General features: G+C 39.8%; 9 protein-coding genes across 11 annotated transcripts in view; 3 read left to right on the top strand and 6 right to left on the bottom strand.

Moving 5' to 3' along the window:
• The window catches only part of timeless (timeless circadian clock), a 13,852-nt gene extending 7,532 nt beyond the window's left edge, over nucleotides 1-6,320 (top strand). The window contains exons 16-29 of one of the 2 annotated variants that reach the window (XM_081607248.1): nucleotides 1-65; nucleotides 346-547; nucleotides 1,453-1,592; nucleotides 1,694-1,773; nucleotides 1,887-2,010; nucleotides 2,087-2,169; nucleotides 2,305-2,462; nucleotides 2,624-2,822; nucleotides 2,963-3,031; nucleotides 3,139-3,257; nucleotides 4,050-4,305; nucleotides 4,739-4,790; nucleotides 4,878-4,963; nucleotides 5,194-6,320. The exon at nucleotides 1-65 is cut by the window's left edge and continues 53 nt beyond it. In XM_081607248.1, coding sequence (XP_081463374.1) covers nucleotides 1-65; nucleotides 346-547; nucleotides 1,453-1,592; nucleotides 1,694-1,773; nucleotides 1,887-2,010; nucleotides 2,087-2,169; nucleotides 2,305-2,462; nucleotides 2,624-2,822; nucleotides 2,963-3,031; nucleotides 3,139-3,257; nucleotides 4,050-4,305; nucleotides 4,739-4,790; nucleotides 4,878-4,963; nucleotides 5,194-5,324 — 1,764 coding nt within the window. In that variant the 3' untranslated portion in view covers nucleotides 5,325-6,320. The remainder of the gene's footprint in view (nucleotides 66-345; nucleotides 548-1,452; nucleotides 1,593-1,693; nucleotides 1,774-1,886; nucleotides 2,011-2,086; nucleotides 2,170-2,304; nucleotides 2,463-2,623; nucleotides 2,823-2,962; nucleotides 3,032-3,138; nucleotides 3,258-4,049; nucleotides 4,306-4,738; nucleotides 4,791-4,877; nucleotides 4,964-5,193) is intronic. The other variant, XM_017304615.2, reaches the window with a different exon arrangement.
• A 2,676-nt stretch (nucleotides 6,321-8,996) lies between these two features.
• LOC103465322 (transmembrane protein 198-like) lies at nucleotides 8,997-26,741 on the top strand. 2 transcript variants are annotated; one of them, XM_008410010.3, is made up of 5 exons: nucleotides 8,997-9,527; nucleotides 21,638-21,871; nucleotides 21,991-22,566; nucleotides 24,422-24,499; nucleotides 24,754-26,741. In XM_008410010.3, the coding sequence occupies exons 2-5, from the start codon at nucleotides 21,718-21,720 to the stop codon at nucleotides 24,804-24,806; spliced, it is 861 nt and encodes a 286-aa protein (XP_008408232.1). In that variant the 5' UTR covers nucleotides 8,997-9,527; nucleotides 21,638-21,717; the 3' UTR covers nucleotides 24,807-26,741. The 2 variants fall into 2 exon arrangements, with proteins under 2 accessions (XP_008408232.1, XP_008408231.1); XM_008410009.3 differs by having other exon boundaries at nucleotides 24,422-24,570.
• Nucleotides 26,443-36,342, bottom strand: mmp19 (matrix metallopeptidase 19). Its single transcript, XM_008410008.3, has 9 exons — nucleotides 35,876-36,342; nucleotides 35,691-35,776; nucleotides 35,417-35,547; nucleotides 34,450-34,662; nucleotides 34,109-34,354; nucleotides 29,835-29,942; nucleotides 29,478-29,642; nucleotides 29,247-29,374; nucleotides 26,443-27,692 (listed from the first exon to the last, which is right to left on the bottom strand). Exons 1-9 carry the CDS (start codon nucleotides 35,966-35,968, stop codon nucleotides 27,465-27,467), a joined length of 1,398 nt encoding a protein of 465 aa, XP_008408230.1. The 5' UTR covers nucleotides 35,969-36,342; the 3' UTR covers nucleotides 26,443-27,464.
• A 2,616-nt stretch (nucleotides 36,343-38,958) lies between these two features.
• Nucleotides 38,959-50,674, bottom strand: suox (sulfite oxidase). The gene is made up of 5 exons (XM_008410011.3): nucleotides 50,480-50,674; nucleotides 47,381-47,451; nucleotides 47,060-47,219; nucleotides 45,430-45,699; nucleotides 38,959-44,160 (listed from the first exon to the last, which is right to left on the bottom strand). Exons 2-5 carry the CDS (start codon nucleotides 47,437-47,439, stop codon nucleotides 42,955-42,957), a joined length of 1,695 nt encoding a protein of 564 aa, XP_008408233.1. The 5' UTR covers nucleotides 47,440-47,451; nucleotides 50,480-50,674; the 3' UTR covers nucleotides 38,959-42,954.
• Nucleotides 50,675-54,201: 3,527 nt separating this feature from the next.
• mcrs1 (microspherule protein 1) lies at nucleotides 54,202-64,360 on the bottom strand. Its single transcript, XM_008410012.2, has 14 exons — nucleotides 64,184-64,360; nucleotides 62,447-62,612; nucleotides 62,221-62,359; nucleotides 61,956-62,120; nucleotides 61,708-61,817; nucleotides 61,510-61,618; nucleotides 60,480-60,618; nucleotides 60,116-60,191; nucleotides 59,976-60,004; nucleotides 59,300-59,392; nucleotides 58,758-58,840; nucleotides 58,595-58,682; nucleotides 58,248-58,375; nucleotides 54,202-54,495 (listed from the first exon to the last, which is right to left on the bottom strand). The coding sequence occupies exons 2-14, from the start codon at nucleotides 62,599-62,601 to the stop codon at nucleotides 54,409-54,411; spliced, it is 1,401 nt and encodes a 466-aa protein (XP_008408234.1). The 5' UTR covers nucleotides 62,602-62,612; nucleotides 64,184-64,360; the 3' UTR covers nucleotides 54,202-54,408.
• Nucleotides 64,361-66,694: 2,334 nt separating this feature from the next.
• cyp27b1 (cytochrome P450, family 27, subfamily B, polypeptide 1) lies at nucleotides 66,695-76,074 on the bottom strand. Its single transcript, XM_008410015.3, has 9 exons — nucleotides 75,305-76,074; nucleotides 72,854-73,044; nucleotides 72,346-72,536; nucleotides 71,978-72,178; nucleotides 71,396-71,559; nucleotides 71,145-71,311; nucleotides 70,969-71,050; nucleotides 69,460-69,657; nucleotides 66,695-67,917 (listed from the first exon to the last, which is right to left on the bottom strand). The coding sequence occupies exons 1-9, from the start codon at nucleotides 75,530-75,532 to the stop codon at nucleotides 67,804-67,806; spliced, it is 1,536 nt and encodes a 511-aa protein (XP_008408237.1). The 5' UTR covers nucleotides 75,533-76,074; the 3' UTR covers nucleotides 66,695-67,803.
• A 20,273-nt stretch (nucleotides 76,075-96,347) lies between these two features.
• mettl1 (methyltransferase 1, tRNA methylguanosine) lies at nucleotides 96,348-109,223 on the bottom strand. The gene is made up of 6 exons (XM_008410016.2): nucleotides 108,986-109,223; nucleotides 107,495-107,622; nucleotides 107,210-107,394; nucleotides 100,510-100,623; nucleotides 98,402-98,503; nucleotides 96,348-96,733 (listed from the first exon to the last, which is right to left on the bottom strand). The coding sequence occupies exons 1-6, from the start codon at nucleotides 109,066-109,068 to the stop codon at nucleotides 96,617-96,619; spliced, it is 729 nt and encodes a 242-aa protein (XP_008408238.1). The 5' UTR covers nucleotides 109,069-109,223; the 3' UTR covers nucleotides 96,348-96,616.
• An 845-nt stretch (nucleotides 109,224-110,068) lies between these two features.
• LOC103465327 (E3 ubiquitin-protein ligase MARCHF9) lies at nucleotides 110,069-119,099 on the bottom strand. Its single transcript, XM_008410018.3, has 4 exons — nucleotides 117,595-119,099; nucleotides 113,604-113,759; nucleotides 112,473-112,665; nucleotides 110,069-111,176 (listed from the first exon to the last, which is right to left on the bottom strand). Exons 1-4 carry the CDS (start codon nucleotides 117,943-117,945, stop codon nucleotides 110,854-110,856), a joined length of 1,023 nt encoding a protein of 340 aa, XP_008408240.1. The 5' UTR covers nucleotides 117,946-119,099; the 3' UTR covers nucleotides 110,069-110,853.
• Nucleotides 119,100-125,935: 6,836 nt separating this feature from the next.
• The window catches only part of cdk4 (cyclin dependent kinase 4), an 11,030-nt gene continuing 7,947 nt past the window's right edge, over nucleotides 125,936-129,018 (top strand). The window contains exon 1 of the mRNA XM_008410019.3: nucleotides 125,936-126,118. The gene's annotated coding sequence lies outside the window, so the exon portion shown is untranslated. The remainder of the gene's footprint in view (nucleotides 126,119-129,018) is intronic.

The following is a 129,018-nucleotide window of genomic DNA, read 5'->3' as shown; positions in this document are numbered from 1 at the left end:
GAGGAGGAGCTGGAATCTGTCCAGCTTTCTGAGAAAGAGTTCAATATCCTAGACTTGATCAAAAGGTGAGGAAAGAATCAAAAGTTTCTGGTTTGCTCCGAATTTAAGGCTGCCTTCCATCTGCTTCAAAAAAGCAATAAAACTTTATTTTGTGGATATCAAGAGTACAGTAGTTCCTTACTGGAGTAAAGTATTCCCGATTTACTCTGTCTGTTCAAATCTGGCATCTTCAACCTCAACTAAAGGAGGCTCAGACAAACGTAGCGTGTTTGTTTTTATTTGGCTTCAGAAAGACTTTTCCAGGTCTTGTTTGGAAGGTTTCACCTCGTCTGTTTGCTGTTGCAGGTTTGCCAACCCCGGCATCGTGCGCTCATATCTTCTCCTCTTGAAATCATACTCGACAAACACGCCTCACACAAACCACTGCGTAGCTCGCATGCTGCACCGCCTGGCCGTTGACCTCAAGATGGATGCTCTGCTTTTCCAGCTGTCGGTCTTCCACCTTTTCAACAAGATCCTGAGTGATCCCGCCGCAGACGCTTACAAGGTGCAGCAATTGAACTTAAACTGTTTCTCAGGGCTGTCAAGGTCTGGGTTCCTCCACAGCCTGGAAAAGTTAGAAATTTCATTTTTATTAATTTCATAGTCTGGATTGGCACGGAAAAATAAAGTAGGTTTGGAAAAGATTTTTTCAGACTTGGCATCCCATTATCTAGTTCTGTTCTTTTTTTATGTTTTCTTTTTTGTTTCTTTGGCTGTTTCTTTATTTCTTACTTCTTTCTTTTTTTTTTTTACTTTTTCCTTTCTCTTTTGCTTCCTTCTTTACTTTTTTCTTTTCCTGTAACCCTTTGTCTCTTTTTCCCTTTCTTTTGTTTGTTCTTTATTTGGTTCTTTCTTCTACTTATTGCTTTCTTTCTTTCTTTCTTACATTCTTCCTTTCTTTTCTTCTTTCATTCTTTACTTCCCTCCTTACTCCTGCATACATTTTCTTTTTTCTTTCCTCACTATGCACTCCCTTACAATTTTCTTTCCTGTCTCTCATTTCCTTCCTTTCTTCCTTTTATCTTTCCCTTGTGTCCTTCTTTTCTTTTTTCTTTCTCTCTCTTTCTTTCCTTTCCTTTCCTTTCCTTTCCTTTCCTTTCCTTTCCTTTCCTTTCCTTTCCTTTCCTTTCCTTTCCTTTCCTTTCCTTTCCTTTCCTTTCCTTTCCTTTCCTTTCCTTTCCTTTCCTTTCCTTTAATTTCCTTTCCTTCCATCCATCCTCAGTAGGTAAAGTGTTCCTCCTGCAGAAATATCAGCCATAAATCCACGATGAACTTTAATATTTGATATGATTAATATAAAGGACTGGATTCTCTGCATAGTTCAGTCTGGAGTCAATCTCTGAATCCTGGATATGAAGCTGATCGTAGATCATGTTCTGGTGTCTAATCTTTTCTCCTCTCCCTTCACAGGAACTGGTGACCTTTGCCAAGTTCGTGCTGAAGCGTTTCTTTGCAGTGGCAGCTCAGAACAACAAGGCTTACGTTGAGCTGCTCTTCTGGAAGAACGTGGGCGCCGTGCACGAGATGACCGAAGGCTACACCAAAGACGGGTGTGTGCTCTGCTCTGCTTGCATTTATGAAGTGTATGCCTAATCTGATGCAACTATCCCTAATCTAACGAGTAATCTGTCATTGTAATGAAATATTTCAGAGAGGGAAAGAAGCCATCTTGGACTGAAGAGGAGGAAGAGGAGCTACGAAGGCTCTACATGGAGCATCTTGACTCTGAAGGTTTACTTTTTCGCAGCTCAAACATTTTTTTTTTCTCGGTTTGTCGTCTTGAAAATGACCAGACCAGGCTGACCTCTGAACTTTAACCCCTGACTGTTAATTTTTGGGCACAGTGCCAGACATCGTGGAGACGGTCATCCAGTTACTAAGCAACAGCAACCGCACACGGCGGCAGGTGGTGACCCAGCTGGTGCACATGGGTCTGGTGGACAGCGCTAAAGAGCTGAAGAAACAAAAGTATGCAGTTTGACTTAGGTCTATCAAAAAGTGTGTAGAAAAAAATCAGAAAGCTTCTTTATCGTTTCTTTCAAAGGAAGGGCACTCGGATCGTTTTGTGGACCGAGGAGCAGGAACTGGAGCTGCAGATGCTGTTTGAGGAGTTCAAAGACTCTGACGGTATTTGGAGGCTTCGTTCTCATCACTATGCAAACTGCTTGATTTCCCACAGCCTGTCTGTGTTTTCTGCAGCAGCTCCCATCTGGGATTCTGCTTTGACAGGTGAATGATCTTAAAGTGGTTGTGTTGATGCAGATGTTCTGGGTAGCATCATGAAGAAGCTCACGGCCAAGCGCTCTCGAGCACGCGTCGTGGACAAGCTGCTGAGTATGGGCCTGGTGTCCGAGAGGCGCCAGCTTCACAAGAAGAGAAGCCGTGGAAAAAGCTCCGGGAAGAGCTCCGGAAAGAGCATGGTAGGTTACCTTAGGTCTGCTTTCTAAAGGTATTAAAAAAAAAAAAAAAATCATCTGGCCAGAAACTCACCGATCGTATCTTCTAGGCAGCACATTCCTGTTTGTGTGAGCATTACGTCATGTTATGTATTTTATTATTAAATGCTTAATTTGTTTTGCAGACTGAGGAAGACTTCCTGGCTGAACTAACTCAAGGCCGTCCAGATGAAGACAGCGAAGATGAAACGGATGATGATAGTGAGGAAGATGAAAATGAGAGGGAAATACCACAACCTGTCAGAAAAAGGAGACAAGACTTTAACCTGACAGCAGAGAGCAGAGCAGACATCAGGTCCATGGCAATCGCTCTGCAGCAAGAAGGTGAGATTACTGCTGCGCGTTGTTTTTCTTTTTTTGTTAAGTAATCATTAAAACATTAAAGAATACATTATTGTAGCATGGAAAATTAATTCTATTTCTTCAGCTGAAGGCTTAATTTGTCATATTTTCTCTTATCAAAGGCTTGTCCGGACCGCTGTTGTGGCTGCAGAGAAGTTTAAACAAGACGGCAATGGACAGAAAAGACGACTGTGAGTATAACTGGTTATTCAGACGGATTGTTCTCGTTACGTCTTGCAGCATTCATGAGAAAAATTAATTTATTTAATGCTGCTGCTGCCCTGTTCTCTTCCCCCAGGTCCGTCACAACCGGTTCCACTTGCCACTTTCTCAGAGGCAAACGAAGACGCCATGGAGAACAGGAACTTCCTGAAGCTGCTGAGCAAACTGGGAATCAGGCCTCCTGAAAACGAGCAGGTGGGTTCAGATGATTGTCCATTATTAGAAACTTCAGCTTCCTGTTTCAGCCAGTAATTATGGAGTTTATATTCTGTTCTGTTTTCAGTTATTTATGTTGTCATACAGTAAATAAATTTAACTTGCAATAATGAATTTGCCTCTTGCGCAATAATGACTGGAAATAGGATTTAGTTCCTTCCCGAAATGGATTGATGGATGGATTTATCAAGTTTTTCTGCTTTTACTTTATTTAATGCATAAGTAAATAAGTTATAACAACTACAAAAATTATTTGAATAGTTATTTTTTAATTTTAAAAAATACATTAATTCAACATCATTTTATATTTTCCTCTCATTCAATTGATAAATGAATAAATTCAGGGTTTCCTCCAGAAAATTTGCTAAGCCCTTTGCTCGGGTTGCCAGGGCGTTCATCCAGCGGTCTGCTGTGTTTTTGAGTTAAAAAATGTTTAAAGTTGACAGGAAATTTTAAAATATCACTTGATAACTGTGTTGTTGGAAGACTAGAAGATTAACACCTAAACAACAACTATAAAATCTGTAAAACACATAAAGTAAATCAATAAACAATGCTTAGCCTGATGGGGACACAAGTAAAGCCTGAAATATACAACTGCTTACAAAATAAATAAATTATTTAAGTGTTTAAGTCATTGAAAAATAATATCAATTATTAAATAAATGAAATTGTTTTGTTTTTATTTTCTAAATTCTGTTTGTGTTTAGAAAGTTATGTAAACTTTTAAAAATGTGTTTCATATCATTTCTATCTTTTTGTTGTAATTAGGAAACTTTCTGGAGGATTCCAGAAAACATCAGCAAATCTCAGCTTCTGAGTGCGGCTGCAGCGTTGACCCCTGCAGAGGGCGAACCTGAACACTCAGAGGAGCAACAAGGGCCCAGAGAATCACTAGAAGAACCACAGGACCGGGCCGAGGGGGAAGAGGAGGAGGACGAAGAGGTCTCAAGTGAGCAGAGAGCTCAGGCTCTGAGAGCTCTGCTGCTGGCGCGCAGCAGGAAGAGCCACTCTGCAGAGGATGCAGGTACAGACGGAGGAGTCATCCTCGACTCGGTTTGATTTCTCACACGACAGAAAACCTCCGTAGCCGTTTGCTTTTAACTGTGCATGTTGTTGGCTGGAGGAAAATCAACTTTAAAAGCTGCAACACAAAACCACAAAGTTAAATAGAACTAATGCAAATTGACTCTGTTCCCCCGGAGAGGCGGCAGATTAAAATGAAGGCAAATCTAAAGCAGCAATTCTGATTAAGCGATCTTTAATGGCTCTATAAAAAAAAAACTGCAGCTAAATAAACGTCCCTCCAGAGTATTGGAGGTAAAAGCACCCCGCTGGAGATGTTTATTATAGAAATGAGGAAAAATCTTCCTAATTTCAAAGAAGTGAAACGTCACACTTTCCCTCTAAGATCTTCTGTCGTTCCTCTGAACTTCAGTGATCTTGTTGCTTTGTTTCAGGTCTGGTGTCAGACTCTGCTGCTGCTGGTGAAGCTAACAGTCTAACTGAGAGGTAGATAAATCACCTTGATGGTATTTACCAATAAATACGTTTTTTGAATGTTGTTCATTTTCCACACATTTTGTCGTGATCCAACAGATCCCAGGAGAAGACGTCAACCAAAAGAAGTAGAAACAGGATAATGGCTGATGATGATGACGATGACGAAGAGGAAGAAAAGAAAGGTAATATTAGCAGGAACAGCTATGTATTTTCTCATAGTTTTCTGAATATACTGGACCAGGAGTTGTTTTAATCCAAACAGTGGCTGAAGACGTTCAGTTAGAGAAAAGACGATGCGACACGTTTTACTCTTCTGATCAGACCAATTAATAGAATCCATATTATTACTTTAATTTGTCCTAACTACAACATTTGAGTAATACACACCTAATTATTATTATTTTTTTAACAGATAACGATTCTTCCAAGGCCATGGATGTTGATACAAATAAGGATGCAGATTCCGACACGGAGGATTTCTCTGCTCCCGTGAAGCGGAGGAGGAGGATGGCCGTGATAGACGACGAAGAAGACGAAGATTAGTGAAAGTCTTTAATGGACCACATACAGGCAGGTCCCTCGTGTTACTTAGAAGGGATTCAGTCCTCTGGAGGGCCGACCAGCAGACCCGATTATTGGAATCCCAAAAAGCTCGTTTATGATGTAAATATATAAATTATGTGAACCAATAATTCATGGTAAAACTTTAGAGAATTTGGTTCCTTTTCAGCTTTTTATATAATTCCCGTTCTCTAGCATTGTAAGTTCTTGGAGTGAATCGTTCTCTGTAAAATTGTTTCAAATTCAGTTATCTTATTTCTGGTTTAAAAGGTGAAAGTGCTTCTTTTCACATGTACAATTTTATGTGTGTGTAAAACTGTTAAATAAAACAACTTATCAGAACAAAAAAGCCGCTCTGCTTCTCACATTGTGCAACACAGAATGTAAACACTAGGAGGCAGAAATGTTTGCTCCTTTTTTCATTTTAGTGCATAATTTAAGAAAAAGTTCATGCATAATTTAATAAAAAGCGTAGTCTTGATTTGTTTAATTACAAGTTTCATTTTGCAGATAAAAAGTGAGAAAAGCAGAACAGAAATCAAATAACTTCAAAGTAAATGTTTTTTTTTCTGTAACCTTTGCTAGATTTTCTTCCTTTTTTTTTGCCTCGCATGTCTGCAGTCACCATGCACAGTGTTGTCAGTTTTCTTTCTGGGTCGGAGGCGGTGTGTTGTCGTCACATCTGGACTGCATTAGTGACTTCCTGTCACTACATCTGCTCTGCCCCCGATTCAAAGGAGACCTGGAAATGATGCTATTAGACGAGCGCAGTAATGAGTGGGGTAATGAATTCACACAGCTGTGCCGTATATCACTCGTTCTGTATTGGGAAGGTTCCAGAGTTTAATAAATGTGGTGACTCGTCCTGTGTGAACAGAAATGTGGCAAGCTGAATTTTTCACAGGAAAAAGAAAAAAAAAAGGCTTTCAAAGGTTGTAAAGTCCAACTTCTAGTGAATAGGTTTATAGATTAGGTGAGTTCTGAGGGCAATTAGTTGCACTGGATTTAATTCGGGGGTAAAATATTAAAGATGGACGAAAAGATGCACGCCGTACTCATCAGATTGTTTACTGGAAAAGCAATTATTGTAACTAAGAAAATGTAAAAAGTTTTCAAGGAAAAGGAGGGCATTACAAACCAAATGTTTTTTTGTTGGTTTTCTTTTAGCAATTTTAGACCATTAGCCTTACAGAAGTTCATTGAAGAGCTGTTGAGAAATCAGTCGTAATCTTGTTACAGTTAAAGTGATTTTGCATTTGGGCAGGTGCTTGTTGTTTCAAGTCAAAGCAGAGGTTACATGAACGAGGCCGATAGAGACGCCTCCGATTATTCGTCACGTTTCCCTGGCACGTTCTCAGGGAAACGTGCCAGGCTTTTCATTTAACAGGTAGAGAATTTATTACTAAATAATAATTTCCTTCTCCAGAATAGGAATGGTAATTTCCCTTTGCTCTCTTGGATTTCGTAAAGAGTTTCATGTTGAAACACACCTTAAAGTCACGCTCACACTTTCCATCCGTCTGGTTTCTGACAGACGCAGAAATCTAATTTATACTGAACTGCTTCTTAGCATGAGGAACTTATACTTCTCTTAAAAATGGAGATTAGAAAATTAGACGAGAGATTAATATTTTCTTGAATACTGTAATAAGAGATTTTGTTTACTAATAAATCCAAAGTGAAATACAGTTAAAGGACTTTGCATGTCCACTGCACTTTTAAATAACTACTAGATAATTAACTACCTACGTGAATGGTAAATACTTAATAAACTATACCTGCCAATGTATAGAGTATTGTTTAAATGATGAGAAAGGACTAAAACACACACATTGTCTTGCCAAATAGTAATTATAACTCAGCTTTTGAAAAGCCTTTTAAAGCGCCCTTGTAACTGTTTATTACTTAATCATCAAGTGTTAAAGTTATAAGGAGGAACAGCATTGTTATTTATTTATTTTATAAAAAGACACCATAAACCACCGAATACTGACCAAAAATCATTAAGTAATGACATTGTGCAACCACATATTTAACATTTAAGATAACATTATGCATATGCTTAGCGAAGGAGCCACGCTGTTAGGTTTTATTCATCAGGCACCTTTATGAGGTTGTTTGTGTACTCAAACAACCACCTCCTGTGAGTCTGGCAGAGGCTGCGAGGGAAAAGTGCTTCTGCAGCCAATCCTTTCAGCTGCACTTCATTTCTGATCGTGCCAGTGCAATCCGTCGGGGTCCCGTCTGCAGCTTTTTACTCCCATCAAAATACAAGTTTTAATACAAAACATTACAAAAAAAATAGCATTGATTAAAATTTCCAGGTTTCAATTCCAAATCCTGTATTATTGACCCGACATGAATCTTATTGAGTCTGACTGAAGTGATTTTTTAAAATAAATGAGGCCCTTATTAAGAGTGCTGATTGCCAAATGCCGTCATTTGTTCATAATGATGTTGCGTAATGAACAAATGGGGGCGAAGCGCATGGCTGTGCCCGAAAATGAAAGCTCGTGAATCATTTTAAGGACAATTAAATCCTACTAAGAGTTTAGATGTTTTCAAACTTTCACTCATTGTGCCATCTAACTGATTAAATCAATGTTTTTGAAAAGCTTTAAGCTTCAAAGACACAGATAAGACCCTGATTATCCAAATTGTGTTTGGGGTCTTTTTAGTCTTTGTAGTCAGATTATAGCCTGCCAAGACAGAGATCTTAATTATCAGAAAGTGTAATTGTTAAGCTACTAACCCAGCGTCATCCTCTGTATTTAAATTCATCTAGTCGAAGCAAACTTCCTCAGAGTGATCCTAAGCCATACTAAGCCGTGACTTAGGGCTCCAAAGACAGTTATAACACAAGTCAGTTTAGCAAATGTTTGAGTAACACATCTGTATCACTCATCCATCCTCTCTTAACTTTTTTTTTTTTTGCAGAATTGTGGCCTTTATTGACAGTCGCCAGACAGGAAATGGGCAGAAAGAGAAGGGGGGGAGGACATGCAGAGAAAGTCTCAAGGTTGGGTATGGAACCCAAGATGGCTGTTTTGATCACTTTAACTCCGCTCTTGGCTGTACAGGCAATCGTAGTCAAGGAAGATGAACTGGGCTTCCACCTAATAAGGTGTCGAGTAGATTTGCACTTAGGTATTTCAGCTACCTAAACTGCATTTTCTGCCGCTTATTTAAAATATGTATAAATCTGCAAAGAGGCACATTTGCCACAAATAATTTGGAGTCGTACAGAAAAATCTGCGGATCGGAATGTGAATACTGACAATGCTGAACCGTTAATAGCTGGGGTTTCACTGAATATTTAACTATATCCTGGTTTAAGTCCTGCATACAGAAAATCGCAAAAATTAATATTGAGAAGCTGACTTATTTATTTATTTTTTTTTAGCTGTGTGAAAGGACCCCTTCAAATCAAATTGTGTTTAAGGCCCCATAAAATCTTGGGCCGCCCCTGGCTAACTTAACGCTATTTACAAGTTAAATCAGGAAACAATAGCTTGAATTAAATGAGCAGCTGATAACCCAATCAGTCCTCCATTGCTTCCTTCAGATACAACAAAAGGTGAAAAGTCTTTTTTAGCAGCCTGTTGTTGGGGCAGCTAGCCCTGCCGGCTAAAGCCCCCTCCCAGCAGCCCCTGGCTCTCCAACGGTCCAACTGCCGAGGCTGGATGCTGGTAGGAAGGGGAGGATTACCCCGAGGCGCGGGGGGTGGAGGAGGGAAAAAAACTTTTCTCTCTTTTGTTGCGCTATTTGTTTTAGAAAAGGGAGGAGAAAAGAAGCTGTGTTAAGATTTTTTTTTTTTGTTCTGCTTTCAGAGTGGCAGGTCTGGACTCCTGTTGAGTCCCAGACGGAAAGTTTAACGGTTAAGAGCAGAAAGCGGCTCTGACCTTCCTCACATCTGCCGTCAGAAGAAGAGAGAGAGAGGCGGAGGGGGGGGAGAGAGAAAAACAGATTTGCATAAAGCAGGGAGAGGAACAAAACGATGCCGCTCATGTTGGAGGAAGCCTCCTAGTTTGAACACAGCCTCGGGATAAAGTGAGAGAAAACCGGTTCTCCCTGGTAGCTAGCTCCCCTGTCTTTGTTTTTTTGAATGGTGGGCAGTTTTTCCTGCCTGACACAGCGGGTTGTCAAGGAGAAGTTTCAGCTGAAGAACCGACACTCGGCTGATCGGTGAGTTGTTGTTTTTTTTTTGTAACTCTCGCTCTTCTGAAAAGTTTAAGACGGTGTTAGGAAATCTTGGGTGTTTTCAGTCTGTTTAACTTATTTACCAGCACCTCTGTATGAACCTGGATCGGTTTTGTTTGGAAAATGTTTTATCCCGGATCTCGACTCCTTTGGTGCCAAAGTCTACAGCTGGAGATGTTTGCTAGAGCACGTAGCCAGGCTGCCTCCATGGCTGCAATAAAACGTTTCTCTTTTCAAGCACATAATTCAACTTATGCTTCAGGCTTTGAGGACAAAGACATGATGAGACAGGATAATAAAGACTGTATTCATACGCACTGAACCAGGCGTTCATACCAAAGTCCCACAGAAATGTGTCTTAATTAGTCCTGGCTTGTAGATAAACGGGTTGTCTAAGAGTCCAAAAATGACAAGAAAGCTCTCAAAATCTCATTCAAATGTTTAATTTTATTTATTATTGCTAACTTAAATGCAGCCAAGATAGTGTAATTAACCAGAAGTTATAGCAAGGTTTTAAAAAGTAAGCTTTTAAAACTGCTTTAAAAAAGTGTTTCTGTTAAGACGTCCATACAAGTTCAAGTTCTTTACATAAGATGCCAATTCTTCTCTAGCACAGAATAACAGCAAACCTCCATGTAGCCGTGCACTGCCAGTCAGCTGGTTGAAATTCTGGTATTTTTATAACAACAAATATGTCTGGTTGCAAAAAACATAACCACTGAAGTCTTGGAAACTGCTCAAGGTCACAACTATAAATCCATGATGACACGGGCTGTAATGCTAAGCACCGAAACAGGTGTTTATCGTGCAGGTAGAGGCATATATTAGGACAGTTTGTGCTGTCAAGATTTATCAGTGTATTATAAGCCTGGCGGGCCACCAGGCTTTTCTTGTGCCCCCACCAGGCTAAGCATTGCTTTTTTTTTTAAAGTCTTTTTAAAATGTTTGCATTTTTAAAAATTTTATAGTTGGTGTTCAGGTATTTTTCTTCCAATCTTTCAATAATACATAATTATCAAGTGATATTTTCATATTTCCTGTCAACTTTAAGCATTTTTTAACTCAAAAACATGTCGGGCTGACTGCTCTAGCGCCCAACCACTGGGCTTAGCAAGTTTTCTGGGGGAAATCTTGTATACTAAGGTTTTTAAAAGTTGTTTTCTTAAAACTTTTAGTAGGGTTTAAGGATATTTCAATGAGATGTCAGTTGAAATACCAGAGAGACTTGAGTTTTCTACATTTAATTACAGGTAAGCTTTTTACCTTTAATTTTACTTTTAACTTTAGAGGTTTAAACCTCAAAAGCTTGTTATGCCCTCACAATGACTTAAAGCCCTTTCAACGAGAGTCACAACTAGGCACCATTCTAAACCTACCGCTGCACACTGCCTGTCAACTGGCTAAATGAAGGCTGCTATTTTTTTCATTTTCTTGCTTAACTAAAGATTAGTTCCTGTCTTTTGAACAAAAATATGTGCATTTTTGCTGAGAAACACACAAACAGTGACAGCTTGAAAGCTACAGGAAGCTACCTCATTATCCTTACTATAAGGCAAAGCATTTGAGGACTAAGACGTGATGACCCAGAGTAATAAAGGCTGTATTCATAACCACTGAACCAGGCGTTCATATCAGGGTTTCACAGAACTATATGCTAATTAGTCCCGACTTGTTATGCAGAGCATGTGAGAGTCCGACGATGAATTTCGTTTTTCTCTGAAGTCGGAGCTCGGATGTGAAAATGACATCACCCACGGCGAGCTGGTTCAGGTTTCCAGCTGAAAACAATGGATTTCTCTTAATTCCATGTGGTTAAACAGTAAAAGTACATGTTCACAAATCAATATTTTACAGCATTACTTGTGCCACTTGTTCAATGAGAAACAAACAGAAGTGCTAAATGCAAAAGAATGTACTAACAGCTTTCCCTCCATTATCTATGCACAGCGATAATGTTGGATTCTAAACTCAGGGCTGCTTGAGGAGCTTTGACTTTTCTAGGCAGAAAATCGACTTCTGGTGGAGTACTATTACTGTGTTTTGGACTTGAAATACTCAAAAACAAAGAGGACACGCCACAAGGTGACAAGAAGAAGACTGTTTCACTAAAGACTAATGTGAAGATGCTGACGTTAGCAGAATCTTCTCTGACTGAATCGTCTGTCCCCCTCCACCACTTGTTGCTGTTCACTGGTGGTTAGATACTCGAATTAAAGCTAATCGGCTAATATGCTTGTTTCCTTGCTTACAAGAAATACAAAATCCACCTTTCTGAAAAAAATATATATATTTCTGGTTGTAGAAAACATGAGCTGCTATGATTTAGACACTAAGGGAGGGTCACACGTTACTTTTATAAAACTAAAGAAAGCCATTCTTCTAAAAAAGTACAAGCTAGCTTTGTATAGAAACCATAAAACCGTGAAATCTTTGCTCAAGGGCATCATCCTGAGAGAATCTTATCCACCGAGTCATGCCTAGTATGAGATATCTTCCACCCTCCTTTGTGAAACATTTATAATGTCTACTTATGAGCCCTGCTGCTCCCAGAAAGTCCAGCCCTTTGGTTTTACTGTGTGATCAAGCTTGGGATTGCCTTTTGGTTTGGGACTCTGATGACAGCCTTCAGGCGCTCTCTTTACTGGGGTGCTTACAGTCTGTACTTACAGCCACTTGGTGCAGAGCAGAGCTGCTCCAACAGCCTGCACCAGATGGTTTAATCCCTGTGAAAACCCAAAGAGGAAACTCTTCCTAGCTCTGGGGGGGAAATAAGGGTAGGCAGGAAAAGAGGCACAGAGAGCCAGAGGCTGATCAAAGTTGGACTGCTTTTCACTCTGTCCTTATTGTTTCGATTATGATTCCACCCTGTCTGTAGTATGGAGCGGCCGTAGCGGAGGTAGTCTGTCTGCAAGAGCTGAAATGCAGAACAACACAAGTTTGTATTGGAGATGGAGGAGTCTGGTGACTCCTTCCTGCAAGAAAACCCTCATTGTCCAAACGAAAGTGGTTGCAGTAACTCTGAAACATCCCACTATGGACTACTTATGGCGCTTTAAACATAGCTCAGATGACAGGGTGCCTGGCTGACTAGGAAAATAAAGGCCATGGATGATATTCTAGGTTTGTGAGATTGCTGTAGGAGGTTCAGTGACCGCAGAGTGGAATTTAACAAAGAGAGCTAAAAGGCTGCGCTAAATGACAGAGCTGCTGCTGACATATATGGCCACTACTCTGGAGGTCTGAAACACAGCTCTGTTTTTATCTGACCCTTCATTTAAAATCATATCTTTGTATGTAAAACACCGACCTGTTGGGTTCTTGCACAATAACCCCATCTACATGGAAGAAAGTAAAAAAACATAAGAACTGACAGATGGAAGAACTGACATGACAGCCAGGACCATGCTGGTTATTTTTCTTCTGCATCTTATCAGATAGACTTTAATCATGTGCTGGAAAATTGTAATTTTTTTTTTTGTTAGAGCATCAGTATGACTTCACACGAGATCATGACACGATCTCAATCAGATAACGAATATATGACTGAAAGTCATCTTTTCCACTTTAACAGTTGACACGTAAGGTGGCTTGTTGGGAGGAACGCATAAAGAGTTGACTCAAGACTTTTCCAAAGTACTGGATAATATCTGAATAATAAAATTTCTCCGTCATCGTTTTACTGCCAGGTGGTGATGTACGTTCTAGCATCTCACCCTGGGGCATTTCTGCATAATTTGTGGTTCCTTTCAGGGTTTGCCGTCCAACTTGTTCAACAGCAGCTCACGCTATCGTCCTCCGGGCCTCTCCGTCAGGCTCTCACTAACATATGGACGTCGCCTACTGAATGCTCCTCTGCACCACAGACCTTAATAGAGAGCTATGGAACGGCCCCTCCTTACCCCACACGCTGCGCACTCCACCCATAACATTTGAATTACAGCTCTGACTTGGTGCAACTCAATCTGCAGATGGAAAACACCACGTTAATGAGCGTATGCCGCGTATGACACATGAAGCACGCATCACGCAACAACATGCTTTTTGTCCCTCTTCAGATTTGACAGGAGTCAAGAAACTGAAGCTTAGTTTTTATCCAGAGTGAAGGCAACAGATACTTACTTGTACTTAACAGATGTTTGGAAATCCGAAAAAGTAAACTTTTTCTCTTAACATGACAATATGTGGAAGTGTTAGAATTTTAAAAAATCCTAAATCCACGCTGATATGAATATTTTTGCATAATGATATTTTTCTGACATGTCTGCAACTTCCAGGTTCACATTTTTTAGAAGATGCACACATGGTTTGTGGACTGGATGTACAGAGATTTCCATATAGCCTCCTTCTTGCCTGCCAGCCGTCGTGTTTTTGTACTAGAAACCACAGCAGCAGAGGCATGGTGTTTAAGGGGTTTTCCACTCATGTTTCATTTGTCTCTGGCTCTTTTAACTTCAAAAATAAACCCAACAAGTTGAGTGACTGATAGGAAAATGTAAGTAAAACTGGGCCAGACAGTGTTTCATTTACTTTACCTTTGTGTTGGGAGACTCAAGTGAGGACCATGTGGGAAATCACAATAAATATCATCGTTGCAATATTAAATGTCAGGATTTCTTTATGCCATTTAGTTTACGCTATATTTCCACAGGAGTATTTTTAGCAGGGGCTTCACAGGTTGTCAAAGATGTTTGTCCCTGTTAAGCAAAAATGTGTCCAACTGGCTGCTAGTTTTGTAGGGTGGAAAAAGCGTGGAACATTCCTCAGAGCTGGAGACGCATCCGACACGTTTCATCAGGTGTCAGATATGGGTACATAAAGTTTCCCCAGAATAAGCTTATGGTTTTTCAGTATATTTAACTCAAGTGGTTTAAAAGCAGAATGTTGGACTAAGCCAACATTCTCTGTGCTTCTCTAGTTTCAGTGTGGTGTTGTGTTCAGGAGTGTGCTCAGTTCTTCAGGAGCCAATAAATGAGCTGTTTTTATAAGTTTATTATTGGACATAAATTATTTCTTGACACGTGTAAGTATTGATTAACTGCAACGGGCTCGAAAACAGAGTTTGAGTTCAGCGAAAGCGTATTTGAAATGACTGGTAAAGGTAAAAAAAAATCAGCTGACTGTATTTGTTTAGTCAAGCTGTTTCAACAGACGTAAATCATAGTAACTGCTGCGCGCAAAATCCCGTCCCGGTTGCAGCCATGCACGTTACACACTTGTAACACAATGGTTTCTCTTATAGATCAGCCTGCCGGGGCAGATTAAGAGCTTATTTTTTATTGTGTTGCTACGCTGCTAGTTTTTCTCCTCGAGTCTCGGATCAAAGTGTTTATTCAACCGGCTGTACTTTCACCTGGTTCTCCGTTGTGAGTTTTGCTTTCCGTGCATGATAACCAAACTCGCTCTGTTCTGTTTCTGCTCCTTGTCACAAACACAGGATTACGTTCCTGCTGAAACATGATGTTCCACTTCCTCTTTTGGTCCTGCACTTCCTGCCGTGGAGGGACAGGAAGCTCGGTATTTGATGTCTCGCTCAAAACGGTTTAGAGCAAATGCTATTGTGTGATGAGGAGCTGTGATGTTGACAACACACTGCTGCATCACTTTGTGGTCCCGCCGAGACCTTTCGGCTTCACACCCGTAGTTACGGTTGTCAAGACCTGGCTGGCCCCCCGCTAGTTGTTGTGTTTGTCTCCTAAGGTGCCTTGATTTACAACCACAAGTAAGTGTGTGTGTGTGTGTGTGTGTGTGTGTGTGTGTGTGTGTGTGTGTGTGTGTGTGTGTGTGTGTGTGTGTGTGTGCGTGTGTGTGCGTGTGCGTGTGTGAGATCCTGGGTGGATCAGGACAGCGATCCGTAACACGGCAGGTTTTCCGGCCTCTCAGCTGGTCTTGGCTGTCATTTAAGTGGAGGAATTGCAGAATCCCCTCCCAGTTGTGACCACACAAGACCAAGCCCTGATCAAACACACCCAAATTAGCAATGTGGAGAACTTTGAAGTCAGCTTTGCGTCTTCCCCGGCAGCTGAGCGCTGTAACCTGCTCCGCTCACAATTTTACCAGAGGGTATCCAAGGCCAGCAAAAAAAATCTTCTTACAGCCACCCTCTCTGCAGCCTGCTTTGTTTTTTTCCACACAGTTAAAAAAAAAAAGGGAGTGGCGACTTAATTATTTGTAAGCGTTTAATATTTACTGACATTTAATATGCAAGTGCTCAAGCCAGTCATTTGACATTAAAGGCAGAAAATGTTGTTTTTATCTATTCTTCTGATATGTTTCTTTTGCCTGAGTCGGATTTCACTTTAAGGACTGGAAAATAGCGGCAAGCGACTTTTTATTGTTATTTCTGATTGCAGTGAAAAATGTATTTTGCTCGTAGTTAAAATCCTTACCATAAAATATCTACTGTATATTAAATGGGGAAAAAAAAGAAAAGAAAAAATGCTGTGTCTAGTCAGTTCTGAAATGATTTTGTTGAAACAAAACTAAGATCCAGTTATTTTTCCAGACAGTTTTGATATGCAGGCTCTGATGTAATTTTCTGATCACACTGCAGTAAGACACTGTATGTGCTTCTTCATACATATAAACTCTTCATCTCAGCTTACTGACGCTCTTTCGAACAATCAGTATTTTGTTTGTTTTGCACAACTTCTGTCCTGCATTTCTGTTCTCTTATCTGTATGTAAGCTCTAATAATAGCATTAGAAGATATTAAAGGCCTGACAGTGTTTATAAACAACATTGCACACAGCATTAGATAGCTTAGGCTGAAGTAGCTGTTCTATAAAGCAGCTACATCTGGTTTACCAACTTTATTAGATGTCTCTAAGTGGCAATCAGTAGGAAGCTAACAGAGAATATGATCTTTTGTCATTATGCATTCATGACATTTTATTCCAACTTTTTTTTTTAACTTTAATTAAGAAGATTAAAAGTCATACTAATAGGTTTAAAAGAAGAAGCTCAAGCAGTAATACAAGAACCAGGTTTTTGGTTGTGGAACCGGTTTGCTCCATTGGAAATCTACATAAATCAAATGAAAAACGCTGACAGCAAATGTCCTGGGCTGGAGTGCAGCTGCAAAACAAATTGTACTCACAAGTAGTCCTTTCTGAGTTTCAAGTCCAAGCAAGTCATATACACAGTAAAAATGCCAGTGTTGAATTAACACCCAAAAGTGTCTATATGTGTCCAAGTCAGCAGGTGTTAAAGTAACACTTTGAAAGTGTTAAAAGATTGACACCCATTTTTTTTGTTAAATTAACATTGGTCTATAATACTGAAATGTGTATAAGAAAAGTTAAACTTTCCATTTCTGTGTATTGTTTCGAATATTTTCCACTGGATTTGATTGATATTGACACCGTGTGGGTCAGTTATTTACTTTTTTAACACCACATTATGTTTTGTAATCAACACTACACTGGTGTTACTTTAAATATTTTTTAACACCAGCACCGTTGTAAATGATAATGTGACACTCTGTATTGTTGAATTTAACACCAGCTGACTTGGACACATATAGACACTTTTGGGTGTTAAATCAATACTGGCATTTTTACTGTGTAGATTCCCTAAAGTTGGTAATCCTGACTCGGAAAAGTCCAAACAGCCCAGAGTTCGATGTGGCTCCGTGTTAACAGGTTAAAATGTGCATTAACAAACTTGAGGCCCTGTTTACCTGCATCTCTGACAGTTTGTTTCACATTAAAGTACTGTTTTAGTCAGCATTAGCAGTGTGAAGTAGTACACTCCCATGTCTCTGTCTCAAGTTACCTCCCTTCATCACAGTGGTGTCTTATGTCAAGGCAGGCTTGGAAGTCAATGCTGCCGGGGGAGAATAGAGCCATTATGAGGCAAAACAAAGACTCTGAGGCCCATGCTGTGACCTCTAGTGGCACTGAGAGGAAACCATGCAGACTCGAAAAGGAGAGCACATAAAGATGCCGGGGAGAAGCAGGGATACTGCTACAACCCGAGTTGTTTGCTTTTTATATAGATGCCGACTATACAGATTCAATGAACTGGTGAATGGCAGCAGTGGGGGGTCCAAAGAAGAAGCAGGACTATCTAACTAAACGTTCGTGAGACCCCACAAAAATCACAAAACCCCCTGATGATGAATAATCGAACCTGAGCCGCGAGAGAATATGCAGTGCAAGTTAGCTGGTCTTCTCCAAGATCTGTAAAGGTACATCATAACACCGTGGTTATAATTTGTATGTTTTCACTGAAAACACATTTTGTACTCCAAACAGGGAAAGGACAAAAAAGCCTGTTGTGCATCATCCAACAATTTTCTTGTAATCTTTATTCTGTACTAGGCTCAGCAGCTGATCAAAAGTGGACAACATTTAGCTTGACAGTCTATCCAATGGTGTAAAAAAAATCATATTTAATTGCAGTCTGTGGACAATTTACTGATTGAGGAAGCAGAGTTTATTACCTTTTATGTCTGTAACATTCGACGTAAAAAGAAACAACGGATTACAGTTTCAATTTGTGTTTTGCCTGAGAAGTAAAGCTGTTGTCAGGACAGAAAACATTTTTTTTGCTGTTGTTGTTGAGCTAATTTCTGTTAGCAATGCAAGCTAAAACATGTTCACCCCCAGTGACTCACCTGGTTTATGTCTGTTGTTTTTGGCTGTTGGGAAGGAGGTATTCGTATTTTTGTTTCAACCTGTCATTCGCATCCAAACTTTTGTAACTTTCTGCATGCTGTAAAAGCAGCAATATAGAATCTGAGAGCAAATTAGATGTTTTCACAAGCAATGCAACACTTACAAGCTGGTTCAAAGGGAGTAGTTAGATGTGTCTGTCATACTCCAGTCACACTATTTTGTGTCAGTATTTCAGCTGTTTTTGAAGTCATGATGCAATAAGACTTTTGAAGCATCTAACACACAATAATAATAGATCACCCCAAAAACCAGCTATGTGTATCATTGCTACTGAATCAACGTAGCTGTGGTTCAAATGTGACCCAATAAAAACATCACTAGAATATCATGCTAAGCTATGAAGGTGCTTTACTCACCTCTGGATGCTGGATGCTTGAAACCCAAATTAAAACTTATATTTCCGTCTACTGTGTGACTAAATTGGCTAACAATTATCAGACCACTTGGAGGACCACGTAGAGCAGTGTGTTTTAATTTCTCATTCTTAATTTTTTTTTAAAGTCAACAACTAGATATTGGCATCACATTAAAATAACATATCTGGTGGTGGAAAATCAGAACACTGTGTTCCACAGCATTGTTTCCAGTAAACACATTCTATTCGTAAAAAGGAGTGTATGAAAAATGAGACCCAACTTCAATGACACTACAAGATGTGACATTCCTCAAGATCTTTTTCGTTTCCTAATATTTAGACCCACATAACATTTTTTTTTAAATGCCAGCGTACATGGCTAAAAACAGTTCAGTTGGTTCTTCTTCTGTTACTTATAAATGTCATATTCTATCTACAGTGGCATCTAATGTTTAAAATGAGAAGTGTAGTGAGTGGGGTTGTACGAGAAGCAAAGGTAAACTTTAAAGGGATCATCTGTCTTAAAAGTCAGAATAGTCTCGAGGGATCGAGTGCTTACAGGTCCAAGCTGTCAGTTTCCACTAGTCTAACAACTTTTTGCATCTGCACAGCATGGTGACTTTTAGCATGGTGCATTCAATGATGGGGAAAAAGTGTAGAATTGTGAGTTTCTGATCGGTCAGGGCCCATCAAGTTGAAAACTGGAGAATCTCCAGTTAGCTCTTGAAATGCAGCAGGTTTGTGGGAATTTGTTAGTATCTAATGTGTTTGAATCTGTAAAAACATTTAGTAGTAAATAGGATTGAGGCTTAATATGTTTGTACGTTGTATAGATTTAGCTATGTTTGATTACCAAAAAAAACAACAAAAAAACAAATCTAAGGTTTTAAGACTCGCGTGACACACAGGTGAGTTTCTATTCATCATCAGAAGACAGGTGGGCAGATGTTTATTCAAATCTAAACCTATCAGGTTCTCCATACCAGATGTCACGTTAAGTTGGACAAAAGCCAGCTAGGTGAAAAGGTACTAAACTAACATCCACTCACAAAAGGAATACATTTCACGCCAGTCAACCTTTGATTTCATTTCAGTTACATTTCATTTTCACACAAATTGTGTGCAAGTTTAAACTTGCAGGAACGTATTTCTCCTCTTAAACGCGAAGCGTTAGATCTCGGCACTGCCCAAACAAGAAGGAAACAAAAGTTGTTGTTTCGAACTCTAATCAGATTCGGGGTTGCAGAGTCTCTACTTGCAACCACGAATTCACATCTGTTACAAATTTGGAGTGTATTTAGAATTTCCTGAAATGTACATGACACACACCCTGCAGTTGTCACAAAGAGTCTCTTCTTGCTTTAAGGCAACAGTCCAAACCCTCATCCTGTCAGAAAACTGTTTGTTTCCTCACTGATAAAGCTCTTTAATTTGAATCGCTTTGTTTGTCTCATATTAAAACTGTTTGGACAACAATGCGTGCCATTTTAAATACGCTATATTTTCTGTTTTGGTGTTATAGGGAAAAGTTAAATTCATATAATCTGTTCCTTTTTTTAAATTGCTGTAAAAGATAAATATCTCAAGAGGATAGGTGTAGAAAAACCGTGACTGAAGAAGAGAGGAAAACTTTCCGCTGATCTCATTTTTTCCTGCTAAAGTCATTCCTGGGCAGGACACGCAAATTACACGGCCTCATGTCTGCAAACATGTCAAAACAATTGTGACTCATTTTTGCTTTAAGAATAGAAAAACAAACATATTTCTCCTTCTTAAAAACGTTGAGGTAAGGAAGAAAATGGTAGTAGGTATGACAACAAAGAAGGAAGCAGTGCGTTATTTCGCTCAAAAGACAGAACTGCTTGTTCCTGAGTGTTTGTCTGAGGTAGACAAGTTGTAATCTGATCTCAGCTGCGGTGAGCTCATACAGCAGGCCTGCCAGCAGCCTCGCAGAGAAGGAGCAGTCCACCCATACGCCTTCAGCCCTCTGTGGCTCCCCGAAGACCTGACGGCTTAAATGTCATATAATTTTTCAAGACAAATAGAGGGTGGACAGCTTCTGAAACAGAAATCCTCAGAAGAAAAGGAAAAGTTCTGGAAAATGTTTTAAAGCGGAAGAGAAATATGAACGTGTGTGCGTTCAAGTTTTAACCCAACGAGGGGCGATGTGTTTTAAATTGACAACACGGTTTATTTTTTTAAATATGAATAACCGATTGAATACAGAGAAGAAGAAAAAAATGACAGAGCTGGAAACGGGGTGGAGACATTTTTCACTGAAAAGCCAATGTTACAGCTCATTTGCTACTTCATTAAATCAATCTGAGAACTCTTAGTTCACGACTCGAGCACAGGAAACTTGGAAAACGTCCTGCTAGACTAGAAGAACCCGTACCCTTCCTTTACCTAATGAGCAGCTTGTGAATGCTGAATGCGTTACTTTACCAGCGTAAACTTCAGCTCTTTTCAGTGGGACTACGTGATATAGACCAGTAGACAGATATGTGCTGCAAACTCAGGTGAAAACTAAATTTAGTTTTCTTTCATTTACGTAAAAACACAGTACTTATCCCTGAAGACAGTATCCCCACAGTGAGACATGGTAGTGGTAGAATCATGCTGTGGGGATGTTTGTCTTAAAGATCAAACCTCATTGGAGTTAATGGAAAGATGAATGGTGGTAAATACAGGACCGTTCTTGGAACAGAAGGAAGAAACACGAAACTTTTCAGGGATTCACCTTAGCAACCTCGATACAGACACAATTATGACGGGCTAAAAGTGTCATTCAAGCTAAATGTTGTCAATCTTTATGTTTTTATTTTCTAACAAAGAGTGGGCAAATATCTCAGCTTTTGGATTCATAAAACTTTCCGCAATTTTCCGCAAAACACCTTCAGCTGTAACTGCAACAAAGTTGGTTCCCTGAAGAAATGTACTGTCTAAGAGGGAAGAATGCTAATGCACACAATGCTTCAAATCTTTTCCCCTCCACTTCAGTTATGCGATACTTTGCGTGGTGATTTTGGGTTTGCCCTAATACTTTTTCTCTTCTCCTACAGTCACCACTCCTGTACAGATGGACCTTAGATAACAGCAGCTGCAGGTCTGCCTTAATCCTGAAGTCCATCGTCCAACCAAAATGGCTGATCCCACTGGGCTGAGCCCCGAGGGCGGGGGGGCAGGTGTGGCCGAGGTCAACTCCTGTAGTTTGGAAATTGAGCGAAAATATGACATCATCCCTACTGTCATCTGCTCCATGTGTTGCCTTTTTGGCATCATCTACTGTTTCTTTGGTGAGGACGGCTTTTTTTTTTTTTTTTTTTTTCCCCATAGTTCATTAAAGTTATATTTTTGGATTACTGTTAGTTTCTCTGTTCACTTCCTGTTTTTTGTTGTGTGTTTCCTGCTTTAGGTTACCGCTGTTTCAAGGCCGTCATGTTCCTGTCCGGTCTCATGTTCGGCTCGGTCATCATCTTCCTGCTGTGCCACAAGGAGCACATTCTGGACACTCAGCTGAGCGTGGAGGCCAGCGCAGGCATCGGCCTCGGCATTGGCCTGCTGTGCGGCCTGGTCACCATGCTGGTGCGAAGCGTCGGCCTCTTCATGACCGGCCTGCTGCTGGGACTCCTGCTGGCTCTGGCCGGCCTGCTGGTCACTCACCAGTTCTACACGCCCACCACGCTGTGGGTGCCTCTGGGCACACTACTGGGCACCGGCATGCTGTTCGCCGTGCTGACGCTGCAGTGGCAGAAGGCCTTCACCATGCTATCCACGGCCGTGTTCGGAGCCGCCATCATGACTGTGTGCGCTGATTACTTTGTGGAGATGCTGGCTCTCGCCAATCACGTGTATGACTGCTTGCGCCTCATGCCCGAGCCGGCGCTGTGCTGGTACAGCTGGGTCATTCTGGGCATCTGGCCCGCCCTCAGCCTCATAGGAGTACTGATCCAGTGGAAGATGACGGGTGACAGCTTCTCACACACTGAGGGTAAGGAAAACATACGGTTTGGCTTAGGAAATGTAACATTATCGCTGCTGTTCTGTTTTAACTTGACATGGTACGTTTATGTGTTAACCCTATCCACTTTGTCGCTATATTTACCGATTTTTCGGACTCCACTGGTATTAATTTTTTTTTTAAATCAACTGGTGATAAATTTAGCTGTTGTTTTTCTGGGTTGTCAGAGATTTTATGGCGACAACGCCTTCGCTTCCTCACCACTGCAGTCAGTCTGGCAGTCGTCCATTCCTACCTTCACCAATAGTCAGCGCAGAGGAGAGCCATTCCACTCCGTGTCCACGTTGCACATAAATCACACGTTTGCAAAGCTGAGGCACTGATCGCCATGGCAACGCTCATTATTCGAACTCCTCACTGTCCACCGAGCGGGGCCGTGCGTTTGAGTTAGATGGTTTTATACCCGACAAAGTCTTACCGAGCTGTACCGCTACAACCAGCGAGACGGTTTTACGTCAAAACTAAAAAACATTAACATGAAAATGTCAACATTTGCAAAAAAAATGAAAGATAGGACTCAAAATAACCTATTTAATTAGTGTTTATCAACAAAAATAGTTGGTTTGGGGTTAGTTACACTTTAAGTGTTCATCTTCAGAACAATTTCAGAACAATCTTCAAAATATTTTCTCCAGCCTTCCTGCCATGAGCAGGTTATTCATTCATTATTTTTGTCTGAAACAGGCGGGATCTGTAAACAAAAGATTTTATTTCTTGAAAACAACAGCAAAATAATTACGCACATGGTCAGCACCTTGTATTATGTCTCCATCCGTATTCCCCAGAGCATGCAGATCCACGTCTCAACTCTGGGTTGTTAAAAAGATTTTCAACGTTTCAAGATTCAGCGTTTTCCACTGAAGACAAAGATTGAAAACTTACAAGCATAAAACGGAGCCGTTTTTGTTATCTTATATGAAGCCTTCGTGTTATCTGTTATCTTGCTCTCTCATAAACCGAACCACACAAATATGTGGAGATATCATTGACAACAGTTTTCTTTTTAACTGCTTCTTTTTTCTCTGTGCTTCCTCTAACTTCACTTAATAAGCAACTCACAGATCCTGGAAATAGCCTATTAGTCTTCTTCACACTGTTACAGCATCTGCACAGAAGAGGGTTGGTCTTAGTACAGACTGGTAACACCCAGCGCAGTGAGTTCACTGACTGGTTTATGGTCGGCTGGTCAGAGGTTGAGATGGATCAGGCTGAAAATGAGATGATTCTGAAAACATTGCAGCTGGAGAAATGTGCAGTAAAGCATCACAGAAGTGAAGGATTTCCAGATTATGTTGTTTTTGGTACAGTTGAACGCTTGAGTTTGTCTACATTGTTACTAGATAGATTTCCATTTAAAAAAAAGAAGAAAATCTGTCATATTCTTTCATGAAACATTTTAAAGTTAAATTTTTTCACACTTGACAAATTGCAGAAATGTTTTCAGTTGACACTTTTTAGATGTTGCTCAAAAACTCAAACAGAAATATTTTGATGACACAAAACTCTTTTCTGCTAAACTCACGCGCTCTCTTCGCACTAGAAACCCTGAGATTAAAACTCATTTAATGTCCAAGTAAAGAACGAGACAGTTTTATGACATGACTTATTGTCTTAACAAGATATTGAAGGACGTCTAAAGAATGATTCTGGCCAGAGCAAAAAAAAAAAAAACTCGTCAGAAATCTGAATTGTTCCTTTAAAATGCTGCGTGTTTGCTTAAACCTAGACGGTTTGCTGAAAGCATTCGTGACCGATGTTTCGGTCAGCGTTTCACAGACACGATCGGATTCCAAAGGCCGGTTTCAAATTGCCCTTCCTCTTGCAGTTGTCATCAGCCGGAGACAGAAGCGGGTTCAGCTGATGCGGATTCGAGAGAAGGACACCAAGAAGCGACAGCAGGCAGGTGGGCAGGAAGGCACATACCGCCGTAAAGCCACCCCAGTGAAACGTTACGCTGGGGATCTACTGGCACCGGTCAGTGTCTCCCAACAGGGCGTGTGCTGTAGTGACTTCTTTTTTTTTTTCTTCTTCTTATTTATTTAAATACGAGCAAACGTCTTTATGAGTGGGTAATGTTTTCTACCTTACTTCCCCTCAATAACTCGTCTCTCTCTCTCTCTCTCTTTGTGTGTGTGTGTTTGCCGTTCGTCTTCTCAGAGCTACCTGCAAAGTCTGCGAGATCGGCAGATGGGAACAGGTACATCCCTTAGCAGCCTCGGCACCACCAACCCGACCATGGTCGACATGGACTGCGAGACCGGGTCCATGGTTCCCCTCACGGCCACGACTCCGGTCGTCAGGGTCTGACCCAACGCAGAGCAAAACGGCAGGACTTCCTGCTTCCTGGAGTCAAAGGAGTCTCTCATCAGGAGACTCCTTTGGTTAGGGGGTCTTCCTCACACAGAGCAGCACATGCCAACTGCTCTAGTGTCTCTAATTGCTGTGAAGTAGATCTGGTAGCGAGGTTTTTTTTTTTTTGTTTGTTTTTTTTGTTTGTTTTGCGGTGAGTCCTGTGTGTCAAACAGAATGCCACTGAGGGATAACAAGCATCAAACTCCGTTTTGATGGCGTTTAAACCACTATGACCACTGTGTTTCTCAGAGAAACAGTATCCAGTCGATACTAACAGAAAAAGGTCTCCCATTTCCACTTATTGTGTATTTGATACACGGCAACAACTGGAAGCCTCAGAAACGGACGTGTCTCTGCATTTAGTGTACTGTACTTCAGAAGTTAGCCATTACCATGAAGAGTTTTTAGTATTACGTGTCTCACATGCTAGTTGGGTGGTTGTAGGAGTCGATGAAGTAATGCGTTTGATTTTATGTACTTCTTTTTTTCATTTTTAGAGATGCACCAATCTTTTGTTTTTCTGCTGATTTGCAAAACGTCTTTTCGGTCTGAGCAGATTAGTGTCTTAGTTTCTGTAAGACATGTACTGCAGGTTCCTCAGCAGATGTTCCAGTTTTGAATTTAATATAACATAAACAGCAAAAACATCCCCATTTATTCATCACAACACTTTCCCTAATATTTATCTGAACTATTCTGGACTCCCTAACCTTTATCTGATGTTCAGTGAAAAACACATCAGGGTACCTGCTGTTGGTTTTGTTTAACTTACAGCAACATAATGTAAATATTTTCAGGATTTTTTCCATTTAACTTGCAAAAAAAAAAAATTCATTTCTCAGCAAAACGTGGTGGATTAAGGGTGATTGGTCGGCACCTTAAACGGTAAATATTTACCAGCCAGAAAAGAGATTTTACTGGAAAAAAAAAAATCCTTTTGTGGTGGTATTTCTTTATCCATTTATTAAATTGTAAAAGAAAAAAAAAAGCCTCAGTATTTGAGCTGATCAAGAAAAATTGACTGATTGTGATCTTTAGAAGATTTCTAAATCATATTTAGACATTGAGCAAAAAGTTGGTATGATAAAAAATATTTTGTTGGAAATATTGGACCTTTCCTACGTTTGCATTCTCTTTTTGAATTCTGTTGAACATTTTACTGAAATATTAGAAAATACTGATCCACAAAGTTTTGAGAAGATTAAATCACATTTTACACATCAGAATGTAAATAATGTTCTGTTTTATCTTCATATGCGCCAGTGTATTAGCATTAAATTACTGCATAAACAGCGTTTTCTATCCAAGAAGGGTTATTCACTGAAAAATGAGTGAAATGGTTCAGAATTGATTGGTGCATCTCTATTCGTCTTCTGTGTGGATAAACAGTGAGATGTGATGTGAGTTCATGGCGTCTGGCAATGTGGAGAAACTGTTCTTCAATGTTCTCTGCTGGAGCCTCCAGAATCTGTTTTAGATCTACCGTTAGATCTGTTTTCTTTTTTTTTTTTTTACTTCATAGCTTTGGTCAGAACACAGTCAGTAAAAGATGTATGCTAATGTTTATAAACGTAATTTATGTGATAATCTAGTACCTGGTAGTGTTTTTTAAGAAAAAAAGGACAAAACTGCATGTTTGAGGCTTTTGTTATTGCCTTTTTTATTGTAGGTTGTGTTTAAAGATTTAATGTTTCATTTGTTGTTTTTCAAAAACAGCACACTTGTTGCCTGAATGTGTAAATACTTGTTAATAGTTTTCACAGATTTTAATAAAAAACGGTTTTAACTCAGAATTTGGCTCGGATGTGCCGCACTGTTTGTCTCCTCTGGTTCTTAGCAACTCCAGCAGCATTACTCACTGGATTCTCCATCTACAATAAAGAGGTCATGGGGAGGATTTCCTACCCTTTGATTGGTTGGAGTTGCCATGGCGCCTCCAAATTCTTTTTTCTTCTCTTTTTTCTGAAGACAGCACAATGCAGCACAGACCGTTCTTTCATCACTATGAACGCAGCATCGTTATCTGATTTTTATGCAATTGTGAACAGCTTCTTCTGCTGACGGAGCAAAACGTTTGCAATGTTGACAATGTCTTTTTATTGTATAAAATCTCACATTTTCTCTTTAAAAAAAAAAAACAAACAAAAAAATCAGATCCAGAACATGCACAACATGCAAGAAAGAAGCCATAATGTAACATCTTAACAAAAGTGTTGCGACACATAATCCAACACATATGTGGAAGAAAAAAGAAAAACAGATGGCCTCGATTTCTCTCCAAGATTATACTGAAGCTTACATAATTCATCAGCCTGTGGAGACTTTCTGCTCTCCATAAATCAGCCTGAAGGGGCTCAACAGTAATAAAATCCAGTGAAGTTAAGTCAGTCAGTCTCTCACTATTTTTCACCAATTCACAATTAATCACTGATGTTGAGGTTGTTCATTAGTCAATGCCCTCGGATTGGAGTCAGAATCCCGTCCTCTGGTTGCTGCTGCCCCCTGGTGGTGGGCCGCTAGCATTTCATCCATCGCTCCGCCTTGCTCAGCGGGTACCAGCTGTCCACTTTCAGCTGCTCGTTCACTCTCCAGTAGTTGTCGCCCTTGAAGAAAAAGATCTTCCCGTTGTTCCAGGTGAAGGCTGCGTCAGGAGAGGACGGCAACCCGCTAATGAGCTTGCTCAGCGGCTTAGGGTAGAAAGAAAAATTGGGTTTCACCTCATCAAACTGCCAGTGGTCCGATCCCTGCATAGGGAAAGATTAAAAAACATAACTACCAGGTGAGATTGTTAAAACATGAAGGCAGGTGCATCTCAATAAATATCTTATGCGTTATTATTTCAGTATTATAGCTTACAGCTAATGGAAATCTCAAATTCAGTTTCTCATAAAAATACCAACAAAATCATGGGGAAGACTGTTGACTCAGTCATTGACTCCATTAAAAAGGAGGGTTATCGACAAATAGCTGGAGAAGCTGACTGTTCGTGGAGAGTTTTACCCGGGCTTATTAATGAAAAGTTTAGTGGAACAAAAAACTGTGAGAAAGCAAATGACAAGCAACAGGTATCCTGTATAGGCAAATTCTATCCAAAGGAATTTGCGTAGCAGCGTTTTCCAAATGTGCATAAATCTTAGTCACTAGCCGGCTAATGTCAAAAAACACAATTTTGCAATTGCAGTGTTTTCATTAAATAAGAAATTAAATCAAAATCACACATAAACAAACTGGTTCAAATTATAACTCATTAAAAATAATGAGTTATTATTAATATATAAAGAGTGACATGAGATTAGCCATAATTCAATGACTTTACAGAAGGATTATGGATTCAACACATTGGAGTGACAGACAACTTTTTTATGAACTGTGCAATGCTGTGAGAGGTAACTACTTCCTGTTGTCTTCGTCGTCGTTTTCATCGGTCGTAACGTCCGGCTGTTGATCACGTGACTTGAGTGATCAACGTTTCCATTGTAGTTTTACGAAATACACAATTTTTGATAAAAAAAAAACAAACTACCTCATCTTAGCACAAAAAAACTTTTTATAAAAAAACCCTGAGTTTTTAATTATTTTTTTATTGTTGTGTTTCCATAAAGTGAATTTATTTTTGTAATTTAAATTAGCTTAACTCTGTGGTCAATGGAAACGAACCTAGTTAAGCTATCTTAACTAGTTAGCTTAACTAGCTATCTTAACGACTAGCTAGTAAGGCTAGTCGTCAAGATGCTCTTTGTAATGCCTCCGTTTTTTGAAAGTTTTTTAAAGCAGCATTTATAAAAACGTCCGGAAGACGTTCAAGAACGTTCAAACATCATTCTGAAGTATGCACTTTGTATAAGAAGTGAAAAATAAAAATTTGATAAAAAATAATAACAACCATAAAAGTTTTAAAGATATAAAAACTAAATCAAGTGAAATGACAGCAAAAAAAAAAAAAGAAAATTAATTGGGCACGAATATTCAGAGTGAATGTTCAGACAACGTTTGCTGAACGTCAAGTCCGAACATTCGACGTTCGACTTTCAGACTACGTTCACGGACGTCGTGCGAACATTTGCTTGCTAGCTGGGGAGTTTTACCTGGACTGAGGTAGGCACTGATAAGCACAACTAACAGAAAATTTAATGCTTTACTGCAGAGTATTGATGGATTTTTATTTGCTGTAAGAAATAATTAACAAAAATCAACATAAATAAGCACTTAAAAACATCCAACGACGTTTTTCTTTAAAAATGAACCAAAGCATTTTTAAAGTATTAATTTACTGAGACGCCACTGTGCTTTATTCCTACCTTTATGAACACAAGCTTCTGGTTAATCTGCAGGTATAAGGCTGCGTCGATGTTAGGAGGGACGCGTTTGACCTGTTTGGGGTAGCCATAGTCAAGCATGAACCTCGTGTACCTCCACACTTTACTGCCTGTGACCAGAAAGAGTCCAGACGTTTAATGTTTAGAAGCAGCAGCTGCAGAGCAGAAGAAATCCAACAGAGGCTCGGCGTTATGAAACAGGAATGGTTGTACCCTTAAAAAAGTACGTCTTGTTGGTTCTCTGTGAGTGGACAGCAGCGTTCAGGCTTCCCGGCAGTTCCCACCACAGTCTGTTGATCCTTATCGGACTGTTGTGGCCCATGTCAGAGATAGTCCACACATAGTCCCCACTGAAGGCGAAGGTTTTGTCCCATGGTCCTGAATAAACAGATTTTGATATTATTCTAGTGTCTATGAAACATTTTTTTGTATTTAACAATCTCTTTAGATCTAGTCAACAGTTTTTATTTAGTAAATTTCATAAATGCACATTGAAAATCGTAGTATAGTTATGGTTATTTTCTTTTTTAAGTGGCTATAATGCCTGCAGCGAGGTGTCAGGTAACAAACCCAACATGATGGCGTCCAGGTCCGCAGTGCAGGGGTTCGGTATGGAGCTGCTCTCCACCGGGCTGCCCAGGGTCGGTGTACTGGGCGTTATGGTGCTGATGGGTTTGCCTGCAACACAAATTGAAATCTACAGTTTGAGGAATCATAAATATTTCCCTTTTTTGATATATTGGGATATGAAAGTAAATTATTTGCTCTCTTGAGTTGGGATACGTTTTGCTGCTCATTTAAATGCCTAACTGCTTTTTTCCCGTTGAGCTTGTGAGCAAGATAATTTTGTTAACTATGTTCAGAGATGGGGAGTGTTGGTTACGTTTACCTGAGTAACATTTTGGGGGGAAAACATAATTATATTTGCACTTTTACTTGAGTGTTAGAATTTTTGTGTTGTTATCATTCTTTATAATATTATTGATCTTACCTTAGCAGACTTATATTACTATAGATTATTGTGATTTTCATTTAGAAGCATTAGACTCTTTACTGTTAAAACTTTTGACTGCTGTGTTAAAACGTTTGGCACCAAGTATCTCTGCTGCAGGATAACTGTTTGTTCCCTTGAGAGAAATTGCTCTCAAGGGAAAGAGCTAGATGACCTGTGTGTAGACAAAACTTGCCTTCTGTCTCTTTTCTGCTTATCTCTTTCTTTCTGAAAATAAAAGATCAGCTCTAACTGAAGGAGGCCAGAAAGCTCAGAGAGCGGCTTGGAGGAGCTGTTTGTTGAGTCTTCTCCTTTTGCAAAAGCTTGGTCAGAAAACTGATATACGTCGTCTGTGTTTCTTTTATGTAGGTTCAAAAATACCTATCATCTTGGATCTCGACATGCCCGTCCGCTGACAGGCAGAGAAAGATGCGCTGAAAACCGTGAGTCAACAGGACCTGGAGAGAAAGACCCAGGAGGCAAAATTCTTCTCTGGGCCAGCGACCTAGGTCCGACTTTGTCTGCCAACGGCGGATTGACGAGATCCGACCAGACAAAATGAACTGTCAGAAACGTAAGTGAAAAAGCGCTATTAATTGGGTTTGAGACCCAGCCCGGGTTCAAGCGTTAGGAAGAAGGGGTGTGGTGGTGACCCTACTCTTAGATGAGATCCCCATAAGGGAGGAACCTCGAGCTGGCAGGAGGTTTGTTTGTGTATGTGTGCGACTGTGAAGTGTGACTGAGTTCTGTGAAAGTACAACCTATTGTCCTCGGAATAAGAATCCTAAGTGAAGAACCGGACGAAGACGTAGTCTAGAAGCCTGTTCTTCAGGGGATCAATAGGGCTCACTTAGAGCACTTTCCGTGACAAAGCACAAAATAACAGATCATATTGAGCTAAATCGCAGAGTACCAAAATTATGAGTAACAAGAATTGTTGCAATTCCTTACTCGCTGAGGATCCCGAAGGAGATGAGGAGTACATGCTGTCCAAATTTCCTGGTAGCATGGTACACATGTCAAAGTGGAAAAAGAAATATAAGGTAGATGGACAATTAAAAATTGAACAATGGCAAAATGAATATTAGAGAGTAGTGCAGCGAGAAAGAAGGGGAGAAAAAAGGAGAAAAAGGAGGAGGAGTTGAGGTGTGCTAAATTATGGTTAAAAGCAGCAACGGAGAGCAGAGAGCAAATTAGAAAAACAAAACACAAGAAAAAAGCAGAAGCAAAAAAACTATTTGTAAGACTGGGAGATAATGAAATCATGCCAGGCAGACAGACAATGCTGTAGCGGTGCAGGGAGCGCTCGCTCCTGCAGCCACCCCACCCCCCGCCGCTGCAGCTGCAGCTGCTCCGTCCACCCCACCCCGCGCTGCTGCAGTCCCAGCAGAAAGCCAGCCAAGCATTTCTGCTATTACAGTTTGTACCCCTCACTGGATGGTTTAAGCCCACCACCGTACGTAGGAGACCCAGCTCCAGTAGAGCAAACACCAATTAAACAGCAGCCGTACAACCTAGGAGTTAAACCCAAAAAGGTAGTTCGATAAAGTCCTGGGTCACCGGAAGAAAACACTGAAGCACACCGCATGATTCAAGTGCCAAACCGTAATTCAGGAGAAGGCGTGGCACAACACATGTATGTTTTTAGGCCCTGGACCTTAGAAGAGGTCAGGAAGGTTGTGGAAGGAATAACACCTGCAGCAGAAGACTCTGATAAATGGATAGAGGACATGACTGGATTAATTCATTCTTATAGACTGAATGGGTTAGAAGCAGGGGAAGCAGCCTTGTCTTCGCTAGGGAAAGATTGGGCAAAAGTAAGGGGAAATTATATGGGGGAAATAACTGATCGAAATGGTAGATTAGGCCCAATAACATACCCTACGGGAGCTAATCCAGAACTGAGTGAAGAGTTTAAAGCACAATGGGATCCATTATGTGAAAGAGTTAAAGCAGTTTTCCACAAAAAGGCAAACTACAGTCACTTGGCAGGGATAAAACAAAGAGCTGGGGAGGAAGTAGATGACTTCCGTTTACAACTTGAAAAGGAGTTTAAAATTCATAGTGGGATCACGTTCAACGATGGGGACAACAGTGCATATCAACAGCAGCTGAAAAATGCTTTACTGTCAGGTTTCCGCCCCGACATTGGGGGTTGGATAAGGAAACACCTGGTCGAAGTTGAAATTGCCCCAGTCTCACGATTGATGGCGTGGGCACGCCATCAATCGTGCTCACGCCATCAATCGAAATGGTAGTCAGAGAGCCTAAACCAGGACCAGACGTTTTTCGTCTGGATGATTTTGAAGAATCGGCAACCTCTGCCTTTTCCCACGGCCCCTCCAAAGGCCGAGGAAGGGGCAGGGGAAGTCGCCACGCGAGAAGGCCCCCACATGGGCACCCAGGTAACCCTTTGCGACACCCACAAAATTCATATGGTTGTTGGACTTGTGGTGATCCTGACCACTGGTCAGCCGACTGTCCAACAAACAAATCAGACAACAGGAGGGGTGGTGGAGAAAGAAGACGGCCAAGGCCGAACTCCACAGCATGACGCCTTTCGAACACAGTGACACTGTTGTCACAACCACACATTGTGATAAAACGGTGTACAATACTGAATCCAGCAACGTTGCTTCCATTACCAGATGATGGAAGTCCACACAGCTGTCTAGAAGCTACTGAACATCTGCAGCTTCCTAGACCAGACCTACAAGACACTCCTTTAGCAACTGGAGAAGTTTGGTTCGTTGATGGGTCATGCTCAAAGGACCCTACGGGACAAAATCAGACAGGCTACTCTGTTGTTGCTTTACCTAATAATTGAAGCTGAAAAACTACCAAGCACTCATTCTGCATTTTTAATTGTTTCTTTTTCTCTTCTTTTCTTAGCTGTTGAATAGTTCACACACGATAAAGAGGAGGTGATAAAGAGGAGGGAGAATGGTTATCGTTCTTACATTTATAATAATATTATTGATCTTACCTTAGCAGACTTATATTACTATAGATTATTGTGATTTTCATTTAGACTCTTTACTGTCTGTGTTGAAAACTTTTGGCACCAAGTATCTCTGCTGCAGGATAACTGATTGTTCCCTCCACAATTGAGAGAAATTGCTCTCAAGGGAAAGGGCTAGATGACCTGTGTTTTAGACAAAACTTGCCTTCTGTCTCTCTTCTGCTTATCTCTTTCTTTCTGAAAATAAAAGATCAGCTCTAACTGAAGGAGGCCAGAAAGCTCAGAGAGTGGCTTGGAGGAGCAGTTTGCTGAGTCTTCTCCTTTTGCAAAAGCTTGGTCAGAAAACTGATATACGTCGTCTGTGGTTCTTTTATGTAGATTCAAAAATACCTATCATATTCTGTTGCTTCTCTTCTTTGAGTAGATTGATTTTACATTTAAAAAATAGACTTCAGAGAGTGGAAACATTAGATTCTTAGATTTCTGCAACGTATGAGCTCAAGTTTACGCAAATCTGAGCATAATTACTCAACATTTTCTACATGTCACCTTTTAGATCATTATTATTTGCTTAGTTTTTGTTCATACTATTTTAAACGAAAGGTTGCATAAAAAGGATAAAAAAGGATTAAAGGTTTCTCAAACATGCATGAAAGAGTCAAGGCAGCACTCCAGGTATGTTTTTGATATGCAAATAACATAATGACATTAAGTAAAGCTCAGAGAAGTCAACTACATAATACTGCCTCCCCAGAAGAGTTTAAACTCTGTGGATTAACAATGGGATGACACTCAAGTTTATAAAAATGAATAATATCCTGGTTGATTCACTTTGTCAGAATCATAATAATTATCATGAACCGTCACAGGAACTCTTCTTACTGCACTTACCGTAAAGTGTCTGAATGCCGTTGATGTCGTCTGAATGGAGCCTGAAGTTGACGCGGTAACCAGCGTAAACTGGCGCCATCAGAGCGCTCCTGAACTGGGAGTGGCCCAGTCCCAGAGCGTGTCCGATTTCATGGGCAGCCACGATACGCAGGTTAGTGCCGTAGTACGATGCCTCCGTCCAGAACTCGTCCTCATCAAAATGGACGACACCAGATTCTGGTGACTCAGCATGAGCCAGTACGTGACCTGCAAGGAGCATCCACACACACACACAGAAGGATTTCACTCCTGCTAAATGGTTTGCATGGGGAGCAGCGAGTGGATTTGGAAAAGGAACAAACCCCGGCCATCAAACGGGACTGAGCAGAAGCCATCTTTCTTATGAAAGGAGATCTTGATGTCTGCTCTGCCGAAGTCGATCTCTGTGAACGTCAGGTCAGCCGCGTCGCTCCAGTACTTAAAGGCAGAGCGGATGGCCTTCCTGACCTCCGACCTCACCATGTCAGGTGTGTAGTTGTGGATGCGGTAGGTGAGACTCTTCCTCCTCCAACGACCTGAGAAAGACGAGAATCCTTTACTGTGAGTCGCCATTAAAGGAAGTCAGACCTTTTCATGTTTTGTAGCGACACATCTCCAAAGTATTTCATTAGGATTTTATGTGAACCAAGCGCAAAAGTGGTGCACAGTTTAATAGGAGAAGGAAATGATCAAAAGTTTTCATATGTTTACACAGTGAAACCTAAAAAGTGTGTGATGCATTTGGGTCCAGGCCTTTTGAGTCATCACACTCGAAACTACATCTGCAGAACATTTGTGTTATGTCTCCACCAGCTTTGCACATCTGGAACTGAAATCTCTGCCTGTTCCTTCAGATCAGAGTGGAGTGATTCTCAAAACGATGTAGATCTGGACTTTGACTGGACCATTTTAGCACATCTCTGACATATCTGACTGTCTCTGACACGTTTTCTTGTCCTGTGTTTAACTCCATGAACTCTGCTTCACCGTCTGATGACGAAAGCAATCCTCATATCACGACCTGCCACGATAAAGATAATTTGGCTTTAAATAGGTTTGAGTTCTTGTTAAAGGTACTATATTTCCGAGCCTTTACTTTGTAACATAACATCTTTTTTTTTGCTGTGTGATTTTCTCCAACTCTCCAGTTTTTGACTTCAGATCACTTGTAAAACTACGTGATTTTTTTTTTTTTTTTTTTTACCCCTCTCAAAGACGGCTGGTTGATAGAAAAGGTACTGACGTTTTCAGGCTAAAATGAAACAATTATGTCTAAATTTGCCGACTCACCCATCACTTTGTACTTGTGTAGCTTCTTGTTGAACGGATCCTCCAAGCCGCAGCGGGGCTGTCTCATCACTCCAAGCGTGGCTTCATCTAACTCTCCAGTAGGGGGCAGCTCATTCACCCCCTGGAAGACTCTGACCACACAGTTTAAGACAAACATCTGCAAACTGATGCTTGATCGACGCATTGACTGTTTGAAAATGCCTGTTTGCAACAGCAGGCCCCTTTAAGTTTAGCCTAAGTTTGTTTGATTAAAAGAAAACAGCAATAAAGTCACCTAAGTGCTTCAATGACCTCCTCCAGGTAAGACGGGTCCTGTGGGTCAGCTGGGTCGTTTAAGTAGCCGTACTGCTTCAAATACGCCTGTGTGCAGAACGTAAAGATACATTCATTTTCACAAGAAGTGATTTCTACATTGGAAAGATGAAGGTGATTAAGTGATGGAGCCAGATGTAACTTTACCTCTGCTTCGTTTAGCTCTGTCCACTCCACCTCACACAGTGCGGCTCTGAGACTGAGCAGCAGCAGCAGCAGGAGTCCTGGTCCGTCCATCATCAGGTTCTCGTCCACAGGTCCGGTCCACAGCTGGCGCTTTATGGAGTGAGAAGTGTTCAGCAGAGCCTCACAGCAGACTCTTTGTGCTCCCGGGCGCTGCGGCGGTTTTAACTCAGCCGGGCATGAGTCAGCCCCGCGGCTGCGATGATCCACCTCAGAGGAATGAGAATTACACAGAGCGGCCAGCTGACCTCAGCCAACATGTGTGCAGTTAAACTGTACAGATATTCAGAGAGCTTCTCCTCGCTCCACACAGTTGACCCAGTTGTTTGAGTCGAGCTCCGTTTGGAGGGAAGTTCTTCCCGAACACAGCTAAACAAGCAACGTAATCGCCAGGATGACAGACAGGGTCGGTGTTTATTCCCCGTTGTCCTGGATATGCTGTGTATCTCAGATAATGATGGGGCTAAAACACAGGGTACGACCCGCCTTCTGTCTCCCACATTCCTGTTTCAGCCCAACAAATGTGCATGTCTTTATCTGGGACAAAGCGTTACTTCTCTTGTTGACAAAGAACAGTGTTCGCTCTTTTTTTATATATAGATTTGTGATGTACTTGCACCATGTGTAAACACAACCTTACAATAAAAGTGTTTGGTATAATTAAGGTTGGATTCATCTACATTTAGAAATGCAGATAAAAAAGTACTAAATGTACCAGGATTTGCTCCCAAAAGGGTCCAAACTTACATTTTTCCCAACATTTGAACTGTATTATTTTTTTTACTCCTGGAGCTTTTGTACATATTAACATGTTACAAACACAAACTTCAACGTGCCACCACCATGTGACACCCAGCTGTTCAGAACGATGTGCAGGGTTAGTTTTCCTCTGCATAATGTTTGGCTTATAGGTAAAAAAGTTCACTTTTGTTCTCGTTTAGCACTTTTGCATATTTTTGCTTTGTTTCCTAAAACGTTACACAGCTTAAGGCCAGATTTGTGGCCTGTCAACTATTGAATAACTGTGGTAGGAGTTGGAGTTATCCTCCATTTTCAGATGAAAGGTTGAACAGTTCTCCGGAAGATGGATATCGGTAAAGCATTTTGTTTTACTGGATTTTGTTTAAGGGTGTCAAGGTAAAGAGGGCTGAATACAAATGGATGCCAGTGAAATTTTGAAAACGATGTATATTTCTCATTTTACTTTATAATGTTATGCATCTGGATTTTGAGTCTTTGTCCATTTTAAAGGTACCAGCCAAAGTTTTCTCTGCAATAAATCCAAATAGCTTTAGATGTTTTCCCTAAATGGTCAAGTTTTAAGGCTGTTTTGCTATTTCATTTGTAAATCATTGTTTACTTTTCCAGATCATGAGCAAGGGTTAACTTGTTTTCTTTACAGTGTCAGCAAAACATATTTGAGCTGAGCGACAATGAAACGCGTGGAAGTGGTTTCTAGAGAGGACCCGGTGTAGGCTGGGTTTTATTTGCTGAGTTCTTCCAGCATTAACAGGAAGCCACGCTGTTATAAAAACCACATGTCCTGGTTGATGAGTTTCTAAGGACCAACAATATATCCTGCAAAAGTGCTGGATCACTTGCTACTTCCACCAAACACAATCACCGAACAGGCAGACTATCGCATAACTATCTGAGGAGAGAAAAGAGGCATACGATATTTATTCCTTTTATAATCAGCAAATATGCACTGAAAGCCACCAGACGAAGAAATTCAACAAGGAATATTAAACGGAATCAATTAAAGATGATCATCATCTTCACTATTTGTTTCAGATTTCTCCTGCAGCTCAATGCAGCGTGAATGTTTCTGTATCTATGTTTAAATCTGACAAAAATCTCTTTCTACCATAGTCTTGTTAACTAATGTCGTCTGACCGGCCTAATTCTTGTGACGTCAAATCAAAGTTACCAACCCTTTCGCCTTTAAAACACCTTTTGTATTTGGAGGTATCACTTTACCACTGTGTGGTATCTTTAAATCCCTTAGAGAAAAGGAGCTGCGGTTTATAACCAGTGGTGGAGAAAGTACTCAAAAAATTTACTTAAGTAAAAGTACAAATACACAGACAAAAATTTACTCAAGTAAAAGTAAAAGTACCACATTAACATTTTACTTAAGGAAAAGTAAAAAAGTACTGGCTTTTAAAAATACTTAAGTATTAAAAGTAAAAGTACTTGCTGAATGCATTACCTGATCAGTAATATCATTAGGTGTACTGATCGTATTTCATTTTAATACATTAGAAATGTGCCATTTTAATGAACAAGCCAGCAGCAATTAGCAAACACCTGGTGGAACAGTTCACCCACTGAGCTCATATCAGCCACTTCTCATTGCAACGCTCGTAAAAATGTTGTTAAAGGGTTAATAGAGGAGAGGTGATGACTTCCTTTCAGAAAGAAGAGTTTTTAAAGAAACAGCGGCCCAATTTCAAGGATTTAAATTAGGAAGTAAAATTTATTTTAAGTCATATTTGACGTAAACAGGATTTTTATAACAACTGAAGGTGACACAGTTACTTGATTGTGCTATAAAATGGCACTATGTGCCTGGAAAACACATAATACTGCTCCTGTAAAGGACTCCAACTCTGGTTAAACGAGAAAACCTTCGTACCCAATTTTAACAAATAATTCACTCCCACATTTGTTTCTTACAACTTCAGTGGATGAAAAACATTCACAAGTTTTAATTGACTAATAAAGTGACACACTTGTTTTATTTAGAGAACAGTCAGCGTTGCGTTTCCTGTATTTGTCATTTTCATGGTAGCAAACTGGTAATTAAAGAAAAATGCACAAAAAAAGACGTTTTTCTTGGAATGGTGACGCACACACACACAAAAAACGGTATCATTTTATATTTGATTTCCAGTTTTCTCATTTATCTAAAGTTTGAGATAGTAGATAATGACCATACGGTCCTGCATGAATACAAGAATTAATCTCTTTTGGTTATCTGCAGAACATTTCTGCTCATCCAAACATTACTTCTGTATGAGTCACACAAAGATGCATCACAGAACTTCCTGAATGTTTTCTGATTTATTACTTTCTCTGGGTCTCTACCAGTCACAGGCTCACGAGAGAACATCTGGACTGAATCACGTCCAAACCGAAAAGCAAACTCAGTCTTCACAGAGATAACACAACGGCTCTGGTCATCAGTTACCGGTCACGTAAATATACACACACGACGTGCGCTGGCTTTTCTTACATAAAAGATCAGGGGTTTTAAGAAACTTTCCTTCTTGCCTCCTGCCCAACATCAAGCACACCGAGAGGCTGTTTAGGTTTCAAGTCCAGTTTATCTCATTCCCAGATATTAAGAAACAGATTTTAACAGCAAATGGTCTCATGAAAGAATAAACAAAATCCTGACTACATTTTATTGTAAACATGTACAAGGCGTATTTTCAAGTGAACACATTTTTTAAGATTAGATGTTTGTGCACAAATGCAACAAAACAAATAAGACACTTTTTATATATATAAATAAGTGCATAAAAAGATTAGGACTGCATAGCAAAATATACTCCCATTCTAAATTGTTAAAAGAAAACATTAAGCTTATATTACTGTGAGAAATAATGAAAAACAAAATGTACCAGGTATATAAAACAAGAGTGAGAATCCAGGAGGTGCTGTGTAGTTTGGCACCCTGACAGTTTTCACACCGAGCAGCAACAAAATCAGCAGAAGGAAGTCGGAGTCAGGTTAGAAGTCCACATCATCTCCGCTATAATCAAATTCAAAATGCACAGTACGCATTTTAAAAGCACTGCTGGATATGACACATCAGCAGGTAACCATTTACAACGTATTTTTCGGACTAAGCCGCTACTTTTTTCCTAAACTTTGAACCTGCGGCTTGTAGCCCGGTGCGACTTTTCTGTGGATTTTTCTTCAGCCACCAGGGGGCGTTTTAGCAGGAAGTGAATCATTGGAAGTCAAAATTGGAAATCAAAGAAAGAGCTCGTCTTCATTTAGAACAAGCACATGCTAGCAGCAGGCACGACGGAGAAATTTCTTCAAACTCATATGATGCAGCGTTTAAGTTTAAGGTAAACAATCTTTCAGTACAGGAGGGAAATGGAGCCGCTGCACGTAAACTCGGCGTTAACAAAACTATGGTTCGGAGTTGGAGACTGAATATCTAATAATCCAGCAGATTTATTAGATATTTCCATGGAAATATGGAAGACCGAGAGCGGCGGATAACAGCTGATTATATATGTACCAGTTTATATGTTCCAATTTGTAGGTGCTCTATAGTCCGGAAAATACGGTAAATCTGATTATACAGAACAAAAACACTTCCAGAAAATTAGCTCCCTCTTGGAAATATAAGACCTGAATATCTGGCTCAACACTTCAGGCCCTGTTCAAAATATTCCTCATTGCCAAGTAAAAACAGCTTTAATTCAGTCACCTTTCTTTAAATCCATACTTGTTTCCATTAGTGCTGCATCATAAACAGTCACATCAGGGTGATGTAACACTTTTAGGAATGACATCAACACAGTGTTGGCTAAAGGCGTCCCTCCTGGTGTGTCAACAATGAATGACCTGAAATATTCCCATTAAAAACAAGAACAAGTTTATTAACTGGTTTCTTGTGTAATGTCCTTTTATACTGAAATTGAGATGAAGTACTTTATAAATTCTAAGTGCTCATTTATAACCAGTAAGTAACCTATTATGAAACATAAAATAGTTTAATTTCTTTTCTAAAACAGAAAAGTAAATTTAAAACCACTTTTTTTACGACAAAAAACGTTTTTTGTAGCCAGGCCTCTGAATCCCGCACATTGTGCAATTAAACCTCAAAACACATTGAAAACAGGCTGATTATGTGGAAAAAAGTGAGACTTGCACATCCATAGCATGGCTAACAAAGTGTGCGATGTCTGATGACAGTTACTGACAGGCATGCTGATGAATTAAAGTGCTCAAAGTAACGATACTGGATTACAACACCAACCTGAATACTGCATCATTTCAGGCACAAGCAGTCTTCTGCCCCAATCACTGCAGTGACAGAGCTTTTAAAACTTTGCCTAGGGTGTCAGTTTGTTGGGTCTCCAACTCACCGGTTCGCCTGACTTTCTACTCCTCAATGGATGCATCAAAAACATCTAAACCTATATATGAATTCAGTGAACAAATATTTGAGCTGGAGACTTTGCCATCGCTACTTTTGTCATAAACAGAAATTACCTTTAAAGCAGGGGTGCTCAAGTCCGGTCCTCGAGAGCTACCATCCTGCAACTTTTAGAAATATCCTTACTCCAACAGACCGGGATCAGCTCTAAACAGGCCTGGTAACGAGCCTTTCATTTGATCCAGGTGTGTTGGAGCAGGGAAGCATCTAAAAGTTGCAGGACGGTAGCTCTTGAGGACTGTTGAGCACCCCTGCTTTAAAGTAACAACTCCACTAAATTTGTACCTTCAAATAAACTGTAATGGCAGCAGCAACACTAAATAAATGTCCTAAAAATGTTCCCATTTCAAGAGATTTAAATATGTTAACCCAATACATGTTCAAAAATAAAGGTTCAATAACAAATGCTGAGAAAAATCATTTAATTGGAGCATAAGCACTTCTTATGCTCCAATTAAAGAGACAAATTTTGCCAATTTTGTATTGATCAGCTGATCTGTTTCTTTTTATCAATCACTCAATCAATCCTCTTTATTTAGACAATTATAAACAGACAAAAGAACAATAAAAAGTGATTCCCACAAACTGGAGAAGGACCTCACTGAGCTTTGAACAGGATTGGTCAAAGTCTGAATGATGCAGTTTGCAGTCTGTTAATCTACACATACATCTGTGCATAATGTTTCAAAGCACAGCAGCGCAGGTTGGTACATTGGCATTCACAAACATCTGACTGGCACTACTCCATCGTGGCACCCTAAGCAGCATCCTCATGCCATCATTACAAGCGACCTGAAATTTATTCATAATGCTTATCCTGTATCGCCACCACAGGTGGGCAGTGTACATTGGAGTACAGTGTGCTTTAAAAAGTGCAATTTTGACAGATTAGCACATGGAGAACTTCCGAGGAAGAATATTAGCTTGTACATATCGAGTACAACGCTGCCTGTAAATGTCTCCGTCATCAGACAGGTCAGCCGAGATGTAATGTCCCAAATATCTGACCTCATCAGTGACCTGGAGGATGCTGCCAGACAGGGTGAAGTCAGGAAAAGATAATTTAGTGTCTTCTTTGCTCTCATTTAGTCACTAAATGCCTCAAAACCAAGATCTCTCACTATTTTTTATGGTCCAACCAATAGCTCTTTGGCCCCTGTATAACAGCCCTAACAAATTAAGAAATGAGCTATTATGTTACACAAAGGCTTTAAGAAATTCCAGTTTTCAGAGAAAATCCCAAACAAATTTATACACAAGTGTTTCTTTGTCCTTGCTCAGTTAGTTTATGTTATGATGTAAATTATATGCTGTGTTTATCTAAAAAAGTCCTTTTTTATTTAGATGTAAGGATTTGTATTTTCTCCCACTCGTTGATCACGATAGAATCAGTACCATCACTTGTTAAAAAAAAATAAAGACATTCAGTAGTCTCTAACTTACCCTCGTTGATAAACGACATGTAGGTTTATACAATATCCTTTTTAAAAAATATACATCTATAAAGAGCATAACTACTGCTATCAAATAAACTGCAGAAATATTTTATTTTCTTGGTTACAGTCTTGGTGTTAAAAAAAAAGTCTAAATCTGCAGGTTAGACGTCAGAGACCCAGATATCAGTATTGATCAGGAAAAGCCTGATCGGTGCAACTCTAATCCCTACATCAACCTGAACTTCCTGTGTGGAACTGCAGATACTGTTGAGATGTTTGACTTTATTCATATGAAAAATACTTTCATCTTTCAAATCTCCAAGCAACAAGATCACATAAATACTTTGTAAACTTTAGACAGCCTGACACAAACCAAAGCTCCCTCCCTGATGATGAGCTTTGGGCCAGGCCTCCCTCTAATCCTAGGTGACCTTGACCTTCACTCTGTGCCAGGCGTTGTTCAGCAGGCCTCTCAGGTTCCAGATGGGCGGGATTGTGTCCGGCTGCACGTTGTAGCCGTTATCCACCGCCTTGCAGATAATCTCCAGCTCGTCAGCGTCAGGAGGAAGAGGAGCCGTCAGCTCCCACAGCTTCCAGGCCCAGGATCGACCCGGAGGAGGCGAAGGCTCATCCGGTTGACCTTTGTCCCCGCTCCTCAGCTGAGCCACCTGCCACGTCTTCCCTCCATCCAGAGAGACGTCGACCCGCACCACCTCTCTGCCGCCGCCACTCCATGCGTAGCCCTTGACGGTCAGCGTTTCGTCGCTGTGGTCGATCTGGGCTCCGTCTGCTGGGACGGTGATGGCGGACTGGACGGGCAGCTCCTGGATGGCTGGAGAGGACGTGTGGTCGACCTTGCTCCAGTCCGTCCCCGGGGAGAAGACTTTGTAGTCGTGCTGCTGCCAGTGGCTGCTGCTCTCCTCTGCGCTGACCACAATCCGCCCCAGCCACTTCACGTTGCGCGCTCCCACAACGCCCGGAACCACGACCCGCACAGGGAAGCCGTGATCCGCAGGGATATCCTCGCCGTTCATTTCATACGCCAGCAGCACGTCGCCGTCCTCATTCATGGCCTTGTTGATGGGGATCGAGGTTCCATATGCTGACCCCGTCACATCTTTATCCAGTCCTTCAAAGTGAACGTGGCGGGCCCATTTGGCCACGTCTGGGCCAAACCCAGCAGCCAGTAGCACGTCTCTGAGCCGCGCTCCGCTCCATTTGGCGTTCCCAATAGCAGAAATGCCCCAGTTCAATCCTTTCACCTCCTTTACCTGGTTCATGTCACTGCGGCGGTTCCCGGCACACTGCAGCGTAGCCGTGACTGTGTGTTTGGGGAACCGGGTCTTCAAGTCCTTTAATGACAGAGTCAGCGCTCCTCTGGGCAGGCCCTCCACCTGGAGGCGATATGAAGCCGGGTCCACCTGAGGAACGGGCAGGTGGTTCCGCTTGAAGAACAACACATGGGGAGTGATGTAGCTCTCCGTCAGGATCTCAGGAGGAGGCTCGGCATTGAACGGCTTCTTGCTGTTGATCCGGAGCACCGGGTGGCGCTCGGGGTCCGAAGAGTAGGGGTCCGACTCTTTGGCTTCGCCCTGCTTCTTCAGGTCCTCTGCACTCAGCTCGCCAACCTTTGAATTAACAAAAAGGCTACATTAAAGTTGCAGTTCGTAACTTTAATAAAATACGATTTTTACATATTGGTTCAAACTGTCTCCACGTTGTGACAGATCATTCTCCTCCAGCTCCTCCCTGAGCTGCTACTGCCGTCTGAAGAAATGCACAGCTCCCGACCAAAAACAACCAATCAGAGCCAGGAGGAGGGTCTTAGTGCTGTCAATCAACCTGACATAGAAACAATTTACAGATGCAAAACAAAACATTTATCCGCCGTCATCAGTGGCCAAGCTAACTAGCCTGAGTATTCACAGCATGCTATGCTAGCTGCAGAGCAAAAGGAAGAGAAGGACGTGAGCATGAGCAGCAGCACATGGAGGGAGATTGATAGCGCTAAGACCCTCCTCCTCGCTCTGATTGGTTGTTTCTACATAGCACTGGGAGGAGCAGGCAAAGTCAAATTTATTTCAAGTTATTATACAACATTACTTGAAAATATACACTTTAATGGAGTCTGCAGTTTTCTGCGCTTTCATTTTTCATTCAAATATATATTTTTTACTACATAAACAGTTCTGAAGTCATTTCTGACAAATGTAAAATTAGTCATTGTTGGGTTTGGCTTACAGTACTGGGCAGATGTTTTCATACACTCAGCATGGCTGTGGGTGTCATTTTTGGCATGTTACTTAATGAATTGAATAATTTTGTCCTTTTTTAGGCACAATTAACTTTTTAAAGATGAGTAGGAACAAAAGTCTGAATTTTTTTTAAGGTTTTATTGGCCCTAGTGGCCTTTATTTGATAGCTAATTGACAGGAAAGTTGGTAATGAGAGAATGGGAAAGACATGCAGCAAAGGTTGCCAGGCTGGGAATCGAACCTGCGACAGCCGCATTGAGGACTAAGGCCTCCATACATGCGTTGCTTAACCCCTGCAGCACCACAAGTCTGAATTTATTATGAATTCCCTTTCATTCACAAACTTTCAGCAAATTGATCATATTAACTGACCTAAAACAAGCTTTGTCTGATTTAATGTCAGATAGTGAGAAAGAAGGTTGAGACTTTTCAGACAGGTTCTGTAAATATCTGGTCTAAAATGTATTTACTTAAACCTGAATATATAATTTTTTCTATATAGATTGACAAAATTATCCTTTTTAAAATTGACGATTCTGTTGCATAATCACTGCACCTGCATGGTTTTAAAGTAAAATCAAGTTTCAAATAATCCACAGCATTTTAAATTTTGATAAGAAAACCAACACCGATGTGTCTAACCTTGTATTTTGAGAGGATCTCCAACACATATTCCTGGTCATGAACAGCATACAGGGCCCAGAAAGGTTCCAGGGCACCACCTGCTGCTAGCAAGATTTTATTCCCACCAGGGTGCATCGGCACAAACTCGGTGACGTCATAGACGCCTCCCTTGTACGTGACCCACACGCCGTCTTCCAGAGAGCGGTGCTTTGTGACTTCATCGTGGCTGAAGACAGGAAGAGAGGAGCTCCTCTCTGTGGGGGGCAAGCCAGCGTCCGCTTGCTCAACCTGAACAGAGACAGAGTCGTTCTTTAAAAAACAAAAGCTCAGAAATGTCATCTTGGACTTGACGAGATGCTCATTTCAATACATAGTGATGCACACTGGTAATGTCCAACATTTAAATCTATACTGAAACATATTTCATGTTTAAACTTACTTGCAAGCTAAATTTACTTTTAACTTTACGTTAAGACCATTTTCAGTAAATGGTTCATAGTAAAACATATGGCTGAAAAAATTTATCACAAGGACATTAGTTTTGTTTTAATTATCTGAAATAGTCAAACTTATCCAGTTGCCCCTCGAGCTGTTGTACATTTTTTCTCCTTTCACTCCACACCGTCGTTTTATTTTTAAGCAGTTATGAGGCACAGTGGCAAAACCTTTAACTGCTGCTGTGACAATTACTCAACAGCTTGTTGCTAGGCAACCACAAGTTACTCAACAGCTTGTTGCTAGGTAACCAAAGAGTGAGTGAGTTAGTTGAAGCCACTCATTTTGCTTAGCTAACCATGAGAAGAGTTGGATTGAAGTTCAGTGAAATTAAAAAAAATTATTTGATGTATTATCTATTGATATTGATCACTTGTCTGTTCTTATAGATTGTTATTAATTTATTGCCCAGGCATAGTAAAACATAATCCTGTGTGTTAATTTGAGTCAATCACAACTATGGCCCATGTTGGGGATTTTTGTGTTATCGTTTTTTACCAAGTATCTGTGTTCCTGAGAACTGATCGTTCAATCCACCCTTGGGAGACATCGCTCTCAAGGGAAAGGGCTTGATGACCTGTGTGTAAATGGAGCTTGCCATCCGTCTTTGCCGTTTATCTTTTCACACTCTTGTTTTCCAAATTAAAAGGTCTGCTCTAGCAGAGAGAGGGCAGAACGCTCTGTGAACGGCTTGGAGGAGCAGTTTGCTGAGTCTTCTTTTGCAAAAGTTCGGCCATAAAATTCATATACGTCGTCTGTTGTTCTTTTATGTAGGTTTGGAAATTACCCATCAGCTCCAAATCTTGTCAGAAAAACACAGAAGGTGTAAAAATAAATGTAGAAGGAAAACATGTCAACTACAAACGCATGCCGGCATCCATGACTTCAGTCAGGGCAAAACTTTTAAATGTGTATTAAAACAACAGATCCAGACAGATGGTTGCTCTAAATTGTATTTAAATGCGAGTGTTGCTTATCCTGTGTGTCTGTTGCCTGGAAAGGGACAGGCAATGGACAGATGAAAGACAAATTAGAAATGATTAATGACCTCTAATGGCAGGAAAGCTTGGGGAAAAAAAAAAAAAAACTGAATGCAAAAACTGGTACCAACCACAAAACAAATTGTTTTGTTAAACTACAATGCATTCCTGACCTCTTGGTGGAGTAGACCGTAGGTCAGTACAGCCCCGGTACCAGTCAGCACCCCAGCAACAATACGTTTCCAGTTGGCACGGTGGTGTGATCTCTGATCCTCCGTGCTGCTGCTACAGAGACGAATTGCAGGAGATGCAAAACAAGGAGCCGCCTGAGGCCTAAGAAAAAACAACAAAAATACGATGCATCTCAATACGGATTGAACTAGCCTCTCCTATAACTTATACTTGATTTAAAAGGATTGATGTGTAAAGCCACATTTTACAAAGCTGAGATAAAATGTTATAAAACAGCTGACCATCAGGTTGCTGCTGCATACCTTTGAATGCCGATGGCGCTAAGTCGAGTCAGGCTCCGGCAGCGCCTGAGAAGCAGCATTGCATTGATGTCCTGGGAAAACATTCAGTTAATTAAGTTCAGGGAAAAAGATACACACTCACATAATATCCTTTGTTTTAGAGAATTATACATAATCTCTGCTCAGCTCAAAACAACCTCATTTAAAAGTTTCACACAAAATTAACTTCACTGGGGAGAAGAACTGTCCACAACACAGAGAAGCTTAAAGATGAATGAGTTTTCTCGTGATGCAATAGTCAACCAAGCAGGAGCAAAAAAAAAAAAAATTAAAGCATAGTGTTTGACTTTAAACCTTTACACTTGTGTGCACAACGTTCGGTTTTCAAATATGAGCGTCAACCAGCATTTAAATTCTGACTAAGGCTTTGCTCAGGAACACTTTATTCACCTTTTCAGCAAAAATGTGCTTTTATTAACAATCAAACTGAACCTTTAAACCTTTACCTCCTACTAAACTGACCAATCAGCTGTTACCTTAACCAGCTAGACGAGCCAATCAGCTGAGTGGGAGTGAGCAGCAGAGGAAGCGTTATGCCTTATGCACATCATTTACAGTAAACAAAACGAGATTACACAAACTAGCAACTCTAATATAATTTGTACTTTAATTTAAGTACAAATTATTATTCACTTAGGATAAAAAAAAAAAATCTGTGGCTGACAGGAGGAATAAACCCGTTTTTCTGCTTTTCTCTGGAACTGGAAGCACAAACTTTGTGAAAACCAGCAGCTGCAGGTTCATAACCTCTGCAGTTATGAACCTGCAGAGGTTATGAACCTGCAGAGGTTCATAACTGCTTTATGAACCTCGGCAGGTTCATAAAGCAGTTAAAAAAGGAGCTCAGCTTTATCAGTCAATCGTCTTATCACTGTCTGCAAGGCCTATTAAGATTAGACAGGGTTATCTTGAAGCAGTTTTCACTGAGATAACGCATCAGTCTACAACTTTATACCTGGAAAACCATATTCGTTTTACAACAAGCATGATAATGTGCAGCTACGTGCCATTACCCATATTGTGAACCTCAGAATGGCTACAAGGTGAAGGCTGAACACTGACTGATCCAGTTCATCTACATGCCTGTTAATGCCCTGTGAACATTCAGAACTATAATGATCCATCCATCCATCCATTAAAATTACTCAACAATAATAGGATTTTGTTGCAATCCTTTCGTTGAAGGATTGCAACGAAATCCTTCAGTTTCGTTACAACAACATGTGCAGATGATCTCTTAAGTGGTGCAGATTGTTTGGAAAGTCTTTAATGACATATCAACTTGTTTATTAAAAAAAAAAAATATTTGTTTAACAGCATGCACTCATAAGAAGGAAGATTATAGATTTACAAAGTCAGAAAAGTCTTTTTCAGCAATTTTTAAATACAGCTGGACAATAAATCAATAAATATATATTGCGATAAACACACTATGAATATCAATAGAAAATACATCTGACACAACTTTCCCTAATTTCACTGAACTCCAATCCAGAACTGCACAGCATTCTGGGGGATGTAGGCAGAGGGAAAACTTTAGCTGCTCAACCCCTCATGGTAAGCTAAGCTAGGTGGGTGGGTAGCATCCATCCATCCATCCACCCACCCTTTGGTTAACTAGCAACAAGCTGTTGAGTAACTTGTGGTTACCTACCAACAAGTTGTTGAGTAACTTGCACAGCAGCAGTTTCAGGTTTTGCCACTTTGTCTCATAAGTCTTTCAAAATAAGAAGAACGCTGGTAAGCGAAAGGTGAAACTGAGTACAACAGCTCGAGGGAAAATGGAGGCTAAAACAGGTAAGGTCATGCCAAAGTCAAATATTCAAAATAAAAAACTAATCAATTATCGATATCGACACCCTTATATTGTGCTGCTTTTCTCAGCCATATCGTCCTGCCCCATTTCTAAATATCTATGACACCACAGAGACTGGTTCTGACAAAAAAAGGTAGCTCTGTCACAACAAAGATGATCAACACTTTTGGGCTCTCATGGAAAAACCAAATGCTTTCAAGACAAGTCAAATATTGATGTATTTGACAAGAAAAATGAGACTTTCAAAGCAAAGAACACTACTTACTATGGTAGTGGTTACATAAAGCAACCTTAACCTCAACCTTGCTGGGAATTCAATTAACTCTTCAAATTCCGCAGAGAAGAGTGATCAAACATCCAGCCACAAGCTACTAAAAAAATGTGTTGTTCCTCTGTAACTTCCGACGAGACATTTAATGGGCTGAGTGGAGGAGATGCTTGCCTGATCCTGCTAGACAGCTTGTTCCGCTACTGACTCTTGTTGGTGTGATTTTTTTTTTTTAATGATTAAAGTTAGCAGTGGGGTTGAGGTCAGAACTGCAAGAAAGCAATGCCATCATCTTTACTACCCTGTTCTGGAGGTCTGAGATAAATCCTCCTCTGTGGGAGGTGTTGGGATGTAAAGGAGATTTCCGCTGGTTACAATCATATCTAGACATCTCTATGGGCTGAGAATGCCTCCAGTGATGAAAAGCCTCGGCTTTGTCCATGTCTAGTCACCCCACATCATCATACTGCCTCTACCAAAAGCTATTTGACATTGACGGAGAGGATGTCAGACATTATTCTCCCGTTTATGAATAAGAACCATTGTTAAAAATACAAATGTATTCATTTTTTCTGCCAAATAAATATATCAATAATTTTAATCTGCGGTGTTTCAATGGTTTTTTTTGTTAATTTGTGTATCTCGAGCAGAACATTATTGAATACATCACAGCAACACAATCATAGCAACAAGCCTCAGCTGTGAGTACACTGATAAATTTGAGCATTATTTTAAATACAAACCGCCAGAAAACCAAATAAATATCAATACAATTATGAATTGTCTGCAAGATGAATTTTTGCTCATCAAAAATGTAAACCAGGCGTTTCCGCTGATGTTTGGAGATGAAGTGTAAGCTTTCGGTCCCATCTTCACTGATGTAGCTAACTAAGCTAACGTTAAAACTAGCCACTTCATCCTTTGTGTTGACCTAACGGCAAACTCCAGTTTCCTCCACCCACAGCGGGACACTCACTGCTCAGTAGTCAGCCTGTCGTCTGCTTCTTCACAGACGTTTTTCCACGAAACTCCACCGAAGTGACCCCTGCTTCTCAGACTGAGCGTTTCATAAACTGAGCGGAGCACGAGGCGCGTTAAATACCGGTACAGCTGATCTCAGAACAGCCATGGCGCGCGGCGACGTAGCACAGACTACGACGCAGCGTCAGATCACCGGTACAACTGAACCCAGATCAGCTGTAACGCGGTGCCTTATAAAATACAAGTAGCATGAATGAGGTGGAGCGTTTTTGGCACAGCTGATCTCAGAGCGGTTCTCCTTAAGCAGACTCTTATGCTTTACATAAAACAAAACATTTTAATTCTGTTTTATTCCCAAGAACAAGTATGTTTGACTTTGTGATGATACAAAGTCAAACTGAGAAAGTATGGCACTTTTTTAGCGCTTATTATTTGTGTAGAGCGAACTTATTCTGGCTATATTTAAATAAAGTGACATTAATATAAAAGGTTAGAATAGATCATAAAATACATATTTGTTTATCCTATATTCAGCCATGGACCGACACATATGAGTAGATCCCTGGAAAGGAAAGGAATACTTTCTTCCTGAAGGACCTGAGACACAGGTTAAACATGTACCACAACATATCATTTAACCTCTTTACCTAGACAAGAGGTTTTCTAGATAAAACCTAAACCTCTATAGGATCTTAGACATTATTCTGCTGTTCAACTCACAAATGTAAATTTTTGTTACAGAGAAAGCACATTTTTCTAAGAAAAAGTAGATGAAAAACCTCTATGAACTTTTAACTGCAACCTGCAATCCAGGTGAAAAACTATGCATTTAATTGGGCTTGCACGCCACAAATTTGGTCTTTATGCAAATTGACAAGAAAGAAACCATACCTGACAGAAATCCAAATTGTGTTTTCAATTTTCCAAATCACCGGAGACACAGAAAAACTGAGTGAGAAAAGGTGCATCCAAAATGTAACCTTTTTGTTTACAATCATACAACTTGTGTGGAGTAAAACCTACAATGAACACACCATCCACATAGTGAATTGTGGAAACAGCATGCTGGGAGAAGGTTGTTTTTTCTTTTAACAAGGACAAGAAACCTGGTCAGGATTGACGGGAAGATTGATGGAGATAAATTCAGAGTTAGAAAACCTGTCAGAGGTTGCAAAAGACTTGAGACTGTGGTGGAAGTTCACCTTCCAGGTAATTCCAGGAACAAAGAAGCTACAGGACATTATCACTTGTCAGTCCTGAAGTAGAAAAACAACCTTAAGCATAAAGTTAGAGTTCTGTGAAGGTTCATACGGAGGCAGCAACTTAACTGCAGCCTTCAGTCTGACTGACAATAATCTGAGCATATTCCAATGCCAGAATGGCCCAGTCAAAGCACAGACCTACATCCAGTTGAGAATATATGGCAAGACTTGAACACTTTTGTTCACAGACACTATTTGCTGTCTGGCTGAGCTTCAGCTACTTTGCAAAAAAAAAAAAAAAAAAACTGCCAACAATTCAGTCAAAGCTGATAGAAACTAACACCTGTTGCTATAGCAATGAAGAAGTTGTTTCAAACAACCGCAGGTCATATTCTTCAGATTTCTAAACTAAAAATGTGAAAACCACATATTATTTTCCTTTTGTCACATAAAATCACAGTAAAATATATTTAGGTTTGGAGTTGTACTGCGACTAAATGTGTAAAAGTATTTGTTCACAGAGAAAGCTGGGGTAAAAACTTTAACCTAACCACATGGAACAAGCTCCAGGTGAGATTAATGGATTTGTTACATTAATCTCAATTTACAGACAACGCCAAGACAGAAAAGAGTAGCAGTCAAAATCAGTTTGAAACAGTTATTTACTGTTGCAGTATATATAAAATAAAAAAATGTATCTCAGATAAATATACATACTGTTAAAGGAGGAAATACATTTGTTTTATTGCCACTAAACCAACCTATCCTGCTGTCTCTGTGTCCTCTGTCTCAGGGCCCTGTGAGGGGCTCGGTCTGAAGGTTTAGTGATTTGGAATGACATACATCTGAGAAGAAAAAAAATGACAACTATGTGTGTCCAGATCGGACCGCGCTGTTGCGTAAACTGTGGCTCAGGGTTGCCTGTTTCCATTGTTTGACTTAGCCGGGCTAAGCTGCGCCACGTTTGATGACCCCAGTCAAAACAGGTCTGAAGACTGTGGACATGGCAACAGGGGATTCACCAGACGGCGCTCTGATTTATTGTTCTTTACGAACAAAGGTGGCAGCGAGCTCACTGATTGATTTTAAAGCCTGAAATGTTGGTCTGTTTGCAGTCTGGACGATAAAAGCTTGAGTTTCCCCTCAGGTGGCGGTGGCGGTCTGCTGTCTCTCAGCTGACAGACACGTGATTCGACTGCTGGGGGGAAACATCAGGACTTTGGTTTTTAGATCTTAACCCAAATTATTCCTCTGGGATTTTAACAGCAAATTGGATTATTTGTGTTTGTGTTTTTCTTGACTCGTAGTTTAGTTACAATACCGGGAAGGAATATTCATAACCCTTGAAGTGTTTAACATTTGTCTGTTTTAAAATCACAATAGTTCATAACTGTAAAGTGGAAGTAAAATGTAACACAAACCAAAAGAGCAGCAAACATTTCGCTTCAGTCAATACTCTGTAGGTTTGTCTTTCACACAGTTAAAGCTTTAAGTCTTTTGGTTTGTGTCTCTGCCAGCGAGGCACATCTTTTTTTTTTGTTGCAAAATACCATAAGCTCAGCCAAATTAGATGAAAAGCCTCTATGAGCTTATAACTGCAACCTGCAGTTGTAACGCTTAGATATTAAATATATTGTAGAAAATTATGCGTCTCTTTACAAGTACAGAAGCAGAAAATTATTTAACTAAATAATTACATTACATTTATGGCCACATTATGAAAACACATTTAAGATTAAAATATTATATCAGACCAATAAATAACATGAAGACAGACTTAATGAAAAGTTATGTTTAGTTCCTGCTTATGTGTTGCTATTTCAGAAGGAAGAATTAGCCTCTTTCAAATACATTTTCCATCTTATTAAATATGACCAGATTTTCCAGAATAAACAAACAAACAAAAACCATAAAAAAGGAATTATTTGAAACTTTCTGGACTTGTGCAGAATTATTCCAGCATGTTTATATTGTATACACTAAAATTGATCAGATTTATGGACTGTCCTGTATTTATTGCTTTACAGAAGTCTGATATGGATATAATAAAAAGAAAAGTAGCCTGCTCACCAGGTGACATATTCTTAAACACAATCTGTCTCCTTATTTTAATTTTTTTTGTTTGTTTACATACGATTCATGTATTCATCTAGTCTATGGAGAAACGGACCCTCTGGTTGTAGAAAACTCAAAATCATGTTCAGTCCACCAACATGTATACCTCAAGTTTTATTTAAGAAAAAAAAATAACCTTTTCTTGTTCTTTTTGACTAACGATGGCTTGTAGCTGGAACAGGTTTTATTTTTGCTCTTATTAAGGCCTTTGTATAATTTTGGAGTCCTGATTATTTCTATTTTCTTTTTATATTGTATGAACAACTTAAAGAGCAGTCAATGATTTAGACGATGAAATTCTTACCACTAATCTGTGATAGGAGGTAAACTGAGCAAACACGAAGAAGAAATTATTCTCTCAGATGCAGATTTGACTCTGAAAAGCACTAAAAATACAAAATTGTCCATACGGTAAACAAGTTTATTATTTTTAAAAAAAGCTTGGTGTGAGAATTTAAATACAACGCTCTGAAAAACTGGACACAGCAGGACTGAACCGTGAGTGTCAGCATTACAAAATAAAACATCCACACAGCACATTAAACATGTTGCTCCAGGATTTAGTCTGTTAAAGAGTCGCACTGAGGGTCCTTTTCTTCTTGGCCTTTCACTGCTGTGTCATCTTAGCAGCTTCAGCTTTTATCAGTGAGATGAGCTCCAGGTTTATTAGGAAGACGAAGCGAAGGCCTGCGATCTGAAGAAACAAAATCATTAGAGATGTTTCTCATTCAGCTTTAATTAAACATGACGTGGCAGTTCAGTTCCCTTCATGTTTATTACTCACCTTTAAAAAAAACAACAACCGTAAAATAAAGTCACATTTTACTACAGTCGCATTTCATATTCATAAATCTGAATGTGATTATGAATGTGAGGTTTGGAGATCAACTTCTTCAGCGAACATTTTCACTGCCTGTGGTAGCAAAATAAACCTGGGTGTTTATGACAATTAATTGTTTTAAATAGATTATTTCTCTACTCTGTATATATACCAGGGCTTAAATTAAAAAAAAAATCCTGATCCTGAAACTTATAGTTATGATAGAAATTAACTATACCGTTGCTATTGCCACAGTTTAATAAAAAGTGTCTTTGAATAGTGCAAACAATTGCTTCTAACAATACAATTAACAAGCTAAACACTCAAACTTAAATAAGACTTCAGTACATATCAACTCAAAACAAAATGTAAAATGTCTGTGCCCTAAAGGTTTGCCTTACAGGCAAAAATCCCTCAACATTAAATAAGAGTCCTTTCAATCAATGTAATTTAGAACATGCAACATTACCAACTAAATCAGTGTTTCTCAACCTTTTTCGGGCCAGCACCCCCATTATCCCTTATCCAGGTCCCTCACCGCCCCCCACCAAAGAATTTGCAGGCTACTTTGCACTGACTATTATTTTATTATTAATATTACTATCACTATTGTAGATGTTTTGATTTTTATGCTTGTTTCTGTATTTATCAAGATCATTTCCCAGAGAACAAAAAAACCATGTGAATAGAAATTATTTTCACAGGTGTCTACAAAAAATTTAATGAACGCTCAACTTAAAATTTGTAGGTCTAACAGCAGCCAATCAGAGTGGAAAAATATTTTTATTCTTTGTCATTTTCTAGTTGTTAAATATTCCACAAAATGACCAGATAAAAGATGTTCAACATGCCAGTTTAAACTCTGTTCTATTTGCAAAGCGAGCATTAAAACATGGATAGAACTGTAACTACATTAATCATAGATCTTCTTCTCTTCAGTGTTTCTGTCGGTTTCTGGTGGTGCAGCTCTGTGCTGCCTTCAGGAGAATGGGACATCAGAGTATCAACCATAAAATTTCACCCAGATGGCATTTATTGTGCAAACCAGAGCTTTCAGTGGAAAAACAAAAGTTCCAGGTCCTTTTAATGCCATATAAATATGAGACAGCAACATGGATTATATCTATATATAGACCTGTCTATTGATTTATAGATTAATAGTTTTACTGGACAGAAATTACAAAGAACAAATCTGGTTCTTAATCAAATCCTAATGAGTCAAATTGAAAGTGTCATGGAGTCGTCAGCCTCATGACATTAACACTGACATGAACAATAATATTGAAGAAATCAATATATCAAATCTAATTAAAAATATAAATAAATGATCAGTAATTTACTGTTATGGTCTGTAAGATATATTTATTTTCAGTACTAGATGTGATCTCAACAAACCCATGGCACTTCAACAATATTATTTTACCTTTGATCTGGAAATAGTGTCTGTTTATTCTTGCCATACAGTCCTCTGTATTAAGTATTGCTCGAAAGGTCTTGCCATACCAGTTTATTCCTCTGCATTTACTTTAGTTTCTTAGTTTATTCTTGCATTATATTCTTCATTCATTTCCATTTAGTTTCCTTTGATTAGTATTATCCTCTCCTGGTTTATCGCTATGTTCACTTTAGTTTCCTTCCTGTTGCTAGATTTATTTGATCGTTTATTGACCACCAGTAATTTTCACTCATCACCTGCTGCGCCGTCTAATCGTCATGCGTTTCACATTATGTGTTGATTTTTCACTGTTCAGCGTCGGATTCTCTGTTTTTATGTCATAATTCACATTTAGTTCGTCGCACCATTTTATATCCCGCTTCTCCTGTTTCAGAGTTTTGCGCAATGTGCGCGTCTCTTTTTTTTAAAGCCTTTAAGGTGCAGGGCCGTCGTGAAACGTATCAATGGGGAAAAGGCAGACTGACAAACCTTTTATAACAACGAAAACAATTTCTGCATTCTGATTATTGAAATTTAAAAGTGCTGTGGTACCGTTGTTCCATCAAACCCGTTTCATACCGGACCACTTACAGCTGTGGTGTTAACGCTATAAAATGAACGCTCTCTATCGTGATATCACCCATGGAGGGATTTCTTTATTTATATGGGTTCATTTTTCAGAGGGATACAAAGTCGTGATTTTAGTAATTACATGTTTATAAGAGCGATTTTCTGTTGTCCTTTCATGGAAGCGGGCAGCCTTCAAACGGAAATAAAACACTTTTTAATATAAGTCGCTGCTTTGATATGATCACAGAACTGCCAAAACATATGTACAGAAATACCAGACAAAGTAAATCACAGCAACGTCATCAACCGGTGTAACGCTGAACTGATGTGGTGAAGCTAAGAGTAGCAGGAAAACGGAGCTGCGCCAAAAGCTACAAACACTGAATAGAAGAAGAGCTGCCATCGATACAGTTGCAGCCAGGCATGGTTTAATGTTACACAATACAGTTTTAGGAAGTTGTTCAAAGTCTAAACTGGTATTGTTGTGCATTTAGGTGTAAAGTTTACTTTCGACCAAACGCCCCACAAAGGAATCCCAGCGCCCCCCTTTTGTAAAAATTTCCGCCAACTTTCCTTCTTGTCCCCTTTCCTCTAGCCATGCCCAGCGCCACTTGTTTTTAATTCCTTTCTCAAGTAAATGTGTTTCTTTACCGGGTCAGACAAACTCCATCTTCTTTCATATCGCATTTGATTTAACCGCCGAACCGAACGCATGCGCTTCTTTTCTACAAACCGTTTTACAGCCATTGGTCAAGAACACGGGAGCTAGAATTCTGATTGGCAGACATCTTTGTCCATTATCTACAGTTTAGTTGAGGCGGGCCGTTTGGTCCAAAGCTTGCTTTGCTTGAAAATCCGGAAGTCTGGCCCCCAGACGGAGCTCTTTAAGCCCGGAGACTACAGTTTAGTTGAGGCGGACCGTGAAGATTGGTTGAGGTGGACCGTTTGGTCAAAAGCCGGAAATCCGGCCCCCGGCTGGAGTTCTTTAAGCCGTGTATACACACCATGTAAGCATCCAGTTCTCTACTGTAAAATGTCAACAGTCTTACTTGAATGACATGTTCTCTTGTCTTTTTCATTTTGAAGAGTGGCTAAAACAAACTGGACCTCTGTTTTAAGTTGTTATGTCCCATTGAAACAGGACAACATGGATTTATTAAATATATACATACATATATAATTAATCCATGGTCTATAATATGGTATGTATTATGTAACTGAAGGATTTATCAGTCCATCCAGGATTTTGCGATTGTTTTTGCAATGTGAATTGAATTTTATTTTTAAATATTTGCAAGGAATTTTGTGTAATTTGCACTTATAAATAATAGAAAATGCTAATTTTTATTTGTCATATTGATCACAGACTATCACATCACATCAAGTAAGGCTGAGGCAGAAGTGTAGAAGAAGTAGGAAATACTGCCACCTGCAGGTGGGAGTGAGAAATCATTTAAACTCAATGTTTTTGAGGAAAATCTGCTAGAAAACTCAGTTATGCATTAGCATGAAAAAGTACAGCTCTCTGTTGATTTTCTGTGAATCTCTATGATTGTGGAAGACTTTATACTCATCTAGCAGCATTAAACCTGCAGGAAGCGGGTTACGGCTCTCTCCTCACCTCCACCACTGAGTTGTTGTTTAGCTTCCACTTGTTGCCCGACAGCACCGGTCTGCCGTCGATGTAGATGGGTCGCCTGCCCTCGTTAGCTATGAAGAAGTCTCCATTATTCTTCAGTTTAATTATTCCTGCCAAGACAAACAAGTGGCTGTTAGCTCTGTCACCACGACCTTTAAGAGAAAAAGTGGTATTTTCACATCACTTGCGTTCAATTAAACAAATGATGCTCATATTTAGATGTGCAAATGACCACTGATCTTTCAACTTTTTTTTATTGTCTGTTGTTTCTAGCAACCATCATAACATTTTAATTGTTTCTGGCATAACAACAAGTAGAAATGACTCACCTTGCTTTCTGGATATTTTCCAAGCAGGTCCCTCTAGTGACAGATCGACGTCTATTTGCTTGTCCTTTGTCGCTCTGCCCAGTGTAATCTGAACGAACACAGTTCTTAAGTCTCACAGCATAAGAACTTATAACAACAACTGGTTTCAGAAACGTCTTCCCACCTCTCTTGACCTCATGAGGTATCGCACCATTCGTCCTCGTAACGCTGCCAGTGTCTGATTGTCGAAGTCGGGCATGCTCATCCCTGGAGGTGAAGGACAAAAACGAGTTCTGCGTGTTTAAATTAATCAAAGCAATTTAGCATTTACATCTTTCTTCTTCATTGTAAAGGCAACCTAAAACCTTTGACCATGTAATTCTGTAACTTTACAACCGAAATGTTCAACGTATTTTATTGGGATTTTATGCGATAGACCAACATAAAGTCTGGTGGTTAAGAGGAGGAAAAATGATACATGGCTTTAAAAATTTAACAAACAAAAGTCTAAAAAGTTTGATGAGCATTTTTAATCAAATTCAAAACTATATTTTATTTAATTTTCTATTTTGATGATTTCTGAGTCTTGTTTCTGGCTGGTCGCTCAAATGATACGTAATCAAAACGTCAGCTGATGCTGGCCTCACTTGGTGCATCGTCTTCCTTTCACTCCATCATTATGTTGTATTTTTGTTTCAATAGAAAATCTCACCAAAAGTCACCCACCTGTGATGCTGTCCACCAGAACCTGCCACCGAGGCAACTCCTGCTCCAGCTGTCTGATCTCCCGTTTCTGGTGACGGTCTGAAATCATCAGCTCTGAAGGGAAACGACAACGGAAACAATTTCACAAAGAGAAACATCTCAACTATATGCAGCTTCCCAAACATCTCAGTCATTTGCTTTCTGTTCGATACATAAAATACTAGAGTTCACTTTAAATTTATAACAACTATTTTGACAGTAGGTGGTGCTTTAAACATGCAATGTGCAAAAACAAACTAGAATGAAGGACAGACAACACTGGAATCAAGGATATTCTCTAGAAATATAAATATTTTCATATTTTCTACCTGTATTTTCCCAGACTTGGAAAATGTTTAAATAAAACTCAGGAACTGAGCATCCAAGCACGAATCAGAGCAACATCAAAATATACAGAAGTTAATTATAAGAGACTAAATGTACCAAAGCTAAACATTTCTGAAAAGTGTCAAAACAAAGCGAGGAACACAAAGTATCCGTCAATAGCTGCTGTCAGCAGAGAGGAGCAAATATTTACTTCCTTATCAAAAAGTGAAGAAATGGCTTGGACTGATGTAACGTTAGACAAGAGAACCTCTGACAAAAAACAATATTTTATCTCTCCAGCTACAATGAACTGAACAATTTGATGTCTTACCGTGTTCCAGCACCTCGTCTCTGCTGTCCCTGCATGGAAGAAAAACAGCAGCTTTCAGTAGCAGAAGTAAAGCAGCACCCGAGGACGTATATTACATATGAAAAAGTCATTTTAATTCCTGCATTTAAAAACACACTCACTTTAATTTCACATCATCAACCATCTGCTCTGCATCAGAGAAGTTGAGGACTTGGTCACCTTTAGGAAGGGGCTGAACTGCAGAACAAAAATCAGACGATTTAGCTCGAGTGTTTCACTGAAATCAACAGGTTCTGATAGTAATTCTCTTATATTTATTATGTTTTAAGACATCAGGCTGTCCATTAAAATAATATTAGCGAAGACAACAGTTTGCATTTTTCCTTATTTGGTTAATGTCACAACTTTTCTACATCTGGCTCAGTTTGGACAGCGAAGCATCGCTGCATGAGTTGAGCTGAATCAACAAAAACTGCACCAGAATTTGACCTTTTTTGATTCAAATGATCGGCTGACCAAACTCACCGCTCTGGTCGTCTAGCAGGTAGTACTGCTTCAGCAGCTGCCAGTGAACCATCAGGCTCTTGGGGGTGCGTGATGGGTGAAAGATGCCCGGGTGTTTGCTCAGAAGCTCCTGGAAAACGTCTATTTTAGGCTGACTGGTCTGTTTAGAAAGAAGCGGCGTGTGAATAAAACATAAATCTAAAATCAGAAGTCTTTGTTTCTGCAGGTAAACAAACGATCAGAGGTTCTAATCTGTGAAAGATTGATTGGTTGCAGCCTGCAGGATCCATAATCTGACGAATACGGTACGATTTTGCAAGTTGAACAATCATACAGATGTTACCTTGAAACTTCCAACATACGAGAACATTTCTACTAAAAAATGTTTGTGTTTAATTAGCAAGAAATTCACTAAATTAACAAGAGATAATGCCAAAGGATTAGGAAATGTTGGCAGCCTTTTAAAGAGGTAAAGGCTCAATATTCTGTAGAAAATACACACTGCTTTTAGTGTTTGTAACTGCAGTGAATTAATAAATGATTCAAACTGTAAAACAGTTTTCTTTACTTTTATACAGACAACTGGAAACTGCTGTTTAATTTGAGGTCAACTTATAGAGGATAATAGAATATCTTGTGACTTTTACATTTTGAGGTTTATAAAACAAACCTGTCTTTTAATTAAAGCAGTAAATTTGATATAGAGTAATGGTTTTAGTTGTATTTATAGATCCATCTGTCCCATAATTCTAATGGGTTTACTGCCATTTTGTTTTTCACTGATGCAGAGACAGAAATTGTTTCACTTTTACTAAACGTTTTATTAAAGCCATCGCATTTTGAACTCATCCTGAAAGTAGAAAAATAAAATCTTTAGTTATTAATAGTTTTTACAGAGAAATAAGAATCGACTATAATCCGGCTCAGCAGGTCTGAGCTTTGCAAAATCAGAAATCTACCATGAAACTTCAAATATATTTCATATTCCTTAAGTTTCAGACAACCCAAAATAAAAACTGAGCGGTCACAAAACAAGTAATTTGTTACTTACAGAGCCAATCTTGGCCAGCAGCGCCTGCTCCCCCTGACTGAACAGAGCTTTGCTTTGGATTGCTGCGATTGCCTCTGGGTGAAGCTGCCGCATGGCCTGCCATGCCAACCTGATGGAGAGACGCAAAAAAGGCAACGTGCTTAGAAAAATCCATGAGGGAGAAAGGATAAAAACCACAGAACCAGACGAAGCTCCTACTTGGAGATGACGGGGTCGTACAGCAAAGCGTACCACCTCTCTTTAATTTCCCTCAAGGTGAAGCGGCAGCTGAACTTCACTCCCAGATGAACTGAAGTTAGGTCACTAGTCTGGACACAAGGGACGACACGCAGACATAATGATGAAGAGTTTCACTCACCAGTGTCGCATCATAACAGAAAATAATTTTTAAAAAAACGATCATACAGGAGAGATTATTGGTTCTGAACAAAGTTTTTTGTGCTCACCTGTAGCACAGCATTTATTAGCAGAAGGTCGTCTGTGGGTTTCCAGCGACCCAGATCTTTAGTCATATGTAAAGGCTGCTTGGTTTTCTTCACTCTTTTGGGCAGAGGTGAAGGGTTTAGCATCATGGCGAGAGGCGGTGTGAGCGCAGTTCCTGATTTTGTCACCTTAAAAAAAAAAGAAAAAAAAGAAAAGAAAAAGAAAAATACATCAGTATATAAAACTATTTCGTATTTCTCCATTTCTTGACAATCTAAAATTTTGTACCTTTTTCTTTTCTATAGGCGAAGGTTCACTGCCCAAACAGCGAATAGGCTCCATGACAGGAGGCCCTTTGACTCGACTGGACGACTTCACCAGGCTGCTCTCCACCAGCTCATCGTCAAACTTCTTTCTTTTTATTGACCTTTGGTTGCAGAAACATGAATAAGAAATAGAAACATTCTTTTTAAATGCAGCACGATGGCATCATTTCTGTGTAACGTAACAGTACCTGGACGAACTTCTCCTCTTGGGAACGCCGACTCCAAATGCTTGTGTTGCCGTCCTTTTCACATCTTTCACACCAAGCAACTCTTCATCCTCTGACCGGCTCTGAACACCAGACACCCCCACTGATGCGCCGACCCCTGGGTCACCGGCCTGCATCTCTTCATTCACTGAAGGAAGCATATTGGAAATCTGCTGCAGCATTTCGCTAAATACATTGTACTGTAGATGAGGGGATATTCAGGGTTTCCCCAATTTTGTGCTGAGCATTTTTTATACTTTTTACCGTTTTCAGAATGAAATCTTTGCTCATTTTTATATCTTGGTGATTTATCCTCTTAAAGATGTTATTTTTCTGCCCGGCATTTTATTCTTATTCATATCCATTGATTTTGCAGTATTTTGTTGTCCCCGTCTCAACATGTTGCTGTCATCAAATAGAAAATTATATTATTTTTTGCAATGGTAGTAAATTGTCTAGCTTTTATTCACAATGTCTCATTATGAATAAAATATGGGTTTACAATATTTAAATATCACAACATTCTTTTTTAATTGACATTTTCCACAATGCCCAAACTTCTTCCGAATTGGGGTTGTAGATTTTAAAACAAAGATTTTTAGTTAGATTTTACATTTTTAGACAATTTTTTAATAATGTGATTTTTTTAGACTTATAGGCTGATTTTTTAAATTTTCTTTTTAAATGTAAAATAAACCACTTATGGTTATTTTATCAGAAGGACATTTTTTGCCCTCGCTCCTATTAAATAAAATTAACCTACTTCTGCAAAACCAGTTGAACCTGTTTGGTTGATTTATTCATTTAGTTTTTTTTTGGTACTGCTGTTTTATGGAAAGAAATAATCACAATGTCGATTTTATATTGGTTTTCGTCAACTTTTGTAACCGGAGAATAAGATACTATATTGAACGTATCAAGGCAAGTTGAGTAATTTCTATATTTAGCACACATTTGTAGCTTAATGACCGAAAAGGGTCATTAAACAAGAAAAACAACAAAAAAACATCCACTGTACTGTCGTATGATTACGGGGTAATTCCTATGCTGATGTTCTCAGTCCAATAGACTTTCGGTATAAAATCATTACTCGATTCTGATTCAGTTTTGGTCAAAGTGATTATTTACCTGTGTAAAAAGGATAAAGATTTCCTTCTCGCTCTAAAGCCCCGACTTTCAACTTATACTACACGGTGAAGTAATATTACAAACACAGGTAGGATAAGAATATATTTTATATAACTTGAAATTATATAAAGGAGTACCGCTGTTTACACTTTTTTACACTGCAAATTCATATTTTGCAGATAAATGTTCATTTTTGGACAAACTAAGTACTGAAAACTAGAGAAAGTACAAGAGTAGAAATTGCATATTAGTTGAAGGTGTCTTATGTGGACTTACAGTTAATAACTTTTCTTTCATAATAATTAATTGATGAGATGTTTGTAGCTTTGTACTTCCTTTGTTTACATGCGATGCTAGTTTGAGGCCTTTTTCAGTTTTTTTAAAAATGTGGCATAAAGTTACACAATAACATAAAAAAAGCAGAATGTTAACCGAGGACAACATTTAACAACAGTCTGTTTGGCTACATAACAAAAACACCAGAGTGGTTCTTTTTAACGGATCATGTTAGCTAAGCTAACACAGTCATCCTGCGGTAACGAGCGCTTCTTTCCAAGCTAGGAAGGCTAGCTCTGCTATCTTATCACTCACCTTTTATATGTAGCTCGGTGTCAGTCCCTTACAAATCCCAAGTTCAATTTATTCTTAATTAATCCTCTTTAACAGAACTACCTTGAAACATTTAACGTCCAACTAGTTAGCATTAGCCGCTCGGCTACATTCATGTTTTCTTCCTGGTTTTCGATTTGGGGAAATGGTTTGGCAAACAGCCTTAAAACTACTACCGCCACCTTGCGGACCGGACCGAAACAGACCCGAGCTGCCTTAAAACGCACTTTCTGTTCACACCATACACACAATAAATGTTTGCGTAATTCGTTGTAAAATCATAAAAATAAATGTATATATATAAACATGAAAGTTATATTTGTTGCAAGTTGGCAAAATATTGTTTCCAAATGGTTCGTAAGCCTCTTTATTTTATTCCCCAAGATATTTTCCAGTGTTTTTACTCTGTTACATCATTTTTATTTTTAAGTAAAGAATCAAATTTTTGTACTTCTCCATCTCAAAAAACAAATTAGAGTAGTAGTAGAATTAAAGTACACAAATATATATTCTTTATGAAAAGCATACATGAAAAATTTTAATAATTAGAACTTCAGGGAACCCCTCCCGACCCCACTGAGGGAAAAAGGGTGCAAGAAAATGGATGGATGGATGGAACTTCAGGGAATTAAAGAATAATAGAAAGAAAAATAGAAGATTTTCAAGTCTGAGAAAGATATCGTCATAGCCATTTTTGTACTGTTTTACTGCATCAATGGAAGGAAGTACATTGTATTGGCTTGTATTATTAAAGTATGCATATGTCACTTGGTTTTTACATGACACCTTCAGATTCGAATAAAACATGTAAAACGTTTTGTCTAGACTTGGCTCAAACACGTTTTAAGTTTTTAAAAAACAAAATCCCAAGTTTTTCGTTTCGAAATAGGGCCATAAGCCATATGAAAGAAGATTAAAATAAATATTTTGTGTTGATGTCTGTGGCATCCTATTCATGCGTTTGTTGCAAGTTCAGAAGACCATCAAACACACAAAAGTGTTAATTTAGAAACAAACTTGGTCTTCAGCATCAACACTCAGTGACAGCCAGAGGATGGGGCATTTTTACCTCTCAGATGTCATGGCCACAGGAACATGTACCTGTTGTTGCAGATGAAAGGGAAGGTCTCTGTCTTGATCGAGATCCTCAAGATGTTTTCCTGGTCAGCGGTTGAACAGGCAGCGCTGGTGCCGTAGTATTTTTTCCAATCAAACAAACAACATAAACTGTGTTCACAGTGCACTGATGAACAGGAAATGTCAAAGGCACAGATATCAACTTATATAACTCTAGAAATGCATCTCTGTAATGCTGCATGATGCATAAGCTCTCCTTAACTTGGTGAAGCTCTGCCTCCTAGTTCTCCTTGCTGACTACATAGTCATGTGATATTAGCATAGTCTGTTTTTTGATAATTGTTTGAGACTTCTCAGTGGAGCCTCAAACATTTTATTGCAGAATTGACTAATGACTAAGTAAACCAGCTCTGCCATCCACTGTGATGTGAAATTAGATCTAGATCAACAATCATTTCCTAATTTTGAAATAATTTTTTTTTTTGTGGGGTGTTTTTGGTGTCTGATCCAGGGAGCGCTATAACATCCCAACTGATCCCCATCGAGGTACCACTGAACTTCAGGACATTTTAAAAAGTAAAATATGAAAGTGGCAGGAATCCATTTTCAGTCCCTGTTCACTGGTCCCCAAAACTAAAATCCGGAGTGAGAAATTGCTTTTACAAGTCACCGAATTGGTAAACGGATTCCCTCTATGTGTAATTTAATGTCGGTATAAATCCTGCTGTTGTCAGGTTGGTTCAAAAACATAATTGAACAAGATGTAATGAAAAAATGATCACAGCAAGTTCATGAGTAAAGTGAAAACTGAGGTTCTCCACAAGATTTCATCCCATAGAACTCATCTTAATCCGTTTTTCAAATGTAAAACTGCAAACTACCAGGACGTGACCGTCCAACGAATAGCAGCCCATGGTATCTCTGGAGGAGCTGCATAGATCTGCAGATCAGGTGGAAGAATATGACAGGGTCTCTCTAAGGGTTGCGCTTAGAGAAAAATGACATGAAGATCTCCATTAAATGTCCTCTGCAAAAATGTGAGAAAGTGATCTGGTGAGATGAGACCAAAATGTAACTTTCTGGCTTTCTTGAAAAACAACCAGAGACACAATGGTTACAATCAAAGCAAATGTATCCATTAGAATGGCATAGTCAAAGTACAAATATATATCCAAGGATCTACAATCTGTGGAAAGATTTAAAAGATGATGTTCAGAGATGCTCTCCATCCAATCTGTTTGAACTAATTTGCGAAGAAGAATGTGTAAAAATTTACAAATGTGCTAAAAGGTCAACTTCTGATTCTGTAGAAGGTGAAAGCTGAAAGAGAAACACCCAGAGACTTCCAGATGAAATGCAGCACAGGATGGATCTGCAGAGGTTTGACTCCAGCGGCCTCAATAAAGATGCTTGCCACATTTCTCATACTTTTATTTGCAAAAACATATCGAAAACCATACAACATTTTTACTTCAACTTCACATATAAGCACCAACTTGACCTTCCTAGAAATCCATGTAATATCTATTGAAATGTGTGAGATTCAAACGGATATTTTTGCAAGTTATTCATTTCACCATTGAGATTGTGATGCTTTGGGAGCGTTTCAAGTCAATCCGCAACTTTTACCCCCTTTAGCAGACATAAATGAATGGACGTAAAGATACAGAAATAAATAAATCATGGACAGGACATTTTTAATTGACTTAAGTGTCAATTATCGATACGCATTTATTGACATTTACAGTAGCAGCTTCATATTGTCACACTGGAATAAATACAATAGTGAAATCCATAAGATTTTGCAGAATAATGCCACATCAGTAACTTGGACATCTAGATGACCTGACGCACTGCACTTCCCGTTTCAGGACATTACATCTGTGAATTTGGTGACATCACACAGGTATGCTGTCAATAGCTGCCTTTTAAAACATTTTCCCTGACAAAACGTACTGGTCCCACTATATTAATCATTACACCTGCACAACTTTCTTACTGCACTACAATCAGCTCCAAAGTTTCAACACAAAATGTTCACATATTCAGGACACAGTAAATGTGCTTAATAGTGCAAGATTTCTAATTCAGAAGTTTTACAAGATTCAAGAAAAAAAACAAAACAAATCCACTTAATTCGAGCACAGCTCGCATTCATTCGTAACTTGAACTGATCTAATGAGTCCAACATAAAGTTCTCAAGGTTTTTCTCTAGAAACAGTGCAGGCAGGTAACTCATGTTTTCTCCGTCACATCTTTCTCAGCATTAATTGTGCCGTTAAGCCCTCTCCCTCGTTATGTGCCGGCCAGCACGCGCCGGGCTGCAGATTAGGTGGGCTTTTCTCCTAACTGTGTCAAAGGTCGAAGACCCGCTTTGACATGACCCGCTGTGCCTGAGCAGCCCCGTGGTGGATGCGATAACGCTGCCCTGCCTGTTCTCCCCACCTCACACGGCCCGAGTAAAGGGCAGCCTGGGCGGCAGCGGGGGACAGCTCACGTTCACCCATCGGGATCACAAGAGGAGTTCATCGTTCAACAAACTGCAGGTTGATGGCATTTTCAGGAACGAGGAGCGTCCGAGTCATCGGCTTCACAGAATTACCCCCAGGATCTGGCTTCACCTCAAACTCCATCAGGATCTGACGAGAGCAGGGACACAACACAGCAACTCAAAATTAATACAAATAAGCAAATAAGTAAGTAAGTCCTGGGCCGTTATGGGAAATCCCTCGGCCACATAATCCAGTTGATTTATAAGGAATGAGATTTGCTTAATTACTTTAATCCTCTACTTGTAATTTGTGCTCTTATTCGTTTTGCCTAAACGTTTAGTTAACAGCTGGTAAACGTCATTAGAAACATTAACGTCGTCACAGACAAATCTCAGAAATGAACTGGGTAGAAAATACCTGACAAGGTACCAACACAAAACTCTAAAATAATATTGCAACACCAACTGTTTCTGGAGCCACGACATTGAATAAAGGACTGAGGTGATATGAACCATTTTTCTGGTTTCCTGATTTGGTTCTCGATTCCCGATCTGTTGCACTTTTGGAACCAAAATCCCTGACTTCCTTTTTGTCTGCCTCTCACTCACTGATACGACAGAAAACCTGACTCAATGATAGTACTGGACTATGGCCATGGGGTGACGGTGCCCGTCCTCCCACATGGAAATAGTCAGAAAGATTGTTATAATGTGAGCAAGAGAGAGTGTGAAGGTGCTAATTAAATGTTGCCTAAGAATGGAGCCTTGAGGTACTCCACATGTCATTTTTGTTTGCTTAGATATACAAGTGACCCAAAGTCCTTCAAGTAAGAGTTGACCTAGTTCAGCATTTCAAGAGAAAATCTTTTCTCTGGAGCAGAAATAAGCTTAGCTAAAAATGCAAAAAAGGTTTTAAAGTCTTAATACAACATAAATCAATGGGTTTTACCTGGTTAAATAAAATAAAGGAAAGGAAATCCAACTTCAAAATGAAGTGAGGCACCTTTAAGGCATCCAAATCACTTAATAGTTTCTGATCAAGTGACTGAACAGCTGTTTTTAGCATGAACAAAAAAAAATCAAATAAAGCTTTTCCTTAGAGGCACCAACATTTAGCTGGTGCCTTTAAGGGAAAAGTACCAGCTAGAATTAGCAATTGTGTCATTATTAGGCAGCTAAAGAGACAGATGGACATTTATTTTCTCTCAGATATAACTGTAGATAAGTTTGATAAGATTTTAGTTCAAATCTATCAAAACAAAATTGTAACATTGAATATGTTATGTTAGCAGCTTTAAAAGCAATTAAAGCAGAGTTACGATGCTCATATACTTTAATGCAGCATATTAGCACAGTTCATCTGTTCCCACAAAATAGGTCAAGGGTGAAACCAAACCATTACATCATATTATACAGTTGTTACATTCAGTTAAACCTGCTGTTATTTAGAAATTCATCCATTAATGTCACGTAGTTTCAGCCTGGTGCTGTAGTCCCCATACTGCACATTTCCCCTTAGATTCTTCTTAAACATCTTCACAAGATACAGAACTCAATTCTTGAACTACAGCAAAAACTGATTGGTGAAGATATGCATTGCAAGTGAAGACTTTTCAGCAGGTCAAAGAGTCATACCAAGTCACCTGTTTTCAATGCCAGAAAAACAAAGGATTAAGTTAAGCTAACTTACCCGAGATAGAGCGAGGTAGAGCTCCAGCTCCGCAATCCGGCGACCTATGCAGCTGCGTTTTCCCACGCCAAAGGGAACTGAGGCGTAGGGGTGATGAGTCTCGTCTTTGTTAAACCAGCGATGGGGTTGGAAATCATCTGGATTCTGAAACACAGCCGGGTCCCGGGATGTGGCAAATTGGCACAAAGTGATCAAGGTCTGTAGGAGAAGAAGCTCTAGTCAGATGCATAGAGAGACCATTCTAGATTTTGCAAATTGATTTTTTCCCGACATACATCTGCCAGCATGTGGATACAGTATATGAACCGCTAATATTAACAGAAATTACATCAAGATTCAGAAGAAGATCATTCAGAGCATGACTAAAGCAATGCTAGGCTACATGGCCTCCCAAAACAACTGTAGCCTCTGTTTTTTGTTTGGCACAAGTAAGTCTTTTCATCCCCAACATGAACGTCTTCAGTTTACAAGTTCAAAAGAATCAGAGTCCAGATGCAGCAAAACAGATGAGGGAAAAGTCCCATAAGAACTGCTTTCATGCCGTTATTGTTTTTTTAGAACAGAAACCCAAATTGGGAATGTGAAAAGTGGGTTTCTGCTGAGCAGAACGGCCCGGCTCGCTGCAGTTCCACTGTATTATTTTGTCTGTTTCCACTGTAAAAGCGGCCCATACAATCAACCCGTACCGCACTATTTCTGGGCTTCCTTCAGTTTCAGGTCCATAGGACAATTGTACGACTAGGGTGGAGCTGCTGGCGTCAATCATTTATTGGAGGACAGAAAAAAGTCACTGCATAGTAATGCATTATGATTATTGTTGGACTAATATGATGTCATATTGGGCATTTGGGCTTAACCCCGTCTGCTCAGTGAGAGTCCAACTGGTGGTGGAAATACTGTCTTGACCATAAAATTTTACAACAGTGGAATAAAGCGTTAGTTATTACTTTTCAAAAATCCCTGGATTTCCAGTGAAAGCTGTACATCTTAAAAAAATATCTACACTCTCAAAGCAAGTTTTTCCTGTAAAAAACTTCCAAATGGGTTGTAAAATTGCTGCTTTGCAAAAATATTTGTGTTGTGGGACAGAATCTGAAGCTACCTCAGGATGAGCAATTACAGTCCTATGCTGCATGTTTTACGTCTTATAATCCTGCATAAACACACTTGATTTCAATGAATGGATCCCAAAAAACTTGGGGCGAAGCTTCATCTAAGACATGCAGGACATTAGTCCATAAAGAGTGAGACCGTCCACCTTTGATCTCGACTAGGGGTCTCATATCCCAATCGTTGAGTTTTAGATGTGCGTCTGCTTCAACATACCGCAACTGAATAGTCTGTCTATTATCAAGATTTTGTAAAGCTTAACAAAATGATTTGGTTGTGTTAGATCAGGAATGCGTCAAAAAGTTTCAGGACTCTGGACCTCGTGAACTAAAGTTGATCTAGATGGTGATCTAGTTTGTTTGACAACTAGAAGTTTTTTCACATGTTACTTTGACTCACGTTTTTAGGAATGAGGTAGCCTCCCACCTCAATGTCCTTCTCTGAAATGACCCGCGCGTTGGCAGGAATAACTGGGTACAGCCTGGGGAAAAAACAAAACAAAAAACAAACAAACAAAAACGTCAGACAGAGTGAAACATGTAAACTGCAGATAAATCTGTATAATCGAGTTATACCTGAGCGCTTCCTTGACTGTGGCCTTCATGAGGGGCATACGGGCCACGTCTGTGTTGTCCGGTATCCTTCGACCCTCCAGTACGGTCAACACCTCCTCCCTGAGTGCATCCTGGATCTCTGGGTGACGGGAGAGCTCGTACAGAGTCCAGGACATGGTGCTGGAGATCTGAGGCGAAAACCAACAGGACTGCTACTTCTGGACTCTAAGCCAAGTAAAATCTGCCAGGAGAAAAAAAACAAACTGTCTTACTGTGTCGACTCCAGCCAGAAGCAGCTCTGTGACATTGCTGTAGATGGTCTTCATCGGCAGCCCCGTCTGTGAGAGGAAGTAGGTGAGATGACGGCCCTCAACTTTCTCCCCCTTGGCGATCTTGCTGGCTTCGGCCATCAAGCGCTGGTCGATGTGACCTTTGGCTGTAAAAGAAGGAGATCAAAGGCCAATAAGGCAAGGATGTTGCAGATCTACTCAAGTCTTGATGGTAAGTCATATGAAGTTATCCTGAGAACACGCTTGACATTCAGGGCAGAAGAGCTCGCAGTGCGTGAGGGTTAAAGACTTTAATCTGTCGATTCTCGACCAAGGCTGATTATTTTACAGCCTCAATACCTATTGGTCTTGAGTGACCAATAGGAGTTCGGGAGAAAAGCACATACAGCATGCTGTACATATTTATTTGCTTATGTTTACATGTTTCCCTTCAAGCTGGAGCTCATCTAGATCCTTCTTTAAAATATCCTCAAGAATCAGTTCAAGCCTCTTAGCGTGCCGATCGTTTTAAAGAAATATTTAAGATACGTTGTTGACGTTTGAGGTGCCGTGTGCTTCGCCTACCAAATTCAAACATGTAGTCCCAGCAGTCGCAGAAAGTTTTCCAGGGTTTGGGGTACAGCTGGTGCAGCCAGCTGGGCATGGCCATGGTGAGGAGAGTCATCACAAACATGGTGTTGATGGACTCGATGAAGCGCTCCGTATCCTCAGGAATGACCGGGTCCAGGCATCCGATTCTGGACTCAAACAGCACAGAGGAGATACCTGAGAAAAAAAAAAAAAGAAGACAATAGGAGATGAAGAAAATAATTAATTCCATAACTTTTTCTGGGTCTTGTAAGAAATATTAAAATTCTAATGCTGTGCGAGACAGCGAGAGGCCGTTTTGGTTATCCAGGTTGGTTTGCTTCTCGGACGACGCGGGGCCTTACCCTCAAGGCCGAAGCGGTAGAACTCGCTGGTGATGTCAGTAACGAGGCCTTGGGAGGACCGGCGAAAGCGAAGTTTGGAAATTAGGTCGCTGACGACGCTGTTCAGGGTGTCGTCGTAAACTTCCACAGCCTTCGGTCGCAGCATGTGTTTCCCCAAGAGACTTCTCACTTCCTGCCACTCCTCTCCCTCGCTGTGGGCATAAATAGTGATGTTGGCAATAACAAATGGGCTAAATCAAAGTCAACATCTGGGCCAACATATGGGCAATTAACATGGAGCCATTGTGCCATCCATTTTGTCTTTGGATAATTTTCACATTTCTGACCCAAATACAGCCGATTTTAATGATTGCTGAGATTTAACATCACCAACTGTTGAGCCATGTAACAGTTTTAGACAGACCACCTATGTCTGAACAGCTTATTTTTTCCCCTAACTGTCTGCTCTTTTCTTGTAGCCAATCATTGAACTGGAATCATTGGTGTTTATGGAGGCAGCAACACTTACGCTGTCAAAAGTCCAAAGTTGTGTCCTCTCAGCTTCCTGTAGTCCTTCCAGGATGAAAGGTTCGATCGCATCGGGTGCTGGCCCTCCTGCCTCAGGACCTGCTCTATGAGGGCCGGATCTGCTACGTGAACCGTCAGGATGGGGCCGAAGCTCGCCTTCCACACAGGCCCGTAGCGCTGCACTCCTTCCAGCTGGGAAAGAGACAGAGAGGCTTAGAAAAACCCTGCAGGCTACGAGATAACTGGCTTCATCTCTTCATCCGCTCTCTTTTGATTTGCAGTCTCTGTTAGATTAAAGCAGAACAGAAAATGGGATGCCTGAGGGGCTTTGGTGGGGGAAAAAATTGGGCTAAAACGAAATAGTTTGCATTAAAAATGTCTCAGGCGTCTCAGGCATAACTCTGAATGAACAGATGGGGGTTGAAATATTGAGCTCGCACACACAAATACGGAAACAAACTGAATATATTATGACATTACAGGAAAAAAAATACATTTCTGTGCTCTGAATAAAATGCTCTTAAGCATTCAGGGTTGCGACTAAAGGGGGATCAGAGGGGCCAGTGGCACCTTCTATACGTTTGTTCAGCCCCCGTGCACAAACAGTCCAATATGCAAAGGTATTTTTATGAATAAACAATATAATCAATTTATCTATAGTTATGTCTGTCAGTCGGGTCACCTTTTCTGGACATTCTCCTGGGAGACTGAGTTGGTCAACAACCTTTTATTTCTTTGTCATGAAAACCGACTGCAATCTAAATCAGAACTCGTGCAGCATGACAAAAATTATGAAGACAAAGTTTTGGTCAGTGGATAAAAACAAGGTTATAAAAAAAATATTGTGTGGAAAGAAAGAACCATCTGTCTAACCAGGAGGAAGTAATGATAGCTTGAGTTCATCCCTGTATTTGTTGGCCCACTTCCAGTTGAGTTTAAAGATGTGAGCTGTAAAATGCCTTGACTTCCTGTAAGAAGCATTTAGAGTCAGTATATTCCTTCCTCACTGATGGCTGAGATGGATGCTTGTCAAACTGCCGTAAGGTCATGGGGGAACACAAGCACTAAACCCATTAAACAATGACTTCTTAAAGGATGAAGTTTTGTTTACAGTGCAGTTGTTTGTAACGCTTGGAAAACGAAATGAACTATGCAATAAAACGTCCGGTAAGAAAAAGAGAAAATGACAAAGTGTGCCCATCCAGTCTGACAGAGTTTGTGACATTCCTGGAACCATTTAGGAAGAGTTTCATTTAACCATTTCTCTTGTGTAACATCACTTAACATCACTATTGTTTTACCTGTGGGTACTACGGACTGTGAGAAGTCCCCCCCCCCAAAAAAAAAAAAAAAAATGTTAATAATAATAACATCACCTGCTTTCATCTAAGCTCTAGCTAACGTTAGCATAGCGAAGCAGCGTGCCAAAGCAACAGGAATGGATGAATATTTGTGGGATGAAACTGTTTAGCTGCACAGAAAGAAAGCCACGGCTGAAATTCGTCATGTGCCTAAAATGTCTTTGATTTATTGGAAAATGATATATTAAAAAACTTAAAAGCATTTTTGTGGATATTCTATTTGCTCCATTTAGATATTGGTGAGCAAAGCTACATGCTTTGCCTCTTCTTTGACCCTCATGTGAAAATCTATAGATCCACAGGTGAAGCCTGTAGTGTAGCACCAGGACAACAAAAAGCACTGGGATGTCTAATCTGCTTCACAGATTCCAATTTGGTCTTAAAGGATAATTGTGCCGTTTTTGTAAAGAAAGGTTTATTGCATTTTATTATTTCAAGTTCAAACTCCAAAATACTGAAACTAGTCAGTCCCTATTTGAGTTACTCTACACCAGAGGATGCAAAGTCCACTCCTTAAAGAGCTGCTTCCAGATGCGTCCCTGCTCCAACACACCTGCATCAAATGGCTGAACTCCCTCAGCAGCAGCCATTAATCTGATTCAGATGTGTTGGAGAAGCACTCAGGTCTATGCTGAACAGAGATCCTTCAAAACACATTTTAAGATTCAAGAAATACATACATAGCAAGCAGTCGGCCAAGCTGCAGAGTCATTAATAGTCTTATGTCAGGATTTAACGGCTTTTCATTTGAAAATGAATGTGAAAAGAATGCCGTTTTGTTTCAATAGAGATTCGTCTCCATCACCGTTTCTGACCTTCTCGACTGAATAAAATGACAATTACCAGACAACTAACTAATATTCCAATCATTAAAATGCAGAATATAAACCCATAGACTGTTGAGAAGGATTGGGGGCGCAGAATGAGGGACTCGCCCAGGGCACCATTAAAGCAAGCACCGCCACTGACTAAAATGTGTTGCCAGAAAAAAAAAAAAAAAAAAAAAACCCTGCAGGGATAATCAGTGAATCAGTGAGCTAAAGATGGGTTCCCCCTCGGAGCGCCCAACCCTTCCAGCCTCACCTCCTTACCTGTAACTCATGCAGCCGGGACAGACCCCCCCTGGCAAACAGGTCCCAGGCGAAGCTGGCGGCCGTCGGTCCGGGCATGTCGTCCAGGGTCCTCACCGCCTGCCGGGCGATCCCCAGCGGAGGCGCTGCTGCGCTCTCGGCCCACCTCTCCATCCACTTGACCAGGGGGAAGGCGTTGCGGACGGACAATCGAAGCGCTTGCTGCACCATCCTCCTCACAAAGATCATGGAGCGCTGGTGTCTGTTCGCGGACCCCTTGGGTGTCGATGCTCATTTTGTTTTCCCGGCTGCAGGCTGTATTTATAACGCACAAGGTGCTTCTGGAACCCAGTCAGAAAAAGATGTAAATTTTCTTATTATAGACCAATCATGGGTGCGAAGGCTGGTCTGGTCCCGCCCCGCCTGGATGGGGACTGCTGCTGGGGGAAGGAGGTGTGTCCAATCAGAGGGCTTAAGTCAGACCAGCCCAGAAACGGCACACGTGGATAACCTGGATAAATAATGCATGACTTCTGCAATCGCTCAGGCTTATCTCTACCCTTGGGAGGCACTTTGTTCTCCAATATTCCTAAAAATTGACACTTTTCTGGAGACCCAGCCTCCTTCCAAGGCCATTGTTAGGGCAAACTGTCTTAACGTGGAAATCAGGTGGATTTTTCTCCAAACTGTTAATTGGATAAACATGCATTCTGCAAACCCCAGCGTCTAAAACAACAGAGATAAAATAGGTGGCTTGACCATCCGCAGCTTGATGAACTTACCTGCAACCTGCTGTGGTGCCGAAGCACAGAGTTTCTTGGTGAGGGAGAAATTCTTGACCTGAATTCGTTTGCACTGGAATTCGTCCAAAGTGCACACAGTGTGTGGTGATGGTGAAGTAACTGCCCCCGGGGTCCTGTAGTCAGAATCTGCCCTGACATTTGATTCACCAGAAATCTTAGATCACCCAGTTTCAGAGAAACGCAGTGTGCTGACTGTCAAATTCGAGAGATAAAGTCACGCAGAACTTGATGAGAGCGTGAGAGCGTGGAGGCGACATCTGCACCCGGCATGGGATGACGGCTGCAACTTGGCACCAGTCCATATATGAGAGATGAAGTCAAATTCCTCACATCCCTTCACTTCTGCTAGACTCCAGCTGGTAAAATTTGTGACTAATTCCCATCCAAATCTGAAAAATGTTAACTTATTTATTTATTTTGCTTGTTTCTGCTCAGTTTACTGATCGAGCTGTTACCTGCCTGACTGGATGCCGAAAGATGAAGTCAACTGTAATTTGTATGTAAACACAAAATCCAGCAGGAAAGTGGGCAGGAGATTAAATACTTAGAGATGCACTTCCTTACTATTAAGCTACCTTAGAATCCAATAACGTAAAATAACAATAAAAGATATTAATTTTTAATGCAGGATTCTGGTAAAGTAGAAGAACTGAAGTTTGAAAGCGAGAGCAGTAGTAAGCAATGGGAATTTAAAAACAAGTTTCACGAACTAAACTTCCAACAAATTCTATTTCATCAGGGTCATTTCCGTCCAGTCGAACAGTGAGAGCATCCGGCCGCATGCAGTTCACTGGCTGTTATCTGAGCTGATGACCCTCAAGCAGTGCCGGATGCTAATGTGATTGTCAAGGCTGAAACAAGTAGTAAATAGGATAATAGTCTTTAGAACTTGAACTGCAGGACATCTATTGCTCATTGAAGCTTTTCATTTGATCGATCTCTGTTCTGCTGATATCTCTGCAGTCGTGCAGGCGACAGACAGATCCAGTGCGTTGTAACGTTGAGGTTCTGTGCTCTAAATGTTAACTTGCTCTACGCTGTAATTAACTAAAATCCCTCTGACTGCGTTTCAGTGGCGTGCTGGAACTGGGTGACTGGGCATCATGGGTCTATCTGCATTAATGCACCAGTCATACTTATCACTGATCCATTTTCCTTCTTAACAAATGAGTTTAGGTAAAAGAGCCAAACATTAAAAATCTGACTTTGGTGTTTTGGTTCAACAGGGATCAACATAACTTTGATTATTTCTCAAGCCGATGTGTTTAAAAGCTCTTTTGAAACTGTAATGGAACCACAGAAACTCTTCCACGGAGGCCATTTTTGACCAGTCTCTCTTTACTTGTTGTTGAGCCGTGAACTCTGACCTTAACTGAGGCAAGTGACATCTGCAGATGTAGTCCTGATTGTTTTTAAATCTTCTAGATGAATGCAGATCATCGATGCGCTCTTGGAGTAATTTTAGTAGGCTGACCACTGCTGCTCCGTGTTCTCTCTATTTGTGGACCATGGCTGTAACTGTGGATGCCAAAGACTCAGAGCAGGGCCTCGTTTGCTGCATTTTGTTCCTCATTTGGACATCCCTGTTTTAAATTAACAGATTTAACTGCTATTACATCTGATTACAGACAGAGTACGCTAAGATTAAATTTACTGAAATCTATTCTGATGCCCAGGAACATAAATTTTTTTTTTTTATTCGAAGCACCAAGAAGGACTGACGCATTTACAGAAACCATTCAAAAGATTGCTTATGCACATTTACCAGCAGATGCACATAATCCTTAGTATATGGGTGACTGGGTGAGCACAAGAGCAGCTGGAGATCCTCGGCTTAAGTCCAATGCAGCACTGAGATGTGTCAGCTGGCATCCCATCATAAGCTTGCTGTTTGGTGCCATAAATCCATATTACTAAAAGAGGTTTATGTTGTTGCACTGCTTTGATGTTTTTTATTTTATTTTATTTTTTTGTGGAATCACTTTGAGATGTAAAATTTATGACAGAATAATCCTGCTCTGAGCTACCTGTCCTCCCAGTGCTTGGCTTTAGCTCTAGTGACGGACAAAATATGCTGCAGTCGTTAAGGATGTACATGTAAATGAGCTGCATGAAGCAGAAAGAAGCACATTTTAAAGCTTTAAGGCTCAGTGGAAGAGGCCGTTTTAAAAAATCGGGGAGTTCTTCTTAAATAATGACTTGCAGTAACTGTAATCTGCTCATGTGGACCTTTGTCCTGTGAAGTTTGGACTCCACCATGAATGGACAGGATGACTGAATGAGTCAACGCGTTTTTTTGGGGGGGGTGTTTTATGCATACTGTGATGTTTAGTTTAAATTATGGCTACGATTTAAAAATTTAGCTCAACATGCTTAAAGCTTTTGTTAGAAACATTATAAATTTGCGGTCGCTCTGCAGAACGTGAGGAAATGCAACGTTGGCAGTGTCTGCTTTATTTCCTGATAAACTCAGTGTTTTACAGTATGACCTAAAAATGCAGAAAGATTTCGCTGCCCTGTGAATCACTGAACTGATAGTTAGCTGTATAACCGCTGTTTCTGTTTTCTTCACATCTGTGCATGTAGTCAATTATCTTCTGGTACCTGTGAGCAGGTTTTCCAGTCCAGAACAATTGGAACCGATTCCACGTTTCCTCTAATCTTCTTGGTTTTGACTGAGAAACGGCCTGTTTGATGTCATCCCCGCAAATTTTCTCTGTTGCATTAATGTCTGGGCTTGCCTATAAAGTTAATCTTGTCGGTCTGGAACCATTACTTGCTTACTGGTGTGTTAAGGGTTGTTATTTTGTTGGAAAAACAACTTTCGAGGGCATTTCCTCTGCGATAAAACTCAACACAACCTCTTTGACTGTTTGGATGGATTTAAACTGATCCACGATCTCTTGCATGCAATAAAGAGGCCCAACATCTTAGCATAAAAGGGATTCCAATACCATGATGTCTGATCCACCATGCATCACAGTGTGCTGTGGTGTCTGAGGGCTTTTGGACAAACTGTCAATGTATTTTTTTTCCCAGTTCATGAAAATGTTGCACCAGTTTTCTATTGGTCAGGAAACCTGTTGTTTAGTAAAATGCAACCTCTTCAACAGGTTTCCTTTTCTCACACAGGCATACTGTAGCTAACTTTAGACTTTCTGAACCTTTGGACACCAGCTGAGTCTTTGCCACTTACTTCCACTCAAAATAGTCGTTTTCTGGATTTTATTACATTTTTTTTTTTTTTTTTTTACCTCTTTCTGGTTTTGGTTCCATGTTTTAAATCATTTGAGATCATTTTCTCCACAAGTTTTGCCTTTCAAAGTTGCAGGACTCCAGCTCCTTCGGAGGACAGCAGTTTGAGGCAGCTGATGCAGAACATTGGTTGCCTTCATCTGTAAGTAAAGGCCACCTGTTTGTTCACAACCTGGCCTCGACGACTGAATGCACACTTTCGATTAATGGATCAGTGACGCAGAATCGGCAGAAAGCATTTGAACACTTGTTTTTAACTCTACACCCCAAGTAGAAAGGTATTAGTCATGTAAAAATATGATCGGAAACAATGATTGGTGGAGTTAGTGATGTTTTAAAAACAAATATGTTTGTCGGATGAATGATTCGACTGGCAGGCCGGACTGTTTGTACTTTGGTTCACTTTTATAAAGACTTCACTCTTTTTGTCGAGCAATAATCGAGGCTACATCAGTTGCGCTTAGCATGCATCTTGCAATTTCTTGTCGGGCCTTCTGAGGGAGAAAGCACATTCATTTCAAACACTGTTCAGTCCACAGCATTGTGGGAAAAAAACACCTTAAGATTTACAAACATGGGTTACAGCAATTTGATGATAAAATTATAGGCAGTGGTATCGATGCAGAGTTGCATGCAGCTTCTACAGCTACTGAATGATGGCTGAAGAAGTGACTCCCTACATGTCTGACCTCAGTGTTTGAAGTGCTTGACCTTGAAACACGTGAATCTGCCTAATCTTTTAGGCAAGCTGCTGCGGAGTTGTGGGGGATAAGTGTGCAACGTGTGCCAGAAATCACACCTGCAGCGTTACATTATGTATAGAAGACGTGAGACAAAAATGCGTGAGACTTTCGCATTGATAACTGCACATGCATTGCTGTCTCAGAGAATAGGAGATAAACGGTGACCTCTGAAGCAGATAAACAGCTTTTTAGAACAAGATCTTCGAGTGTTTGACTGGTTCTGGTCTTACACAATTCAAACCGCAAACAAATCGAACCTGAGAGTATTGTCCCGGAGGTCTAAAACTGCCTGACTCATTATGGTGCACAACCAGGTGGAGATAAAGAGTTCAAGTTGACCAACTATTAGTAAAAACAACTCCCCCATTAAAACCACAGAGGCAGCTTTCCTTCCAATAATGACCATAAAGTGTCCTGCTAAAGCTTTCCTTCTTTGTTATAACAATAAGCTTTATTCTGACACCCAAAAAAGACATACCAGTTCAGATCAAGGAGAAATATGTGGAAAGATTTAAAAATGTGTTCCTGGTCCATAGTGTCATTTTATAGCACAATCAAGTAACTACGCTACTTTTAGTTGTTATGAAAATTCTGTGCATGCCAAAAATGACTTAAAAGACATTTAACTTTGTAAATTAAAGCCTTGAAATTGGGTCTCTGCCTCTTTAAAAACTCCTACTTTTTCTGATACTCCACTTTCAAGAAGTCATCACAACATGGCTCCTCTATTAACCCTTTAGGAACATTTTTAGCAGAGTTGCACTGAGATGTAGCTTTTTTAACAAGTCCAGACAGTTTTCAGTTCCCCCAGCTGTTTGCTAATTGCTGCCGGCTAGTCTAAAGGAGTGGAGTGGGGGAATAATAGAGAGAGGGCTGCTCTGCAAGGAGGAAGCTCGAAAACATGAAAACTGCAGCTCTGAGAAGGAACTGCGTCTTGAAGGCGGAGCTGTGTCCAACCTGGCGTTTTGCACGGTTCAGTGGTTGTCATGGAGACTAAAAGATTTCTCAAACATGCGTGAAAGAATCACGGCAGCACTCCAGGTATGTTTCTAATGAGAGAATAACATGATGCAAAAAGCCAATTTTCACATTTTACTGCCCCTTTAAAGCAGGGTTAAGATATAAATCAACATCCTAATCATTGGTGTTGATGAACAGTGATGATGATCAGCACTGGTCATCATCTGAAGATGGAAAGACTGTCGTGTCCTCCGCGGACACAGATGTGCAGACGTCCTCGGCTCAGGTTGGTAAATCTGTTGACAGAACAACAACTTCTTTGCACATTTCTCAAAGTACTGCAAGAGAAACAGCATGGAAGAAGGTTCCCTCGTCAGCTCAGACCAGAACCGAGCTTTTTTAAAAACAGAACAACTCTGGAAAAATAAACAGAGGCTGCAAAAGACTTGTCCACCAGTAAAATGACCCGAAATGAATGGTTTTGATCAAAGCATATCCATTTGTTAGAACGGCCCAGTCAAAGCTCAGACCTACTTTCAATAGAGTATCTGTAGCAAGGCCTATAATTCCTGGTTCACAGATGGCCTCTATCCAAAGTAAGTGAGACTGAGCTGTTTTACAATGAAACACTGGCGAAAGCTTCATTCTCTGTCAAGCTGTTAGACGTAGACCCTAAAAGACCTTCAGCTGACTCAGGCAGGCTGAATTCAAATACACTACTTTGCGTTGGTCTGTCACATAAAATCCATATAACACACATTGAACTTTGTGGTTGCAGCTTAGAAAAATGTGCAAAAGTTTTTTGTTTTTTCTTTCTTTCTCTATGTCAATGAAAGTAATAAGAAACAGTTTGTAGGCACGCAAAAACCTGAATAAATCTGATATTTTAATTCACCTGCAAATAAAATGGCGTCTTTAGTACTGATTCTAAGAAACATGAAAACTCTCCCATAATGGCTTCATTGTGCTGGGGAGCATTGATGCGGTCGTGTTGTAGGCCATGCTTTAGGGTGCGGCAGAGGTATTTCCCCCATGCTGCATTGGCGGCGAGCCCAGGGTGGAGGATGAGGGAGGGGGCTCTGCTTTACTCTCAGACTAGTGTGTTAAAGTTCATGTCTGCAAGTCTGCATGCCTGAGTGTCAAGAGAAGAGTGTCTTTGTACACAGAGATGTGTGTTTGTACTCCCAGGTGCACATGAATGTCCACTTGTCTCTTTTTTCTTACTCTGCAGGTTCGTCCTGGCGGGGGTGGCTATGCAGGGTCTCCCCTTGCACCTCCTCTGCAGAATTTGGGTTGCACTGAAACAATCATGCATTAGATCAGTGGTTTTAATTTTGTTTTGTTTTTTTAGTTAATTTATGTGTCTCTTAACAGTCCTGTTACAGAACAAAATGTTTTTCGACATCACAGATGGTGACATATCTTGATTAAGCTTCACACACCTGCACAGATGTGCCTTTGCCTACAGGAGGGTTTCTGCTTTCAGCGAACAACAAACACGTTGGAATGACGACACCTCTGGAGGGGCCTGGTTTCTTCCTCCATTAGATAGGAACTCCCCTGTCTCTTCCCCGGACACAAGAGCTACCGACATAACTGATGGCCCTGATGTCAACCTTGGTGCGCCAACGTCAGATGACGACAGAACCTTATTTTGGAAAATTTAGGATGGAGGGAGAACAGGAGAAACCAGACAAAGAACCAGGTTTAGGATTGGATTTGTAATGAATCGCTTCGCTTCCTCTGACATGGTGGACAGGTGACATCGAGCGCTCATTTGGTTTCTTAATTCAAGGCACCAATTCTGATTGGTTGGAGTCAGAAAATCACCTCGACTCACCTTCAAATGAACCTGCTGACAATCTCAACTCAAGGCTGGAGATGAACAGTGTTTAGGTTCATGAGTGTCTCAAAGGTCAATATATTAAATCTGTCAGACATTGTTTAGATTACATTTGTTTGTTTTTTGCAGGTTGAATTAACACCAACTTCCACATTTATTGTTGAACGTTTGTAAAAGGTTACATAATAAATTTCTACATCATTGCATTAAAAAAAACACAGCAATGCCATTTATGGTAAGCTGTTTGTGTTTTATTTGTGCCCTAAAAAGTGACAAGGTGACTATAACTTTTGGGAGAAATTCTCCTATTGACGTTGATTTCCCAAAGTCATGTGCAACAATCTGTAATATGGGCTTGTTTGTCATAAATGCACATTTAATTAATTTCATTAATTGTACCAATGTTTTCTCTACTACGGCTTGAAGACAACCAACCAGACGTTCATACAATTCAATATTTCTTCTGGCTGGAAGTGATATTAACCTTTTGGAGCAGTCCATAGATCCCAGACTGGAAACAAACAAAAATCTGGTCAGCAATTAAAAGAACAGTTTGATTGAAATAATGACACAAGATTTTTTTCATTTATTAAAAAACTTATAAACTGCAAAAAATAGCTAATTTATTATTTTTTTATAATATTTATGACCGTTTTACTTTGTTTTATTGTGCTTTGAGTGATTCCTGTCTCATTTCTTAAAAACTTTACATTTAAATCTATCAAGGGTATGAATAATTTTGGACAGGAAGTAGCTGTAAGAAAGTAGCTACTCGCCTAAACTTGCCGTTTTTTTTAAAGCCTGATCAATAACTGAAAATGTTGCAAGTGACGGTGATTTCATGATGTCTCATTTACTTTAAAGTCCAGACTAAGGCATTTATAAACGTTCACATTAGGCACTAACTTGATTCCTCCTGCTTTTGCATTGACGACTCTGCAGAATTTGTCAGCCATGCCGCCCAGAGAACGGTGATACAGTAGTTTACTTCTCTAGTTTTATTTTAAAAATTACAGTCTAATTTTATTCACATGGTTTCCACAGCTGTTTGTTTATGCATTGTGGCTGATTTTACTGATCCAACAAAGAGCTTTTCAAATATTATAATGACACTGACATAATAAAAGTGACTGTATTGGCTGCTGCAGCTCCTACTGTTGTTACCTGATCACATGATGACAAATTGGGGCTGAAACACTAAATTTTAGTTCATTTAAAGCAAGCCACACTGAAGGATGTTTCTAGCCAAATTATCAGCGAGTCGTTCCAAAACAGAGAGTAAATGTGCTAAAGTTAAATCCTTTGCTTGTGTAAAATACTTGAAACTCAACGAGACTGGATGGAAAGTGTTTGTGGACATTAATTTTAAACATTTGAACAAATTCTCAACTAGATTTATGTCAAGGCCCAATTTAATAAATGATCCTGCTGTGTTAGTTTCCTAAATCTCACTCGTTTTTATTCAAGGAGGAAAAACTTCCACATGACTCCTGTGTAAAAAGATACAAAACAAATTTTTGATTTTCTACAGTTTGCAACATTTTCTTACAGGAGCAATCCGGCCTAAGTTTTCCTCAATAACAAACAAACTACGAAGAGGCTTTTAAAACTATAAACTGACTTTTAAAGAAGATTCATCAAGTCAACACAGATGGTATATAAAAACTTTACACCAATTTAAGGCATGAATTCACTTACTAAATTTCTAATTAAGCAACATAAGTCTTAACAGCAAAACAAATATTTTAAATATAAACCACATTAACTTGGCTCACACACATTTTGTATTGTATTGTCTTGTTTTGGGTGATTCCCCCAGTTTAAAGTCTTTTGTGGACTCAAACATTTATTTATCCAGAATTAGCTCCGTCCATCTGACCGTCAGCTCCAAACACCTTCACTGTCTCCGCTGAAGAACGGCATCCCCACAGCATGATGCCTCCACTGTCGTGTTTCACTGTGGGGATGGTGTGTTCAATATGAAGTGGATTGTTCGTTTTTTTCTCCAAAGTTTTGAGCAGTACGACGGCAGAAAAGTTATATTGGTTAAAAGTCAAATTCGTGAACCGCATATATCCTTTCCATCCTCTTTATGCTCTATAAGCGCATGTTATTCACTATTTTGCATTGTTTTATTTTTTTAAATTCCAGTATAATATATTTCTTCCCAACATTTGTGCTTTTTGCAAATCATTTTCGCTCTTTTTACGTGCGTACGGTTGAAACCAGTTGGATGAATTGAGTTGAATTGACCATTTGCCAAACGCCCAACAGTGTTTTGAGAGAAACACAGGATACGAAGACGTGGTAATGAAGAGCGAGGGACAAAAAAAGAGCAATGAAATTTCTAAATAAAGACTTTAACTGGTACACATGTAGTAATTCATGAAGATCGTGCAGCTAAAAAAAATAACACTTTCATGTACTGGATGTAAAATAGGTGTTTAGGGTGTGGAAATAGGCATCTGTTGGGTTAGGAGCACATCTGGGCAGCAGATGTGTCTGACATAAGAGAGAGTTGTTCATTTGGGTCCTATATGACGCACTGCAGCAAGTGCACACGTGCTGCGGGTAATGATCCGTCTTCACGCTTGAGCTTGACGCGAGACATAAACCCGCTAAGGCTGGGAGTGATCACAAAGAAAATGATTCTTTCTTCCTTTCAATTAAATCTGTAAATACCAGAGACAAAGGCATCCAGACAGAAGATGTGGATGAGCTTGAAGCGTCCTCTCCATCTTCTCCAAGCTGCACAGGATGAACAGATACTTGACCTCTGTGTTATCTGTGGTCGAAAAAAATGTATTAACCTTAATTGTGTTTTTCTCATACTTACCTATTTGTTTGTATGTTGTATTTTTTTTAGCTGCACGATGTCAGGGGTTCAAAAATACATCTCATTTTAGGTATGAAGCAACACATATCTAATTTTAGCTATTGGCCTGTTCTCCTCGTTAGTCCGGACGTCTTTGTTCTGGCTGGTTGTAACAAAACCACAGCTCACAATGGAGGAAAACAAGATGTTCCGCTAAGCTAGAACATAATTAAAACATTTGATCGTACAAATATTAAGAAACTCACATTTTAGTGTAAGCCAGTGGTGTCCAAAGTCGATCCTCAAAGGCTGGTATGCAGGAGGTTTTAGTTTGTTCTCTGGTTCAACATACCTGAATCAAATAATGGTTCATTAGCAGGCCTCTGCAGAGATTTGACATGCTGAGGAGGCTTAGATAAATTTAATTTATTAGTTTATTTAGAACAGAGAATCACACAGCTGCTGAACGTATGGATGACTAAAAACGCAAATTATTTCACATCTGGACTTTCTGAGTCATCAGAAAGTCACAAAAGGTATAAAACAAAATGTAAAAAACACATAAGAAGACATTTAGGGCCAAACACTTTGTTTTTGTCACACACACAAAAAAGCCTAAATAAAGATTTTATCAGCATCCAGCTGTCTAGACATGACTGATGACCGCTTGGCCATGTGTTTCAGTGATCATGCATGCTGTCAGCACTGAGGTCATGCCCAGCAGGTATAAACATTCACTGCCCACAGCTGCTTCTTCCTATAGGGGCAGCAGCAACGTTTACTATAAACATTTGAGAGCAGGAGCCACTTTCTGCCCTGACGTGTGTCGGCTGGACACAGCTGGACACGGACCGAGTTAAACTGTGTACCTAGAAAACATAAAAACATCGTAAAAACATCTTGAAATCATGGTTCTACATGGCTAGGTGACGTAGAGCCGAAAAGATTTAACATTTATTCCACCACTGAATCGTTACGACTACATTCATGCTTGTCGAGAACTTTATCCTCGCTGATTCTCCACCTCATTGCTGCACAACCGTCTCTTCACCTAATTTGCTCCTTGACCTTGAGCCCTAAACCCAAATCTGCAGCCTTCGACACATAGCGTTTGCTTCGGCCTGCTGCTGCTTTAAGCTTTTAGTCGTAAAGACAGAGCCTGACATCAGACGGCTGGGACCAAACTCAGAGCTCGTCTGTGCACAATTTAACCGTCACTTTAAGACATGTATATGCCGGCACGCTTTGTGACATAATACTTCTTGTTTTACAGACAGACATGAACCAGTGCAGCTAAGAATAGGCTGGTGTAAAAAGCATATTGAGTTTTTCGCTACGGGCGGAGTTAAAAAATAAAGTGTTAAAAAAAGTGTTAAAAAAATGTGACTTTTGTAATAGTTTGAGTATGTAACAAGGTACTATATTATGTTATTATATAATTCACAGTGTGGATAAAATTGGTTAGCAACCCTAAAAAAAAAACTCTCAAAATAACTTGATCTTTTGGTTTAGTACTGTAGCTCGCGCTAAGCATTTCAGAAAAATCAGACCTTTAAAGATCTCAAATACCCAACGATACATTTAAAACTGACGCAGCTGAAGTGCCATTCAAATGCATGTTTATTTTGTTTTTTTAGTTGGTTTTTGCCGAGTGTCAGTGAACTTTTCTGCTTCCCAGATGTATTAAAATGGCAACTACTTCCAAACAATAAAATTAAAACAATTCATATTTACGTATGCACGCTCAGATAAAACAACATAATACAGCATTTTTCTTTTAATTTGTAAAACCCCCAACAGATCAATAGGAACAGCTAATATTGCCTAAACTGAGCAGGATGCTCTCAGATTTATCACCGGCTGGTCATGAAATGGTCCAAATGATTTCCTGCTCTGAATGGGTCAAAATTTGAGCTGAGGCTTAAACTCGTGGCTCATTCGCAGAGAGTTGTGCAAAATGTCAATATATATGAACATTTATTAAATGACACAAAGGGAAACCTAGTCACGAAATATGAAAATCAATCAAATTTATTTGTGTAACACATTTCAGCAACAAGGCATTTCAAGGTGCTTTACATAATAAAAACACAGAAATACAAAGTCACTGAACACAGACAACGATTGAAATGTTGATTAATGTTTCAAAAGCATCTCTAAGCAGCTGGGTTCAAAGGAACTCAGTGTTTCAGCTGCTTTGTAGTTTTCTGGAAGTTTGTTCCAGATTTGTGGTGCATAGAAGCTGAATGCTGCTTCTCTTCGTTTGGTTCTGAGGATGTAGAGCACCAGAACCAGAACTAGAAGACCGAAGAGGTCTGGAAGGTTGAAACAACACCAGCAGATCTGTATTGCGGAGCAAAGCCGTTCAGTGGTTGAAAAACTAGCAACAGTATTTTAAAGTCTGTTCTCTGAGCTATAAATTGATTGTCATATAGATCACACCTCATCCTGCATGAAGCAGTCAGCCAAAGCAAAAGCTTTGATGGTAAAGCGTCAGAAATAGATCTGGTCACAGGGCCTTCACAGGATCTGAGAAATATAGCTCTATGCAGACAACGCTGCTGTTCATGCAGCAGAGGAAGATCTGCTTTTATCTCGCTGGTAGGTTTGGATCCAATCGCTTCAGTCACCTGCTCGCTCTCAACTTCAGGCTTATTGACCATTTCTGCTTTATCTGGAAGCGTTTTTCCTCCCTCTGTCTAAAGAACATTGCTAACTGCAAGCTAACAGCTGAGATTAGATAGGATGTACTATCCCGCTCACAACCATGACTGTTTACATCCAGATAGACGCTCTGCTTTTCTTTGGCTGCTGTTCATGCTGCTCCAAACTCCAGCCCCACCTGCAGCACCATCCACATCTTCTTAGAGCCACAGTTCCCACCACTTCCTCTGCTGCTGGAGTGTGGGAAGCTGGACATTTCCCACACTCCCGTTCTGTCAACTGTCTTCACCCGCTTCACGTGAGGATAAGAAATTGTTTCTTTCAGCATCAGAGAACACGCATCCTCGAAAGATGTTTGTTAGTTATGCACCCACAGCGAACTGTGAAGGCCTCTGACCACATTCAGTCCACGAACCACATCGTCTGCCGACGTGGGGTTCCCCAGGACTCTGTTTTGGGCCCATTTCTTATTGTAGGACAAATCATCAATTCATTTCATATCTCCTATTACTTCTATGTAGAAAAAGGTGAGCTGCAAAGATCCTTTAAGTCCGTCTTCATTAAATAAATCACAAACAGCTATGACCAAACATCAAGATGAATTAAGACTTTCTTCCTGTTCTTCCTGGTCTTTGAAGCAGACGCATTATAATCTTAGCCAACACGCAAAACAAACTATTTTTATTGAATTCTGACAGAATTTTGAGGATTTTGTAACAAATTTATAGCAAGAAATGATAAAAGTAGCTTGGTGTAAAACAGAATTAAGCCGTTTGTCTGAGAGGACTTCCGGTCGATGGAGACGATTTGTGACATTCTGAAGCTAAAAAAAAACTTTTTCTTCACATAAAGACGATTTTATGAGGATAATTTAGAAAATAGTGCAATAATGATAACCTGCTTAACATACTTTTAGAAAAATTCAAAATTTTAATATTTAATTCACATGATTATTCTCTGTGTTTCAGGGAGAAAAACCACTCAGGTCTTCTGGTTCTGGTCCAGACTGCATCCTCAGAACCAAGCAGCATTCAGCTTCTGTGCAACACAAATCTGGAGCCAACTTACAGAAAACTGTAAAAGAGCAACATTCTGTGTGTGATTTTAATCATCGTAAGTTGGTACGTCACATCGTTTGTAAATGGATAAGAAAATAATCATTTTCAGGGAGGTTTGTCCTGTTCAAATCTCACAATAATTTCATTATCGTTGAAGTAAACACACAACGGCAACTTTACGAATCTGGGAAAGGATTTAAAAATACATCAAAGTGATCTAAAATCTTTTATTTCACAGAACAGAAAACAGACATTAGGTTAGACATTATTTCAATGTTATTTGCCAAAGAACTAAGCAAAGATTGTCCATCTTATAACTGATTTCATTCAATGTTAGGATATGTGACAACAGTCTGAACTGCTGATATGGCAACAATGAAGGGACACTAATGGTCTGTCTGGTGAAGCAAAAGGATTTGACTGTGAACTTCGGAGCCAGCCGTGTAATTCTGCTCAAGTTTGTTTTGTGTTGGTATTACTGACGCCCATCCTGTCCTCAGCCTTTATTTGTCGTGGAGGTGAAAAGACTGCTAAATAAAATGTAGCTCTGTGTCGCAGTGTTGGGTCGGGTTGTTCCGACAGTTCAGGGGAATCACTGTTCTGAGTAATCTTAATTCACTCCTGACCTGTTTAAATTTCTAACGTTTGAGCTTCCAGGTAAATGAAACCAAGGTTTGATGTAACTTCCTGTGTCTTTGCTGAGCTGCAGTTTTCACTGAAACTCTTTACCTCTTTACTCCTTTTGGATGTATAAAGGTTCATAAACTGTCCTATCTCGATCACACACTTGTAACAGTGGAGAACTGGACATTAAACCGTTATTTCTCCAAACAGTTCTAGTCAAAGGGTCTTTGACTAGAACTTTCACAGTTCTAGTCAAAGACCTTTTCTGTCTTTCACAGTTACTGAACCTGAAAAATCCTGTCATAGTGGGGGGAAAAAGGAGCAGCGCATTTCCAAGAATGTTCAATAACAGAAGATGCTAAATTATCAAAAAAAGGAATGTTCCCAAAATATTAAAATCCAAAAATTGAGCTCGATAAATACATAGTCTTAGCTGATCGTGCAAGAAACCCATAAATTACAATCCAACTCTAGCCAAACAAAAACTATGAAAGCGAATTTTCTAGGTCAGACTTTACCCAGCCGTAGTGAAGACAAGGGAGAAGCTAAAACGAAGCTATTTGGTTAGCAGGTTTTCCACACGCAGCGAAGAATGTGTGGTAACCTGAAGAGTAAAAAAAAAAAAAAAGAAAGAAAATGGCACAGTGGAGCTGTTATGATTACGTAATGATAACAGCAGGCAGCTGCCACCTTTCAACACGTTCAGAGGAGGATTAACCCCTGACCTCCACAACATTCAGACATCCAGATGTAATGAATTCTCCGCAGAGGCAACATTCGCAGCCGCCGCTCGTTCGCCCCGTGAAATCCTGCGTGATGACTAAATGTTGCTGCATGATGATGCAGTGTTGGCACGCTGAAAGGGCTTTGTTGCCACGTGGTAGCAATAAGTGAAAATAGGGAAGAGCATGTCCTCATCTGCAACAGTGCTTCATTGGAGCGATTAATGTTCGCATTGTAAAAAGTAATCCGGTGAATACATCCTGTAATTAGCAAACCATATGGTGACTGGTGGTATTTAAACGTTTGAAAGAAACAGGAAATCCCTGCTCAAGGCATAAAATCCTGATGTTTCCATTCGTTAGAGATATTTCATGACCTTATTAAGTAGATGGAGTTTACATCGACTTGCTCAAGTCCAAACTGAGCATCGGGACGGGGAAGAAAGGGAGTTTAAAGTGACTCTGAATGTGGCGCAGTTGCTGGCGTCAGATTGGCTGGTTTCAAAATATTACACGCGTTCGAGCGCAGCCGCCGCTCGGGTTTTTACAAAACGGTCCAGAAACGAGCAGTGAGCTGCAGTTGTGTGGATTAAAGGAGAAGGAGCAGAGTGGGTTTGAGATAAAGGAAAGCCAGCATATCAACACCTCTGAGGGCTCAACACGACGAACCCGGAAGCAGATGAGCTACAGCAGCAGAAGACCAGACCAGAGGCCCGTCCAGTTGGCTGAAAACAGGAAACCGAGGCTGCAGGTCTCACAGACTCACCAAAACTGGACAATAACGAACCGGTGTTGCGTCATTCCGCGTTTCCCCGTCAGATACGGTTCCACCTGCGTCAGTAATGACTATTTTAATAATCGATTAATCTATAGATTATTCCGACAATTAATTTATTAATTGTATAATACATTGGCATATTCTGCAGATTTTTCATTTAAGTCGTTTGCCGCAATATTAGAAATACATTGAAGCAAACAAATTCAATCTTCTGATTTTATTTTAAATAAGAAAAACATTTCATGTCATTACATTTTCTGAAAATGTAATAACACGCCATTTCTTTAGCACATTGTAGCAAAAGATGCAAAAATAATTCTAACATGAACATAGCTCAGCTCTTTCTACTTGAATTAATATCTATGCAGCGCTGGACTAATCTGGTGACAATTTGTTTGGATTAACCGTTTAATAATTGGAGGAGATTTTAACAGAATTTGTAACCAATGAAGCTGAAACTGAAGAGATTTTAGTCACTAACCTTAATCGTTTACAAATGGTTATTTTTATCTTAACTGCAAAATGTTTATATATTTTTTTACAGTTTTGACTTAATTGCTGCTTTGTGTGTGTTGTTGTTTCAGCAATTGGCCTTTTTTTAAAAGTTTGTACACTCCTGTTAATCAATCACTAAATTAGTTGAATATTATTCCAATAATCAATTAATTTAATCAATCGTTTCAGCCCCAATACGGATTAAGATGTCAGGACGTTATAAAAGTTGTTCTTTACCACAATCCAGAATTTATCAACTCTTACATCATCAAGCGTACAAAGACGGATCCGACTATAAAATAAAACAAAAATGAGTTGTGCGTGAAAGTAAACACTCCATTGCTTCAGAGATGTTAAAGGGGGAAACAGCAGCCAGATGTTATTAATAATGCTCCTGGTTAATTGAGAGAGGTGTGGCCGCCAGGGAGGAGAGGCATCAGCAGCGACCTCAGGAGAGAGACCGTCGCTGCCCATCAATCTGGGAAGGGTTACGAGGCCACAACAAGGAAAGTGAAGTCTGCCGCTCGACAACGAAACTAATTATTTACGAGTGGAAAACAGGTAAGACTGTCGTCAATGTTCCCAGCAGTAAATTCACCCTTATGGTCAAACCACCAAATGGAATTTGGACTGTTTTAGTGGCAATTGGACAAAGGAGCCTTGCCGTCAACGGCAAGACCATGAAGTCATTTGTAGGCCGAAGTATTCTTGGGCAAATATGACGCCCCATTTCCTGCAGTTAATATTTGGCTGAAGCAGAAAATTATACGCCAAAATTGGTCCAATAAAAATTAAGAGACAAAGTCTCACAGAACATTACTCCTTCAAGCTTTACAGCTGCTGAATGTTGTTCTTCACTCTACTTAACCAAGGGAAGGGCTCTAAACCCCGAGGTCCCCAATCGTGGTCCACAGGACCCTTGTCCTGCATGTCTTAGTGTTTTTCAACCACTGTTCCGCGGCACACCAGGTGTGCCGTGGAAATTATTCAATTTCACCTACGGTACCGTATTTTCCGGAATATAAGCTGCTAAATTTTTTCCTAAGCTTTGAACCATGCGGATTGTAGCCCGGTGTGGCTTTTCTGTGGATTTTTCTTCAACCACCAGGGGGCTCTCTAGCAGGAAGTGAATCATTAGAAGTCAAAATTGTAAATCAAAGAAGAACGCGCTAATTTTAATTTAGAACAACCACATGCTAGCAGCAGGCAAGACGTTGAAATGTTTTCAAACTCATATCACGCAGCTTTTAAGTTGAGGGCTGTCGGTCTGGCACTACAGGAGGGAAATGAAGCCGCTGCACTTAAGCTCGGTGTGAACGAAACCATGGTTCGGCTTTGGAGACGGAGTGCTGCGTCCATACAGCAGATTTATTAGGACGCAGCACTCTGCTGGGTCCTAATGGAAAACCGAGAGCAGCGTCCAGTTTTTTGTTTTAATTGAAGGTGCTAGTATGGTGCGCTCTATAGTCCGAAAAATACGGTAATTGGTCTTAAAAGATTTTTTGAAAATGAATTATCTGCAAATAATGCCATCTTCGAGTGTCTGCTGTAGTAGTAGTGGCGTAATCATGTAATGTTCTTACCACTAGATGGCAGTAGGTACAGAACATTTTAAATTAAAACGAGAATTAGTGATGCATGAATGATAAAGGTAGCAGTGAGAGCATTGTATCTAGCAAGACTGACGACAGTGATGGAAAAGACAGTGAAGCTCAGCAGTAGTTGGAAAGAACATGAGTCCATTTCCCACAACATATCTGTGTGAAGTGAGCTTCTCAAGCCTGGTTACTATAAAAACTAAAAACAGAAAACTGAGAGCTGTTGAGGAAGAGCTTTGTCTTTCTTCAATTTCTGCCTGGAAATCAGCTGTTTTCATCCAAACATGCACAGGTTTCACACTAGGTGGGTAAAATATACAGATATTGACATTTTGTACATGCAACTCTTCATATTGTAACAGTGAATATGAAGTGAAATGTTTCCCAAATATTATTGCTTCTTTCAGAATAAGAATTATTTTCTGTATTCCGACTGAATGAATGGGCGATTAACAGGCTTCTGCAGCAACGAAGCCATGCTGAGGAGGTGATACAATCGTTTGAATCAGCTGTTCTGGAAAACATCTAGAACATGCAGGACAGTAGTGGGTCCTGAGGACCAATGCTTTAAAGAAGACCCATTATGCTTCTTTGAACAGGTTAGGATAGGACCATGGGTGATGCAAAATGTGCTCACCTCATTTTTTTGGACAAAATCATTTTTAAGAGAATGAGATTTCAGTCGGGTCAGTTCTACCTGTTTCGATCTCCTGTCAGAATGAGCATTTTTAAGATTTCTTGTCAATTTAAATTTAAGTAAGCTGCTGCTGACCACACTCCCCAACTCAACGTCTACAACGTCTACAACTCAACGTTTCATGTGTACATTTGCACACATGAAAATGGCTGCAAATGTACAACTGTACATCTTTGAACAGCACAAGTACAGCCTCCTGCACAACCAACAAGAATATAGCAAGCGGTTTCTGGACGGTAAGTCAACAGCAAAACCTTTATCTTTTCCAGCAGCCATTGTACAGCAAATACATTGGCAAACCTAACAGATCAAAAGTCCTGGAACTAAGCTAGGGTTGTTGGTGACAGGTAGGGCTGGGGTTGCTGGATGAGGGGCAGTGCCTGCTGCTTTGTAATGTTGCATTCCTTTGTTTTCCAGATACCAAAAACACAAAATTACTGCCAAAAAACAGCTGGATGGGTTTTTTAAGCTCTTTTTAGAAGCAGTATAAACTCAAAGAGAAGTACAAAAATTATCAAAACGAGAATTTCTTGCTTTTAAACTAAAAGTGGTTTTGGCCTTGTTTATTTATCTGCAAGAATGAACGTGTATAATCTCCATAGCTGATGAGGACCAGGTTCTGGCTGGGATATATTCAGATAACCAGTAAAAACTGAGTCTGAAAAGCTGGTAAATTTCAATAGCAAAGACATTCAGTCTGAGCTAAGAGCATCAGACAAAGAGCTGGGTTTTATTCTGACTCTGTCATACTACTCAAATTCCTCCAGTGCATCACAAAGGGGTGAAATATGTGGCTTTACTCACGGTGGCACCCTGGGATGGAATAATGGGAAGAAAGGCATGGGGATAACTTAAAATTTGATTTATTGAACAAAAACCAAACACTCTCCTGCTGGAGAGAGGAAAGAGGAAGTGACTTCCAGGAAGTGGTGGATCTCTGTGTCCGGTTCCAATCAGCACCAAGGCTGTTTTCACACTGCAGGTCTTCAGGCTTGATTCCGATATTTTGCTGAGTTTTTTTTTTTTTTTTCCTGGTTCATACTACTAATTAAACCCTACCGCAATCAGACTTCTGTGCCAATGATTTACATCCACAAAGCGACCCGTGTGCGCAGAACTGCGATCCGTAACGCCGTGGATCGGGGCTTGTGCCGGCAGATCCTGGGGATGCTTCGCTGGACTGAAATCTGGGGAATTTTAGGGCCAGGTCAGCGCCTCAGGCCTTTTGATGTCCGTTCATGAGTAGCTTCTCTTTTTTTTTTTTGGTGCTCCGTGCGGAGAGCGGACGGTCACATGGGAAGAATCCTTCAATCACCTGGGAAAACCTCAGCCACCGAAGCACCGGGAAATGTTTGGTCTCCGGTTTATGTTTGGGTTAACCTTGGGTTTTTTCCCAGAAGTCGCTTCAAAAACATTGTTGCTCTTCACCTTCAGGTGTCCGGGATGCTTTGGTTGACGTGTTCCAGGATGTGAGAAATTATGTGCGCCATTTAATCTACTGTTCAGAGTTTAATGTGGTTCAAGTTTACCTGGCTTTGGTTGGAAAAATGTTCCATGTAGGACATGCAGAAACAAAAAACTTACCCTGACAAGCCAGACACGTCTCAGTTCGAGACCTGAACCAGTATTTAGGGTTCAGTATTTCCCGGCTCAGCTCAGTTTTTCCAGTGTCTGGGTTATGAACGTGAAGGCATGTGCTGTCCTGTTGATAATCACCACAGCCTCAAGCAGCACAAGGCCTTTTCAGACCTGCGCCGTCCCGTTTCCATACCCGACAGACCCAAATACCGACCTGTAATATATAGCTAGCAATCACACAACGAACACTGAATGCTACTGTTCCTGCTGCGCACCGCTTTGATTTGAGCTTCACAAAGATTGGCCGATAGATAAGGATAATTGTTCATCACGTTGAGCCATGACAGAAAACTCTCTAATCTTGCAGCCAGATGACGATCCAAAACAAACAAGTCGCTGAAGGAATGGTACGCGAAGAAAACACTGAGATCTTGTCTTATAAAAGCTGCATAGTTTACTCAACCAGATCTGAAATTTAAAAAAAAAAAAACCTCAAAATGAGAAGTGTCTTGTGAGCTGGTGAGGGAAATGTACATTGAAAAAAATTAAAATAAATAAAAAAGAAAATCACCTTTTGTCTGGTGAACCATTGTTTTCACTTGTTGTTTAGGCAGAAGAAGCCTGTAGACGACTGAGGAGCTTTCATGTCCATGTAGTTAAACACATTAAAGTATCGCATTAAAGTCCAAAGTGTCTGATTTCAGAGCGGATCCTCGATCCTCTGGAAAACTGCGAGGTAGGTCTTCCCGCCGTTCCTCTGCACCTTCTTTCCTTCCTCGGTGCAGGAACTCAAGCGGCTTATAATGACGTCATCCACCTGTAATATTAAATATTATTATTAATAAACGATATTTAATATTAAAAACTTGGTGACATTCAGACCACAGAAGTCTGAACAGAAAAAGACATCTGAAAATTGCATGATTTGGTTCACTTTGAGCAAATTAAATCCTCTAAACGTTACTCAGAGAGGATGTGTTTAAGAACAAATATCAGAATCGGGGATCATTTGGACTTTGCAGCAGGTCCAAAGCTCTCTGACACTTTGTGAGTTTTTCACGCTGCTGTGCAAAGATCACTTGGCGTAATCATAATGCACATCTCGTCCTAAACGCTGATAAAACAGCACAGCTGCACGGATATCTAATGTATCCATTTATTGGTGAAGATATGAAAAGCAGCTAAAACACAGTCAGATTCACAGCTGCTAAACTTTCCCATGTTTTGTTTTGCTACAATCACAAACTTCAGTGTGTTTTAGTTGGGATTTATGTGGTAGACAAACACAATGAAGCTCATTTAAAAATCATTTAAAACATGGTTTTTAAATGATTTTTGAATAATATTCTGAAAGGTGTGCATGTTTCGTCCTTTCTGACTGAGAACAGCTGAAAATGTCTCCAGCAGATTTACACATATAAACCTTTAGTCCTGTCTCCTTTGCATAATCCTGTAATCTCAGTCAAGACAGAGAACATCTCTGAACATTAGACTTCAAATCGGGCCACAGACTTCCAAATGAATTTAGGTCTGGACTTTGACTAGGCCACGTCGACATGTAAATATGGTTTGATTGCAGCTCTGGCTGCATGTTTAGAGATTTTCTCCTGCTGGAAGATGAATCTCCACTTGAGTCTCAAATCTTCTTTTTGCTTTCTTTCAACAATATTCTTACATGTTGTTTTACAACCTAATCCTGCTTTAAAGCCCCTGACCCGTCGGGTCAAGCGAACCTTGAGGCGTTCAGGGCCTCAGAGGTTCTGTATTTATTTACCAAATGGACTGTATTTACTAACCAGGTGACCCATAAAGGATCAGAATTTTTTTTAGGAGTATCAAAGAAATAGGGACTCAATAAAAAGAAACACTTTTCAGATTTGTATTAGCTAAAAAAATTGAGGCTTTTGGTTGTAGTGGGGAAAAAAACAGACAAGTTTAAAAGTTGTGGACACTTTAGCAGCCGCTTCACCGGAACTGGGACTGTGTAGTTAATTTCAAAATAAAAGTCAGGTGTGCTAAATCAATGAGATCGGATGTGACAGCAATCTCTCTCCGTCTGAGGTTTGCAACTCAAGGTTCAGGAGGAGAATTAAGGCCCAGAAACAGGAAGTGTTGATGCTGTTCGGACAGTAAAGTCTGATAAAACCTCGCTTGAATTTCATCGACTCCGGTGAAGCAAGAAATAAAACGTTTCGGATGAAAAACGCAGCCAATCAGAAGGATTCTCATGTTTAGATGTACGAAGCTGGTAGAGATTTAACTGTGTCAAAAAAATGTTTCTACTAAGTGTAGACTAAGGCGAGCTGAATGTAAACATCTCAGGTTTTGTTTCAGGATAAACACTACTTGTATAGTAGAGAATAACTTTTTTAATGTCTAACATAAAAACAACTTAAGCTAAGTGTGAAAACACTAAATGCCACATCCTTAAATTTGACGGGGTTTTTTCCAGGAACTCGGGGTTAAAAGCTGCGTGTGGACATACCAGATCCTCTTCTGGCACACGTGCAAACAGCGGATGTTCGCTGAAGTGCTTCACCATCCAGAGGTGCACCTCCTCCACATCTGTTATGGTGTACACCAAGCCCTGAGGCAACCAGGAAAAAAGAAAAAAAAATATTCACATGAAGGTCATTAGGACACTTCTGGGAAAATAATAGGCGAACAAACTTTTACTGTTGTTTAAACAGCCATCTAGTTATCATCCAGGTAAACGTTTCCCCTGATAATAAAATTTGCTCTTTTTTTTCTGAAAAGTTCAGTGTTTGGGCTCAAAGTTGATGCTTTCACCACCCTTACAGGGTAATTTATGTAAAAAAAAAAAAAAAAAGATAAAAATAGCAAACAGACAGTACAGAGGTGAATCACCTGTGTCAATAGAGTTTGCATTGGAGGCTGAGAAGATAAAGTTACCAGAAAATGGATTTCTTAGGATGCTCAGCAGTGGAACAAATTTCCACAGTGGTGCATTTCAGCACGTAAAACTTCGGGGGTTTTTTACGGGGCAGAGCGATGATGAGAGATGGCGTTATCAGCAGGCAGCCACATCAATCTCCGTTGCTCAATCACTAATGTTTACTGTTTGGGGTGTCGTCTGAGCATATTTCAAATCCAATCCAAAGTGATGACTAAATGACACGCTGTGAGAGAAGCTCTATAAATAGGCAGGGTCCTGACAGTCTTCCCACCCAGCGGCGAATGCGTGGCAACGCGCCAACGCCGAAGGCCCGTCGACACACTCCCCGACACACACACACACGCACGCACACACCAATCCGTAAGTGGAGGAAAAACAATAAAGTCAAATTTAGACACAAGCCTCCCATTGTTCGCTGAACCCTCCATCAGCGGCGCTGTTCTGCTCAAATGTCCCAGAGCTGCAGGGGCCGGGTGGGAGGGGGCGTCACCCGGCCGGGTGGGTGGGGGCGTCACCCGGCCGGCAGCAGGCGGCTTGCTCAACCTGATTTCACTGAATTCACTGATTTCTGCTGAACACAAGCTGCTGATAAAATGAGAGAGGGGAGGAAAAAGCTTTCCGCTGCTGCAGCAGGTTTAAAATGAAGATAAAAATGAGCTTGTGTGTAAATCAGAGCATCAAAAAGGGAATTTATTTCAGTAATTCAATTTAAGTTTTACAAAGATTAACTACAGCTGAGCATAACTTTTTTAAATCACAAAAAATAAACATGATTTCATTTTATAGAAATATAACGGCCTACACCTTTATATCTTTATAAATACCTTCATCTTAATACCTAATACTAATACTTAATACCGGCAAAAAATATGTATTATTTAAAGTAACATTATAAAAACTAAATTATAATTTTGTTTTACTTGCTCAGTGATCATGCAAGATTATAATTAAAGTCGTCAAACGTTTTGTAGAATAGTAATGTGTAAATCACTGCAGAACCAAAACCTACACTGGGTTTTGAACGTTTTCTTCAGTAAGAGAAAAGCATCCAGTTTGCAATTTTAGGATTGACTGTGGAAAAAAATTAGAACAAATATATAATCTTTTCTCAGAAGTAAAGAAGGATTTTCTTTGTTTTTAGCCACATTTAATAAATTAATTAAAAGTAAATCTTTTTAATTACGTTTGCTTTCATGTAAAAGTCACAGGATCGACGTCATGCTATTTAATATAAAATTAAAGAGAAAATAAAAGTGTGTTTATTACATGTTTATTACATTTAAGTAACATTTTTTCACTCGCATCATTCATGAATTACAGTCATCGGCAGCATAAAATCAGTCCAGGAGACGCAAAGAGTTTCAAACATTATGATGACAGACGAGGCAGAGAAGGGAGAAAAATCAAAGTCCTGAAAAGACTTTACTTCACAATCCTCTGTATCAGTGTTGCTAATGAGCATTCTACTGCCACACTTTTTCCTTCCACTCAACTTTCCTTCACTATTGCGAACAACCAGCTTCTTCAAAAAATTTACTTTTTTAGGCCTGCCCTCCATGTGTTAGATGAAAATGACTGAATCAATGAAATAAAATACATTTTTTGGTGATATTCTGATTTATTCAGATGCAGTCGTAAAGCTGAATTCAGCAGACACGAGTGGCGCTCAAACATACCCGGATCCTGAGTGTGTAGGCGTATTCTGCTAACAACGTGGGACTGACGATCCTCCATTTGTGCTTGGTCTTCTTGAAATGAGGGTCAGGGAACAGGAAGAACATCTTACTGAGCTGCAAGACAAACAGTGGGAACAATTAGTCAAGCAAACAGAGAAAACAAGTCAATTGTGTTGACCAAACAAAGAATTTGGGAAATTTCTGTCGACAGCTCATCGATATTTAGAAATAAAGTGTTTTTACTGCCTTCATTTAAAGTTAGAATTTAAAGTGAAGAACCAAACAGATGAACCAGAAAATCTTCTGAGTTCTCTGTTGAACGTAACATTTCATAATATTCTGCAGTCAGAGTTTAAACTCTACAAGACTGGAATTTCCCTCCTGGACGTTTTTTTTTTCTTCCACAAACTTCAAAATGTCTTTGACAGTCGCTCAAGTGCAGGCACCACTGATATTAGTCTGGCTGATATATTAAAGAAAAAGAGAACTCCAGTCACTTTTTATTAGTTAAGATAAATAACATCTGGTACAGACAGAAAGATGTGGGGATAATCACCAGGAACAGCAGCAGCCTCAGGGGCTCCGAGCTGCTGATGGAGGACGGAAAAACAGCAATACTTCAAATCATTTTTAGGTTGCAAAACAAAACCAGAGAGGTGAAAAGAGGAAAGTGTTTCGGCTTTTTGGAATATGCTGGTTCATGCGTGTGAGAGAGAGAGAGAGAGTGGCACTACATGCCCAACACCTGATCTGGGTGGTCCTCTCTTCTTTCTTGTTTATGCTAATTATGAGCTGCACAGAAAACGAACGAGAAAAGACGCAGCCATTGTTCACATGACTTTACCAATGATTCCCGAACTGATATATTTATAACCTGTGAACCTAGCCATACTTGTTATTAAGCAATTAATCAATTAACACTTTTGTTCTTCTTAATCCATTTTATTTATGGCTTTGGTTTTTATTTCATTTTTATTTATTAGTTTCAGTTGCATTTTGTTTTGGATTTTTATAATATATTCCAGTGTTCAGCATAAAATGAAAGTATATTAGTCTTAGAGAGAGCGAGGCTACATTGCTCTACCAATATCAATATATTATTTGAAAACAGTCTCAAATATCATTTATTGCAAGAACACCTGGGACAATTTGTTATTGTGACAGGCCTACAGGGGGCCAAAAAAGTATTTAGTCAGCCACCAATTGTGCAAGTTCTCCCACTTAAAAAGATGAGAGGCCTGTAATTTTTATCATAGATGTACCTCAACTATGAGAGACAAAAGGAGAAAAAAAAATCCAGAAAATCCCATTTTCTGATTTCTAAAGAATTTATTGGCAATATATGGTGGAAAATAAGTATTTGGACAGCTACAAACAAGCAAGATTTCAGGCTCTCACAGCCGTGTAACTTCTTCTGTAAGAGGCTCCTCTGTCCTCCACTTGTTACCTTTATTAATGGCACCTATTTGAACTCGTTATCAGTATAAAACACACCTGTCCACAACCTCAAACAGTCACACTCTAAACTCCACCATGGCCAAAACTAGAGAGCTGTCAAAGGACACCCGAAACAAAATTATAAACCTGCACCTAGCTGGGAATACTGAATCTGTAATAGGTAAACAGCTTGGTGTAAAGAAATCAACTGTGGGATCAATTATTAGAAAATGGAACACTTACAAGACCACTGATAATCTCCCTCGATCTGGGGCTCCACGCAAGATCACACCCCGTGGGGTCAAAATGATCACAAGAACGGTGAGCAAAAATCCAGAACCACATGGGGGAACCTAGTGAATGACCTGCAGAGAGCTGGGACCAAAGTAACAAAGGCTACCATCAGTAACACACTACGCCACCAGGGACTCAAACCTGCAGTGCCAGACGTGTCCCCCTGCTTAAGACAGCACATGTCAAGGCCCGTCTCAAGTTTGCTAGAGAGCATTTGGATGATCCAGAAGATGACTGGGAGGATATCATATGGTCAGATGAAACCAAAGTAGAACTTTTTGGTCAAAACTCTACTCGTTGTGTTTGGAGGAGAATAAATGCTGAGTTGCATCCAAAGAACACCATGCCTACTGTTAAGCATGGGGGTGGAAACATCATGCTTTAGGGCTGTTTTTCTGCCAAGGGACCAGGACGACTGATCCGTGTAAAGGAAAGAATGAATGGGGCCATGTATCGTCACATTTTGAGTGAAAACCTCCTTCCATCAACAAGGGCATTGAAGGTGAAACGTGGCTGGGTCTTTCAGCAGGACGATGAACACACCACCCGGGTAACGAAGGAGTGGCTTTGTAAGAAGCATTTCAAGGTCCTGGAGTGGCCTAGCAAGTCTCCAGATGTCAACCCCATAGAAAATCTGTGGAGGGAGTTGAAAGTCCGTGTTGTCCAGCGACAGCCCGAGAACATCACAGCTCTAGAGAAGATCTGCATGGAGGAATGGGCCAAAATACCACCAACAGTGTGAGAACCTTGTGAAGACTTACAGAAAACATTTGATCTCTGTCATTGCCAACAAAGGTTATATAACAAAGTATTGAGATTAACTTTTGTTATTGACCAAATACTTATTTCCCACCATATTTTGCAAATAAATTCTTTAAAAATCAGAAAATGGGATTTTCTGGATTTTTTTTCTCCTTTTGTCTCTCATAGTTGAGGTACATCTATGATGAAAATTACAGGCCTCTCTCATCTTTTTAAGTGGGAGAACTTGCACAATTGGTGGCTGACTAAATACTTTTTTGCCCCACTGTACATGTTAAAACCACAAACGTCAAAGTATGTTCTTGAGATTTGGGATATGGGATGAACCAACAAAAAAAAAACAAAACAAGATTTGTGTAATAGTAGAGAATGCTTGACGTATCAATATTTGAAATGTGGCATGAACACTTATAGATGGAACCACAAATTTATAAAAACTACTAAAAAAACAGAAAATTTTTCTTTACATGAAATCAGACCGTTCCTGTTTTAGATCACTTAGCATAACCAGAATCTGATAAATGCTAGATTAATCAGAGATACTGATCTTATTTTTTAATTTTTTTTCAAATTTAGAAGCTTTGACCCATTTCCTCGGTATTTGGTGGCCTTTGTCTTTGAGCTTGAGTCAAACCTTATGGGCTTCCTTAGCTCAGATTATCCTAGTAGTGAAACTCAGTCAGGTTTGTAGGCCGCCACGCTTGCACATGCGATCTACCCAGAATGCCTCTGTAGCCCTGAGGTCAGAGCTTCAAACATCGACGCTGTTGTCCTGAAGCTGCTTTGAACCGATTCGGTTCATTCAAGCCTGAGCTTTTCCTTCCTGGCTGATGCCGTTCAATGTTTAGATGATATTCTTCCCTCTTGATGCAATCTATTTCATGAAGAGTAAAACATCCCACAACATGATGCTGCCACCTCCTTACTTAGTTAGGCTAATGTTCTCGGGTTTGGAAGCTGTTAATGGTCATTTCTTTCCCCAAACATTACATTTATGTTTCATCGGATGACAAGATGTTTCTCCAAAACATTAAGATCTAAAGTAATCCGACTTCTCGCTCTCTTAGAAGTCTTCATGTGTGCACATGACTTGTTTAGATGATGACACTCTGATGAGCTTCAGCCATTTTCACAAAGTCTTTTGCTTTTACTTGACTAACACTTTGCAACAAAAGACGTCTGAGACAGAGAACCTCTAGTTTATTATGTTCATGTTCTAGTAATGGCCTTCTTCCTCTCTGAGCAGCCTTACAGCCCAGGTCAGTATCGGACATGTTTCACTGAAGATATCGACACTCATTTCTGGGAGTGCACCGATTTATCGGCCAGACAATTAATCGGTATCCATTTCCATCATCGATCGATAATCGGCCGATACTTACATTTGAAGCCAATCTTATCTACCTCGGCAAAGGTCTAAGAATCAGCCACTGTCCTTTTCTGCCCTCCATTAACAGAGGTTTGAGGTCAGGTCATGTCTGCAGTTAACAATAGTCACCCCACTGTTACCAACTCAGTGACTTTCTTGCTATATTTAGCAACATTTCAGACACAAAATTCAATATCGGCCAAAATCAGAACAAGCAGGTCAGGCTTTTTAAAGATCACTAATCGGGAATCGGCCAAAAAACTGCAGTCGTTGCAGCCCTGCTATCTTCCCTGCTTCAGCAAACATCTTCACAAGGTCTTCTGCTTTCGTTCTAGGGTTGATTTGCCTATTTTACGCTGAAACAAGTACATCGCTGGGTTACAGAATCCATCTCCGTCTTAAACAGTAAGACAGCAGGACATTCTCATGCTATTTATACTTGATTATAATTATCTGAACACATAAATGTTTCAGTTTCATGTGTCTTATTGTAAACAAGGATTAATCACTCTTGTGAAGGTCCACAGTCCTCTGCCTTATATCTTTTCTGTTTTAATGTCGTGATGCTGTGACACAAGGCAACAATGTGTTACTTTAAAGCACATCCACAGATGTTCCCCAATTAATGCAAATGTTGTGAAGCTTACGAAGCCGTGACATCATCGTCTGGGATTTTCCAAACTGTTTAGTCATCTGAAGCCCTTTTCTGATGTGATTAGTTTTACCTAGTAACCACATATTGTCTGTAATAATCGTCAGTGTTGTTAATCCGGTGTGAATCGGCCATGTCAGTAATTTGTAAAGTAACATTTTCCTCTCAAATTACCAATTATATCATGCTGAACTACGAAGTCACGTGAAAACCCTAATCCAATGGGAATAGGCATCACTGTGATTTGGACAGAAATGGGCGAGATCCGAACTGTAATTAGGCGGTTTCTGTTTTCCTGGACGCACTTTTATTTGCTTTAAGAATGGAGGCTGAAATGCAGCAAAACCCTGTCGACCTGAAATGTATGGCATCAAAAAGAAAAGGATGAAGCAAAATCAGATGCAAATGGAGGCTCACATCATGCATATCTTCTGTTTGAAGCCTTCTGGCTAGCGCTAGCGGCAACACAAATCTCAGTAGCCTGAAAAGTTGTTTCAACATTAACTCACCGGGCCACAGACTGGACACCCCTGGAATCAGATGTATTTTCTATTGATACTGATAATGTATCTATTGCGACGCATATTGTTATTGATTTATTATCCAGCCTTAGTTGGATTCATCTATCTTCCAATAAACTATAAAACTTTTGCTGCTCCAGTTGAAACAAAACATTCCCACAGCATCATGCTGCCACCACCAAGTATGAGATGAAAAGGGGGTTGAATACAAATGAACTGCATATTTCTCAGAGTTTTTGTTGTATTTCTCCTAAATCAATTCATCCTTTTTTGTGTCAGTTGGCGAGTCTTTTATTGAGGTCTAACGAATAAATTCCCAATGAGACAGAGATAAAAAAAAAAAAGGTGAAAAGAGGTCAAGGGTTATGAATACTTTCACACAGCTCGTCTTCACCTAAAGTAAAACCAGGCTCTCCCTATCCTTTCAGTTCATGTGAATTCATTTAAAGCGCTTCAAATCTGGGTTTGGCACAGCGTCTCCTGTCTGGAAGCGTAATTAAAGCTCACATCGTTCTGATTTAACCTGAACAGCATGGCAAAGTCACAGCAGATTGATTCAGTGTGTGCACTTTTATATGAAACACCTTTGTGATGTGAATTACACATACATGACACTTTTACAGCTCTTCTGTACATGCGCTCATTTCCGAGTTTATTCCCAGTCAGGGGGCATTTAAGGTGAAAAGTTGTTTTATCTAGGCTAGCTAATTCATCCCCTCTCCCACACAAAGCACACGGTGTAATCTAAAGCGAGTTCAAACAAGTCCTATATTACAGTATTTAACGTGAGCAGCCTCTGCACCGAGCTGACACGACGCCCTTCCCCAGTCAGTGAACCCATTGTTGTAAAATTCCTGGATGTATTAAATAATCTGCATAATTTTATCAACTCCACCTTTTAAAGATAAACGAAGCACCTTTTTATGAAACACATGGCCTGGGCTTTAGTCGGTGCCATAATCAGTGAGCTGAACAGCTAAAATGGGGATCAGTGTGTTTTTTTTTTACAGAAAAATTTTCATTTTTTTGAGGGTTAAGGTGGGAAATAGGAAATGTTGTCCTGCAGACCATCAATAGTTGATGGTTTGAAGAGATAAAAGAAAGAAAAAGAATTCGGTTTGGGGCAAAATCTTGCAGAATAAAAAATCTCTTGTTGTTCTTGTGAACTTGTCTTGTGAGTTTTATTTAGAGGTGTGCCGATCGATCGGCCACCGATCATAATCGGCCGATTTCCGTGAAAAAGTGTATGATCGGTGATCGCCGATCACACCGATCGAAATGATTTGTTTATTTGCATCATCATCGATCGAAATGAGATCTCCTGCATCTCATTTCGCAGCCTGCCTGTGCAGCTGGTCTCCTCTTTCCTTCACACTGGTCAACAATGTCTTAATATGACAGAGAAACAAGGCTACTGATTCTGACCTAACTGTGTGTGAGAAATAAACCAATAATATCTGACTGGTTGAAGAGCCTGACAATTCATCAATCCACTGACAAAGAATTTTGAAAACCGACACAAAACTTAAACGTGTGAAAAATAAATACATAAACAAATACAAATTGTGTTAAAATAACAAGTCTTTGCCTCTTTTCTTCACTTTGCCTCACTTTTTTGTTTCTGATTTAGAAAATCCAACAATAAACCCATAGAGGTTAATCTACCTGTCCTTTGAAGAAAAAGTTGGGGAGGTACTTCATTGCGTTGCTGCGGAGGCACGCGATGTTCTGGTAGCTTCCCGGGTTCATTTCACGCAGTGACCGAATGCGGTCCTGCACGTAATCCGATACCTTCACTCTGATCTCCAAGCCCAACATGAGCTTATCTGGGAACAGTGGCGATAACTCCACTGGCAAGAGGAGAAGAAGAAAGGATGAAGACAGAAACACAATACAGAACTATTTTATAGCAGAGAAAAGCGCGGGCCTCCAGGTCAGTGACCTATTTACCCAGAAGACCCCCGTATCCACAGCCAATGTCTGCAAACTCGACTTTAGGGGCCTCCGTCTCCGACGAGGGCCCAGGTATGAGGTCTGGATACAGCTTGGACCAGTCCATTTCTTCAGGACAAACCGGGCTGGAGAGGAGGAGGAAAACATGGTCAGCTGCAGAAAATCCTACTAAGATCACAATTATTTCTCCAGACTAACATTATGGGTTTTATTAAGTGATTTCCCAGACTCGGGTGACTTCAGAACTTCAAAATGCAGCACAAAGCTGAAAATGCGACACATCGCAGGTCCTCTTCTCTTCACTATCTCTGACAATGACCAATATTCAATACTAGGGAGCATGTCCAAAAATTCTGTAAAGTTAATCAAGGAGCATTGAATTGTCCTTAAGGTTGGGGAACAGTGTGATGAAGTAACCACTAAGATGATGCTATCGGATCCATAAAACCCATACAGATGGAAAAACAGACAGGAGCTAAAAAGGACAAAAGACTGTTCTTGTTGCTTCAGAGGAATTTGAAATGTGCACCGTATGTCAATAAATTACAAAAAATTAGATAATATAAAAATGTGCATTTCAAAGTCTACACAACTTAATTAAAATGTAAAAAATCAAGACTACAAAAAAATTATCTAAAAACTTATTTGCTCTTGAATGTAACTTAGATCAAAATAAATAAAAATGCTCAAATTTTGATTTTAAAACACCTTTAAGTTGTACATCTTTACTGTTTCTATTTCTGAGTATTTTCATTTTACACTGCGCACCCACTCGGCCACCGTAGAAGACCGTTTCGCCCAACATATGCATTTAGAATATTTTTATTTTAGTTAAGAAAAAGCCAGACAGTTAAACTAACCCAATACTGGTAATTTAAGTTACAGAATTTTATATATAAATCTATTTTTGTTTGAATATAAACTGATGAAATCAAAAAGTAAGGAACCTTATATAATTGTTTGAAATAAATATACTATTTATTTACATTGTCTTTTCTTCTTATCAGTCACATAATTTAAACAAAATCTCGACCATTTGAACAGAAAAATTGGTTTCTGAATTAAAAATCGCTTCTGCATCGAATTGTGACCCTAAAAATCGGAATTGAATCGCCAGACAACGAAATAATCGGAAATTAGCTAATTAATATGTGGAGTCGCAATATTGACCCACGAAGAATAAATGCTGGGGTTAAATAAACAAAGTATTAGTTTCAGAAATTATACCGTAATTCTGAATGTATTCTTTCCATTTTATTGTTGATACAATACAATCTTTCAAGTTGAAGAGCCACAGTCTGCCAATTAAAAGAGATTTGGTCATTTAATGCACCTTTAACCCCCTAATTGTCTGTAAACGACAGTAGTTCCACAGAAGAGTCTCACAGTCCTCTGTGTTCAGTCGGAATAGAAAAGAAAAAAGCACATGTGGTACATCACACTGAATGTTGTGCCGAGTAAAGAGCCTAATGGGACAACTTCACTCACTAATCAAATGTGTGGTGCGCCATCGGGTTTGCGTGGGCTCGCTGCCTGTAGTAGCGCTTCTGCGGCATTGATGTAGAAGCCATGCTGGGTTCAAGCACAGAATATAGTCCAAACTTTCACAGATAAAACACAAAAAAGCCACTTCTGGAACGAAAAGTGGTTGATTCCTGTTTGTCACATGCGTGGAGTCGCGGATGTTTGACGTCATCAGAAAGTGTCCGGAGAGAGTTGCCAGGTTTGTCAGAATCACCGTCGACGAAGGCGCTTTTCATTTTAGATTTGAAAGTTCTCATCGGAAATAGAGAACTCAAAAAGTATTGAGTTAATTAGGATGAGTATGAGTGAAAGGTAAGCATCCAAGAAATTAAAGAAATTACTCAAGTAAGAGTAAAAAAGTATTTTGTAGAAAGAGAAATCAAGTAAAAAAAAACTGATAACATCTGATTTAATATTTTACAATGTCATAAGACAGACAAAAAAAATAGCATGAGCAAATTTTTGTATATAAAGACTAAAATGATTTTTTAAAAATCAAATGAATAATAATAAATGTATGTAATAATTACAAAAAAGCATTTCTCCAAAAGTTATGGTCTCTGTCCTTGCAGGGTCACGGAGGGGCTGGTGTTTGTCTCCAGCCATCATTGGTAGAAAGGTGAACAGATTCACACTTTTTTTTTTTTACCAAAACATGTTCATCTGTGGGACTGTATGATGGCTGAACATTACCATGTTGTTTATATTTGTATAAACTTGTTTGAGTAGATGAAAGTGGGACCTTCAGGCTTTTAGCTGAATCCAAAAATTAACCAGATTTGGTTCATTTTCTCTTTCTGATTTCTTATGGTGTCTTCCTATTTTTTGATGATGCCACACAAGAAAACACTGTCGACAGAAATAATTTTGGTCATCCTTACCTGAGTTGAAACAGAAAGTGTTTAGACTGATTTAACATTAGTAACAAAAAAGGTTAACAAATAAAACTATTTTAAGGCCTTTTACACATTTTAATAGAGGTATGAAAGTTTTCTCCATCTTGAAATATGTTTCAAACCCAACAACATGAAACAGGCATATTTGTCCTTCAGTCAACGCACACTTTAATACAGACATCAGTTTAAAACATTTGAACAAATATGCCACATCAACTTTTTTCTGAAGGCGGGCATAAACTGTATCAGTTATACATTTTACATGTGCAGGTTTGTGTTTCTTTGTGAAGGTACATGAGGGCAATGATGGGAGCAATATTAATATCTGCAACATGTTTTTTTTTCTTTTGTATATATAAAATAAAGTAAAAAAAAAAAGTCAAAGTCACATTTTGAGACATTTATTATGGTAAAAATTATCACGAGGTTTATAAATAAAAAGTTTACCCAGGTTTTTGGGGAATAATTTCAGACTTTTCCAAACGTGACTTTCCAAAGTTCTGTATCCTTTACCTGCATTGTGAAATCAAAGACATTAAATTTCACCATTTGGCTATGGCAGATGCTTCAGCCGTGGGCTGGCTTTCTATATGTAGAAGGGAGGAAGGAGAAAAGGGAGGGATGCATTCAGAAAAGGTGTTATTGAACGAAATTTGGAAATGTTATTTTTTTCACCCTTTGACTATCTTTTTTCATGCTTATTCAGACCAGGAGACAACTGAAATGAATATGTTTTTTCTTCCAGCCATGTGTTTTTACTCAGCTCTACATACCACTGCTCTGCCTTCCTCACGTTTCAGAAACAGACGGCTCCTCACGGCTCAGGACGAACCTGAGAGCACATCTTATCACTTCAGTCTCAGGCAGATTTTATGGCACGTTAGGATTTTATTTTATCAGCACTTTTATTTCCTCTTCAAAGACCGAAGAATGACCTCACACCGTGGTCACTCTCATGACCACCTCCTGGTTGGCACCATGCAGGTTCGAGGGCCTCAGCTGGCTGAGAATGTGCAGGATAGTGTAGCCACAGTGGTGGGTGAAGATAGCCCTGACGTGTCGACTCGTTGCTCTCCGTCCGTCGGCCGCGATGCCGTTTGAAAAGTTCCTTTCGACTTGACCGGCGGATTTGCTGCTTGAACTGACGGAGTCGCCCAGATCCTTGGTTTTCTCATAATTCAGCACTTTCCACTGCTGGTTCACTGCCCGCCAGCGCTTAAAGATCCGGTAAACAGATGATCCTTCGTGGATTATAAGACCTGGGTGTTAAGGGTAAAAGGTCGGGAGAGATTGGGGCAGGAAATAGTCTTACAAACAGACAAACAAGTGCTTGTTCAACAACAACCTGAGAGCACTAAAAAGTACATAAGGTACGTCGTGTACCAGTCAAAGTCCAGATTAGAAATTGGTGCTAATGATGTTGAAAATGATTGATCTTCAGCTACTTTGCGAAGGAGAATGTAAATCTCCAAACTTGTATTTTGGAGATTTACAGCCAGACATGATGGCAAATAACATATAAACAGTCAATAAGTGTTTGTTACTTAAATGTGGACTCAGACTTATAAACAAGTACAGAACATTTTGAGAGAACTAATCGTAAATCTCTTCATCCTCAACAGATTAATTGAAGTTATTTTGGCCCACAGAAACCACTGGTGCTGAGCTGTAGGAAATATTTTAATATTTAAAAAAAAAAACAACTATCCCTTTATGAAGATGAGTGCAGTTCACTGTTGGTTTTAAAAATCGATTGTGTTGTAGTTGGAAACTGGAAAACTGGTGGAGTTTGATTATTGTTGTTGTTAGTGCAAAAAGCTACTACTGATACCAGACTTCAATCCAGTATATTGGACTTTTGTGTAGAGTAGCACAGAACATGACTGCAAAGTGAAAGTTAAAGAATGATTTGTTTTCCAAAATTCTTGCAAGTAAATTTTATTAAATCAGTTTGAAGAACTATCGTTTGCTGCTCTCTCAAGTCATGCCTTATGTAAATACAGACATTTGTGCCCATTCTCCTTCGCAAAGGAGCTGAATTTAAATCATTTTCAACATCATTAACACCAATTTCTAATCTGGACTTTGACTGGGCCACTCTAACCCATGAATATGTTTTGCTCTAAACCATCACAACGTAGGTCTGGATGTTTGTTTAGAGGTGAAACTCTCCCCCAGTCCCACGTCCTTTGCTGTCTTCAACAGATTTTCCCCTCAAGGTTGTCCCGGTTTTGCTTAATCAATGTTCCTGTCAACTCTGACCAGTTACAATTCCCATGCTGAAGGAAAGAATCCCCACAGTATGATGCTACCGGTACCGTGTTTCACAGTCAGGAGGATTTGTTCAGGCTGGTGTGCAGCGCTAGTTACGTATAGCTTCTCTTCCATAAAGACCAGATTTGTGGAGTTGAGTTCATTGCTGCTGGGTCAACAGATTCATCTGTCTCTTGTATTATAATTTACACTGATGTTTGTGACTGAAATAAAAACTTACGAAGCACTTCAACGCGTATGAAAACCTTCACAAAACACATAATAGAGCTCCAATCTCTTACCTATGCATACTACGTCCATGAAGCCGTACATGCTGTAGCATATCTGGAACAAAAGATCCTGCCGCTGCCACTTGGCCGAGGGGCTGAGCGACGACCACACCAACCAGGAAATGCTGGCAAATAGGAAGAGAGAGCCCAGCACAATGGCAGCAATCTGCACCCTTTCAATCACTGTCAGAGAGATGGCCTGCCACTGGACACAAAGAGAGAGAGAAAGACAGAATGCAAACCCAACAATTTTCAATCTATGTACAGCATACGTATGCATATACTGTCTAGTGAAATTCATGTTTATCCTGGTGGTGGTGAAATTAAGAGAGGTTTGTGTTTTTCTTAATGAGATTCAATCCATTTTGAAGAAAAACCGTTTTCTACATCAGAGAGAGAGCCTGGGCAACTCAAGCTTAGTTTCTTTCTAATTAAATTCAAAGTATAAAAATATAAATTCCCAAGGTTTAATTAAGCGCTTGTTCCCCTCCAGAGTTATCATGGTTTCATTTGCACCAGAACTTCAGTTATCCAAAATACCTATTAACTGCTACTGTGTCACAATCATCCAAACACTCGTTTTAGAGAGGCAGACAAAGATGAGTAAGAAGCGATATGCAACAAGACAGAGTAATAAAAATACATTACATAAATTAATCTTATTTTAATACAACTTTTACATTGATTAACGTCTTTGGAGTGGAAAAAAAAGAATACCCCACATTCTTGTTTTTTTTAGCTTTGTTTTATTGCCCTGAAACCACCACTACCACATTTAACAATGCATATGACATAAACGTCAGCAAGAACTCCAGTAAACCCATCACTACAAGATTAAACCATTTTAAACCAGCTGGAACTGCAACAAACTGCGCTGAACCAAGTTTATTTCTGAATGTTCTTTTAACCTAATTTGTCTGGACATATAATACATCTGGCATAATGGCACAAGAAAGTAATTAGCTTTTCTGCTTTGTGTGGACTCTACTGTGAATCCCACACATGCGATAGTTACATTTTCTGTTTTTTCTTTAACCACTCAAATATCGTGAAGCGTTTCCTTTCCGAGATGCGACCTGGCTGTCCAAAATCAAAACCTGATGCATTCATTAACTGATCTCCTTTCTTGTTCTGGGTGTGTACCTGCAGTGGGTTCTTGGTGCTGATGGCCAGAACCTGGTACTTGAAGTAGCAGAGCTCGCAGCTCCAGGAGCCTCTCTCACTGATCCAGCGGATGAGGCAGGACTGGTGAGTGCAGCGCACGGAGCCGTCACAGCGACAGGGGCTCAACAGCTCCCCCTGCAGGACAAAGATGGGTTACTGCATGAGACGAGCAGATGGGCTGCTTATTGAAACGTTGAAATAAAAATATATATTTAATAAAAAAAGACAGAAAAATAAATAACTCAAGCATAACTTTACACTCAACACTTACAGGGAAATTCACCAGCTGTGGACGCTGGATAGAGTTAGTCCATAAGGTAGGAGTTTTAATTAAGAAAACAAAAACAGATGCTTTTGATCAAATCTGCATATAAAAATATTTAAATACACAGATGCAGAGCAAACGACACTTATCAGCTCTTCAGGAAACCACAAACAAAAAGGCCTAAAATGTAAAACATGTGTTTGAAAAACCTATAAAATAAATGTAACGAAAGCATTTATTTTTTTTTTACTTTTTGAGTTAATTCAGAGTTGGAAAGAATTTGATGCAGTGTTTTGTTTTGTTTTTTAGCAACTATTCAAAATGGGAAAAAGAAAAGAGACTGCTATAAAGGTGAGACATGGTTTGAACTGCACGAGTTGGAAAAAGCTACAAGAAAATAGCTACTCAGCAGTCAGAGGAATTGAAAAGTTAAATGGACTGAGATGGTGATGAAAAAGGATCAAGAGGGGGGTTTTGGGGTCCAGCAATTGCTTATTTTAAGGTTTTCAACATCAGGAGTGCCAGTATTGTAGAAACTGCATGAAACATGAACTGTTAAATTTTTACCTTCAGGTTGGTGGTTTTCTTCAAATAAATATTATTTGAAGAAAACAGAGCCAGTTTCTGTCCCCAGACTGTCACTCTGATGAATACAATAACGACTTTGGGGTGTGGGTAATAAAAAAACCACATTTGCATTTCCACAACTTTCTGTTCTTTTTTTTTTAAGTTTCTTTGTAAATGTTTACTAATGGCTGTACTGTTCCTTTAATAATTTATTGTATTTCTTTATTTATTGTATATTGTATTGTATTTCCTTTCTATATTTACGCTAAATGTCTAAGTCAGATTCCTTGTTTGAGCACCCAGTCTTGGTCAGTAAAGCTGACTTAACTCTGATTTGATTGAACGGGAGTTTTTAACATTCGGCTACATTTTCTTTCCCTCTTAGTGGATCGTTTTATTTAGATACAATAAAAAGGGACAGAAATAGACTGACATGTAAAAAATTTCCCACCTTCTCTGCATTTAAAACAGCCTCATTTTCCCGTGGCAGTAGCTCACAGTGATAAACGATCTTCATCAGTAACGAGCAGGATCCAATAAATCCAGCATCTATTTTCAGAGCCCTTAGATGTCGCTGACTCGTCGTCCTCTCTTCGACAGTTTCACACGCGTCCCTCCTCTTTCGAGCGGCTCCGCTGTCATCCTCTTAACTGCCTTGAACATGATTCGTTTTAGCATATTTTTGACAGCTGTAGAAGCTGTTTGTTTCTCTTCTCTTTTCTAGGGAGGTAATTGCCACGAAAAAAGTGCTTTGTTTAAAGTCATTCACATTTACAAATGAGTGAATTGCCAATCTGCAGCACGTCACGATATTGAATCATAAATGCCTGAAAATGTCTTCATAGAAGATGGTTGCATTCCTTTGATTATTTTTGGTAAATTACTGTAAGTATAGATGCACATTGCATCCAGAACCTTGAGGTCAAATAACCAGAAGGTCTTTGCTGTTCCCACTGCAAAAACACAAAATCTTGCCAAGTATTTTGGGTCTAGTTTCCAGTGCAAATATCTTAGCAAACTTGAAATAAGACAAAACTAACTTACAAGTAGCATTTTAGTGAGACAGAGAAGCTTGTTTTAAGAAAATAATTCCTTAATAATGATGAAAAAGTTCTACTCCCCCTGACAGACTATTTAATTTACAACAAGACATTTTTCCCATGTTACACAAGTTAATTTATCTGCCAATAGAACAAGAACTTTTCCATCAATGTTAAGGAATTATTTACTTAGAACAAGATTCTATATCTTGCTGAAAAGTTACTTTTACATTAATTTGTCTTATTTTAAATGCAGTAAGATATTTGCACAAGAAACTAGACCAAAAATACTTGGTGAGAGTTTGTGTTTTGCAGTGTTCCCCTATCTGGATCAGCCAATCTCTCTACATTAGATCATTGATCATCCACTTTAATTAACTGATCAAATATCTCTGAATTTAATTCCAATCACTTACTTTTAACCCTGTTGATAGACTGACTTTGTAAGTTTCTAATGTATTTTAGTCTGTTATTTTTGTTTGTTTTCTTTTTGTCATCTATGCGTGTTACGAAGCAATTTCTGCAGCTCTTGGGTGTTATAAAGTGCTACGTAAATAAAATTTAAATTGACAAAATCTGTCAGTGTTGACGTATTTCTGGAGTCTGAAGTTCATCCTCCCTTAGCACAACAACTCAAAGCACAAAGCCAGAGAGCCACAGTGGAACGGTTTAGATACATGTGTTAAAACGGCCAAGTCAAAGCTCACGCCTGAATCCAACTGATAATCTATGGAAAATGTTAAAGAATTGAGCCCAAGGCTGCAGATTTAAAAACACAGATTGAAAAAGAAGTGTCACTATGAGGCATTCACGATCCATCTGCTCCCGAATGCCTTCATATGAATATATTTGACCTCATCTCATGATATTTTCCCCTAGTCCTCCAAGGAAATCAGAAAACATCTGGAGTAGTGTTTTTTTTTCTTGTTATTGTAATCATTCAGCTCCCTGAAGGCTCTCAGTCTGACAGCTCTATTTTCTGACTGACTCCGGGGGCTGTCTGAGGTCTTTAATTAGTTTTATACCTGGAGAGGAAACAAAAACTTTCCAACACATGCAGCGGCGCATGCTTCTCACAAGTTCAGACCAACACTTTGCGGAAATGGGATTTAAAAACGTGTTTTTGCTTTGCATTTGCCGTTTTCACACTTTCTCAAGTAAGAGCAGGGAAGCTGGTTGAAGTCGACGGGAAGATGGCTGCAGCTCAAACACAGGACATTTGAAAACTTGTGGGAGGCTGAAAAAGACTTGAGATTCAACGGAGGCTCACCTTCTAGACAACAAACCCAAACATATAACCACAGCTGCAGTAAAATAATTTAAATCAGGGCATATTTATCTGTTCTGTTCACAGATGATCTCAATCCACTATGATTTGAGTTTAAGCTTTTTCTACTAGGAGATAAAGACAAAAAAAATTCTTCTCCAGATCTCAAAACACTTGCTGTTTTAATTACAGCAAAAATACAAGTCAATATAACACTTTTTAAAAAATGTATTTGAAAAAAATATAAAATAACAGCTCTGTTCTGCTCTCTGGTGGTTTCTATAATGCTGAGTTTTCTCCCCAGACTGTTCTTAAAAGAAGCCCTTTGTCTACCTGCAGCTAATATTAGATCACCACTGAACGCTCAGTTTGGTTTAATCTTAGTCACTATATGACTTTACTTTGAAATTGGGGCACACTGCATGGAGAGTTACAGATGAATGACTGTGGAAAACAACCACACACAAAATCTTGGATATGTTTGGAGTCTTTGTTGCGTCTCTGCACCATCAAGACGATGGTTTAAACAGTCGATTTTTTAGCTGTATTCTTTTTTAAACCAAAGCCTGATTTAAATTTCGTCACATCATCATGTCTGGCCTCTAGAGACTGGGCTTTATTTTGGGGGGTGTCAGATTAAAAGGGGGTTGAATGCGAGGTGTGTCAAGATTTTTATTTGTGCAAAAAAAAAAAGACCATGTGTCATTTTCCTTCTCCTACCAAACCCGTCCATCTTACCTAACCTTGTTTAACCACGTGGAGGCACTTTGATAATGACAACAACAACAACGATCTACCCCGCTTGACTTGTGTTTAGACACAAAAGTTCACCTTTTCTGGCCCCTGGAAGCAGATCCTGCACTGCTGTGCTTGCACCCCACTCTCAGAAAGACTCGGCAGGGAGGACGCCTCCAGACTTCCTCCTCCTCCTGCTCCCTGGGGTTTGTCTCCTTCTTTATCCTCGGAGGTCAGGCTGCGTTGCCGGGGCCCGTAGTACTCCTCGTCGTCGTCCCGGTGGGAGCAGCTCATCTGTGGCCAGCCACAGCCTGCGATGGTGAAGCCTCTCATCCTGCTCTGCTCTGGGTCTGTGCCTGGGTCAGTCCTCCGGCTACTCGAATCCGAGTGCATCAGCAGCAACACTTTGAGTTGACTGAAAACCGTTCCAAGACGGTACTTGAACATGTCTCAGAACCTTCACAGCACAGGCACAGCCCCCCCTTTTTTTTGTTGTCGTTTCTTTAAAACATCATAATTATTAGTTTTATTATTAAGTCTACTATTGTGGAATTTATCACAGAGAGCAGTTCACATCTTGTTATATTAAAAAAACTACAAAAAAAGAGAAAAAAAGCATGCTCGAAACATGATAGGCTGGTAGATCAGCCCATGGCTCTTTGCATATCCTGTTGTTATAGCATGTGCACTGCAGTCCGACCAATGAGGAAGGGTTACTGTTTTTCTTTATGGATGGAGGCGTTTTCTATCGGGATTCAATTACAGAGCTCTAAACCAGGAGCCCAGAGCCGCTTAAAGTCAGAATGGAAAGGTCCAGCTGCCGTCCAGCAGGTCCAACAGGACCCAGTAGAGGTTCTGAGTGACAATGAGGAGCTGTTCAAGGTGTTATCCTCAAAAAATACCCTGTCTGAATAAGAAAATCAATACGGGTCTCGAAGGGAGGTCGGTCGTCAATAAAAAACCCCACTTATTGAAGGCATTTATGTTTTTCATTAGGAGGAGGTGAGCAGCTTGTGGGAGTCCTTTGTTTCTCCGCGGTGGCATCCATCAACTCCCCTGCTGTCTCTGCAGGCTTTGTCCCACACCTCGTCCTCCTGAAGCAGCTCCCGATCGCAAAGTTTCTGGTTTTTAAATCGGTTCCGTTTTATCCATGCGGCGAAGGAGCGTTGGACGTCGGTTCAGCGTCAACTCTTCGCCCAACCATCCCGGCGCCGCAAGCAGAGAAGACGGATGATAGGAGGTGAGAGCAGGACTCCTCCAAACACGAAGTAATGTGCCGAAATTACGCAGCAGCAGCGGTCCATGGTGGCTTGGTTCAAACAGCCGCGCACCATCCTCAGCAACACAGACCCTCTTCACATGGTGAAATCCCGACGCGACTCGGTTCCTTACCCCACAGGGTGCTGACAACGAGTCTCCATCTCCTCCAAACAGGAACTTCCTTCCTCAGCCATGAAGCCGCCGCTCGCTCCATCCTCTGTGGGAGGTGTGAGGCTGGAGCTGCTGTCCAACGTGCTGATATTCACGTGACGTGTTAGCCACGTGCTCATTCATCCAACACATTATCAGAGACGAAGTGTTTGCTACAACACCTGCAAGTTGTCGGGAGGTTCGGCGTGCAAGCCAGCATGTGGAGGAGTTTAAATAAATTAGAAGATTGTCTAAAAGTTTTATTTGAATACTTGAGGTTTTTTTTTTTTAAATCAAACTCATTTATATATTTGATTTATGTAATAAGTCATTTTTATTAGCTTGACAATTACCGTATTTTCCGGACTAAAGAGCGCACCATACTATAAGTCGCACCTACAAATTTTTGAAAAAATAAAACATAATAAATAAAATTAAATTTAAAAAAAACTGGACACGTAAGATGCACTGGACTATCCACCTTATTAGTATGTCCCATGCTGCTTTGCGTGAATTATGGACGCGACTTTTGCCGTTAACCGGAAACGCCATTTGTTTAGATGTTAGCAACTCGCTAACCGGCTTTCGTGAGAGCTTTTAGGCTATAAAATATGTGGGGACACCAGCTATCAAAGTTTAAATATGAGAATATTGGTTTACCGCAACCTACAGCTATTGCGGGGAGGGATGACAACTTGAAGAAATGGCCGCAAGGTAATGCTAATGAATCCAGTTTGTTTGGTAAAACGGGTGAAACAAGTCCACACAGCACAGGACTTAGGAAGCTCCGATCGGTCAAATCATGAACTTTATTATTGTTTAAATTCAAACGAAAAATAAAATTCACATCATACCAAGCTAATATTGTGTAGTAGTTCTTGTGTTTTATACACAAGAACTACTACACCCCTATGCGTTGCATACCCTGCATACCCACTTTTTGCGCCACTGCTCACGAGAGTCAAAAACTGTCCATTGCGGAATCCCATAAGCGGGGGTGGAGGTGTAAGATCAATGCTTTTATTTATGAATGTCTGACTGTTGTCATGAAGTGTAATTCGGTAAATAACGACATTTTTAATGCAAAGTTACTTTAAAAGTTGGATTAAAAGTCTATTAAAAATGTCAACTTTGCATTAGAGCAGTGTTTCTCAACCTTTTTCGGGCCAGCGCCCCCTGCCGTCCTCTGAACGCCCCCTGGGGGGCGGTACCGCCCACGTTGAGAACCGCTACATTAGAGTGTCATTATTTACCGAATGACACTTCATGACACCTGTTATTGTGTTCATAACAGGTGTTATGTTTTATGGCAGTATCATGTCAAGTCTTATGCACACCCTGTCAAATAAAATGTTACCCACATTTTTCAAGAGTACATTGCCGATATACTGTAACAGAATTGTACAAATTGTCAATACATTCAAAGTTTACAGTCAACCTGCTTATGAAAATTAGCACAATAAAACAATAGGTACACTTTGGAGGAAATGTGAAAAATATTTCACCAAGGACAGAGTATTGTTTTCATTCAATGTCACAGTATTCCAGATAAACTGACATTTCTCCTTCCTAAGAACAGTGAGTTTACAGAAACCTACAAAAAAGAACAATAGAGTAATTAGAAAGCACTGGTATTTTAAAGAGTACAGAAGAAACGGCAAAGAAAAAAGTAAGACTTATAATTTTAGGATGTTGTGAACTTGCTTTGTGACATCATCAGAACTGGTAATGATTGGGACCGGATGCCTGGGGTGGAAAAACATTTCAGAGTTACTTTGCCTGTTTATGTTAGAAGTAGAAAAAAATTGTCAAAATTGGTACAAGCATACTACACTTTGTATATATTTATATATTTAATACTTAGTATACTGAAAATATACTTACACAAATGTAAGTATATTTGAAATCTATACTAAAGTACTTTTTTTTCACCAGGGATCAGCGGTTACTTCGGGCCATTTTAGCTACATAGGAACTATTTCTCGGTTGTTTAGAAGCGAGTTTCTGGCTGCAAAGTCAAGTAATTCTGCTCTTTCATTCTTACCTGTGAAAGGTAATGCTAATGAATCCAGTTTGTTTTGTAAAACGGGTGAAACAAGTCCACACAGCACAGGACTTAGGAAGCTCCGATCGGTCTGCTGCCACATACAAGATGGCGGTGAAGTAACATAGGACTCAGCGATCAATGAGGCGTCTAGTATTCATGTCTATGTTAACGACTTTACTTAGCATACGAATAGCCTACCATATGCAAAGGCGCTTCACCAAGGTGGATTCTCAGTCATTAGATGAAAAAAGAATTACATCACGGCAAAGATGTAACTTTTTTACATCTACATTTATTTATTTTATTTTTATTTTTTTCACTGTTTCCACACAAAATAAGACATAAATGCTTGTCCACTTTTGGACCATCTGGAGGTGTTTTTTTTCTTTTCTTTTTTTGTCCAAACGTGATCCAACATTGTGCTGTGGTCAGGACAGGCCTACCGTCTCTCCTGTAGGGTAGACTTGAGGTCATTGAGCTCCTGAATGGGAACTTGGGGTCTTCACCTCACCAACGTCCATCTTGACTCCCCCTCATAGTTGCCATCCTCCCAGAATGCCACCTCCTCTGCTGCCAGTACTCTCTGCCTTCCTGCATCAGCTGTTAACACACTCATTATGTTAACATTAAAGGCGTCTTTGTTGTCATTATGAAACTACAGTGAAATTTTATGGGAACAAAATTTCTTAGAATGTACACACAAAACATTAAAAACTTAAATAAAAAAAAACATCCTTTCAATACATTCTTGCAGAAAATAAAACTTTGAAAAAATAGAAAGCACTCAGAAAAATTGGAAGAAAAAAAATTTAAAAGCACTTGGTATTGTAAAACAACAGAAGAAAAATAAAGCACACATCATATGCTACATTCTGTGCACATAGTTTTCTTCTGAGGATTTTTTTACAATACCAAATGCTTTTACATTTTTTGTCTTCCAATTTTTCTGAGTGGTTTTTTTCTTTAAGTTGTTTTATTTTCTGCAAGAATGTATTAAAAGGGTGTTTTTTTATTTTAGAGTTTTAAATGTTTTGTGTGTGCATTCTAAGCTGGGAGTTGCCACAAAATTTCACTGTAGTTTCATAATGACAACAAAGATGCCTGTAACATTAGAACATTTTTGGCATTGATGCCAGTTTATATTTAAATAAATCTCATTATTTCTTAACAGTGAGGGGTTTTGGTCGGGTCCTGGAACTGGTAAACAGACCTGGGTGGGGCACAGAAGGGAAAATGGGTGGACTATGACAGAAACTACAGTCTGAAAAGCCGTTTCTCAATCGTTGATTTGCATCTCCATTGGTCCCAGAAACTTCCTTTAAATATGAAAGCCTCTTCTAGGCCCAAGGGGAAGGGGGTGATAGGGCAATATAGACTCACACAGTTTTGGTAAATTCTTTGCAGGCCCCAACAATCTCCCATTCTGACAAAAAACCCTTGCAAATAGCCCTCAATCCCTAAGCGCACGGCAGCGTTAGGTGTCAATAACTGTAGAAAATCCCACTTTTCATGCAGTGTTAGTGGATATAAATTAAGCCCGTCTGATTGTTGATTTACCAACAATTTGTACATCTAAATCATGGGAGGAGAACAACTCCATTTCAACAGGAAGGAACATAAGTATGAGTTTCTTGACTGTACTGTGATTGACTGAGGGTTGAGAGGACAGAGCCGACAGAAGCACAGGTCCAGGGATACAGTCAGAGTTGGAGCCAAACAGAATAACTTGGCCTGGAGAGCTTTCTGTTGAAACAAAAATAAAAGAGAGAACAGAGAGTCAATGGCAAATGTGAGACTTTATTTTTTTTATTGCGTCATCATGTGCAATAGAAATGTGCAAATCAAAATCATAAAATGCAGAATGCCTCAAAACATTCTGACCACAGAGGCTGTACGGTCAGATCTGGATGGTAGAAAATAAACAAACAAACGAGGAATGAAACAAAGCTGGAAGCGTTTCTGTTACCCAGGTGAACAAGTGAGTGTGACGGAGTGAATCCATGGTTTATGAGGTGCTTGCTGGAGCTTACAATGGTGGGGATTATGACACATTGTTACAATCTGTAAAGTAATGAACAAATAAGAAAGAAGGAGTGTAAGGAGGAAGGTGAAGATCTTCAGCGAGATAACAGAAGATCCAGGGGCGGCGAGTCGGCTGTGTTTAGCACTATCACAAACTGCTTTCAGAGCTTTACATGTCTCAGTCTGTAATTTTCCTAAAAATCATAAAGAAAGAATACTGAAATATTTAATTGCAGAACAAAAAGCTGAAAGTGTATGCATTGTTGCACTTAATAAAAGAAACTGTGTTTTTAATCATCAGCCCACTTTCTAAGGTTGATCACGAAGCTTATTTAAACTACAGTTTTAGAGCCCAATCAGGTCATTAAAGATATTTATAATGGTGCTTTGGATCGAGATTAACTCTAAAGAGTAAAAGTGAATTAATCAGAATGAAAGTCTGAACTTCAATCAAGCCTCGTCTGGACTAAAGTTAGTTTCTTAATTATTTCACTCTTTAGTTGCAGAATGAGGCTGAGATGAGGCCGCAGCGGACAGCCAGGATGTGGGCTTTAATCAGAGGTGCTGTTAATTATTGATCTGCTAACTCGAAATCTCCTGCAGCAACAGCAGCAGCCGCATTCAAGAGGAAATCCACATGAGAGGCAATCTTGAAAATGTTCAGTCATCTTGCACAGATAAAATAAATACATCAGCATTTAGGTTTTGATGCACATTATTAGATGGTTGGTGGATTTCATGTCACTTTCTGAGCTTTTGTTCTTCCATTTTCCAGTGGCATCTTTATCATGCATGTTTTGAAGAACTGCTATAATTATTCGCATGGTTTATCAAACCCACAGCTATTTGACAGTTGCAGTGATTTTAAAAGCCAGCTTTTGATTCCATGTCTGCAGGATCTGGAGGTTACTTTTTTCCCTCCTTCTTGAACACGTCGCTCTTTAGCTTTGTAAAAACTTGTAAAAAGTCTTGAAACAAATTTGCCTTGTATTGCAGTAAACTGTGTGCATATAATCAGCTGGGTGAAAAAACACGCACAAAGAGATCATTGTTAAAATAATGTCAGATTCCTTCGAGCTGTTCCTTTGAAATTAAATTCTTTTTAGCTATTTTTACCGCTTATCAGAGTAAATTTCTTAAATGCATAAATAGTAGATCACATTTTTTTTTATTTTTCTGGGATAAAAATATGGCATTACCTGACTCGGAGGTCTAGTTCTATGAGCCATTAACTTGAACGAGTGCATGGTATGCATGGTTATTGTGCAACCATGCAAAGTGAGCAGGAAACCCTGCTTGCCAAATGTTAAATCCTACCAAACAATGCTTCAAAGCAGCACTTCAAAAACAATGCAGGGATCGCCTGATGTACTCTCACTGTAGCAGAATTATCACAAATGTTGAAAAGAGTAATGAAATCACACAAAATGTAATCAAAGACAGCTGAAGGTTTCAAGGTCCAGTTGTAATGCTGTTAAAACGCAGACTGATTAGGTCACATTTACAAACAAAGCTGTCGTTTACGGCTGCTCTCTTCCTCCCGCATGTCAAAGTGCTGTGAAAAGGTGTGGAAGTGCCGTCGTTCTCGCCCTCCATCGGCTCCTCACAAGTGTGGGGGGTTTTCCTGTCCTCTAGCATGGAGCTCAAATGCATGAGCCATGGCTGGGGAGGTAGCTGTAAAAGCTCCAAAAGACTCTAAATGGATTTGTTGTGCAGGACACAGAGCACATAAGCTGTGACCGTCCAACTGGGATTTTATTTATAGACGACCACAAGTCTACCACTGATGTTCAGCCATCACGAGTCGTGGAGGTGGACACTTCAGTCACTCTGAAACTAAGTAGCCAATTAAACGACAGCAATTATAACTTTAAGTAAAAAAACTTATTATTAATCAGAGTCACAAACCCGAATTGAATTCAGTCCATTTCTCCTTTAATCTGGACTCCGTCTTTGCCAACCTTATTAAATAATTTAGGGGCCTCCTTGATGCTACTTTCAGATGACTTGAACAAAAAAAAAAAACACACGCACAATCCGTGTTTTAAATAATCCAAATATTTCAGAATATAAATCGCAATAATCTTTTCCCCAAAGACAGTCTATTTAAGCAGAAAGATCCTACATCCAGAACAAAACAGGTGATTTCTCACAACATTTTGTCCCATATAAGGATGTTTTCAGACGTAAAAAACTATTTTCAAAAATGCACCAACAATGTCAATGAAATAAATGTGCATGTAATGTGGCTCCCAACAGTGTATGCACTGTCAGTGTTGATAGAAACCTGTCCGTTGATAGAAACGGAAAGTAATGTAGTGCATACAAGAAGGGAACATTTGCTTTTTGAGGAAAACGTGAAGGACAACTCGAGTAATGTTATATGGACAGATGAGTCTAAATCTGAATTATTGTGACACCAGAACATAAAGCACGGAGGTGGAAAGGTCATAGTGTGTCAGCTGTGACTAAAAGTTGGATTTATTCCTTTTGATCTCATATTTATACATTTAAGTCTAATGTTTATGACTTTAAATTACATGATTGTAATTTCAAAACTTGCAATTGTATCCTTGCATCTCATAATTATGACTTTGCACATTTAAATAACAAATTTCAATTGTCTTTTATATGACTGAATATCTAAATCACGGGATTTAAAATCAAAATCTTCACTGCTTCTCTCTTTGAAAGTCGAGACTGAAACTTTGAATCCCGTTATTGATTTGCAAATCAAATGTATAACCTTTAAACTCATAAACACGACTTTGGAAGTCGAAATGCTGACCTTTAATATGCTTCTATTTTTTTCTTTCAGGTGAAGGGTCCGTTTAAAAAGCATAGCCTGCCTTTGGTTTCGTCTCAGTTCATGAATTTGAAACTTTCTTTCCTTCATTTGCTTAGCTCCGCCTCCGTCGCCGAGTTGATAGAAGCCAAACGAAGACGAGCGAAAACAGACCAGCGGTGGAGGGGCTGGAAACACATCGGCTGATTGGCCTCTGATCAGCGGAGGAACCGGGTCCCGACCTGCCCAGCGCTGCCTCGGCTCTGTTCCGGATTAAATACGTGGCAGAGTACCGAGCATGTCCCTCTCACTGAGCTGAAGTCCCCGCCGCTGAAGGAGAGGAGAACCAGGGCGAGGTGAGTTACTGTGTCTGGGTTACTGTGTGTGTCAGTGCAGCAGGGGTTGTTTATTCTGTAGGGAAATAAAAGTTTCACTCGGTGGTCCGTCTCCTGCGCCTCCGGGCTCAGCTGGTCTCAGGGTTTTCTGCTCCGCCACGTCAGGCCACATGTTCCAGCAGTGGCCGCTGGAACATGTGTGCGTGGCCTGCTGTTGCTTCACTTTTCTTCAGTTTAATTAACAAAGGAGCGCCATGGAGCAGCACCACGTGTCGGCGCTGGCCCCGCGGAGAGCCAAGCTGCCTCCGCCCACTAGCCCCACTGTGTCACCGGCCTGCCTCTCCTCAGCCAGGAAACTCGGTGAAACGGCTTCCGTTTATCAGATGATCAATACTTTCTGCTGGCTGACCTGCCCTGCGCTGATCGATGGCGCTAGGGTTTGGTAATCGGCTCAGAGAAAACTTCCAGATGTTGTTTCTGATCAGATCAGGTCTGAGCTGAGCTGTAAGTCAGTAACAGGAAATCTGCAGATGTTTTCAAGATGAGAGGTCACGACAATCCCCAGAAGGACTGCAACCCCATGAGAAAAGGGAAATGACTAAAAGTCGTCTGGAAAACAACGATTTGGTCTTATTTGCAGTTCTTGCCTGCAGTAAAAAAAAAAAAAAAGTGTAATTTACTCAACTTTTGTACTTGTATATAGCTTATTTATTTCAAACATGTTCGCATTCACAATTCAAATACCGTGATATATAATTTAGATATTTGTTTGAAAACGAGGTAGGCAGAAGTATGACCTTTTGTGCCTTACTTTGCACATTCTTTGTTTAAAGAAAAGTAAACATGGAAACTAAAATAAATCAACTAATTTATCAGACACATTTCTTTCACGACAGAGAGATAACATACCCAAACCACTTCTTTCAAACACACATCCACCAAAAACAGTCTTTATGAGAATGCAGTCAGTTTCACTTTCTCCACTGTCGACATCCATCGTATAATCATTTAAAATGACTTGTATATTTTATTTTAAACTGAGTTATGTCTTTACATTGTTTTAATACAACATTTAACCCTTTCCATGAATTCACTCCATACACAGACGCAGACATTTTTTCTTGCATGGATTCTTTGCTTTTTAAATCTCGTCACTCCTCCTAAATTATTAAAATTTTCAATTAAGTAAGTTGATAAACAGAATTGTAACATTTACTAAGGATTTCTATTACACTGTATTTTTATTGACTGTATTCTAAATCAGCTAACTGATTTAAGCGTTTGCACCAAGCAAAATAATAATCTTTGTTTTTAAGTTTTGTTTTTTTTTAAATCTGCAGTCTTTTACTAAAAGAGTATTTTCTCTGTGCCTGCAGCATGCAGGGAAATCAAATGTTAATGTCAGGATGTGAAGTCACTTATCCTCACTCTTATCCTCAACATTTCCCCTCTAAAATCAAGAAGCTCGTGTCCAACCTCGAAACATTTCCCACACGCCACAACCAACCAGATCTGGTTCAGAACGACTCTATGTCTACAGCCTGCATTAATATTTTGCACAAAGAAATTAGACAATTGCAGTAGGAAACCGGGACACAATAGACACCTTTAATCTGTTAGGATGATAAAAATCTCAGCTGGCAGGATGAACCTTCCAGCATCAAGCTGACCTTTCCACAGATAAATGCAGAAGCACAGAAGCCTACCTCATCCGGCCGCCTGGTGTTCAGCTTGTTGGCCTCAGGAAACCCACTAGAATCACGCTTTTCCTCCTCTCAATAGGTCTTTTTCAACCAATTAAGTTCATTTGAGTTTGAGGTGAAATATGTTCACCTCAAACATATTTTGAGGTTTAGATTTTACTAAACGTGAATTTTACTATGCAGATGTTTTAATGTCTTACTTCAAATTCAAATGGTAACAGACCATAACTCTTTTTATTAATATATTATCCCCCCCAAAAAATTCAACGTGCTAACGCTCCAAAGACATTTATTCCCCCCTGATCTGTGTTGTTAAAATTCAGTGTGAAAATTCTCACATTAAATCAAACTAAAAGAGCTTAACATAAACTCTGCCCTCAAGCGTCCAAACTATTAAATATAGAAATATTCCTTCAGACAATCATGAAGAGTAGGTAATAACTTTTTTTTTTTTTAATTTATTAAAAAAAGAAAAAATGCTTTTTTTGTTTTTCATTTTTAATCACTTTTGTGGAATTTTTTATTTATTTATTTTTGTTTGGACTGACAAAACAATTCCTAAATAAATAAATACAAAAATTGACATCTACTCTAGTAAGAAAAATCTTTAAAAATGCATTTTATAATGATAAACGGTCAGTCAGAATATGTGGCCATGTTGCATAGTAAAAAAAAAAACAACTAATGTGAACAGAGTAAATACAGCCAGAACCACCATACTGTTTGCATGAGCTTATAATGTTTTTTAGTTGCTGAGTCGATTCTCCAATCCATGCCTCCATTTTGTTCCCACACGTGGTCAGCTCGTCTTGACCAACTTGCATTCCTGTCTTCATGACTTCATGCTCAACCACTGATTTGTCTTTCGATTTCTCTTGAAAATAGTCATTTGGATTAATTATTGCAATAATGATTTATCCCAAATGAATCATTATCCACCGATTCCAAGAGAGTCTTTTAAGTTTCTCTTGGAAATACAGTCATTTAGATGAATTGTCGCAATAAAAACACTTAACATTTTGATTGTAAAAAATGTGTTGCTGTAAATTAGGAAGTTTTAAATTACACCGTCTGATTCAAGACAAGACTCTGTCTGGGTTTACATCATGGTAAAATTAAAACATGATGTTCAACCTACTTCTGCCAGGGGTATGATTAGTTTTGGCTGCAGCTGTAGATGGGAGTTTTGTTCTGTTTCATAATCTTGCAGACATGAAA

This window comes from Poecilia reticulata, chromosome 5 (genome assembly GCF_904066995.2).
Source record: "Poecilia reticulata chromosome 5, P_reticulata-male-v2, whole genome shotgun sequence".
NCBI classification, from domain to species: Eukaryota; Metazoa; Chordata; class Actinopteri; order Cyprinodontiformes; family Poeciliidae; genus Poecilia; species Poecilia reticulata.
The sequence above is the reverse complement of the archived record's forward strand: the minus strand, read 5'-3'. Positions and strand labels throughout refer to the sequence as shown.

Excerpts from the sequence above, each read along its gene's own strand:
- LOC103465322 (XM_008410009.3), top strand. The coding sequence starts at position 21,718 with ATGGCTGATCCCACTGGGCTGAGCCCCGAGGGCGGGGGGGCAGGTGTG. Across the intron at positions 22,567-24,421 it reads CAGCTTCTCACACACTGAGG|TTGTCATCAGCCGGAGACAG; the intron begins GTAAGGAAAACA and ends TTCCTCTTGCAG. Across the intron at positions 24,571-24,753 it reads CTGGGGATCTACTGGCACCG|AGCTACCTGCAAAGTCTGCG; the intron begins GTCAGTGTCTCC and ends TCGTCTTCTCAG.
- mmp19 (XM_008410008.3), bottom strand. The coding sequence starts at position 35,968 with ATGATGGACGGACCAGGACTCCTGCTGCTGCTGCTGCTCAGTCTCAGA. Across the intron at positions 29,943-34,108 it reads CGGCATTCAGACACTTTACG|GCAAACCCATCAGCACCATA; the intron begins GTAAGTGCAGTA and ends TTTGTGTTGCAG. Across the intron at positions 29,643-29,834 it reads CCTGGACGCCATCATGTTGG|GACCATGGGACAAAACCTTC; the intron begins GTTTGTTACCTG and ends CTGTTTATTCAG.
- suox (XM_008410011.3), bottom strand. The coding sequence starts at position 47,439 with ATGCTGCTTCTCAGGCGCTGCCGGAGCCTGACTCGACTTAGCGCCATC. Across the intron at positions 47,220-47,380 it reads AGCGCCATCGGCATTCAAAG|GCCTCAGGCGGCTCCTTGTT; the intron begins GTATGCAGCAGC and ends GTTTTTTCTTAG. Across the intron at positions 44,161-45,429 it reads AGATCCTCTCAAAATACAAG|GTTGGCGAGCTGAGTGCAGA; the intron begins GTTAGACACATC and ends GTTAATTCAAAG.
- mcrs1 (XM_008410012.2), bottom strand. The coding sequence starts at position 62,601 with ATGCAGGCCGGTGACCCAGGGGTCGGCGCATCAGTGGGGGTGTCTGGT. Across the intron at positions 62,360-62,446 it reads AAGAGGAGAAGTTCGTCCAG|GTCAATAAAAAGAAAGAAGT; the intron begins GTACTGTTACGT and ends CTGCAACCAAAG. Across the intron at positions 59,393-59,975 it reads AGACGAGGTGCTGGAACACG|AGCTGATGATTTCAGACCGT; the intron begins GTAAGACATCAA and ends GTTTCCCTTCAG.
- cyp27b1 (XM_008410015.3), bottom strand. The coding sequence starts at position 75,532 with ATGATCTTTGTGAGGAGGATGGTGCAGCAAGCGCTTCGATTGTCCGTC. Across the intron at positions 73,045-75,304 it reads CCCGGCTGCATGAGTTACAG|CTGGAAGGAGTGCAGCGCTA; the intron begins GTAAGGAGGTGA and ends TCTCTTTCCCAG. Across the intron at positions 72,537-72,853 it reads AACTTTGGACTTTTGACAGC|CGAGGGAGAGGAGTGGCAGG; the intron begins GTAAGTGTTGCT and ends TTATGCCCACAG.
- mettl1 (XM_008410016.2), bottom strand. The coding sequence starts at position 109,068 with ATGGCTTCTACATCAATGCCGCAGAAGCGCTACTACAGGCAGCGAGCC. Across the intron at positions 107,395-107,494 it reads TGGATACGGGGGTCTTCTGG|TGGAGTTATCGCCACTGTTC; the intron begins GTAAATAGGTCA and ends TCCTCTTGCCAG. Across the intron at positions 98,504-100,509 it reads CCTACACACTCAGGATCCGG|GGCTTGGTGTACACCATAAC; the intron begins GTATGTTTGAGC and ends TGGTTGCCTCAG.
- LOC103465327 (XM_008410018.3), bottom strand. The coding sequence starts at position 117,945 with ATGTTCAAGTACCGTCTTGGAACGGTTTTCAGTCAACTCAAAGTGTTG. Across the intron at positions 113,760-117,594 it reads GCTTCCAGGGGCCAGAAAAG|GGGGAGCTGTTGAGCCCCTG; the intron begins GTGAACTTTTGT and ends TTTGTCCTGCAG. Across the intron at positions 112,666-113,603 it reads GCACCAAGAACCCACTGCAG|TGGCAGGCCATCTCTCTGAC; the intron begins GTACACACCCAG and ends CTTTGTGTCCAG.